The following is a 144,179-nucleotide window of genomic DNA, read 5'->3' as shown; positions in this document are numbered from 1 at the left end:
CCTCAGTGTCACATATAAATGAAATAAAGATATTGTGTCCACCTTCAACTAGAAAATAAATATTTAGAAAGGAAATTTTAAAAAGTGTATATCATGATTATATTCAGTCTAAAATGTTTCATTAGTGATTAAATTAATATGTTGATCAAAAGCAAAGCAAAGTTGCATATGGTCAATGCAGTTGAAAATTGTACTAGATTTTTTTTTCCATTAGTGAATATGACTCTCATGGTCAGGGTGTTGAATCCTGCAGAAGAAGAACAGTTACTGGTTTGGTTTGGTCCCAGGTAAATTTGGGGATGATCCCCTGGTTTATGTTGTAGCTAGTGGATCCATGGTTACTTTGCAGAGTCCTGTGGTGAATAGATGTCTTGGAGGACCTAAAATTATCTGTGGAGACTGAATTTAGGCTAAGATATGACAAGCTTAGTGAGTTGAAACTGAAGTTATTTTCTCCCAATAACCTGAGGCCACAAGTCAGTTATTACAACCTCCATAGAAGATGTAGGTAGGCCTACCTATCATCACTTTATTGGTGAGTATTTTTTTCTCACTCAGAATTACTCCATCAGTTGACTTTTAGGTATGATGTGAAAAGCAGCCTGAAGAAAAGTAAAACCTTCTGCATAGATTAAAAGAAAAAAAGGAACTCATGGACAAGTTGAATGCTTTTTTAAAGAGTATGAAGGAACTGTCATTCTTAGAGAATGGCAGGATGCAGAAAGTTCTTTTCATTATCTCCAGCCTAATAAATGCTTTAAGAAAAGCAAAGATCACCCAGTGAATTCTAATGGAGGAATAACCTTCTCTTGTACAAAGACTAAGTGAGTAAATATCCAAATATCAAAGATGTGGTGATGGAAATGCTAAACATACTGACATTCATTAGAGGTCAGGAGAGTCACATTACAAAGAGTTTTTTTCCAAACCTTCAAAAAACACAAGTGCTATGTATTGATGTTTGTGTGGGTTCTTTCTTGTCCAGTGAGGGGTTCCATGGAAAAGTGTGGAAGAGACTGTGGCCGTGAAGTCTCTAATCAAGACCTCTGGAGACCAAGCAGGAAGGGGGTCTCATTTTATTGTGCAGTTACAATGTATATATATACTCAGGCAGTAGCTTAACAGATTACAGGCAGCCACCAATGCAATTTCTGGCCAAATATCCCTGTAGAAACCATTTAAGGAGTGGGCAATGGATCAAGAGCAGGGACTGCAACACTTAGCCTCATGCTTAGGGCTTGCATAAGGGGTAAGTGGTCTGCTGCTCACACAACCTAGCATGGGAGAGTGGTTTGCCACTCAGAAACTCTTAATGTATGGCATGAATGCAGTATTCCTTGATCTTGTCCTCACAGATGTTCTCTAGGGTATCATTGTGGCCTCACCTCTACTAAGGTTTCTTGAAGTTCCAGGTTGTGCCATACTTCTGGTCTCTTTCAGATGAGATCATCGTGGTCAGATGATGCAGGGGTGCATCAACGTTATGACAGAAGTTTTGCTACCTTCACATGGGGACACAGCAGCAAGTCTGCTTATAAATAATTGATGCTTGAATTCTCCTTGGACTTGCATTCTTTATCAGAGAGCATTAAGTTATAACTTTCTGGCAGTAAATTCTCATCTATCAGCATTAAGATAAATATGGTGTATTAAAGATTAAACATTTTCATTCAAAATTAAATTTAATCAAACTATGTTCAAGTTAGCATTTTGTAATTATTAGTTTTATTAGATGTATTATTTGGTAATTTATAATATATATTCTCCCTGTGACAGAACAGCTAGTTCAATGACCTTGTGGGCCTTCTTTGCCTCGGGAGGATCCAAGTTGGGTGCAGCTCTGACTTGAGAACATGTCAGCAGGAGGAATTCTCCTGTCTGTTCTTGAAGTCTGTGAAGGGTCTTTGCCACAGCTTCATTAGAATTTTATGCTAGTAATCTAGCAAAAAAGTGGTCACATTTTGGACTGTTCCCAAGTGGGTTGCTCTTTACTTCCTCACAAAATATTTCAGAAAATACTCTTTTACAAAACTGTTTATCATTGTTTAGTGGGCAGAAGCCATATGGAGATGTGGTAATTTTTAAAAATTCAGGGTCTTTTTCAGAGAGAAATCCCCACATAGATTTAGAGGGTAAAACACATATATTATGAAAAAAACATACTAATATCAGGATTGTTAAGTTGATTAACTGGGAACAGGCCAGTTCCACCTGAACCATGTTGGAGCCTAATGTGAATGGCAAAAATATAAATATTTTGTACATAATATGCTATTAATTTTTAAAGGAATGATTTATATTTTATTTTCTCTATATATTACAATTATAAAATGCATGATTTCATTAGGAGCCAATAACAATACTGTTTTTCTAGTGTTGTTTTCTCAATGGTCACAACTCCTAAGTTAAAGAAACACTTTCCCCTAAGAATATATAATTGAAGAAAAGGGAGTCAATAGATGTCCTTTAAAATGCAATTTAATATTGTTTAGGGGCCAGCCATTTCTGTCTTAATATAACAGTGGATAAAATTCAGACATAACAATATGTACATTCATTCATGATATATTCCTTTTACTACATGATCACTGCAGGGAGATATTTCTGCTCAAAGGAAACTGAGAAATATCCACAGCACTGTTTCTCATTTCACCGTCTCAGCACCTGACACCTCTCACTGTTAGTGAATGATCTCTGAGGGTTTCTCTCACATGTTCATGATGTTATTGCCAGAGTTGATATATTTAGGCCTGAATGGTGTCTCCTATTTGGGGAATGAGCACACAGTAGTTATTATTGTGGTGAAAGGGCACAGAAGTTGTGAGTGCCTACATGACAGGTGGCACAGTGATGGCACAGAAGTGTATTTTAATTGGGTATTTGAAACCATTTTTAAGTGAGGAGACTTGAGAGAGCAACTCTTTAACTGGCATTTAAATATCAAGGGCTGTGGAGGTCATAAAGATCTGCAGTTGAGGGCAATCAGGGCTTCAGCTATAAATAGGATGGGTCTTACAGAAGTAAGGTTAACTGCCAGTGAGATTTCCAGCAAGGTGTTAATTTCACAGAAAATACATTGGGCTCAATAGTGAAAATGGCACTCAAAATTCATTCTCAACCATCCCAAAAAACTTTTCCATGGTGGCATACCTAATTCTGTCCCCACATATTGTGATGGTAATTGTGCAGGATCTCCATGTTACTGTTTGTATAAATATGGACAGGAATACCTCAGATGACCCCTCACAGAGCTGAGGGGTTTGATATGAATTTCCTCAGTATCACAATGCAGTCTGGAGTGTTGCCCCTGGAAACCTAATGTCAACTTTTATTTGACTTGAAGCCCGGCACTGCAATTGGGTATTTAATTCTTCAGTCTTTCCCAAGATATCTTATGCTCCTCACTATCAGATTACCTAGAGGCAATTAAATATCTCATTAAAGGCTTCTGAGGTTCTGTCTCATAGTTTTCATGTTATAAACCACTGACTCTATTGAATTCAATGTCCAGTGCTGAAGAAATTTAATATATATTAGCTACAAAATACAAGATACAAAGTATATGCAAATAGAATGTGCTTTTAAAAAATTATTCAGAATCTGCTTAACCTCAGCAAGAATAGTTATTCAAAACTATTTTCTTATTTGGTTCTTCTGGAGATCATACAAAATCATATTTATTATAATCCCTTATCATAGATGTAAAAATTGAGTTTCTGAAGTTACCCATTCTGGACATACAATTATTGAGTGCAAGGGCCATTACACAATTTACTTTACAATGAAGATACATTATGAATTGCAGACCCATGAGTCAGTTTAAAGATTTTGGGCCAGTCAGTTTTGTAAACACAAGGAACCAAAGAGTAGTTTAAGCAGGGGAGTAATATGATTAGATTTGTGCTCTTAAAACATTACTCTAGTGATAATATGAGCCACTCAACTTTGTTTTAGAAAACTAGGCTTGCTTCAAAACTTCTCATGAGGAAGATGTGAGACTGTTTTTCCAAAGAGAAACTTACAGATTCCAAAATACAAGTACTAACAAATTAGAAAATGAAAGGAAAATTTTATTATATGCAGTAAAAATAATAGTTGATTTGGTACAGGAGTCACCTATCACACAATAACACTTTATGACACATGGGATTCTCTGAGACACCCAACTCCATTCTGTCACTTAGGGGTCTTTCACATATGGTCTTTGTTTCATTAATTTATTGAAATAACAAATATTTCTTGTTCCAGGTGCTTCTTTATGTACATTAGATTAAACGGAGAAAAAATGGACACAAGTTTTCTGCTGTCTGGAAACTTACATTTATCTGAGATACAGAATATTTTTTTCAATATAATAAATTACATAAAACGTTTGGAAATAAGTGTTATTGAAGTAAAACAATAAAGTAAGAGAAATTTGGAATGTCCCCTCATGGCAGAAATCAAATGATGCTAATAAATCAGAAAAAAATAATTTCAACAAGAAATGAAAGGAACTGAAATTTCCTCTGCAGTGCAAAATTCATGAGAAATTTTATGGTGAGTACGAAGTTCCATTGCAGCACACTGTTTTCAACTGACAGAAATGTTACTCTCAAAATCTGTGTTTATATTTATACATGCTTTACAATTGTATGTGTATCTGTATATGTGTGTGTGTGTGTGTGTGTGTGTGTGAGAGAGAGAGAGAGAGAGAGAGAGAGAGAGAGAGAGAGAGAGATTCTTAAAAGGCTTAGATAAGAAAAATTTTGAAAATATGATGTCAATAGTTAAAAATGACCTGGAATACTGTTTTACCATTATTTCCACATTAACCAAATTTAGGGTTTATGTTATTGTTGTTGTTGTTGGTGGTGGTGGTGGTATGTGTCTTATTTCAGCAGCATTCACTGCTTGTAACAAAGTGGGCTTGAGTCATGTTCTTCTAGTACCTGTTCTAAAAACACCCCAATCTCCTAAATGTTGGAGACTGCTGGAGCAGTAGTTTTCTAAGTGTCATCTGAGTGCCAGAAGCTTCAGACTCATAGGATGGCTAAGAATTCCCATGCACAAGAATTATCTGGAGTGGTGGTGGTAGTGGTTTTCTGCTTGGCCAGTTTCCTCATTAGCCTAGAAGGTAAGAGGGATTCTGACAAAGGACACCATAGGAGTCAGTGCCTTTACCATAATTGGAGGGGGCCTTCCATAGAGGTGCTTAAAATCCTGTGATTGGAAGAGTCCATTCTAGAACAGAATTCATAAAAGTAGCACCTGACAGCTGTATCCACACTACTATATTTTATTTATTTATTTATTTTTTTAACAAAAATTTATATCAGAACACAGTTACCACAATGTATTTATGGCAAGGTACTAGATTTGAACTCTAAATAGATCATATTATCCATAATATTTGCACCTGGTGATTTATAGAACATCACTATTCAATATTGTTTGCTATTAGGTAAAGGTCTTGTGTCTATCCTGTCTAATCCATTAGCTTCAAGCACATGATATTTTGGCATATAGATTCTGTGACAAGAAAACCTGAGTTTGTCAATTTGATGGATTATATGGCCAATGGCCACAACATTGGGGAGCATCATTCTAGAACACTAAGGCAGAAAATGGAAGCATTTTCTTTAAAAAACTTGAAAAAGACAGGGATGCCCTCTTTCACCACTTCTATTTAACATAATTCTTGAAACACTGGCCAGAGCAATTAGACAGATGAAAGAAATTACATGGATATGGATAGGTAAAGAAGAACTCAAATTAGCACTATTTGCTGACAATATAATTCTATACCTAGAATACTCAACACATTCCACCAGAAAACCTCTAGAACTAGTAAATGAAGTCAGTAAAGTAGCAGGATACAAAATCAACACACATAAATCAAAGGCATTTCTGTATATCAATGAAAATCCTCTGCAAAGAAAATGAGAAAAACTACTCATTTAGAATAGTATAAAAAATATAAGATCTTTGGGAATCAATCTAACAAGAGCTGAAAGATCTCTACAATGAAAACTACAGAACCCTGAGATAAAAGATCAAGGAAGATATAAGAATATGGAAAGATCTAATTTTTTTTCTTGAATAAGCAGTATTAATATTGTTAAAATGACCACACTACCAGTAGCACTATATGGATTTAATGCAATTTCAATCAAAATCCCAATGACATTCCTTATAGAAATAGAAAAAAGCAGTCATGAAATTTATCTGGCAAAATAATAGACTCAGGATAGCTAAAGCAATTTTTAACAAGAAGAGTAAACTATGTGGCATCACTATATATTGTATCATAAACTATGCTACAGATAAATAATAACAAAAAACAGTATGGTTTTGGCAACAAAATAGACTTGTAGACCAATGATACAGAATAGATAACACAGAGACTAACCCCCTAATTACAGTTATCATATATATATATATATATATATATATATATATATATATATATATATATATATATATATACAGAGAGAGAGAGAGAGAGAGAGAGAGAGAGAGAGAGAGAGATTTAATATTTATTTTTTAGTTTTCAGTGAACACAACATCTTTATTTTATTTTTATGTGGTGCTGAGGATCAAACCCAGTGCCCCGTGCATGCCAGGTGAGCATGCTACAGCTTGAGCCACATCCCCATGCCCCAGTTTTCTTATATTTGACAAAAGACATCAAAAATATACATTGGAGAAAAAATATCCTCTTCAAAAAATAATGATGGGAAAATTGGAAATTTATATACAATAAAATTAAATTAAAACCCTAGTCTCACCATGCAAAAAACTCAACCCAATTTGAATCAAGGACCTAGAAATTAAACCAGAGACACTGTGTGTATTAGAAGAAGAAGTAGGCCCAAATCTATCTGATTAGTGCCTGACTATCTTAATAAGTCTTCAAAACACTATGATTAATATTAAGTAACAATCAATAATATGGATTTCAATTAAAAAAGATATTTTCAGCAAAAGAAACAGAGAAGTAAATAGAGAGCCTACGAATTGGGAAAAAAATTCTTACCACATGCAAATCAGATATAGTACTAATTTATAGAATATATAAAGAACTCAAAAATCTGAAAACCAAAAGAACAAATAACCCAATCAATAAATGAGCCAAAGAACTGAACAGACACTTCTCAGAAGATGATATCCAATCAATTGACACATATATAAAAAATTGCTCAACATTTCTAGCAATTAGATAAATGAAAATCAAAACTACTCTATGACTTCATCTTATACCAGTTATTTAAGAATAAAAACAACAATAATTGTTGGTGAGGATGTGGGCAAAAGGCACACTCCTACAATGCCATTGGGACTGCTCTTAAAAACCATAATAATATATAAAAGTATAACTGAATGGTCCATACAGTTGAAATCTGTAAGGAGAAAGAAAATATAATGTGCACATAGAAAGATAAAAAAAAAAAAGTGTGAGTAATTGGTTTCTACTGTCAAGAGACATTTTTGCCACACTACATTCAGTTTAACAAACAATGAAAAACACCACATCACTATTATATATAGGTCACATTTGTATACTACTTCACACATTGCATATACATTTTAAAGGAAAATATGTAGAATTTACTGGTAAATAAAAACTTGAACTAGGACATAAAAGATCCAATTACCCACATGTATTTAGATACTACCCATCATTACAAAGACAAAAAATTTCCTTGAATGTAATCTGTAATATTTTTCAGCAATATTTTAGCATGTAGGCCAGGGGTTATTGTAGAGTGCTCACATAGTATATATGAGGCACTGGGTTCAATCATCAGCACCACCTAAAAATAAAGAAATAAAATAAAGATATTGTGTACAATTACAACTAAGAAGAGAACATTAACCAAGAAATTTCAGCATGTTTCTCTTTTAAAAGAAAGAGACTAAAGAAAAAAAAATTACCTGGAACAAAAAGTATACATGAAATACCTCCAAAACCTCTGCTCCAGAGAAACAAATGAACTTTTAGTATAATTAAGATACACTGATGTATATAATAATTATAATACAATATTAAAGACCAAGGAGTTATAATATGAACCAAACACAAAGCTGAATCCATGTCCGTGTAATTTTTTGAATTGTTAAGAGCAATAGAATGGTCTAAGCCTATTCACATCAAAAATAACACTAGAGGTAAATGGATAATAAAATACAATCTAAATTTATATGGGGTCACATTTCCCTGAGAAGTTGTGTGTAGAATATGTAAGGTACTGGGTTCAAACTCATCATAAAAAGCAGACAGTAAGGTGAGATCAAGTTAGAAGTCATTTTAGTTTCCTTTTTCAACAATGTTACTAAAAAATTGACCAGAGAAATTGTACAGGAATAAAAGTTTATTTGCAGACTTAGAGTTTCAAAAATCTTAGTCTATAGAAGACTGCTTCATTTCTCAGGGCTCAAGGTGAGGCAGAACATTATGCAAAAGGGTGAGTAGAGGGAATCAACTTACATAGTGATCACAGTTAAGAGACAGATTCTTTTTATAGGTGAATATACAAATTTAGATTCCAAAGCTATATCCCCAATTCTCACTTTCTTCAACCACACAGTATCAATTCAGTTACCACACAGTTAATTCATTCAGGGATTAATTAACTGATGATGTTATGAAATGACCCAATCATTTCTCCTCCAAACCTTCTTGCATTGTCTCACATATAAGCTTTTGGGGAATATCTCACAGATGGACCATAACAGAAATATAGCAAAATAGAAGGCTTCAAACCCACCCTTTCTCTACTGATATATTGATACACATCTACTCATGTTATGTGTGTTACTATGACAAAGTCATAAATGAGTTCTGAGATTTAGATACATTGGACAAGCGAAAAAATACCTACAAATAAATGAGTAGAAAAAGCTAGGTTACACGTGGGCATTTGAGTTGTTTACTGAAGAGCCACATATTTGAGAAACATTTCTACAAATTTGAGGGCACCTTAAATAAGGGGAGCTTGAGATAATATATAAACTGACTTCAAATTTTTCTGTGATTTTTAATCTTAATTTATCCATTGGTTAAAGAAGGAGTGAAATATAAGCATGAAAATGACAAAGTGGCTTTCTTCTATGAGCAAGTAAGTCTTTTGATGGTTTCACAACCTGAAGTCAGAGCAGAGAAATTACATCTGAAAGGTGTCAGTTTATCCCAAAAAGAGATTTACCAATGGTTTTGCTAACTTCTCTTGCTGGAAGAATTACTTCCCTCTTGATTCAATTAAGGGTACAAAAGGGGAAAATTAATCAATCTCCTGATAGACTCAGTAACATTTGAGTACTTTCTGAGCCCTTACCTACCTTTGTTCACCCCAGTAATAATCCCAGGCCTACCACTAGGTTTTCAGAAGAAGTTTCTCCATGCACTGAATGTCTAACATTAGCAACTTCTATTCAAGGGAGTGTATCCTAAACTTTCAATTTCTATAAGCAATAGAGACTGAGCATGGGCAAATCTTCATATATTTCAAACCATTGGATTTGCTTTGTTTGTAATTACTTCCAAAGACAAAATTTTTCAGCAGTAGTGTTAACAAAGTTTTAGAAATCACAGATCCCTGTTTCATCACAGAAAATATTTATAGGACACTCTTCCTCTGGCTACTTGAAAGCCTGGAATCTAACACACTTGCATCAGTAATTTAATGTATCAGTCAAATAAAAAATATCCTGCACTTTGTGCAGTGTTGTCAGAATGCCTATGCTAAAAATCTCAAAGATTGGGGCTGGAGTTCTGGCTTAGTTGTAGAGTGCTTGCTCAGCACATTGGAGGCACTGTATTTAAGCCTCAGTACCAAATAAAAATGAATAAAGAAAATAAAAGTAATTTGTTTATCTATCATAATACAAAGTAAATAAAATATTTAGAAGTGAAAATATAAAAATCTGAAAGATAGTAGGCACTCTAGAGCACAGAAGCATCCTGTAAAAAGACTCAGTTGAAAAAATATTGGTGAGAATATCAATTGAATAAAACTATTTTTGAAAATGGTATCAAGGTTCTTCAGAAAGTTAAAATTAAAGAGTCTTATGTTCCACTAGTAGTAATTTTGGGTATGTATCTAAAAAAATACTGGGGTCATTAGATCATGGAAAACACTACATGACCATTTTCATTATAGTATTATTTACAGAACCTGGTAAAAAAAAAAAAAAAAAAAAAAAAAAAAAAAACTGAAGTACTTTTTAGATAAATGGTAGGTTGGTAATGGTGCCACATGCCTATATTTTTAGTAGCTTGGGAGGGTGAGGCAGGAGAATTATAAAATTAGAGCCAGTCTTAGCAACTTATCCAAGAGACACTAACAAAATCAGTGAGACCTTGTCTCTAAATAAAATATAAAAATAGGGCTGGCGATCTAGCTCAGTGGTAGACTAGCTCTGGTTTCAATACACTGTACCATAAACAAACAAACAAATAAAGAAAGAAATGAATAGGACCAACATATTGACCCCATGCTTTATTTTCTAAGAAGCAATTTACTTGCATCCTTTCTGGCTTAGCTGGACAGGATATGTCACATTCCTTAACAAACTGTTATCTGCAGGAGAAACGCAGTTTCAAAATAATGTTCATAAGAGCAACCTATGTTACCATAAACAGGAGAATTTTGTAACCGTGCTAAAGACCAGATGCTGAAAATCAGAGAAACAAGGGTAATTCTTACTAACCACAAAATCTGCAAGAATTTATGTTTACGAGTTCATTTAGAAATGCTGATCATGAATAATATTAACCTAAAGTTGTCATGGTAGTGAATACTTGAGAGTTTGATGTTATCTTAACTGTCAGTACAAAGTCAAGAACTGTACCTGGGCAGGACCCTTTGGAATCTCTATTTAGATCTCCAAGAAAACTGGAATGCAAGAGAGCCATGAAAAAGAGACATGTTCTCTTTTCAGAGAGAAAATTCTCTCTCTTCAGAGTGTCATCTTTTTCCTCTTTCACATCACTTCTAATAAAGTCATTGCCTGCTACTCTGATCAATAAGTTTGGGAAATTTATGTCTTGATTGAAAAAAAATATGCATTTTAAGGGCCGTGATCTACACAGTACCTCAGTTTCCCAGAGGGTCCCAGCCCTGTATCATTAAAAGATCCTTGAAATCTGAAGGGCTCTCAGAGAATCCCTTTAGTGCCTTCACTTCATACTTTATACTGCTCTCTAGAAGGAAAAAAAAAGAATGATATTCACTAGACACTTCAACAAACTTTAGATATGGTGTCTCTTCACACATTTTATCAGGCAGTTATAAAACCTCCAAGTAGGACAATATGGGAGATTAGAATGAGGATGAATCACACAGGAAAGTCTTAAAAGAAAAATTTTAAATCAGACATTTTGATAAGATGTCTGTGCCTGGGAAGACAGAGGGAGGAGACACACATTGTTTTTATTTTTCAAACTTTCAAGTTACTTGTCTTCTTTTCTCTCATGTAAAATGCTCAAAAGAGAAAGCAAAATCTTCAAACTGCAATGCAGTTCTTTTCAAAAAATTAGAAATACTGCATTCATTTGGAATATAGAATAGAAAAAAAATAGTTGACAATGCAGAGAGGGAATGCTGGCATTAAATATGTGAAAAGAACTGAGTGCAGTGGTGCACTGCTGAAATCAATCCCAGTATTTTGTGAGGCTGAACCAGGAGGATCATGAGTTCAATTCCAGCTTCAGCGAACATCAGGTGCTAAGAAACTCAGTGAGACTCTTTCTCTAAATAAAATATAAAATAGGGATGGGGATTTGGCTCAGGGTTTGAGTGGGCTGATAAGTTATAGAATGGCTTGTTATCCAGTGACACATAACTATTCCAATACTATAGGCTGGATGCCAAGATTCAACCACAAGTTCCACAGAAGTCATATGGTGTCTTACAGATAGTGTGGTGAAGCTTTTCCTGAACCCGCTGACACAGTCACACTGGGGCATGCAGAACCGCATGGAATCTGGAACCATAAGGAACGTTAAGTGGTTTCTTTATGATACTCATGATATAAATAAAAGGGCATACATCAATCAATAATAAAAGTATGTGTTGCCTGAGATTGCAGGAAAACTCCCAGAATGAGACTAAGGGTACAATCAAGACATGCCCTGAGATGTGTTTCAATATCTCTGAGGACAAAACAATAGTTTTATTTCTCAAAAAGTTTATGGGGGAAAGATTGCAAATCAAGGTTCCTGAGAAAAGTTTAACAATTTACTCTAAGCCTCCCATCCTAAAACTTCAACCTGTGTGACATACATTCCTCCAACTAACAGACTCTCCTTTTCTTTACACAGGAATTCATGATGAAAATAGGAAACAAATAGTTAATATAAATGACAAACGGTTTGAGGTGCAGAGCCTGCCCTTTAGTTAAAGATCACAAAGACATGAGAATTGGTGTACTTTGACCAATGATCAAAGAAATTCTTTAAGAAAGCAGTTAAATAAGTCTTATGAAAAAGAGAATTACCTTGGAATTTAAAAAAAAATAATGTAAAATTAATATAGATATATTTTTGAGACAGTTCAGAGTAGTAGGCTTTTAAGAAATAGGCTTTCACTGTTTTAAGTGTTATTTATTGGGACTTTAGTTTATAAATAAGAAATCTTACCAATAATTATAAGTATATTTTAATTTTAAAGTTCAATGAAATAATTATAGGTATGATTTAAAATTAAAAGTTAATAATAGGTCAAGAGATGGGTAGTCAAGTTGTGTATTCGAGCCCCTAGGGATTGAGATGAAAATGTAAAAGCTTAATCATGATTGGCAAAGTTACAGGAAAATATTTTACATAATGTGCTTAATATCTTAGATAATTAATATATGTTTGAAAAGATTGTAACTCTTGAAAATTATGTAAACCAAAGAAGTTTTGATGCTATCCATAAACTACCTAAAAAAAAGGTAAAACAAAAACCAAAACAAAACCAAAAAAAGGATAAAGGCCCTCTAGGGGCAGCAGATCCTTGTGAAGGCTGCTCATAACTTACAACCATCATCCTGTCTCCTTTTCTTTCATGAACGCCACTTATCCTTCAGCACCTGACACCACTCGTCCTTCAGGACCCCTTGATCCCTACTGGGGCTTGATCTTGGCAATAGTGATTTACTTTTTCTTCATTTAAATCTAAAGTTGACTCTTTTGATGAGCTGTATTAAGTTATGAAATATATATATCCCTCTCCTTTTGTTACAAATCATTAATCTCTCTAAAGCTTCCATCACAACCCACAGGTGGTGCTTCTACATCCAAGTGATATGGCAACAGGATGGCACCAGCTGTTGTCAGTTTATTGGACAAGGCAATTGCCCTTTCAGTATCTGTAATCGGGCCGTCACCTGGATTCAACCAGGCCACCTCGTCCCACTTATGTTCAGAAATGCTGTGCTTCATAGCAGACCAAAATGAAGAATCCTGTAAGCGCTGGCCTGACACCTCTGGCGGGTGCCCTTATAATTCATGCAAAAAACACTTTCTAGATAAGCTTTGCTATGAGAATTGAGCATACACCAAATTGACTATTTGGGACCCATGGAACCCAAAATGAGCTTCTGGTGTTGATGGTAAATTTGATTCATGGGGTTTTGCAAAACACCCCTCAGCCTCTATCAGAATATGGAGAACTTATATACAAGTGCTCCCTCAAATTCACATAACCATCCAGGAACAAGAGAAGGAACTCCAGCATCAGCTGGATGCAGTTGCCCATCCTAAAGCTGACCCTTTCTCATGGATGCCCCTAATACACCAGGGCCTTCAGCTTCTCAATTTGTCCAAAGTTAATAATAGTTCAGACTGTTTTCTCTGTGCAGGTTTGGATCCTACTCCATCAACTGAGATTCCTTTTGATTTTCCACTCAATACCTCAACTAGATCCCAAGGACCTCCCTCTCCAGCCTTTGAGGAAGTACTTCTTTTTTTGTAATTCATAAGGGAGTTTCTCTTGCTGCTACACTTCCTCAGATTCAGCACCCTGTGTTCAGATTGTTCGAATTTCTTCTTTAACCTTGCTCCACCCGGGTTCTTTTTCTGGTGCAATGGTACCCTAACAAAAAAATCTAAGTATCAACATGCCATTTGCTTTTTGTGTTCCTTCCACTGAAGTGGCACCCCGTTTCTCAACTGAAAAATCTTAACTGGGCCTCTCCAGAAATCTTCATCATGGCTGATTTTAGGACTGTCAACAAAAGAGTCCCTGCAAAAGAGTTCAATGTAGATAAACTTCCTATTTTCATGTCACCCTGTTTACTTGGCCACTGGCCAAGAAGATACCAGCACTCCAGGTGCTGGACACCCCCTTACTAGTTTTCATAAACATATCCAGTATAGTACTTTGAAGAAATGTACAAACAAGGCCTCTGGCCTTGAGCTGGGGCTTCACAGAGATGTCTACATTTTTAAGATAAGTTACAAATGGGCTCCATGGTAACAGGTGGCAGGGAGAGGAAATAAAGGGGTGAAGAAGCTCTCCCCTTCTCAGGTGTTATCCTTGAAGAGTTAACATGCCCAGAACAGTGAAAGAAAAAGCTGCTATTATGTAAACTTCTGCAGACTGTGAACTTCTGAGCCCCTCCCCTTACATTCTGGGTATAAACCTCTGAAACCCCCTAACTCGGGGTTCAGGGGATTGATTGATTACAGCAAAGATTGTTCCCTCTGAACCTGCCTGCAGCCAAATAAAACTGTTTCCTGCTATCTTTGGTGCTTTGCCTCATTTGTCCCTACAACATTTTTGGCATCTCAGATGGGACAAAGGAGGTAAGGAAAGCTATTCTGCCTTTCTTGTCTCCGGGGACCGGCTTCCCTGGGGTGATGGGGGACAGCGGTCCCCTTGGCCTATCCAGGCCACTCTTGGCCTGAAGGATGTTCAACTCACCCAGTGCCCTGGGGCTACCACCCTGGAGCACAATGGAACCCACAGGCAGCAGGAAACAGAATTAGAGTTTTGGAGCACCGCCCGTCTGAACAGGTAGAACCCGGTCCATTTGGTTTTGTAGCCCACCTGACTTCTCCTTTGAGGCCTAAGTGGGGGGAAGAGAGGCTTGATCACCCTCCGTTGGGTCCCGAGTACCCTCCAAAGTGGTTGGAACTGAAACAGGTCCGGGGAGTCACCCAAGTAGTCTCTGTTCGGGATCAGCGAGCAGAGGGGTAACCCTGACTCCATTTTCTGTTTGGTTTCGAAATGTTGGAATTTGGGTGGTATAGAATTTCTGTCATGGCCATGTCTGTGTGAAAGTGTGTGAAAGTGTGAGAATGAGACGGACAAAGGGAAGGGTTCCGACCCAATCCGAGGGCCAAAGCGAGTGCAGAGTCCTGATCCGTGGTTCTGTGGCACCTCATACAGTCTATGGCAGAATTTCACCAACAAACATCTAGGTGAAAGCTCCAGGTCGGGGGTTGATACCGACCTGCAAGGCTAAGAGGCCCCTAAGTCCCCATGAGGGGAGCAGCTGGAGACAGATGAAGGGAGTCTTGTTCTAAGTGTGTTTTCTTGTAAATGTACAACACCAACTCATGGTGGAACATGGGAGGCACACAAATTAAACAGAGTTCCTTGAACCCCTTGGAATATGTTAAAATTTTTTAAGAAGGTTTTTAAGGGAAATTATGGGGTGAATCTCACTCCACAAAAGTCATGTTCTCTCTGTGAAGCAGAATGTCCCACCTTAGGTGTGGGCTGGCCACCAGAAGGATCTTTAGATGAGAGAGTCATTGCTGAGGTCCTTTGAATAGTTGTTGGTACTCCTGGGCACCCAGACCAGTTCCCTTATATTGATTGCTGGCAAGAAATAGTACAGAAGCAGCTCCCTTGGTTGAGAGCCTGTCTAGATGGACATTCCAAGCTGATGTTAGCATGAAGCATAGCAGCCTCTAAGAAACAATGAAAGGCAAATAGACAAAGGAAACCTGATAGAAAAAAGCCAGAAGAAAAACCAGTTTTGCCCCATGAGCCAGAGGAGAAACCATTTTTGCCCTATGAGCCAGAGGAAAAACCAGTTTTGTCCAGTGAGCCAGAAGAGACTCCACCATCCCACTGTATGTTCCACTCTACCCAACCTTACCAAGACCACTGGAACAACAGCCTCCACCCACAGCACCCTAATCTTCAGAGGTTCCAAATAATAGTTCTCCAACACCTGCTACTCCTTCCTCCAATTCATCCTCAGAGCCAGAAACTTTCCCTGAACCTAAGTCTCCTCTTTCACCTCCTGAGACCCAAATGGGAGCCCTTCCTTAGACTAGAGCCATTACTCAAAGGAGAGTGTTCAGATGCCTTTACAAGAAGCTGGAGGACCAGCCTATGTTGACCAGGAAGGAAATATTCCAGGGGGACAATGCATTTATATGTATCAGCATTTTACCTACACTGACCTTTTAAATTGGAAAAATCATGCTCTCTCCTATATGGAAAAGCCTCAGGCCATGATTTATTTCATACAGTCCATTATACAAACTCACCAGCCTACCTGGGTTGACTGCTGCCATCTCCTTCTGACTCTATTTAATACAGAGGAACATAGACGGGTAACTCAAGCAGCATTAAAATGGCTAGAGGAACATGCTCCAGATGCACAAGGCAATATTCAAGCCTATGCCCAACCCCAGTTCCCAGATACTGACCCCAGATGGGACCCCAACAATGAGGAGGACCTCCAAAAGATAAGGAGATATCAAGAGGCTTTCATAGGAGGCCTAAGTGAAGGAGGAAAGAAAGCCCTAAATATGAATAAGATATCAGATGTGATCCAGAAACCAGATTAAATCCCCAGTCAATTCTACAAATGACTGTGTGAGGCCTTTTGACTCTTTACTCCCTTTGTTCCTGAGGCACCAGACAATCAGTGGATGATCAACACTGCCTTTGTGGGACAAGCTCAGGGTGACATTTGCCGAAAGTTACAAAAACTAGAAGATTTTGCTGAAAAGTGTGCCAATGAACTGATTGAGGTTGCCACTACAGTGTTCATCAATCAAGACCAAGAGTCCCAATGAGAAGCAGACAGAAAGATGAAAAAGAAAATGGATTTACTGTGGCTGTCTTTATTGCAAATTCAGGAATCACTCAAAGGGGGGTCTTGCCAGAACAAAGCCAAAACAATATTCAAAATCACTGTCAAATGCAGAGCCAAAGAATAGTCTGGCTGGAGGGACAATCACATCCTGGGATTAAGCTGAGGCCAAACCAGTGCAGCTACTGCCATCTAGAGGGCCACTGGAAGATTGAATGCCCAAGGCAGAAGAAAGACAATTGGGCTGCTGATACTCCTTACCAAGACAAAAGAGGTGAAGTCATTAGAGGACAATACCAGCCCTACAAAAGTGTCCCCCATGATGCTCAATGCCATGAACACCCACCTGATACCCCAGAAATGGATTTTTTTGGGACTGGCAGCCATGGAAAGTTATGATGAGGACTAGGACTGACTGGGCTCCACCCCATTGGGCCCGCAGGAGCCTATGGTCTGAATGTTTGTCAGGGGCCAACCCATGGACTTAATGGTGGACACTGGGGCTCACCACTCAGTGGTAACCAGGCCAGTGGGACCACTTTCAAAGAAACAGACTACAATTATTGGGGCCAGAGGCAACAAAGCTCATCATCCTTTCCTGTTGCCTAGGCGATGCATTTTAGCAGGTCATGAAGTGACTCATGGATGTCTGTATATGCCAAATTGCTCAGTACCATTGGTGGGTCGAGACTTCCTAGGAAAATTCTGGGCCCAAATAACTTTTGATGCAAGAGGTCTGGCAGACTTGTCATTGGGAAACCCTGAGGCAAAAATTTTAACCCTCACCATTCCCCAGGAAGAGGAATGGCATCTCTTCAGCTTATTAGAGACAACACAACAGGAGCCAGAGCTTCCTTTCCAAGTGCCAGGAGTATGGGCAGGAGATAATACACCTGGACTAGCTCAAAAATTGCCCCAGTAATAGTGGAATTAAAACCAGAAGTTATGCCAGTCTGCCTGAGGCAATATCATATTCCTCATAAGGCACAACTAGGGATTCAAAAACATTTGGACAGAATTTTATGACATGGGATTCTCAGGCCGTGCCAGTCACCATGGAATACACCTCTTTTGCCTATTCAAAAACCAGGAACTGATTACTACAGACCAGTCCAAGATTTACATGTAGTAAATCAAGCCACAGTCACTTTACATCCTGTGGTCCCAAATCCATACATACTCTTAAGTCTGCTCCCAGCTGAAGCAGCATATTTCACTTGCCTGGACCTTAAAGATGCCTTCTTTTGCATTCGACTGGCACCACAGAGTCAGCAGCTCTTTGCCTTTCAATAGGGTGATTCCAATGGGAACAAAGGCCAATTGACCTGGATTAGATTACCACAAGATTTTTAAAAACTCACCCACTATCTTTGGGACAACACTGGCCCCTGACTTAAAAGCCTTTCCTGCAAGGCAGTGTGGGTGCACTCTGCTCCAATATGTAGATGATCTGTTGCTGGCTGGAGCAACTAAAGAGGACTGCATGAAGGGGACACAACTGCTTCTCACTCTCCTATATGAGGCTGGTTACAAAGTTTCAAAGAAAAAGGCCCAAATCTGTCAGGAAAAGGTCAAATACCCTGGTTTTTATCTGACTCAGGGGCAACAACAGCTGGGCTCTGAAAGAAAACAGGCAAGCTGCTCAATTCCAGTCCCTTCAAACTGCCACCAAATTGGGGAATTTTGGGGGAGCTGCTGGATTCTGCCATATATGGATCACCAACTTTTCAGTTATGGCGAAACCCCTCTATGAAACCACAATGGGGGAGAACGAGATCCTCTGATTTGCGGGCTAACACAACAAAAGGCCTTTGAGGACATTAAACAAGCACTCACCACCTGGATTAGGGCTCCCTGTCCTCATGAAGCCTTTCTTTCTATATGTCCATGATCGGTCTGGAGTGGCTGTGGGAATTTTGACTCAGATGCTGGGGACATGGCACCTCCAGTGGCCTATTTGTCAAAACAGCTGGATTCTGTAGCCCAGGGCTGGCCACCTTGTTTACATGCCCTTGCAGACACACCTCTTCTGGTGTTGGAAGCTGATAAATTGGCCATGGGACAAAAACTGGTTGTCAGACTTCCTCATTGAATTTTGACATTATTAGAATATAAAGGACACTATTGGTTGACTAATGAAAAAAAATGGTTAAATATCAGGGCATGTTATGTGAAAACTCACGTGTTCATGTTGAGGTTGTCAAAACTCTAAACCTAGCAACTTTTCTGCACATTGGACCTAGAAAATCTGATCACAAATGTGTTGAGGTCATGGATGAAGTGTTCTCCAACAGACCAGACCTAACAGACTAGCCTCTCAAGGACGCTGATGTAGTATACTTTACAGATGGAAGCAGTTTTATACATGACGGGATTAGTTTTGCTGGATATGCAGTGGTCACTCTGGACTCTACTGTTGAGGCAGAACCTCTGGCTCAGGGAACTTCAGCTCAAAATGTAGAGCTTATTGCACTGATTCGAGCACTTCAGCTGGCAGCTGGGGTCTGTGCAAATATTTACACAGACTCAAAATATGCGTTCACTACCCTGCACGTTCATGGGGCCTTATATAAAGAAAAGGGGCTAATTAACCCAGGGGGGGAAAACATAAAATATGGGCAAGAAATTCTTAAACTTTTAGATGCAGTGTGGGCTCCCAAAAGGGTTGTGGTTATGCATTGCTGGGGTCATCAAAAAGGCACTGTGGTTGCTCAGGGCAACTGGAGAGCTGACAGAGATGCCAGATCAGCTGCCTACAAGGGAGAAGATAATTCAGCCTTGGATTTAAATGCTGCTATCCTGCCAGACCCACTAACACAATGGGAGCCAAAATATTCCCTGCATGAAAGTAATTGGTTTAAAACTGAAGAAGGAAGTTATCTCCCTGGCAGATGGTGGAAATTTTCCTGAGATTCTAGCCCCAGCCTTTATCAGACAGTTCCATAGAGGAACACATATTGGACTTACAGCACTTGAGAAAATTCTAAGCCAATATTTCTATATCCTCCAGCTTACAAGCATTACCTGGGTGATTTGTGAACAATGTGAGGTGTGTGCATGTAACAATCCCCACCAGAGGCCAAAATTTTCACCAGGAATTCAAAGTATAGGAGGAGCACCTTTCGAGTATTTGGAAGTAGAATTCATGGAACTACCATGCTCATGGGGCTATAAATATCTTCTGGTGTTTGTTTGTTCATACTAGGGTTGGGTAGAAGCCTTTCCAACCCCCTCTGAAAAGGCTAGAGAGGTAGCCAGAGTGCTCCTCCAGGAAATTATTCCCAGATTTGGTATCCCAATAACTATTGGCTCAGATAATGGGCCAGCTTTTGTGACCAAGGTGATACAATTACTGGCCAAAAAATTTAAATATCAGATGGAAGTTACATACCGCCTATAGGCCTCAGAGTTCTGGTAAAGCTGAAAGGATGAATAGGACTTTGAAGACTCAATTGGGTAAGCTGTGTCAGGAGACACACTTACACTGGGATGAACATCTCCCTATTGTACTTTTGAGGATTAGATCCAATCCCACCAGGAGGACTGGATTCTCTCCTTGTTAGATAATGTTTGGAAGGCCTCCTCTTCTTATTAGGGGGCTATAGGAAGACTTAAGTGAGATAGGGGAATTAACCCTGAGGCAGCAACTTCAGGTCTTAGGGAAAACTTTGCAGGTTCTCAACCAATTGTTTAGAGAGTAACTTTAACCACAGATGCGCAGTCCTTCAAGCCAGGAGATTCACTCTGGGTCAAAGAATGGAATATTCAACCTTTAAAACCTCTTTGGAAGGGTGTTTTCACTGTTATTTTATCCACCCCAACTTCAGTCAAGGTTGCAGAAATAGGCCCCGGGATTCATTACACAAGACTCAAGCCTGCAGCCGCAGACTGGGAGTGCTCTCCAGATGCCAGAACACCCTTGAAACTGACCATCCAGAGAAAAGGAACATCAGAGAATCTTGAGGATCAGAAGGACAACAGCCCTGCTGCAGTCACTCTTGAAGCTGACTGGTCTACGTACGGCTGAAGCTTGAGGAGTCTATGGCCCTGTTTCAGCTGCACAGGAGGGACTGGCTGATCTATTCATAATAAAAGATAAACCTCCTATGAAAACTAATGGACTCTTTCAACCTCTAAGATAATTCCTATAGTGTAATGGTTAACACTATGGGCTCTAAATAACAAAATTTCACATATAGTCATTATCTTGCTTATGTAAGTTTCTAAGATTTGTTTGATGTTATTAGTTTGACTTTGCTAACTTAAGCTGTCCAACCTATGCTAACCAAAATGTTAGTCTATCACTTAGTATGGGTTCTTTTGTTAATCTTAAGGAGTTCTGCCCTACTCCTACCCCAACAGTGGAGATCATGCAAACCATGTGTCAAGCCAATCTACTATAACCAAAAGGTGGTAAAAACATACTTAGGACTTGTTCCACCAGAGGAATGCTATAGGTGGATGAGAGTTTTCCTCTGGGAAGGAAAAAGAGTCTACATGGCTTGGATCAAATCACAGTTTAAGGAAAAAAAACTTGCCCAGGAAATTTCCCCTTTACTGGTGGAATTTGGTATTGTTGGCCACTAGACTCCCAGCCACTAACTTGGAAAAGTTTTATAAAAATTGATTCAAAACCAGCTGCCTTGAGACCTACTCTAAGTCCTTACCCTAAAGCTAAACTGTATGAAGAGTTGAGCCCAAATCTCAACCTTCCTCCCTTAGGGAAGAATCTCTTTCTGGACCTATCAGAAAGAATTGCTAAAAACCTTGGGGTTAAAAATTGCTGGGTCTGTGCGGGGGGCCTTATGAGTGAGGAATGGCCATGAACAGGAATAGGTCTAGATGCTTACTCCCTACTACTTTGGAATAAAACACAAACGGAACTAAAAAATGAAACTCCCCAAGGCTGGGTTCTCACTTCAGAAATATTTGGTGAAGAATGTATTGGCAGATTTGGACCCCATCACACACAATGGGTTGGTGAAACCCCATGTAATAGAATATTGTTTTGGAACTCCACCTGGTGGCCAGAGAAACCTACTTGGTTTTGGGCAGATAACCCAGGCTGGCTAGGAATTAGAGGTCTAATATGCAAAAAGCCCCATAAGAGAAGAGCAATTTTTAACTGTACGTGCCCAGACACTAACCAGATCAGTTCCTTTTGGGGCATTCCTGAAATCCATAAATTCTGGAGCAACCCAGCCCCCAATAACTGGAAAGCACCTGATGGGATATTTTGGATTTGTGGGAAAAGGGATTATACCCAACTCCCAAGAAATTGGAGAGGAACTTGTACTATTGGTACTATTAGACCAGGGTTTTTCTTACTGCCTAATGCTACTGGAAAGGACCTAGGAATCCCCTAGTATGAGGATCTAGGGCCAAGAAAAAGGAGATCCATTGGGCAAGAGATTGATCTAAGAGGCCACCAATCTTGGGGTGAAGATTAATGGATACCCCAGAGAATTATTGCCACTTATGGTTCTGCTACCTGGGCACAAGACGGAAGTTGGGGTTATAGGACTCCTATTTACATGCTGAACAGAATTATCCACTTACAAGCTGTACTAGAAATCCTAACTAATCAGACTGCCACAGGTCTTGACCTCATAGCTACACAACAGACCCAGATGCAAGCAGCCATGTATCAAAACAACTTGGCATTAGATTACCTACTGGCTGAAGAAGGAGGAATATGTGGAAAGTTCAACAGCTCAGATTGTTGCATCCAAATAGATAATAATGGACAAGCAGTCAAGGATATAGCCAACAACATAAGAAAACTGGCATACATGCCAGTTCAGACATGGAGAGGCATTAAAGTTTGGGACCCTAACACACATTTAGGGGGTTAGTTTTCAACTCTTGGTGGATTTAAAAGCATAATTGGTATAGTGGGTATTCTGCTGTTAACCTGTTTATTGCTTCCATGTTTGGCTTCATTGTGCATTAAAACTATTGGGTCCACTATAGAAGCCGCTGTTGAAAGGAGGCAGCAACTAAAATTCTGGCATTATATAAGGCTTTAAGCCAAGATGATGATAATGATGCTCTGTAATTTAAAAGAGTAAATTATTGGGAGCATCATTAAAGGGGGAAATTGAAGTGGCACCCCCTCTTTCCACAGAAAGAGTCTTAACTGGGCTTCTCCAGGCATTTTCACCATGGCTTCTTTTGGGACTGTCAGCCAAAGAGTCTCTGAGAAAAAGTTCAATATGGATAAATTTCCTATTTTCCTGTTGCCCTGTTTAGCTTAGCCACTGGCCAGGAAGATACCAGCACTCCAGGTGCTGGGCACCCCCTTAATAATATTTCACAAATGTATCCAGTATAGTAGTTTGTAGAAATGTGCAAGTGAGGATCCTGGCTTTTAGCTGGGCTTCACAGAAACTTATACATTTTTAAGATAAGAAGAAGATACCAATTGGGCTCCATGGTAACAGCTGGCAGGGGAAGAAAAAAAAGGGGAGAAGAAGCTTTCCCTTTCTCAGGTGTTGTCCTTGAAGTATTAACTTTCCTAAAACAGTGAAGGAAAAGCTGCTTTTGTGTAAACTTCTGCAGACTGTGAACTTCTGAGCCCCTCTCCTTATATGCTGGGTATAAAACTCTGAAATTACTTGTATTTGGGGTTCAGGGGATTGATTAAAGGAAAGGCTGTACCCTCTGCACCTGGCTGCAGCCAAATAAAACTGTTTCCTGCTATCTTCAGTGCCTTGCCTCATTTGTCCCTACTACAATTTAGCATGTACTCCCATCATGGCTTAAACCAATCAGTTCAAATGAATCCCCTCTTGTACTAACCAATCACCCTTACCCAACTTGTTCCCACCAGTGAATGTGCTGATCATGTTTTAGAGTTGTTTTATGATTTTCTTGTGGTGTGTGATGATTTGCTAAGATATGCTACGATGTATGTGAAGTCCCTGCCTTCCCCAAAGAGTGTATAAAACTGCTGAAAACCCTAGGCTCAGGGCCTCTCAGCATCATCAGTTGCTGTGAGGACTGAGCTAGCTTGCAATAAATACCTCTTTGCTGCTTACATTGATCTTGGTCTCTGGTGGTCTTTTGGGGGTCCCAAATTCGAGCATAATATCCACACATCATGAATATTCACCAATTCAAAATCCTGAAGCTAAATGAGCATTTTTTGATAATCAAGAATACACTACACCAACTCAATCTGTTATCCTTTCTTGGGGACAAAAATTTCACTGAAGAAATGACAACAGGCCTCTAGATAGACATATTGGCAGAGTTACAACTAAAAAAAAATCATTCCCTTAATGCTCAATTTAAAATGAAACAGCAACAGAATACACCAAGCTTGTTTCATTACCAGATTTCTACTACTAAAATATTAGCAATAATGCATGTTCCCAATGAATTAAAATAGTCCTATAGTACAGCCAGAAGATGAACACACTGTAGAGGCTCACATCAAAATGTAAATCATTGAACACTTGCTCCCGTCTTTCACTGTGCCCCTCTGCTGCCAGCCTAATGAACAAGGCCTGATACACAATGCCCAGAGAGAAAGCAATTCCATGTCTAAGATGCATCTTTTCTATCAATTATAACAAAAAGATATTTACAAGTTGTCAGCCAGAAATTTTAAATGATAAAACAAATTTACAAGTGAGTTGCACCCGATTTTTACCCCTCACCACCACCCTAAAGGGTCACCTGTCCCAATACAATAAGCTTCAGAAAATTCCTTATTAACATTCCTGTCCCACCTTAAGGGATCAGTAGATAATAATACAATGAATCAAAGAAAGTGCTTTCCCCTCACATAATAAATGAAGCCTAGGTAACTCAGACATTTGGTTCTGCACAGGGCCATTGTCTGCCCCCATAATTAGCCTCATTAGGATTCCACCAATTGACTCCATTGCTAAAATTCAGACTAAAATAAAACTTGGTAATCTGAAGTAATTTTCCCATCTCCTGCCTTCATCATGTGTCCTTCATTGGTCTTAAAAAAGAGAAGTAGAATTTTTTGAATACTAAAATGGGAGCCACAAGATGAAACAGAGATACTAGAATGGCTCACTGTGATATTTATTGAAGAGCATTATGAATAAGAGTTGTTGACAACTTCATCTTTAGTTCATGAGGATTTATTTCATGTTCTCAAAAATGCTATGTATTTTTTGTATCTGATGTTGTTTTTTATTTCACCAATTTTTTAAATTTTTAAACATTTCTCTTTATATAAAGTCATAATTCAAGTCCCTAACTGCTTTTCTCTTGATGTGTAATTCACTTCATTTTTTATCAAAATGCTTAGTTATATGTAAGGTCTAGTTCTCTCACTGTCACTTGTCTTTATACCTTTCAATGGTATAATTTTTGAATAAAATTTTTATCATAATGTGGCCGAGTTTATAATTTTTTAACATTTTGTAATCTTTTGAGAAGAAATAGCACCTTTTATGTGATTGCTGAGATTGAATTTAAGGGTGCCATTTCACTGAATTACATTCCTAGCATTTTTTTAATTTAATTTTGAGATGAGATGTTAGTAAGTTGCCCAAGCTGGCCTTAAAATTTTAATCATTATGCCTTATCCTCCCAAATAGATGGTATTAGAAGCATGTATTAGAATATTAACATTATATACCCCTCAATTTTTATTTTGGTGAGACCCATCTTCAGCCCATATACCCAGCTTTTAATACTCTCTTTGAAGTAATCAGTCATGACTTTTAAAATTTAAATTACATTTATATCACTTTTCCTAGCACAGTCATGTATTACTAACTAAAATTAGTTCTAGTATTTTTAAAACTAATTTAATGAATGACTGTGGGTTTTTTATTGTTTTTGTTTTTGTTTTGTTTGTTTGATTGTTTTCCAGAGATTATTTTGTCATCACTTTAGGGCTTTATGAAGTCTTCTTCTTTTTTTTTCCAGAATAATTATATCCCCTATTATTGAATGGGTCCATGTAAAATGTGTTAAAAATAATGACTTTAAAATGTTCATTCAATCCTCACATTTCCAAGGCTATTGGGGGCAGGGAAAGAACAATATTAATAATCAAGAAACCATTACTAGTGGGAGCGCAGTACCATTGTCTCACTTGAAGTGTAATATAGATATTTCAGTGATAAGATGGTGTAAGAACCACCACCCTAGGTTTTGGGGATCCTATAAATCACCATGAATGGCTTTAAATCTTACTCTTCTTCAAAATAAATTTTTTGCTACTTGCTTGAAAAATGAAGCACTATGTATGAGAAAGGTGAATAAGACTTAAGTTCTCTGGAGGTGCTGAGGTTGATCTTCAATTATAGTGTATAAATAGTCCAATCAGGAGGGTCTTACAATTTTCTCATCTTTTCCAAGTATAAGGAATGGAACATTCAGATGTACTGACCTTAAATAACAAAAAAATGCATTTCAGGGAGGTGATATCACCACGTAAGTTTTTAGGGCAGAATCTTGGAAATAGGGAGGAAATATATGCATATATATGCATATCTATAGGAAATAAAATATTTGAGTGCAAACACTGAAAAGTATTTCTTTAACTCCATTGGGATCATATAAAAATGAAAAAAAAAATAGCTCATTTAATTTTAGTTACAACATAGTTACAATATTTTCAAATGTTTTAAAACACGCTCAAGGATACTAAACAAAACTAATGATATATAATGTACTTAATTTAGTAATACTTAAAAGTCATAAACATACCACAAAACTTTTGCTACCACATCAATAGGTACCTACTCTGTAGCAATATATCTTATCTAAATGCAATTTAGTTGCATATGCAAGTTTTCCATAACATAAGATTTAAGATTTACCTTGGCATTGTGGCATATGCCTAAAATTTCAGCAGCTGGGGGTGGTGAGTGAGGAGGATTGAAAGTTCAAGGTCAGCCTCAGCAAAAGCAGGGTGCTAAGAAAATTAGTGATGCCCTGTATCTAAATAAAATACAAAGAAAAGGGCTGAGGATATGACTGAGTGTTCAAGTGCCCCTGAGTTCAATCTTCAGTACCTCCTAGAAGAAAAAATATAAATAATTTTATAAAATACAAAATAGGCCTGTGAATGTGACAGAGTGGTCAAATACTCCTAAGTAAGAATACTAATTTTAACCTTAAAAGCAGTTGAAGAAGCATGAATTATTATTTTTTTATACTGAAAATTCTATTTTACCTTTTTTTTTTGAGATTTTAAATCTCACCGTGCCTCATATAGATAAGTAAAATGGCAACTAAAAGTATAACTTTAATGTATTTGAACACTGCTAAGGAAGAAGTCCACATAATCTTGGGTGACTCTGGCTACACCCAAAAGCCTAGTTTCTGATGTAGAAGACAATCTCTTATGTGAGGATCCAGCACAGTATGTGTGTGTGTGTGTGTGTGTGTGTGTGTGTGTGTGTGTGTGTGTATTTTTAGATATATTTTACTTCATGAGCCTTGAAACTCAAGTTTACAGCACAGTATTTTTTTTTCAAATCTAAAAGCACACCTTCAGTTTATTTGAAGAGCAGTTATTAGTTGATGGCTGAATTTTACAAGAAAAATAAAAGTGTCACTTTTCCATGATTCTCCTGAGAATTGAATTTCATAAAATGCAGTCCTTTAGTGAATATTCAACCAGGGGCTGTATGTGTAACTCATTGGTAGGGTACTTGTGTAACATGCATGAGGCCCTAGTTTCAATTTTTGGAAACATAAAAAAATATCATAAGAAAACAAACATAAAAAGCTCAGATTTCTCACAGTGGTCACCATCCCAGTCTCAAACCCTCTGTTGACTTTTACTTCTTTCCTTTCTTTTTATTCAGATTCTCACATTTGCATTCGTGTTTACTTTACAAATATCCTCATGAAACAAAATTTTACCTCATGGAAAGTATGATGATGACAAAACAAAACTAAGAAAGCAAAAAACAAGATATTCTCAGTGCCCCTTACTTTATGAAATCACAAGTCAAAGACTTCTGTAATTCCAATGGCTAAGAAGGATGAGGCAGAAGTTTTGCAAGTTCAAAACCAGCCTCAGCAATGAGCAGAGTGCTAAGCAATTTAGTGAGACCCTGTCCCTAAATAAATTACAAGATTGAGCTGAAGTTAAGTTATCAAGTGCTCCTGAGTTTAATCCCCAGTACCCCCTGAAATAAGGTCAAAGATTTTGATGTAAAACTTAGAAGACACAAATATCTGTGATCTAGAAAAGTAGATGGGACTCTAATTTTGGCCAAATCACATTCATTCAATATGAGATGACAGAAAAAAAACAGTCAACAAAATGCTCATGTTTCCAATTGACAAAGTGTGGAACCAACCTAGATGCCCTTCTGTAGGGAAATAAAGACACGGATACACACACAAAAACACACAATGGAATATTACTGAGCATGAAAAGAGAATAAAATTATGGCATTTGCAGGTAAATGGATGGAGTTGGAGAATATCATGCTTTAAGTGAAGGAAATCAATCCCTCCACCCCAAAAAAGACAAATTCATTCTCTGATAAGCAGATACTAATTCATAACTTTGAGAAGTATGGGACCAGTGGAGGAATTTTGGATATGTTCAAGGGGACTAAGAGAAGGGGAGGGGCAATGAGGACAAGAAAGTTGGTGAAATGAGACCAACATCATTACCCTGGGCAATTTTATGAATGCATGAATGGTGTGACCCTATTTTTTGTACTACCACAGAAGTAAAACTGTGTGCTCTAGGTGTGTACAACAAATCAAAGAATATTCTACTGTTCTTTATAGCTGATTAGAATAACAAAAAAAATAAATAAATAAATTTAAGAAATTTGCCCAAGTTAGTTCACATCACAAGGAAGCTTGTAGTAGGAAACAAAACTACACATACATATAAATTAGAAATTAAGAGCTGCTAATTAAGCTATTCCTGAAACTCAGAAAATCCAGTGAAGATTTAATCATGTTTTCTAGTAGCTTTGGTTAATGTTTTGATAAATATTACTTAATGCTGTTCAATAATTATCATAATGAAAATTTGTTCATATAAAAGGCTTCATATGCAATAATCTCTGATTTTCTACTACTGCTAAAAATAAAAGAATTAGACACTTATTGGAATAAAATAACCAGAAATTATTCTCTTACATTAATGGATGACTTAAATACAAGAGTTTGAATGTGAGTGACTGTGAATGGACTCATATAAAAATCATGGAAAGGCTATCTTACATCTAAAGGCTCTAAGAGAAGATTTTTTTTTACATTTTTTTCATATCTAATGGCTTCTGGTATTCCTTTGTTTATGACCATAAATACTTCTCTTCTGTGTTTATTGGGCCTCCAAAACAAAGAAGATAGATAAGCCCTTCTCATAGGGAAGATGCTGCTAACATAGCAAGTAATTACCCTCTAACCCCAACAGGGTCTGACAACCTATTATTATAGGATATGAAAGACCCTCAAAAAAGACTTGTATTTTCAAACATTGTTTGCAAAGATTGACAAAAGTCAGTTTATTGTGCAGAATGAGTGATGTGGTTCTCTGCCTCTGCAGTCCAGAACAGTTGGTAAAAGAGCCACAAACATGAGATTAGGACAGGGAATTACATTTCAGAGCTGACAAAATCTTGAATACAAAAAAAAAATAGAAAACATAAATTCAGAGAGAATCATAGCCATATAAGCCCATTTGACAGAATTAAATTCATAAGAAGAACAGAGGACAGAGACATTTTTAAAAGATTTAGTGTATTTTTTTCTATATTGCTATTAATGTTTTCCACAATTATAGATTTCTGGATCATGTTGATTACTACTTCATGTACCTACAATGGATATGGCACACTGAATTTACACCCATACTCATGCACTTATCACTTATCTTTTTTTCTCTATAGAAATTCATATATATATATATATATATATATATATATATATATATATATATATATATATATATGAATATATTTTTCCCCACATTTCCAAGATTTTGCCCTGAAAATTTCTGTGATATCACTTCTCTGAAATGCATTTTTGTTATTTCAGGTAAGTACATCTAAGTATTTTACTCCATATAGTTGGAAAATATGAGACAATTTTAAGGCCCTTCTTATTTGCTATTTATACACTATAATTAAAGATCAACATCAGCACCTTCAGAAAATTTAAGTCTTATTCACCTTTTGGCAGGTAGCAGAAATTTTATTTTTAAAAAGAGTAATAGATTTAAAGTCATTCACGGTGCTTTAGAGAATCCAAAAACCTAGGGTGGTGGTGCTAACACAACCTTACCACTGAAACATCTGGATTACACTCCAGGTCGAACACTTGTACTATGCTTCCACTGGAAATAGTTTCTTGGTTATGAATATTGTCCTTTCTCTGCCCCTAATAGTCTTTGAAATGTGGAAATTGCATGAACTTTCTAGAATCATTTTCAACACAGTTAGCATAGACCCATTCGATAATAGGAGACCTCCATATTCTAAAAAATAAACAAAAAGCCTTCACCAACCTAAAGAGGTGATAAAATAATCTCTGAATAAAAAAATAACAGTCATTCATTAGATTGGTTTTAAAAATACTAAAAATATTTTTAGTTAGTAATACATAACTGTACTCTAGAAAAAATAATATAAATGCAATTTTAATTTTTAAAGTTGCTACTGATTACTTCAAAGAAAGTATAAAAAGTTGGGTACATGGGCTGGAGTTGTGTCTCAGTGGTAGAGTACTTGGCTAGCATGTGCAAGATACTGACTTTGATTCTCAGCACCACAAATAAGTAAATAAATATCCATCAAAAACTAATAAAATATTTATTAAAAGCTTGGTACAATTCCTTATGCCTGTAATTCTTGTGGCTTAATATGCTGAAAAAGGTGGATTTTGAGTTCAGATCCAGCCTCAGCACAAGCAAGGTGCTAAGCAACTTAGTGACACCATGTCTCTAAATAATATACACAATAGTGCTCTGGATATGTCTCAGTGATCAGATGCCCCTGGGTTCAATCCCAGACACCATAATAAAACGTGGGTTTTTAGTGTTAACATTATAATACATGCCTCTAATACCATCAATTTGGGAGGACAAGGCATGAGGATTGAAATTTTAAGGCCAGCTTGGGCAGTTTACTAACATGATGTTTCAACATTAAATTCAAAAGATGGCTGGGAATGCAATTTATTAAAATGGCATCCTAGATATCAATCTCAATAATCACAAAAAAGGTGTTATATCTTCTCAAAAAGTTACACAAAATAAGTTAAAAATTTATAAACTGGGAAAAACTAAAATAAAAATTTTATTCATAAATGATAGCATTGAAAGGTACAAAGAGAAGTGACAGTGGGAGACAGCACAAGCAAGGTGTTAAGCAACTCAGTGATATTCTGTCTCTAAATAATATAAAAATTGTGCTCTGGGTGTGGCTCAGTGATCACACCTAGAGCTAGAGCTCACATACAACTAAGCACTTTTAATAAAAAAAAAAAAAAAGAAGTGAAAGACACACCAAGAGAAAAGCAGGTAAGAGACTTAAATTACCAATTTTTATTGATGGAATTTTCAAAATAATAATAATAATAATAATAATAATAATAATAATAATAATAACAACAACATTTTAACAAATGAGAGAAATAGAAAATAGCATCAGATACAAAAAATACATAGTATTGATGAGAACAGAAAACAAATTTTCATTAACTAGAAATGTAGTTGTATATAACAGTTATTGATCTGTACAAAGTGTTTACCTATTTAATACATATGATGCTTCTCACTAAGTATCATAGTGAGCCAAGATAGTACTTAGTTACATGATAGCATAAGGCTACTTCTATATTATTTCATACAGTAGAATTACAGGGGCTGGAATAAAGAGGAGGTATATTCAAGAAGAAAGAAATACTAAAGTTTGAGGAAAAATTGAACTTTACAGCCTAGAAATATTTTGGTTTCATTACACCCTATTTATCTAACTGAACAAAATATTACATAAGTATTATATAAAAGTGATATCTGTGTAACATATCACATGTATAGAGGCTTTCAAGGGAATTATGTAGAGCTTATTACAAAATAGAAATTTTCAGAAACACATAAAAAACTGAATTAGAAATACCATGCATGTAAATAAACCTCATCACTGTAAAGACAACCATTTTTTCTCAATTTAAAGTACAATATTTCCCCATAAAAATTTTAGCATGATTTTGTTTTAATAAAAGCAGAGAGAAAACCGAAATTGTTTTTTTCTGAAATTTATATGGGAAGTAAAATATGCAAAATACTCACAAACCTTTAATTCAGAAGAACAAATAAAAATAGTGATTGTTATGTGACACTAATGTATATTATAAACTATATTGCAATAATATAGACCAAAGAATCATAACATGAACAAAATCTGAATTCATATTTATGTTCATTTTGGTATTGCTAAGAGCAACAGAAAGGTCTACCTAAATTCAATCATGTGAAAAATAACATTAGACGTTAATGGATGAAACTCACCAATTTATACTTAGGAATTGGGACTGATGGCACAATTCATGTGTGAATAATGTGCAGGGTATTGGGATATAACCTTAGCAACACAAAAAAAGAAGATGTTAAGGAGAAAATTATGCTGAAAATAAAGAAGAATTTTAAAATTATGGATCATTCTTCCACCTATAAATACACTTAACAAAAAACTACTAATGTTATAAGTGTCTTCTTTTAAACTAAAAAAATGAGTAGAATGACTAAGAAACATTGCACAATTTAGAAAATATCTACCTTTAATCAGTACAAAAAGCTAGATTACACTGGGCATTAGATCGATGTTGAGCAAAGTACCACATTTGGGACCAAATTTCCAATGGCCAGAATAACCCTCAGTAAACAAAAATGTGGAAGAAGTGATACACATGTATCTAAGGCACAGAAAATGTGTGATTTTCTAGGTATCATAAACATATTCCCAACAGTTTCATGAGCTGGGATAAATGCAGAGAAGTAGCCAAATATCAAAGGTGCCAGACATTATCAAGACATTATCAGCATATTTTCTCAACTGTTCTTGCTGGCAGTATTGTATTGTGGGTGTAATAGTGTAAAATAAAGTAAATCACCAATACCCTGAGTGAGATTTTAGACTTTCCAGAGCCCTGTCCCAACTCTGCTGACCACAGTAATAACTCCACAACTATCAAATGCTTCTAAAATAAATTTGTTTGTGCATTGAGTGTTTCAACTTTAAAATTTTTTTCAAGTTATTATGTTCTGAAGTTTCAAATTTTAGATGCAAAGGTGACTGAGCATGTGCAAATATCTGTAAATTGCAAACAAATAAATTTGCATTCTTTTTCTACGACTTTTATGTACTATGGTTTCTAACAGTCATTCACAAAAGAAGTCAGAAAATAAAATCCCTATTTATTCCCAAGATATCTTTACACAACTCTCTTACACTGGCTAATTTGCATAAACTTGCCTCAGGGATTTAATGCATAAATTAAGTGAATTTCCTGCAGCCTGTACAGTGCTGTTGGAATGGCTATTATAAAAATTTAAAATTGTCATGTGTGGTGACATATGCCTGAAATCCTAGAAGTTCAGGAAAATGAGGCAGGAGAATTGTTAGTTTGAAGACAGCCTCATTAACATAATAAGACTCCAAGCAACTTAGTGAGAGCCTGTATCAAAACATAATATAAAAAGGACTGTGGATGTGGCTCAGTGGAAAGCACCCTGGGTTCAATACTCAGCACCGAACCAAAAATAAAAATAAATAATAATAATAAAATAAATAAAAATACGGGTTCCAGGGTACAAATACATGTAAAAATATTGGCAACAAGATACATTTAATGAATATATTTTTGATAAAATTTTTTCAGGTACTTTAAAGTCCCAAAATAAAAATGCTACATAATCCACTAGTAATAATTTGGGGTAGCAGCAGAAGGTTGTACATGTCTGTACTCCCAGTGGCTTATGAGGATGAGACTGGAGGATATCAAGGTAGAGACCAGACTCAAAAACTTGGCAAAGTCCTAAGAAATTCAGTAAACCCTGTCTCAAAAATAAACAAATAAATAAAAGTGGTGGAGACTGGGTATGTAGCACATTGGTAAAGTGCCCATGTGTTAATCCTTGGGTTTAATCCTCAGTACCACAAATAAGTAAGTAAGTAAGTAAGTAAGTAAATAAATAAATAAATAAATAAATAAATAAATAAGAGAAAGAGAGAGATAGATTGAATTTCCATGTAATTTAAATTCTAAATAAATAAAAATAATAATTCTGGGTATATATGTAAAGCAATTGAAATTCTTTTGTTGAAGATATTGCTGCCCTTCTAAATTTATTGTATCTTTATTCACATTATCTAATAAAAGGAAACAAATGAAGTGCCTTTTAGATAAAAGGTATTATCAGAAAATGCCTTCCAGCTGCAGATTATTCAACTTGTCCCCTCAGAAGCTACACACTTAAAATTAAAACTGGTCCCTAAAGGCAAGACTCAGATACTGGTGTTCTCTAAATACTCCAAGAGATTTGGTATCTGTGAACATCTTTTGTCAGAGTGTTCTAAAACTCAAAATTAGGTACATATGGGAGGTCAGAATGAGAACACAACACACAGTAAATTCATCAATGGGGAATCTTAACTCAGACACTCTGATAAATGAAATCAGTGCTGGAGATAAAATTAAATTCTCTGTTTCACTGATTTCTGGGTTATGGATTCAATCCAAAAATATATTAGAAAAGAGCTAAGGCTACTGTTTTTTTTATATGAGCCCCTGCACAGCAGCCACAGATGTGAAATCATTTTTAATTTGAGACTATCACAAATTCTCTGCTTTATGCAAGGAGTATTGTGTTGTTTTGTAGACATACTCCCAAATAAAATTCATATAGTGGAGATTTAGTATATTATTTATTTTAAATTACATATATGGCCTTAATGTTGTCTTGCCCTCACTTTTTTATGTAGTGTTTCATATTCTCCATTTACAAAATTTTTGTGATACAGATACAATCCTTTTGTTGCAGTTTCCATAGCATCCTTCATTTTTATCATGATTGAAATGAAATATGCCTGTTTTCAAATTTCTCCTGATAAGAAATTTAAAAAATATTGCTTGTTTTTGGTTTTTCAATTCAATTTTCAGCAATTTCCCAAGTTTATTTTAAATTATTGCTATTAGCTTTAGAAGTTTTTATCAAACATATTATCCCCATTGAATAAAAATTTCACCAGATGTAAAAATTTTGTTTTTCTTTTTTTATTATTCTTTTTCTTTTTTTTTAAGGGGAGAAGAATGAATACTTAACCCAGGGTAGTTCTCCTAAACCCCTGTATCACCAGCCCTTTTTAGATTGTATTTTATTTTATTTTTAGTTTTCACACAAAGTCTTGCTTAGTTGCTTAGGGCCCTCTCATATTATTTAGGCTGAATTTGAAATTGTGATTCTTCTTCTTAAGTCTATTAAGATTGCTGACATGAGCCACCATATGTGTGTAACCCCTCTCCCCTTTTTGAATAAATGTCACTACTTAAAAATAATGATGAATCATGGCTTCAAAAGGAGGTAAGTTTTGCCTTTGGGTCAGGCATATTTGGTCTTGATATGAACTAAAAAATTGTGGGCATACAATGAAGAATTTTTGTAAGATTCTGTTTCAAAATTAAAAAAAAGAAAAGAAAAAATTGAGGATATATCTCAGGAATAATAATTCTCTTAGTTTAACCACCAATAATACACTCATATAAACAAACACACACACACACACACACACACACACACAGTACTTGTGAGATTTTGAAAATATTTTTTGGCATTGAATATCTGTATAAACCTCATCTATTACAAAAGGCAGAATTAGTGATATAATATCAGTAATCCTTTATCCTTATCTGTGTACAGAAATTTAGTAATGCAATTTTACTTCTACTCTAGACAAAAGCCTTTAATGTCTGATGGTATTCTCAGAATACCCCGTACTAAAGAAGAAAATTGAAATCACAATACTGCATTAGGCTAAAGACAAAACTGCAAAATAATTTTTTTAAAAAAAAGTTTAGACTCTAGTTTCTGGGTTACAGATGATCTCCAGTGATACCCATCTCATTTGGTTATAGTATGATATCTAAAATGGAAATGGATCTGTGCCCAGAATCCTGTGAGAAACAGTGTCCACTTTTGTACACTTCTGAGTTGTAGATGGCTACTCTCTCAAAGTGCAGAGTCTCTCCCGTTCTTTGGCCCTGAGAGAAAGATTTTTGGTATGTTTATTCCATAACCTATGACACAGAACTGAGTTGTTCATTTTTTGTCACCTTGCTGAGGTCAGGGTGTTCATAGATCTCAAACATGGAATGTAGCTGTGGTGAACATAGATATCCCTGAGTAGTCAAGAGTGAATTTTAAGATGAAGCTTAAAAAATACATTTATTTATTAGTCAATTTATATTTTCAAAAATAATAATATTTTGGATATAGTGGTTTAAGTTATTACAGTTGATTTAAGCTTTTCTTCTTAATTTTTATTATGGATACTAGAAATTTTAAATTGTACTAGTGTATTATATTGTTTTTCCCTCTAGGAAATATTACTGCCTTAGGATATTGCTTAGAAATTTAAAATACAATTTGTTTTCTCATAAGACCAGACAGCAGAAAAGTTAAAAAGTTGTGATGAAATTTTTATTCATAATAGTTTATATTTTAGGTGTGTGGGAGAACTTGCCTCTTCATTTTATTTTCCCAATTGGGTTTCTCCCCGCTGAAATTAAGTTTTCATCACATGAGAAGTACATCTCATAATCTTTTACCCTTCTCCCTCTCACTAAGGTCATTATGTGGCTGTAGAGTTTAAGAGTGGTGAGGATAATGCAAATGATGAGAAGTGATGAGATGTCATTCCATGTCCTCTTAAGCCTCTCCAGCTCAAGTGCATTTTTTTATTGCGCTGGCTGAACATCTGTTCATTTGCTCTATTATTTATACTAAATTTTGCAGCTTTTTTACCCCCTTTTCAATCCTTGTTAGTTACCACCAGATTTTTCCATGACATCATTAGTTCTAGGGCCACAAACATCTGGTCTGGTGGTGTGCACCTTGGTCTTCTCACCCTTCCCTCTTATTAGGTGAGGACAACCTGCCAGAGGCCTCACTCTGTTTATCAAGGTGAGGGGAAAGTGATGTGTTTATGTCTGAGGGCAATACTGCAGGGCTTCTTTAGGCATGCCTTGTGAGACTGCATGTTTCAAACTGAAGTTTTTAAAATGGAGTTGTTTAGGCCAGGCCTAAGGCCTTCCTCATAATAGTGTAGTTAATTTGTCCAAAATTAAGGTTTTTTTTTTTGTTGTTGTTGTTTTGTTTTGTTTGTTTCTTTAATGTATTTGAGTTTTTTTTTTTTTTTTTGTATTTATTTAGAGAGAGGGTCTCACTTAGTTGCTTAGTGCCTTGCTTTTTATTGAGGGTGGGTTTTAATTTAGGATACCTATGTATAATGTATAATTCTCCTGAGCCACAGGGGTTATGGCCTGTGCCACCAAGTTTGCTTTCAAAGTTTTTTTTGAGTTTTTAAATATGTAAGACAAGTTTATTAAAATGACATTTAGAAGCATTCCTAATATTCAAGCAAACTCCTTTGTCCTGGTGTGGCAGGAAATAAAAGTGGAACTGGACTTTAATTTAAATTACAAGAAACTACAATTGCAAGGGCTTAATTAGAACACAGTTACTTAGAAGGTCACAGGCCATGGCACTGTTGTGCTTTTTTAAAATAATTTTTTTCTTAGTTGTAGTTGAACACAATATCATCATCATCGTCGTCGTCGTCATCATCATCATCATCATCATCATCATCATCATCATCATCATTATTTTTTAATGTGGATCCAGTATCGAACACACTGCCTCGTGCATACAGCCAAGCACTCTACCATTAAGCCACAACCCTGGACCATTACCTGGTATTTTTTTAAATATTTACTTATATTTTATTAATTTATGTGTGGTGCTGAGAATTAAGGTCAGGGCCTTATATATGTTAGGTGAGCATTGTACCACTTAGCCACTCCTTCAGCTCTTTCCTGGTACTTTTTAAATACCTATTTTACATAAATTTTAATTAGTAGCCTTAACCATTTTCCAATATCTGTTTGGATTAAATCAATAACCTAGAAATCAGTGAAGCAGAGAGTCCAGTTTTATCTCAAACTCTGATTTTACTTCCTCTTTCTTCAGACTCAGACACCTTATCACAGTTTCTGAGTTAAGATTCCCCCTTGATGAATTTACTATGTGTTTCCCACATTCCAAACTCCAATATTTACCTATTTCTTAGTTTTAGAAAAGTCATACACAATTTGTACATAGGTATGAAAATCTCTTGAAGTTCTCAGAAAAATCAGTATCTGAGTCTTGCCTTTTAGGGAGCATTTCAATTACAAGTATGCAGACTTTAAGGCAAGTAGATGAATGATCTGCAGCTGCAATAAAGCTTTTCATCAATACCTTGCATTATTTTATTGGTTGTTCAAAACATTACAAAGCTCTTGACATATCATATTTCATACATTAGATTCAAGTGAGTTATGAACTCCCATTTTTACCCCAAATACAGATTGCAGAATCACATCGGTTACACATCCACATTTTTACATAATGCCATATTAGTAACAGTTGTATTCTGCTACCTTTCCTATCCTCTACTATCCCCCATCCCCTCCCCTCCCATCTTCTCTCTCTACCCCATCTACTGTAATTCATTTCTCTCCTTGTTTATTTTCCCATTCCCCTCACAACCTCTTATATGTAATTTTGTATAACAATGAGGGTCTCCTTCCATTTCCATGCAATTTCCCTTTTCTCTCCCTTTCCCTCCCACCTCATGTCTCTGTTTAATATTAATCTTTTCCTCCTGCTCTTCCTCCCTGCTCTGTTCTTAGTTGCTCTCATTATATCAAAGAAGACATTTGGCATTTATTTTTTAGGGATTGGCTAGCTTCACTTAGCATAATCTGCTCTACTGCTATCCATTTCCCTGCAAATTCCATGATTTTGTCATTTTTTAGTGCTGCCTAATACTCATTGTGTATAAATGACACATTTTTTATCCATTCATCTATTGAAGGGAATCTGGGTTGGTTCCACAGTCTAGCTATTGTGAATTGTGCTGCTATGAACATCAATGTGGCAGTATCCCTGTAGTACGCTCTTTTAAGGTCTTCAGGGAATAGTCTGAGAAGGGCAATAGCTGGGTCAAATGGTGGTTCCATTCCCAGCTTTCCCAGGAATCTCCATACTGCTTTCCAAATTGGCCGCACCATTTTGCAGTCCCACCAGCAATGTACAAGAGTACCCTTTTACCCACATCCTCGCCAGCACTTGTTGTTGTTTGACTTCATAATGGCTGCCAATCTTACTGGAGTGAGATGGTATCTTAGGGCGGTTTTGATTTGCATTTCTCTGACTGCTAGAGATAGTGAGCATTTTTTCATGTACTTGTTGATTGATTGTATGTCCTCCTCTGAGAAGTGTCTGTTCAGGTCCTTGGCCCATTTGTTGATTGGGTTATTTGTTATCTTACTGTTTAATTTTTTGAGTTCTTTGTATACTCTGGATATTAGGGCTCTATCTGAAGTGTGAGGAATAAAGATTTGTTCCCATGATGTAGGCTCCCTATTTACCTCTCTTATTGTTTCTCTTGCTGAGAAAAAAAAAACTTTTTAGTTTAAGTAAGTCCCATTTGTTGATTCATGTTATTAACTCTTGTGCTATGGTTGTCCTATTAAGGAATTTGGAGCCCGACCCCACAATATGTAGATTGGAACCAACTTTTTCTTCTATCAGGTGCAGAGTCTCTGATTTGATATCAAGCTCCTTGATCCATTTTGAGTTAACTTTTGTGCATGGCGAGAGGAGGGGATTCAGTTTCATTTTATTGCATATGAATTTCCAGTTTTCCCAACACCATTTGTTGAAGATGCTATCCTTCTTCCATTGCATGCTTTTAGCCACTTTATCAAATATAAGATAGTTGTAACTTTGTGGATTGGTCCCTGTGTCCTCTATTCTGTACCATTGGTCCACCCGCCTGTTTTGGTAGAAGTACCATGCTGATTTTGTTACTATTTCTCTGTAGTACAGTTTGAAATCTAGTATCGCTGTACCTCCTGATTCACACTTCCTGCTTAGAATTGCTTTTGCTATTCTGGGTCTTTTATTTTTCCATATGAATTTCATGATTGCTTTATCTATTTCTACAAGAAATGCCATTGGGATTTTGATTGGCATTGTATTAAACCTATAGAGAACTTTTGGTAATATCACCATTTTGATGATGTTAGTTCTGCCTATCCATGAACAGGGTATATTTTTCCATATTCTAAGATCTTCTTCTATTTCTCTCTTTAGGGTTCTGTAGTTTTCATTGTATAAATCTTTCACCTCTTTTATTAGGTTGATTCCCAAGTATTTTTTTTTTTTTTTGAGGATATTGTGAATGGGGTGTTTTTCCTCATTTCCGTTTCAGAAGTTTCTTCGCTGATATACAGAAATGCCTTTGATTTATGAGTGTTGATTTTATATCCTGCCATTTTGCTGAATTCATTTATTAGTTCTAGTAGTTTTTTTGTAGACCATTTTGGGTCTTCTAGGTACAGAATCATGTCATCTGAAAATAGTGATAATTTAAGTTCTTCTTTTCCTATTTTTATGCCTTTAACTTCTTTCGTCTGTCTAATTGCTCTTGCCAGTGTTTCGAGAACTATATTGAATAGAAGTGGTGATAGAGGGCATCCCTGTTTTGTTCCAGATTTTAGAGAGAATGCCTTCAATTTTTCTCCATTCAGAATGATGCTAGCCTGAGGCTTAGCATAGATAACTTTTATAATATTGAGGTATGTTCCTGTTATCCCTAGTTTTTCTAGAGTTTTGAACATAAAGTGATGCTGTACTTTGTCAAATGCTTTTTCTGCATCTATTGAGATGATCATATGGTTCTTATATTTAAGTCTATTGATGTGGTGAATAACATTTATTGAATTCCATATATTGAACCAGCCTTGCATCCCAGGGATGAATCCTACTTGATCATGGTGCACAATTTTTTTGATGTGTTTTTGTATCTGATTTGCCAGACTTTTATTGAGGATTTTTGCATCTAGGTTCATTAGAGATATTGGGCTGTAGTTTTCTTTCTTTTAGGTATCTTTGTCTGGTTTCGGAATCAGGGTGATGTTGGCCTCATAGAATGAATTTGGAAGAGCTCCCTCTTTTTCTATTTCCTGAAATTACTTGAAATTGTATTGTTATTAATTCTTCTTTAAAGATTTTGTAAAATTCTGCTCTATACCCATCCGGTCCTGGTCTTTTCTTGGTTGGTAGTCTTTTGATTTCTTCTTCTATTTCCTCCATTGATATTGGTCTGTTCAAATTGTGTGTATCCTCCTGACTCAGTCTGGGCAAATTATATGTCTTAAGAAATTTATCGATGTCTTCACTATCTTCTATTTTATTGGAATATAGGTTTTCAAAATAATTCCTAATTATCTTCTGTATTTCTGTAGTATCTGTTTTGATGTTGCCTTTTTCATCCCATATGTTAGTAATTTGAGTTCTCTCTCTTCTTCTCTTCGTTAGCATGGCTAAGGGTCTGTCGATCTTATTTATTTTTTCAAAGAACCAACTTTTAGTTTTGTCAATTTTTTCAATAGTTTTTTTTTTTTGTTTCCATTTCGTTGATTTCCACTCTGATTTTAATTATTTCTTGCCTTCTGCTACATTTGCTGTTGTTTTGCTCTTCCTTTTCTAGGGCTTTGAGATGAAGTGTGAGCTCATTTATTTGTTGTTTTTTTCTTTTTTTGAGGAATGACCTCCAGGCAATGAATTTCCCTCTTAAAACTGCTTTCATTGTGTCCCATAGATTCCAATAGGTTGTTTCTGTATTTCATTTATGTCAAAGAATTTTTGATTTCCTCCTTTATGTCTTCTGTAACCCATTGATCATTCCGTAACATATTGTTCATTTTCCATGTGATGTAGGATTTTTCCTTCCTTCTTTTATCATTGATTTCCAGTTTCATTCCATTATGATCAGATAAAATGCATGGTATTATCTCCACCCCTTTATATTTACTGAGGGTTGCCCTATGGCATAATATATGGTCTATTTTTGAGAAGGATCCATGTGCTACTGAGAAAAAAGTATATCCACTTGATGATGGTTGATATATTCTATATATGTCAGTTCAGTCTAGGTTATTGATTGTGATATTGAGTTCTATAGTTTCTTTATTCAACTTGTGTTTGGAGGATCTATCCAATGGTGAGAAAGGTGTGTTGAAGTCACCCATAATTATTGTGTTGTGATCTATTTGATTCTTGAGCTTGAGGAGAATTTGTTTTATGAACGTGGCAGCACCATTGTTTGGTGCATAAATATTGATAATTGTTATCTCTTGTTGGTGAATGGTTCCTTTTAACAGTATATAATGTCCTTCCTTATCCCTTTTGATTAACGTAGTCTTGAAGTCGATTTTATTCGATATGAGGATGGCCACCCCTGCTTGCTTATGAGGACCGTGTGCGTGGTATATTTTTTCCCAAACTTTCACCTTCAGCCTGTGTATGTCTTTTCCAATCAGATGTGTCTCCTGGAGGCAGCATATTGTTGGATTTGTTTTTTTAATCCATGTTACCTGCCTATGTCGCTTTATTGGAGAGTTTAAGCCATTAGTATTTAGAGTTACTATTGATATATTGTTTGTACTTCCAGCCATTTTTGATTATTTATCTTTTTTTTAAAAATTTAGTTTGTTTCTCCATGATTAGCTTTCCCCCCGCCCTCTGTCTTTACAGAGGCACTTCCCACTGATGGTTTTGGTTATTGTTTTTCATTTTGTCCTCATGTAGTGTTTTGCTCAAGATGCTTTGCAATACTGGTTTTCTGGCTGCAAATTCTTTTATCTTTTGTTTATCATGAAAGACTTTTATTTCATTGTCATACCTGAAGCTTAATTTTGCTGGATACAAAATTCTTGTTTGGCATCCATTGTCTTTCAGTGTTTGAAATACATTGTTCCAGGATCTTCTCACTTTCAGCATCTGTGATGAAAAATCCGTTGTTAACCTTATTGGTTTACCCCTGAATGTGATCTGCCTCCTCTCTCTTGTAGCTTTTAATATTTTCTCTTTGTTCTGTATATTGGACATCTTCATAACAATGTGTCTTGGCATTGGACTACTGTGTTTTTGTATGTTTGGTGTCCTGTATGCATCTACAATTTGTATATCAATTTCCTTTTTTATTTCTGGAAAGTTTTCTATAATTATTTCATTCAGCAGGTTGCTCATTCCCTTGGTTTGAACCTCTGTACCTTCCTCTATCCCGATGACTCTTAAGTTTTTTTTTTTTTTTTTTTTTTATGTTATCCCATATCTCTTGGATGTTTTTCTCATGCTTTTTTACCTGCCTTTCTGAGTTAGCTGGACTCTTTTCAAGATGATATATTTTGTCTTCATTATCTGACGTTCTGGCTTCTACTTGATACACTCTGTTAATGATACTCTCATTTGAGTTTTAATTTGGTTTATAGTTTCCTTCATTTCTAGCATTATTGTTTGAATTTTTTATAATCTCTATCTCCTGATAAAGATGCTTAATTTCTTCTTTTATCTGTTTATGTAATTCATTTTCAATGTGTTCTTTCACTGTTTGAATTTGCTGTCTCATATCCTCTTTTAGGTTCCATTCCATGTGTCTAAGGTATTCCTTGAGTTCTTTATTTGACTATTTTTTTGATACCTCTAGGTCCTCCTGAATATTTAGGCTGTCCTGCATTGTTTGTACTACTTTTCTTCCTTGCTTTTTCATGCTGCTCATGTTACTTCTTGTTCTGTTTGACTGCTGAGTTACTGTTTACTCCTATACATTTATTTGATGTTTGGGAGGAAAGGCATTTGAATGGAAGGGAAGAAGTCACTTTCACCGCTGGTTTCAATGAAGTTATCTCCTCCACCGCATTCTGGTGACGTCAGTTCTATGCCATGGTGGTATCCCATGCAAATGGCTACAGTTCGTTCCCTTTGCTGGGTGACCAATGCAACGGGTGGGTCCTGACTTGCTTCTCCAAGCCCCGTTTCAATCCTGTGGCCACTGCTCATGAAGGCTCGGTTGGCATTAACCTCCGCAGGTTCAGAAGGGCCGACCAGTTGTTTCAGCGGGATCGTTTAGTGCTGAGTCACAGCAGTTTGTCTACGAGAAGCAGGCGAACGGGAGCTTGAATTCAGCCAATCCGGGCTCGGTGTGTATTCTGAGAGGCCCAGACTGTTCGCCCCAGATTCCCGTCAGCTCAGCATTGCCTAATGATCCTGAGCAAACAGTATTTAGATGGTTTACAACCCCCTATGCCCGCGCAGCTGAAAAGATCAGAGACTTGATCTCTCTGCGCCCGCTGCCATGTTGGATCTCAATACCTTGCATTTAAAAGGCACTTCATTTTATTTGTTTTATTAGATACTGTGCATAAACCTGCAATGAAACTGGAAGTGAAGTAATTTCTTTAACAAAAGTGTTCCAATTTCTTTACATATATATCTGGAATTATAATTACTGGGTTATAGGTCATTGTTTTAACCAATAATTGTTATTTTTTTGGCACTTTATCACTGTGTTACATCCCTATTTTGTTCTTAGTAATACAGGGTATCACTGAGGCACTTAAGCCATTGCCAAGTTTCTGAGGCTGCTCTTGCATTTAAGTTTCTCCTGTTACATCCTCCCGTGCCACTGGGAGTACAGACATTCACAATAATACCCTGCTTCAAAAAAATATTATTAGTGGATTATATGGGATTTATATTTTGATCTTTTAAGGACCATGATAGTTTTTTCAAAAGTATCTTATTAAATTTATATTGTAACCAAAATTTTTATCTATACATATACACATATATGCTGGAGTCCCTACTATTGTTGAGATATTTGTTTGGTTTGGTGTGGTTTGGTGCTAGGAATTGAACTCCAGAGGTGGTTACCATTGAGTTATGTCCCCAGGCCTTTTTTTAGACAAGTGATATTTCACTAATATCTCACTAAGTTGCTTATAGACTTGCTATATTGTTAAGGGTATCTTTCAAATCACAATCATCCTGACTCAGTGTCTCCAGTCTCTAGTATATTTGCCACTACACCTAGCTCTTTTAGATTATTATAATAACCTTTTCAAAAGTACTTCCCAGGTTACAGAAAGTCTCTCTGACTGATGCATTTTATCCCTGTGGAAAGTTTATATGATGTAGCCAATGTAAGACTATTCTGTAAAGATTTATTGGAATAAACAGAGATCACTGGTTTTTAACCTCCTTCTGAACTACTATTTGCTATCATAGTTCATAAAAGTTCTGGGAAAAGAATGTAAATTCATTTGTTTAAAATCTGTAGAGATTTACATAAGCTCACTCGCCTTATGTTCCAGAGATTGGAACTTCAGGACATAGTAAAATAAACAAAATATGTTAAAGTTGAGACATCCAAAACACACACACACACACATAAAAAATTTCTAGGAGTTATTAGTAGTTCTAGCATTATTACTAGTGTCTTAGGGTTGGGGAAGGATTCAGAAAGTGCTAAAATCTCACTCAGGATAAGAGTAGTTTACTGGATTTCTCCCTATTTCATCTAAAATACAAGCTAGAGTGAACTTCATCTGTCAGCAATAGCAGTTCGGAAAATATGCTGGCCAATGTTTCTTTGAGATAAATTGACAGCTTTGATATTTGGGTATTTCTGTGTCTTGATCACAGCTGATGAAACACTTGCAAAGGCTTTTATGGCTCCTAGATATTGCCATTTTTTTTTTTGTATCACTTCTCCCATATTTCCTTCTTTTTTTTTTTTTTTTTTTTTTTTTGTGATGCTAGAGATTGAACCCAGGGCCTTGTGCATACAAGGCAAGCACTCTAAAAACTGAGCTACATCCTCACATCCTCAGCCCCTCTCTCACATTTCTGTTTACTATAGGTAATGATGGTAATTGGGGATTTTTTCCCAAATATGGTACATTGCTCAAGACAGGACTAATATCCAGTGTATCTAAATCTCTCTACTCATTCATGATTTTGCCAAAGAGACACTCATAGTAGTTTTTTTTTTTTTTTTTTTTTTCTTAAATGTGTCTATAGATGGAGGGAGAGTGTCTCATTTAAATATTCTGCTTTATTTTCAACATCATTCCCTCTTAACATTTGCCTTTTATAGTGTTGCTAAGGTTAGAACTGACTACCTTGCACATTCTTCACACACACTCTACGAGTGAACTTTGCCACTAGGTCCCAATTCTAACTTTAGGTTGGATAGATTCATTCATTCTTGTCTAATGTTATTTTTCATATGGTTGATTTTACATATGCCTTTCATATTGCTTTTAACCATACTATTGACATAAATATGGTTTCAGATTTGATTCATATTATGATTTATTGGTCTATATTATTGCAATATAGTTTCATAATTTATATTAAATGTGTCACATAACAATAACTATATTATTTGTTTTTTATTAAAGGTTTTGGGGTATTTTACATATTTTATTTCCAAGATAAATTTATATATTTTTTTGATCCCTTCTTTTCTTTTCTTTTCTTTGGTACTGGGAATTAAACTCAGGGGAAATTAGCCATTGAGCCACATCCCCAGACCTATTTTGTATGACATTTAGAGATGGTGTCTCACTGAGTTTCTTAGGGCCTCACTTTTGCTGATGCTGGATTTGAGCTTACAATAAACCTGTCTCAGGCTCCCAAGGTTCTGGGGTTACAATTGTGCACCACCACGTCCAGCTCTCTTCTTGTATTTAAAGAAAAGCATGATAAAATTTTGCTGGGAAAATATTATGTTTTAAATTGAGTTAAAATAGTTGTCTTTGTCATGATTAGTTTTATTTACGCACATGGTATTTTATGTGCTTTTGTAAATTTTTATTTAGTTGGTGACAAGTTCTATATATTTTTTGAAAGCCATTATACATGTGATGTATTTAACAGATGTAACTTCAGTATAATACTTATTTGGTATTTTGTACTCTAATTAAACCAAAAATATTCTGGGCTCTAGAAACCAATTTTTCTCCAACTTTATTATTTTTATTTTTTGAATGTACCTCCTCTTTCCTCCTAGGCCCCAGATTTTCACTGTATTGACAAGTATAGCTCTAGCCTTATACTATCATGTAACTGTATGTTGTCATGGTACACACATATGATAATTTCTACAGGTCTAAGCTGATTGGTGAGGAGTATTTCATATATATATACACTTTTCATGAATAAATAACAGCAATTTCTACTCCATCTTTAGTTCATGAGAATTTGTTTTGAGTCCTCATAAATACTCTGTATTCTTTGGGTTTTTATTGTTTCTTACTGGAAATTTAAATCTGGGGCACAGTTAGGCTGGGTCACACATTGTTGCTTAGGGCTTTGCTAAGTTTCTGAGGCTGGTTTGAACTCAGGATTATCTTGCCTTAGTCTCCAAATCCAATGGGATTAGAGGTGTGTCCAATGGAACCTGGTTCTATTTTATTTTTATATTGAAATATATATTACTTCTGAAAATAATTTACTCTTGATATTAAGAAAGCATAGAATACCATTTTTTCCACACAAATAACACCTTTTTTGGAAAAGATGTCCTTTTTTTTTTTTGAAAAGAGAGCATTAGTGCCAGATGTATACTTTATTGTTGTCTAAATTGCAAGTTGTTTATTATTATTATTAAGCTATGTATTAGTTACAAAAGTTTATCTGTTCATATTATTATAAAGTATATACTATTTTATATAACTTTATAGCATACATGAGTGGGTATCAAAATGACATGTTGGGTATTGGGAGGGGAGGAGAGGGTTCATGGGGTTAGATATGATGGTAGAATATGATGTATATTATTATATAAAATACATGTATAAAGAAGTGACTTCATGTAAATATACTTTGTATAAAACCAGAGAAATTAAAAATTGTGCTCTATATGTATAATAAGAATTGTAATGCATTCTGCTGTCATATGTAATTTAAAAATAATTAAAAATTAAAAATAGGAGAAGGAAGATGGCGGCGAGGGGAGTGCATTGTCCCCGTGTGCTGCTTCACTGTGTGGGAGTATGACAAGTCAGGACGGCTAAAGGATATTTTGTTAGGAATTTCCAGCAATAGTGGGGTGCTCCGGAACCTGGAGGAAGGATTTCCATCGCACGAGGATCGGCTACGGGGACTCAAACGCGAGAGGTTTGTCGCACGGAGGGTAACACTGCTTATTCAGCAAATCGCCCCGCGGCTAAAGTCTGGGATAGAGACGCAGGGTTACAGCGCTGCAGTTTCTGCCAGCCGCGCAAGCACCGTACTCAGGGCTGAATTCTGGGTTCGAGACGGGGGAAGGAAGCGGTCCATCTCGGTTCTCCACACCGGTCAGACCACAGAGGAGGCCAGCAGCCACCATGTTGGTAAACTGACGTCACCACCCCTGTTTTTGACTGACCGCAGCTCATTCAGCCATAGAACAGGTAATTTCAGGCTGCAATTCGCCTGCGGCTTGCAGACAGATTGCTAGGGCTCAGCGCCTGGGTGCTTCTTAGAACCTGATCTTATCAGAGTGAATACCGAGCGTGGAGCGGCCGAGTTCCGGCTCCCGGAACTGAGCCCGCGGGGACTGCTTCTTGGAGCTTACATTTATAGGAGCTTACACCGAGCACGGAGTGGCCGAGTTCCGGCTCCCGGAACTTCCCTGGCCCGGGGCTAGGAGCCCGCGGAAACGGCTGAGGGCCGGTCAGGACTCACCCGGTGCTTTGGTTGCCCGGCAAGGGGAACGAAATGCTGCCATTCGCATAGGATACCAACATGGCAGAGATCTGACGTCTGCAGAAAGCGGCGGAGGAGGGAACTTCATCAATACCAGTGGTGACATAAGCAGTTGGTCTCCTGGTAGGGGGGGTGAGGCACAGTCACCCGAGTCTCCTCAATTTGTCGTCGAGCCAGAGGGAAGGAGCCGGGCCGCCGCCAGCGCCCGGAGCAGGCCCAGCGGCTCGCCAGCGTGGTGACCGCGTGACCCCAATTGGAGAGGGGGCGGAGCGGAGCCGCCACCCGCAACCGCAAGGTGGGCAGACCCGCGACCCAGTGGTACATGGGCGTGGTAGGAGGGGCAGGGCAGAGCCGTGGTTCGCGCTTGCAAGGTAAACAGACCTGTGTCAGCCTGGTGGGTCAGGCCCAGTGGCCTGCCAGTGTGGTACACACGTCACCCCAACTGGAGTAGGGGCAGAGCAGATCCTTCTCCCACGCCCGGATCAGGCCCTGCCAGTGTGGTGGTCACGTGACCCCAATTGGAGTGGGGGCGGAGCGGAACTGCCACCCGTGCCCGCAGGGTGAGCAGACCAGTGATCAACCTGCAGATCAGGCCCAGGGGTCCGCAGGCGTGGTAGGAGGGGCAGGGCAGATCCGCCGCCCGCGCCTCCAAGGTAGGCAGACCTACAACAGACCAGCGGATCAGGCCCAGGAGCCTGCCGGCGTGGTACAAACACCACCCTAATTGGAGTAGTGGCAGAGCAGAGTCGCCACCCGTGCCAGGAACAGGCCCAGCATCCTGCAGGCGGGGTAGTCACGACACCCCAATTGGAGTAGGGGCAGAGCAGAGCCTCCACCCGTGCCCGAAAGGTGGGCAGATCTGCGACCGACCAGCGGGACAGGCCCAGTGGCCTGCCGGTACGACAGACACGTCACCCCATTTGCAGTAGGGGCAGAGTAGAGCCGCCGCCCGCGCCTGCAGGGTAGGCAAACCTGCAACCGACCGGCGGATCAGGCCCGGTGGCCTGCCGGCGTGGTACACTCGTCACCCCAATTGGAGTAGGGGCAGAACAGAGCCGCCGCCAGCTCCCAGAACAGGCCCAGTGACCTGCCGGCGTGGTAGCCACGAAACCCCAATTGGAATAAGGAGAGAGCAGAGCCGCCGCCCGCACCTGCAGGAAAGATACGCAAGCAGTATGAAAAGACAAGGAAAGAAAGGACCACAAGCAATGCAGGTCAACGCAACTTAAGAAGAGGTAACAGCTGCAGCAGATGGAATGTCAGATAAAGAATTCAGGATATACATGCTTCAGATGATCTGGAGTATCAAGGAAGACATTAAACAGCAAAATCAGACAATGAAAGATCACTTCGACAACGAATTACGCAAACAAATCCAGGAAGCAAAGGATCAACTATACAGGGAGATAGAGGTTATAAAAAACAAACAAACAGAAATCCTAGAAATGCAGGAAGCAATAAACCAACTTAAAAACTCAATGGAGAATACTACCAGCAGAGTAGAACACTTAGAAGATAGAACATCAGACAATGAAGACAAAGTATTTCAACTGGAAAAGAACATAGACAGCTCAGCAAGACTGATAAGAAACCATGAGCAGAACATCCAAGAAATATGGGATAACATTAAGAGACCAAACTTAAGAGTCATTGGGATACAGGAAGGTACAGAGCTCCAAACCAAAGGAATGAGAAGCCTATTCAATGAAATAATACAAGAAAACTTCCCAGACTTGAAGAATGAGACAGAACCCCAAATCCTAGAAGCCTACAGGACGCCGAATGTGCAAAATCATAAGACATCCACACCTAGACACATCATAATGAAGATGCCCAACATACAGAATAAGGAGAGAATTTTAAAAGCTACAAGAGAAAGGAAGCAGATTACATTTAGGGGTAAGCCAATCAGGATAACAGCTGATCTGTCAACACAGACTCTGAAAGCTAGAAGATCCTGGAATAACATATTTCAAACACTGAAAGAAAATGGGTTCCAACCAAGAATTGTGTATCCAGCGAAATTAAGCTTCAGGATGGAAGATGAAATTAAAACCTTCCATGATAAACAAAAGTTTAAAGAATTCGCAGCTAGAAAACCATCTCTTCAAAACATCCTCTCCAAAGCATTACAGGAAGAGGAAATGGAAAATAACAATGAAAACCAACAGTGGGAGGTAGGACAGTAAAGGGGGGGGAATAATCAAAGAGGAAAACAAACCATGTTTAGTAACAGAAATAAATAAATATGGCTGGAAGAACAACTCATATCTCAATAATAACCCTAAATGTTAATGTCTTAAACTCACCAATTAAGAGACACAGGCTAGTAGAATGGATCACAAAACAAGACCCAACAATATGCTGCCTACAGGAGACGCATTTGATAGGAAAAGACATACATAGGCTGAAGGTGAAAGGTTGGGAAAAATCATATCACTCATATGGACTTCGGAAACAAGCAGGAGTGTCCATACTCATATCAAATAAAATAGATTTCAAGCCAAAGTTAATCAAAAGAGATAAAGAGGGACACTACATACTGCTTAAGGGAACCATACACCAACAAGACATAACAATCATAAATATTTATGCCCCAAACAATGGTGCAGCTATGTTCGTCAAACAAACTCTTCTCAAGTTCAAGAGTCTAATAGATCACCATACCATAATCATGGGAGACTTCAACACACCTCTCTCGCCACTGGACAGATCTTCCAAACAAAAGTTGAATAAGGAAACTATAGAACTCAATAACACTATTAATAACCTAGACCTAATTGACATATATAGAATATACCACACAACATCAAGCAGTTACACTTTTTTCTCAGCAGCACATGGATCCTTCTCAAAAATAGATCATATATTATGTCACAGGGCAACTCTTAGACAATATAAAGGAGTAGAGATAATACCATGCATCTTATCTGATCATAATGGAATGAAACTGAAAATCAACGATAAAAGAAGGAAGGAAAAAGCATACATCACTTGGAGAATGAACAATAGGTTACTGAATGATCAATGGGTTATAGAAGACATCAAGAAGGAAATTAAAAAATTCTTAGAGATAAATGAAAACACAGACACAACATATCGGAATCTATGGGACACATTGAAAGCAGTTCTAAGAGGAAAATTCATTGCTTGGAGTTCATTCCTTCAAAAAAGAAAAAACCAACAAATAAATGATCTCATACTTCATCTCAAAATCCTAGAAAAAGAAGAGCAAAACAACAGCAAAAGAAGTAGAAGGCAAGAAATAATTAAAATCAGAGCTGAAATTAATGAAATCGAAACAAAAGAAACAATTGAAAAAATTGACAAAACTAAAAGTTGGTTCTTTGAAAAAATAAACAAAATCGACAGACCCTTAGCGATGCTAGCGAAGAGAAGAAGAGAGAGAACTCAAATTACTAGCATACGGGATGAAAAAGGCAATATCACAACAGACACTTCAGAAATACAGAAGATAATCAAAAACTATTTTGAATCCTTATACTCCAACAAATTAGAAGATAGTGAAGGCATTGATAAATTTCTTAAGTCATATGATCTGCCCAGATTGAGTCAGGAGGATATAGAAAACCTAAACAGACCAATATCAATTGAGGAAATAGAAGAAACCATAAAAAGACTTCCAACTAAGAAAAGCCCAGGTCCAGATGGGTATACAGCAGAATTTTACAAAACCTTTAAAGAAGAACTAATACCAATACTTTTCAAGCTACTTCAGGAAATAGAAAAGGAGGGAGAACTTCCAAATTCATTCTATGAGGCCAACATCACCCTGATACCTAAACCAGACAAAGACACTTCAAAGAAAGAAAACTACAGACCAATATCTCTAATGAACCTAGATGCAAAAATTGTCAATAAAATTCTGGCGAATCGGATACAAAAACATATCAAAAAAATTGTACACCATGATCAAGTAGGATTCATCCCTGGGATGCAAGGCTGGTTCAATATACGGAAATCAATAAATGTTATTCACCACATCAATAGACTTAAAAATAAGAACCATATGATCATCTCGATAGATGCGGAAAAAGCATTTGACAAAGTACAGCATCCCTTTATGTTCAAAACTCTAGAAAAACTAGGGATAACAGGAACATACCTCAATATTGTAAAAGCAATCTATGCTAAGCCTCAGGCTAGCATCATTCTGAATGGAGAAAAACTGAAGGCATTCCCTCTAAAATCTGGAACTAGACAGGGATGCCCTCTCTCTCCACTTCTGTTCAACATAGTTCTCCAAACACTGGCCAGAGCAATTAGACAGACGAAAGAAATTAAAGGCATAAAAATAGGAAAAGAAGAACTTAAATTATCACTATTTGCAGATGATATGATTCTATACCTAGCAGACCCAAAAGGCTCTACAAAGAAACTATTAGAGCTAATAAATGAATTCAGCAAAGTGGCAGGATATAAAATCAACACGCATAAATCAAAGGCATTCCTGTATATCAGCGACAAATCCTCTGAAATGGAAATGAGGACAACCACTCCATTCAAAATATCTTCAAAAAAAATAAAATACTTGGGAATCAACCTAACAAAAGAGGTGAAAGACTTATACAATGAAAACTACAGAACCCTAAAGAGAGAAATAGAAGAAGATCTTAGAAGATGGAAAAATATACCCTGTTCATGGATAGGCAGAACTAACATCATCAAAATGGCGATATTACCAAAAGTTCTCTATAGGTTTAATGCAATGCCAATCAAAATCCCAACGGCATTTCTTGTAGAAATAGAGAAAGCAATCATGAAATTCATATGGAAAAATAAAAGACCCAGAATAGCAAAAACAATGCTAAGCAGGAAGTGTGAATCAGGCGGTATAGCGATACCAGTCTTCAAACTATACTACAGAGCAATAGTAACAAAAACAGCATGGTACTGGTACCAAAACAGGCGGGTGGACCAATGGTACAGAATAGAGGACACAGAAACCAATCCACAAAACTACAACTTTCTTATATTTGATAAAGGGGCTAAAAGCATGCAATGGAGGAAGGATAGCATCTTCAACAAATGGTGCTGGGAAAATTGGAAATCCATATGCAACAAAATGAAACTGAATCCCTTTCTCTCGCCATGCACAAAAGTGAATTCAAAATGGATCAAGGAGCTTGATATCAAATCAGAGACACGGCGTCTGAAAGAAGAAAAATTGGCTACGATCTACATACTGTGGGGTCGGGCTCCAAATTCCTCAATAGGACACCCATAGCACAAAAGTTAATAACTAGAATCAACAAATGGGACTTACTCAAACTAAAAAGTTTCTTCTCAGCAAAAGAAACAATAAGAGAGGTAAATAGGGAGCCTACACCCTGGGAACAAATCTTTACTCCTCACACTTCAGATAGAGCCCTAATATCCAGAGTATACAAAGAACTCAAAAAATTAGACAATAAGAAAACAAACAACCCAATCAACAAATGGGCCAAGGACCTGATCAGACACTTCTCAGAGGAGGACATACAGTCAATCAACAAGTACATGAAAAAATGCTCAACATCTCTAGCTGTCAGAGAAATGCAAATCAAAACCACCCTAAGATACCATCTCACTCCAGTAAGATTGGCAGCCATTAGGAAGTCAAACAACAACAAGTGCTGGCGAGGATGTGGGGAAAAGGGTACACTTGTACATTGCTGGTGGGACTGCAGATTGGTGCAGCCAATTTGGAAAGCAGTATGGAGATTTCTTGGAAAGCTGGGAATGGAGCCACCATTTGACCCAGCTATTCCCCTTCTTGGTCTATTCCCTAAAGACCTAAAAAGAGCATGCTACAGGGACACTGCTACATCGATGTTCATAGCAGCACAGTTCACAATAGCAAGACTGTGGAACCAACCTAGATGCCCTTCAATAGACGAATGGATAAAAAAAATGTGGCATTTATACACAATGGAGTATTACTCTGCATTAAAAAATGACAAAATCATAGAATTTACAGGGAAATGGATGGCATTAGAGCAGATTATTCTAAGTGAAGCTAGCCAATCCCTAAAAAACAAATGCCAAATGTCTTCTTTGATATAAGGAGAGTAACTAAGAACAGTGTAGGGACGAAGAACAGGAGAAGAAGATTAACATTTAATAGGGATGAGAGGTGGGAGGGAAAGGGAGAGAGAAGGGAAATTGCATGGTAATGGAAGGAGACCCTCAGGGTTATACAGTGGAGGAGGTAGAGAGAGAGGAGGGGAGGGGAGGGGAGAGGTGGGGAGGGGGGAGGGTGAAGGATGGGAAAGGCAGCGGAGCACAACAGACACTAGTATGGCAATTTGTAAATCAATGGATGTGTAACTGATGTGATTCTGCAATCTGTGTATGGGGTGAAGGTGGAAGTTCATAACCCACTTGAATCAAAGTGTGGAATATGATATGTCAAGAAATTTGTAATGTTTTGAACAACCCACAATAAAAATTAAAAAAAAAAAAATTAAAAATAAATGATGGCATTATGTTCTAACTGGAAATAAATACTACTTCTTTTAAAAGTTGAAAAAAAAAAAGGACTGTTGTTCAGTGACAAACTTTATAAAGTATAAAATGTACCCTTAACATTTGGTAATACATAAACCTAGATGTAGGTATTCATAGTGTTGTCACCAAAATTAAAAAAGATATTACTGTATAGTTAATGTCTTGCAATGTATACTCATAATTATATGAGCTGCATTTTGTACATATACATATATACTACCATTATATATAATTAATAAATGATTATGACATCTCACATTAACCACATTTATTTCAAATTAATTTGTCTTTTGAAAGCACGAATATATGACACTCTTTGGATATATATATATATATATATATATATATATATATATATATATATATATATATATATATATATGGATATATAAAATATATACTTGGTGTGTCTTCAAATTTGTCACTTTTATATATTATGTTCTTTTCTTTACTCTCCTTTTTATAGAATTTCTTTTTTCAAATTATTGAGATTAATGAATTTTAGACACTTCAGTTTAACAGTACACTCTGTAGATTTTCTTTTTAACCTCAGCTAAAATGCATCCTACGTTTTATAGGCTTATTGTTATGTAAATGACTTCTAAAAACCTGCATATATAATTTCCTACCCTGACCTTATTCTGGACTATTGATATCTGAGTGAAGGGGAACTCAAAATGATCCATGGACAAAGTAGAACAGGGATGGGTCAGGATGTAAGATTGGTGGATGCTGAGTATGTAGTAGTGAATATTCATGAAAAAGTATTGGTGGAATAGATAGGGGTAGAAAAATTGTGCTGTGAAGGAAAGAGGGAAAGAATGACCAGATCAATGGTTCAGATTTAAAATGTCTAACTGTGGATCAATGGTAGCATGGGGTAAGGAGTAGTTTCTTTAGAGGCAGAAATAAGGTAAAAGCGAAAGAAAGGTAACAGTCTTCAAGAAAAAGAGTCAGATTAATGGGTTATGTGTTTATTTCTTCCCATCTTGGGTGGAATTGATAATTCACAGAGTATGTTTCAGTAGGTAGTATAAAACCATTTCCAAGTAGCTTTACAAATTTGTGTGGCCACAATCAACATTTTACAATTGAAGTAACATAAAATCTTTACACTTTTTCATCTGTTTTTTTAAATTTATTTATTTATTTATTCATTCCATTTTTTTTTCCATTCACTTTTGCTTTACTGTTATTGTGTATACACTCCTGGTGACTATACAATGAAATAAATATATTAGATTCCACTTTTCACATCAAATAGTGTCTGCTAATGGGGCTGATTATAAAATGTCATAGAAAGGGCCATTCAAGTAATCAAAAGTAGAAATTGATATAACTGTTTAGAGAATATGTTTACATGCCAATTAATTAAAGTATTATCAGTTTTTCTGAATATTTTCTGTATCCAATATTTTTATATGTGTATATGCAAGTGAATACCACAAGTTCAAACATTTTAAAACTGACATACAGAATTTTAATATTTAAATGTACAATGATGGTGGAGAGTTTTTGTTTTATTTACTATTTGAACTCAAATTGTTCTCTCTGTAATTTATATGCAAATATTCGAAGTTATTCAGTGTTGAACTTCAAGTGGATTCTTCTCATTTCTCTTTCCTGGAGTTTCTCTTAAAATATGAATATTTTATAAAAGATAAAATGCAGAGAATAAATCTTATAAAAATTTGAAAAATATTTTAGAATTTTGGTGAATAATAAGCAAAATATATCTTAATATTCAATAATTTGAAGACACATGCATCAAAATAATTCTTTAAATAGAATTTTTGAACAAAAATATATTTATATTTTACTTAAATCTGAGTGTCTTAATAAAAGAGGCAGTGCTGTAACAAGTTTTATATTTTAAAACAAAAGATGAGGGGCTGAAGATGTGGCTCAAGTGGTAGTGCACTCGCCTGGCATGTACACAGAACTGGATTCGATCCTCAGCATCACATAAAAATAAAATAATAAAGATGTTATGTCCACTGAAAACTAACTAAATAAATAAATATTTTAAAATTCTCTCTTTCTCTCTCTCTCTCTCTCTCTCTTTAAAAAAAAGTTGAACAGACCACCCATAAAAATCACAAAGTCTTTTACTGAGTAGTTGTAATCACAAAGTCTTTCAATGAGTAGTGGTAATTTAACATGTTTTATTACTACACACATAAAATGATATTTTGTGAAATATGTGGTTTAATTTTCCTAAAAATTTAAATAATTTTATGTATCAATACATTTTAAAAAAGTATATTTTAATTATTTACTATTAATTTAAGCTTAAATGAACTGAATATTAGATTAGATCACTATTCAAAATTTTTGAGAAAATTAAAGATTTCTTACACACTATAATCTTGATTTTTATTATAATTTTCTGCATTTTCAACTTATTTTTAATTTCATGCAATATTCAACCAGGATAAGTTAACACTAAAAATGGAATAAATTCTTTTACAATTTCATGTTTATAGGCTATTAAAAATGACCAATAATGTATTTAAGTAAGAAAAAGAAATTATTTTACTACTATTTAGTATAAAGCTGTTTTGTTTTTTATTTGAAATGCTCTCCAAAAACTTATGTTTTGAAGACTTTGTCCAGTGCAACAATTTTCTGGGGGTGAGGATGTGGATTTCAAGGATCTGATCTCATCAATGGTTTCATCCATTGGGAGTTCATCCATTGAGTATTCAGAGCTAAATAAACTATTGGAACATAGTTGAAACTGTAGGACGTGGATCATTGTTGAAGTTGGTGGGCCTTTCAGGGTACATCTTATATCTTTGCTTTTGTGATGCTATAAGGTGAGTGGTTTTTCTGAGCCACATTCTTCTGCTATGATTTTCTGTCTCAACTTGAAAAAAAGAAATGCAGTTTTATGACCATGAACTATAACCTCTGAAATCATTAGCCAAAATAAAATCTTTTTCTTCTTTAAGTACTTTGTTTATTATTTTGACACAGTGACAGGGCTTTGAATAGCTAACACTCAGCTACTTTGGAAGAGCTTTGAATTAAGCATCATAAAACCTGAAATTATCTAGAGTTTTTAAAATGAACTTTTGTCATCAGGGAAAAGTCACTTAATTTTATGTACTTCTATTTAATAATCATGTAATTGGAAAAGTACATCCAAATTTTTCTATAATCTTCCCTAAAAATATACTATATTAGTACACATATTTATTTATTTATTTTCTTATTTATATTTTTGTATCATGGGTTGAATTCAGGGGCACTTGATTAAAAGTCTTAATCACGATACTTGTTGTAATACAGAGCTGTATATATACCAGAGAATAACATTAATTTAAAAAGATAGGACATAATGACAATTAAACAGGAGTATTGCAAGTTCAAGGACAGCCTCAGCAACTTTGTGAGATCCTTTCTAAAAAATGGTTCCATCTTTCCCTGAAATATAATGTTGGGGATCTAGCTCATTTGTAGTGCACCCCTGGGTTCAATTTCCAGTGTTAGAAATAAATGAATAAGAATAAATGAAAAAATAACCAATTAGTTGATAACAGTTTAATGAAATGAACATGTATGTTTTTAAGATAATGTATTAAAAGTTTTTTATTTTTATTTATTTATTTATTTATTTTCATTTAGGTGGAACAAATAAAAGGGTAAGGTTATTTTGTCCTAATCATAATAATATAAAACTCATGGGATTTATTTTGGTAATTTTTAAATTACTGAAAAATTGGAATATTAGTTTAATTATTTATATTTCTCTGTGTTAATAACTATTTGCCAATTAGTTGTACCTAGTGTATAGTGGGCATGGTTTGGCCACCATTCTTTGATAATATCAATCATTAAATAATAAATATGGCTTAAGAATCCTAATCTGGAGGCTTACTGAGCCTGGGGTGTGAGTGGCAAATATTGAAGTATGAAAATAATAACAAGGACTTTGGAAAATGTTTTTCTCTCTCTCTTTCTCTGATTGATATGGGAAAATATCTATATGTCTATCCATTTATTTAGAAACATGTTTGATTGGAGATTGAAAAGCCAATTTTATATTATAGCTTTTTATATGACAAAGGAGGAAACAGTCACCTTTTCCTCTATGAAGGATCTGAACATGTGTGTTTTCTCAAGTCAAGTCATCAAGATTTGAACCATTTGCTATTTGGAAATTGAGGCAATTTACATATTTTTTCTGTTTCTTTTTCTCTATCTAAAAGGTAGCAATAACTATAACAGCTTGTTTATAGTATTTTCCATCAGTTTTAAATAAATGACTTGGAGACAACTGTCATGTAGACAGTGCCCAGCAAAAATAGCAGCGACTCTTACCACTATCATCCATCTTGTGGTTCTTTATCGTCATATTACAACAGTGCTGTAGGTTCAGAGAGATTTAATCCCTGACAATATCATTGATTCTCTGTGATATAGATTTTGACATCTAATCTTTCTGGGTTTAGTTTGTCATAAATCAGATGGCGATGAATGGTTCCTTTCCCGCACAGATGTTTGAAAAATTTTATGCATCATTCATACACTGTTGGGTGAAATTCTTGGAACACATCCAACTGCAGCTATTTGAAATGGTATTACTAACAGCCTTCCAAATTGTCTTCATGACATCTATCTTTGGTAGATTTTCCTATTATTTTTACTTACAGCAGACTTTTTTTCTAAAAATAAATTTACTTTTGTCACATTACTTCAGATATAACTTTAGGATAAAAATACAAACACAAAAGCATCTAACATAAATATAATGAATTCCATTTGTTAGTCAAGAAGCTAAACATATTATAGAAGTTCTATAGTTTAGTTCTTTCAGTGATTCTTCAGTATAGGTGATTGTTTTCCCAATTTTAACTGCTGAAGAGACTGGCAGAAGTAAGATGAATCATGTTCTAGTGGCATCATCTTCTCCTTTTTATTGAGACTTAATGAAGAATCTGTCAGTGATTTTTCTCCTCCTTGCAACTTAGAAATTAACATGATTTTATGCACTAAAAATAAATAAAAAAAGGAAATGTCATGTTATACACCTTTGTTAAGGGAATAGTATAATAAAAATCCTAAATATCAGCAGTCAGATATAAGGTAATTTTTAAAATATCTGCATCAGCATTTCTAGGAATAATTTGAAAAAGTGATGGAAGGTATTTGAAAAAAAAAAAGCTACAACACTTCACTGAAATAAACAGCACTGTTATTTTTTTGAGGAAAAAATAAACATTCTGGGTATTTTGAATTAAAAGATAATTCATACGGTTAAGCTATAAAGGATAATATTTTAAATAGTTTTAACAAAACATTTGTATAGGATGCATAAGTATGATCAAGTATAACTAATCATAATAGAGATACCTGGAAAATAAAAGTAAATATTTAAATGTATCATGATACTATAGTAAAGCATTATAGTGAGGGCACAAAATAGCAGATCTATTATATAAGAATAACAATGGAGAACTAGAAAATTTCTAATGTTTTGAAAATGATCTGATAAATTAATTGTAGAACTTGAAATTTTTATACTATAAACTCTATTTCTAAAAATCTTGTGAGAAGTTACAGAAAAAATGTGTGACATTTATGGATGATCACATGTATTGTAAGTTAAACTATGTTCAAGTTCTTACAAGCATAACATTAAGCACCTTTCAGAAGAAGAACAAGCTGTAGGTAAATTCTTCTGAGTGACATTATCACCTATATCTTTAGTAGAACTGCATAAGCATCTCAGTAAAGTTTAGAATCAATGCACCATTAATAAAGGCTGACAGTAATTTTTTATGTAAGTTTTCATCTGCCATCTTTAGAAAAGTAATTAATATATAATTTCCCTACAATAAATATAACATTAGCATTTCAACTATTTTGCAGAGATATGATTCATGTCTCATCACAGTGAAAAACTTTAATAAATTTAGTATAACCCTTAAAACATTTATTATAAATATTATGCTAATTCATTATTAATAAGAGATCAGTCTAGTTTATATTCTTTTCTACAAATGGTATTTTAAATTAAAAAAATCATATTTTTACCTACTTTCATTTCATTTTCATATGTGCATCTATAAAAAATCCCAAATTTTTGTGGAAAGTAATAAAAAAATATTTTTGATTATCTACTATTACAATATATATTATGCAATTTTCAAAGAACACTGAAGTATGTACACATTAAATACATTTAAGCATATATGTAAATATTTTAGTATATACATATACACAAGTATGCAACATAATGCAGTGTTTTGATATTCTAGAACAGAAGTATCTAGGGAGTTGTTTCAGAATCCGATACACTGCATTCTAAAGTGGCAAGCTGAAATGCATATATTTCTCTCAATGCAATATAATTTAATAGAAATAAAGAAAACTGATTTTTAAATTAATTTAACAACTACCTGTTGTGTTAACAAATAGTGATGTACTAAAAGTAGAATTCATATCTGTATCTATTTCAAATATTTGAGCTTTTTTCATTTTTGCTCATGAGTCCAAATTAACAATGAAAATACCCAAATCCACACACCCTAAGAGACCAAATTTTCACAATACTAATTACATACCAATTCTATCCCTAGTCCGTGGCAACTCCTGACAATGACTAAAAGTTTTTCTAGTAATAGTAATAATAGTAGGTAAATGTAAATGTTTGTAAACACCAAAATTATTTTTTCAATTTGTAATCTCTTTATGGTTTATCTATTATTTCTGCCCACGTATCATTAAGAGATATATGACAGAGCAACCCTGAATGGGACTACATATGTTTCCTGGGAGTTACATAACAAAATACCACAAACTATGTAGCTAACAACAGAAATTTATTATCTCAAAATTCTAGCAGTCAGAATCTGAAATCAAGGTGTGAGAAACGCTGTGCTCCTTCTGTGACTCTGGATAAAATCCATCCATTCATCTTCCTAGTTTTTGTGATAACACTTAATACTCCTCAATTTTTGTCAGTTTGCAGCTATATCACTCCAATCTGCTTCTGTTCTCACAGGTCTCTCTCTTCTCATTATCTTGTTACATAAAAGTCCTTCAAGCATATTGGTTAAGGGCAACATTAATTTCCTCATCTTTACTGCATATGATAAAAACATAATTGATTTTACCATCTTAGCCATTTTTTTAAACTCACAGATTATATTCTTCAAATTATAATTTAAAATAAACAATTTACAAGAGTGACAGGTTTATTTCATTTTTTATTTTACAGTCCCACGCACTATTAAGTACCCCATTTTGTAATGCCATTTGAACATTCTTAAGTTAGATATGTACATAGTTGTTTTGCATTAAAATATGCTGGCATTTTAAATCTCTAATTTTCAGTTCAGATTGAATTAATTTAAATGATACTTAAGAAAAAATCCTAGAAAAAGAAGAGCAAAACAACAGCAAAAGAAGTAGAAGGCAAGAAATATTAAAATCAGAGCTGAAATTAATGAAATCGAAACAAAAGAAACAACTGAAAAAATTGACAAAACTAAAAGTTGGTTCTTTGAAAAAATAAAAAAAATCAACAGACCCTTAGCCATGCTAGCGAAGAGAAGAAGAGAGAGAACTCAAATTACTAGCATACGGGATGAAAAAGGCAATATCACAACAGACACTTCAGAAATACAGAAGATAATCAGAAATTATTTTGAACCCTTATACTCCAATAAATTAGAAGATAGTGAAGGCATCGATAAATTTTTTAAGTCATATGATCTGCCCAGATTGAGTCAGGAGGATATAGACAACCTAAACAGACCAATATCAATTGAGGAAATAGAAGAAACCATCCAAAGACTACCACCTAAGAAAAGCCCAGGACCGGATGGGTATACAGCAGAGTTTTACCAAACCTTTAAAGAGGAACTAATACCAATACTTTTCAAGCTACTTCAGGAAATAGAAAAAGAGGGAGAACTTCCAAATTTATTCTATGAGGCCAACATCACCCTGATACCTAAACCAGACAAAGACACTTCAAAGAAAGAAAACTACAGACCAATATCTCTAATGAACCTAGATGCAAAAATCCTCAATAAAATTCTGGCGAATCGGATACAAAAAACATATCAAAAAAATTGTGCACCATGATCAAGTAGGATTCATCCCTGGGATGCAAGGCTGGTTCAATATACGGAAATCAATAAATGTTATTCACCACATCAATAGACTTAAAAATAAGAACCATATGATCATCTCGATAGATGCAGAAAAAGCATTCAACAAAGTACAGCATCCCTTTATGTTCAAAACTCTAGAGAAACTAGGGATAACAGGAACATACCTCAATATTGTAAAAGCAGTTTATGCTAAGCCTCAGGCTAGCATCATTCTGAACGGAGAAAAATTGAAGGCATTCCCTCTAAAATCTGGAACAAGACAGGGATGCCCTCTCTCACCACTTCTGTTCAACATAGTTCTCGAAACACTGGAGAGAGCAATTAGACAGACGAAAGAAATTAAAGGCATAAAAATAGGAAAAGAAGAACTTAAATTATCACTATTTGAAGGTGACATGATTCTATACCTAGCAGACCCAAAAGGCTCTACAAAGAAACTATTAGAGCTAATAAATGAATTCAGCAAAGTGGCAGGATATAAAATCAACACGCATAAATCAAAGGCATTCCTGTATATCAGCGACAAATCCTCTGAAATGGAAATGAGGACAACCACTCCATTCACAATATCTTCAAAAAAAAAATAAAATACTTGGGAATCAACCTAACAAAAGTCGTGAAAGACTTATACAATGAAAACTACAGAACCCTAAAGAGAGAAATAGAAGAAGATCTTAGAAGATGGAAAAATATACCCTGTTCATGGATAGGCAGAACTAACATCATCAAAATGGCGATATTACCAAAAGTTCTCTATAGGTTTAATGCAATGCCAATCAAAATCCCAACGGCATTTCTTGTAGAAATAGAGAAAGCAATCATGAAATTCATATGGAAAAATAAAAGACCCAGAATAGCAAAAACAATGCTAAGCAGGAAATGTGAATCAGGCGGTATAGCGATACCAGACTTCAAACTATACTACAGAGCAATAGTAACAACAACAGCATGGTACTGGTACCAAAACAGGCGGGTGGACCAATGGTACAGAATAGGGGACACAGAAACCAATCCACAAAACTACAACTATCTTATATTTGATAAAGGGGCTAAAAGCATGCAATGGAGGAAGGATAGCATCTTCCACAAATGGTGCTGGGAAAACTGGAAATCCATATGCAACAAAATGAAACTGAATCCCTTTCTCTCACCATTCACAAAAGTTAATTCAAAATGGATCAAGGCGCTTGATATCAAATCAGAGACATGCCGTCTGATAGAAGAAAAAGTTGGCTACAATCAACATATGGTGGGGTTGGGCTCCAAATTCCTCAATAGGACACCCATAGCACAAGAGTTAATAACTAGAATCAACAAATGGGACTTACTCAAACTAAAAAGTTTTTCTCAGCAAAAGAAACAATAAGAGAGGTAAATAGGGAGCCTACACCCTGGGAACAAATCTTTACTCCTCACACTTCAGATAGAGCCCTAATATCCAGAGTATACAAAGAACTCAAAAAATTAGACAATAAGAAAACAAACAACCCAATCAACAAATGGGCCAAGGACCTGAACAGACACTTCTCAGAAGAGGACATACAATCAATCAACAAGTACATGAAAAAATGCTCACCATCTGTAGCAGTCAGAGAAATGCAAATCAAAACCACCCTAATGTACCATCTCACTCCAGTAAGATTGGCAGCCATTAGGAAGTCAAACAACAACAAGTGCTGGCAAGGATGTGGGGAAAAGGGTACACTTGTACATTGCTGGTTGGACTGCAAATTGGTGCAGCCAATTTGGAAAGCAGTATGGGGATTTCTTGGAAAGCTGGGAATGGAACCACCATTTGACCCAGCTATCCCCCTTCTTGGTCTATTCCCTAAAGATCTAAAAAGAGCATGCTACAGGGACACTGCTACATCGATGTTCATAGCAGCACAATTCACAATAGCAAGACTGTGGAACCAACCTAGATGCCCTTCAATAGACGAATGGATAAAAAAATGTGGCATTTATACACAATGGAGTATTACTCTGCATTAAAAAATGACAAAATCATAGAATTTACAGGGAAATGGATGGCATTAGAGCAGATTATGCTAAATGAAGCTAGCCAATCCCTAAAAAACAAATGCCGAATGTCTTCTTTGATATAAGGAGAGTAACTAAGAACAGAGTAGGGAGGAAGAGCATGAGAAGAAGATTAACATTAAACAGGGATGAGAGGTGGGAGGGAAAGGGAGAGAGAAAGGAAATTGCATGGAAATGGAAGGAGACCCTCATGGTTATACAAAATTACATACAAGAGGAAGTGAGGGGAAAGGGAAAAAAAAAACAAGTGAGAGAAATGAATTACATTAGATGGGGTAGAGAGAGAAGAAGGGAGGGGAGGGGAAGGGGTATAGTAGAGGATAGGAAAGGCAGCAAAATACAACAGACACTAGTATGGCAATATGTAAATCAGTGGATGTGTAACCAATGTGATTCTGCAATCTGTATAAGGAGTAAAAATGGGAGTTCATAGCCCATTTGAATCAAAGTGTGAAATGTTATATATCAAGAACTATGTAATGTTTTGAACAACCAACAATAAAAAATTAAAAAAAAGAAACAATCTGTGAGGTGAATAGAGAGTCCACATCTTGGGAGCAAGTCTTTACCCCTCTCATAACAGATATAGCACTCTCCTCTAGGGTAAATAAAAAAAAAACTCAAAAAGCTAAACACCAAAAAAATCAAATAACACAATCAATAAATGGGTGAATCACCTGGATAGACACTTCTCAGAAGATTATGTACAATCAATCAATCAATACATAAAAAAATGTTCATCATCACTAGCAATTAGAGAAATGCAAATCAAAACCACTCTAATATTTCATCTCACCTCAGTAAGAATGGCAGCTATTATAAAGACAAACAACACTAAGTGTTGGCATGAATGTGGGGGAAAAGGTACACTTATTTACTGCTGGTGGGACTTAAAATTGGTGTAGCCAATCTGGAAGTCAGTATGGAAAGCAGTATGGAGATTTCTTGAAAAATTGGGAAGGGATCTCCCATTTGACCCAGCTATATTCTCCTGGATATATACCCAAAGGACTTAAACACAGCATACTACAGGGTCACAGCCACATCAATGTTTATAGCAGCACAATTCACAATAGCTAAATTGTGGAACCAACCTAGATGTCCTTCAATAGATGAATGGATTAAAAAATGGCTTATATACACAATGAAATTTTACTCAGCAATAAAAGAATAAAATCAGCATTTTCAGGTAAATGGATGGAGTTAAAGAAGATAATGCTAAGTGAAGTTAGTCAATCCAAAATAACCAAATGCCGAAGGTTTTCCTTGATATAAGGAGGCTGATTCATAGTGGGGTAGGCAGAGGGACCATGAGAGGAATAGTTGGACTCTAGTTAGGGCAGAGGTTTTGGAGGATAATGGAGGGGGCATGGGACTATAAATGATGGTGGAATGTGATGATCATTAATATCCAAAGCACATGTATGAAGACAAAAATTGGTGTGAATATACTTTGTATACAACCAGAGATATGAAAAATTTTGCTATATATGTGTAGTAAGAATTATAATGCTTTCTGCTGTCATATATAAATAAAAAAAAATCAAAGCTCTACATCAAACTTAAAGACTGCTTTGTGATGTGTATTTTATGCACATTTATTGGACTCAATTTTCCTGAAATGTTTCTCTACAAAATTATACTATTTTGTCAAATTATATTCATGGAACTTGAAACAATCAATTCCAACAAAATCTCTTCAATCTGACTGCCCAAATTGTAAAAACTAATTCTATTCAAATTAACATGCCTATGGTTTCCACTTTCTTTTAATGGTGGGCTACACACTTGCTTGACCAATGACAAAAGTTAGTTTCATGGTTTAATCCCTACAGTCTGTTAACATATGGCATAGTAGGTATACTTCTCTTGTTAACCTTGTTTGCTATCAAAAGTCTTATTAACTGTATGCCTGAAGCTGAACAAAAAATTGTCTTAACAACTCAGCTTGTTCAAGACTTTGAGTTGGGAACTGTTTAAGGCCCTGATCTTGGGCCTACCTGGGGGTCTTGCTCATTGTTCAGCAGGGAAATCCTAACATAGAACGCTATGTTTTGGGACAAAATGCTGTCACAATATTGGCAAGTCCAATTTTGTTGCCTCTTTGACAAGGAGTATTTCCTCTATAGGTGCAAGTTCAGCCTACATGTCAATTTCTAGACTCTTGGTGTCTGGATTCCCATAAGATGATATGTTATGTATCATCTCTGGTCTATCATGACTGTTATATGTAAATTGGCACATATCCAGTATAAAAGCTATTTTTTGCTGTACAATAAAGCAGATGTTGTTCTCTGAAACCATCTTTGAAGTGGTTTCACCATGCCTTCAAGCTTCCACAGTCGATGCAGGACAATGGCAGGTCCCTCAACAATTTTTTTTTTGTTATTTTTTATTTTTGTTTCTACTATGTTAGGCTCTCTGTATAGGTCTGTTTTCAAAGACTGCCTAATCTTTAGGGAGACTACCAAGAGTTTAGCAAGATAGCTTCAAGTAGAAGTAGCTCTTTCTATTTTGATGACAGAACAAGAAGCAAGTTTTATCCTAGCCATGTACTAGTATGTGATTTTGAAAATAATGTTTAACTCTCTTTGTTATGTGTGGCCTCATCCAACAAGGAGGTCCACAGAACAGGGTCAAGGACAGTGTGGCTTCAGAGTCACTAATCAAGATCTCCAGAGACCAAACAGAAAACAGGTCTCATTTTATTGCACAGTTACCATGTATTTATACTCAGGCAGTAGATAAGCAGATTACAGGCAGCCACCAATGCAATGTCTGCTAACTTTCCTTGCAGCAACCAATCAATAAGTGGGCCATGGAGCAAGCACATGAACTGCAACGTATGGCCCGGGGCTGTGCCTCTCACAAGCCAATCCTAGCACGAGGGGAGTGCCCTGTCGCTCACATCCCTAGCACAAGGGGAGTGGCCTGCCACTCAGACGCTGTTAACACATGCCACATATGCAGTAATCCATGCACTTTTTCCCACATCTTCCCACTCTTACTCTGCTGCAAAGATTTCAGCCAGCATTGCTGTTTTTTGTTGTGTTGTCTTCACATGGTTACATAACCATCTCACAACAAGAGAAAATATTATCACTGTTATGAACAGTAGGGCCAGGGTAATAGCTTTATAAGGATTAGTTAATTCAGTTATCAGGTTTTTCCAATGTTCAGTAAATTCATGGAAGCAAAAAAAGTTTTTCAAGATAGACACCTTTGTCCATTGATTTTGACAATTGTCTTGGTAAGGTTATGCATAGTCATAAAATAGTTAACATCCCAAACACCGTTAATATACTAAGAAAAATTGGAGAAGTGTAAGGTTACATTTTCAGATACAGCATATTGGGTGACACAAATACTCTAAAATTTAGAGTCACAAGTGAGCCTTTGCAACATAAACAGAATATCTAGTTTTTCCTGGTAGAGGTCTAGTTCTTGCTGAATGACTAAGATAGCGGCTTGAGAAAATATATTTAGTCATTTTGAATGGCATAGGCTTCTGCCATGGTAGTAGACAAATTGTTTATAGTCTGAGCAGTCTAGATGCTCTGAGTTTTTGAAGCAGCAGCAGTGGTTGTGGCAGCAATGGTGGCAACCAGGGCAATAATCCCAGTGATAAGTCTAATTGCCTACCTTGTCCAGTGTAGTATCTCATTTAGAAGATTCTTCATCTCCATGTCCCATGGACTCCTCCACCCTCCAGACAGGTTCACTGGAAGCCAGACTGCTGGGGACACTCTGAGAATAAATAGACATTTAGCTCTTATAGCATGGGTTAGACAATTTGTTAGCCAGCAGGATATATTTACTGCATAAGTGATCTCTGTCTTAGTGATATTTATGCCATCAGTATCATTGATTATTAGCCTGGCAAAGAGTGGTGTAACACAAGCTTGTGCATAGTGGGTACAAGCATAATTTGGCACAAAGACAAATCCATGTATATATAATATATAGTATATTAAGGGTGCTTTGGATGCTAATTATTTTATGACTATGCATAACCTTACCAAGGCAATTGTCAAAATCCATTGTCAGGGTACGGACTCAATATAGACCCATTTATCCAGCCGGCTGCTGTCCATTTGATGGGTCTAGCAGCTAGCAATATTGGTGTGATATCCATCATGCCATACTGATTTCCTGCATATCCGCTGGTAATGGCTTGTTCTGCATAGCAGTTACTGAAGTAGCCCATGTGGTTTTTGGGCACATTAGTTACATTCCAGGGGGCTGCACCTGCCCAGGCACATAGATGTTGTTCTTCCCCAGGGAAGGTATGTCAGTAACACATTGATTCTATGGAATGTTATCATTATCAGTGGGGAACATTCCAAAAAGCATTGTTGGGTACATTGGTAGCAAGGGTTTTTTTTTTTTTTTTTTTTTTTTTTTTTGCATTTCCCATGGGGCAGTCTCTGGTTATAGGTAGAATTAAATATAACTCTAAGGTCAGTGAGAGATAATCCAGCATATGACTTATTATAGTTATCTAAAAGAGTTTCATTTGCAAGAGAAAAACAGAGAGGACTGCCTGGATTGTTGTAGGAACAGATGAAGCAAGGCCCTGAAGATATCAGGAAGCAGTTTTATTTGGCTGCAGCCAGGTTCAGAGGGCACAGCTTTTCTGTAATCAATAAATTCCCTGAACCCTGATTTCAGGTAGTTTCAAAGTTTTATACCCAGATTGTAAGGGGAGAGGCTTAGAAGTTCGCAGTCTATAGAACTTCAGATAAAAGCAGCTTTTTCTCTCAGTGTTTTGGGCAAGTTAACTCTTCAAGGACAACACCTGAAAAGTGGAGAGATTCTTTTTCTCCCCTTTCTTTCCTCCCTCTGCCAGCTGTTACTATAGAGCCCAATTAGTAATTTCTCTTATCTTAAAAATGTAGACATCTCTGTGAAGCCCAGCTCAATGCCAGAGGCTTTGTTTGCACATTTCTACAAACTACTATATTGGATATGTTTGTGAAAAACTAGTAAGCGGGTGTCCAGCACTGGAAATGCTGGTATCTTCTTGGCCAGTGGCCAAGTAAACAGGTGACACAAAATAGAGAGTTTATCTACATTGAACTCTTTTGCTGGAAGTCCTAAAATCAGCCATGGTAAAGATTCTGGAGAAGACCAGTTAAGGCTTTTCTGAGGAGAAAGGGGGTGCAACTTCATAATCAAGGTCATAAACTTTTGCTTGTGGGGATGCACCAACTTGTTGGCAATGTGCCTTCTTTGTTTGGCCTTTATATTGAAAAGATATATGGAAATGCCCCTGGGGGCTTGTTAGGGGATATTGCCACCTCTGAATAATGTATGACCAGACCAATATTCCCAGTGACTTGCATCTTCTTTCAACTGATTGATTCCTAAATTTTGCTTCTTGGGCCTGACTGCTGCCCTCAGTCTGACACTGCAGAAAGGCCCAGTGCTGACTATGCATGAGGCACCTTGGAACATGCAAAGATTAGACTTAGCTCTTGTACTCAGGGAACTTCTAAGTCCTTAAAAGGAAAGTCTGTAAAATGGTATCCTTCTGTTAAATGGAGCAGGTAACAGTGATCTTGGAATTGGAGTGCTCAAACCTAGTAGACACTAAGCCTTCTTCTTACCAACTGATCAACAAAGGATGGCAAGTGCAACCTGTGATGTTGGGAAGAAGGGTGTACCTGAGCTTTGCTCATCCTTCACTCATATTCATTTCTTCTTAGTGTTCTTTGTGTGGCACAACTTCATCTTTCCTTAGGTGTAGGCCCTCTTCTCAAGTCTGTCTTTGAGTTTCATAATTTCCTCTCTTTCTTTAGAGTCAAGAGGTTTTCTGGCCTTACCTGTAGCATCTGTGCTAATTGCAGGTTCCCTCACCTGGATAAGCTCATGTCTCCTCTTGCCTATAGATTACATCAAGGTGGAATTAATGGACCCACGAGATCCCAACCACAGCTCATTTCCTGTAGATTCCCCGCCTCCTCTACTGCTCAAGCTTCCAGAAATGCCAAGTAGGAGTTCCCCAAAACTGAAGAGTGGAAGCAATGTAAGCATCCATTGATGGAGGAATGGATAAACATGTTGTCCATCCACACAATGGAATATAATTTATCCCACATTATGTTAAGTGTAGTCACACAATCACAAAAAGACACTTACTATGTAATTCTGCTTAGATGATGTATATAAAGACATCAAACCCACAGAAACAGAAAGCAGGGGACTGGATGATGGGCAATGGGGTGGCAATATTTCATGGGTGCAGAGTTTCTGTTATGAAGATGAAGTCTAGCAATAGATGGTGGTGATAGTGAATGTACTGAGCACTTCTGAATTCTATTTGCACTTAAAAATGGTTAATGCAGGCTGGGATTATGGCTTAGTAATGCTGCCAATGTTTATAGCAGCTCAATTTACAATGACTAAGCTGTGGAAGCATCGTAGATGCCCTTCAATAAATGAAATTATAATGAAACTGTGGTATGTATACACAATGGAATATTACTCAGCTTTAAAAGAGAATACAATTATGGCATTTGTAGGTAAAATTATGGCATTTGTAGGTAAATGGATGGAGCTGGAGAATATTATGCTAAGTGAAGTAAGCCAATTCCAAATAACAACAAAAACCAAAGGCTGAGTGTTCTCTCTGATAACTGAATGCTGATCCATAATGGGGGGGGGGGGGATGGAGGAACTATGATGGAGAAAAGGGGAGGGAGCGATGAAAGGGAGCATGTGGAGAGTAAAGATGGTGGAATAAGATGGACATTATTAACCTAGGTACATATATGTATGCACATATAGTGCATTGTTACATCGGGTACAACCAGAGAAATAAAAAGTTGTGCTGAAATTGTATAGAAGGAACCAATATGCTTTCTCCTCTCTAGCCCAAGACTACAGGCTCCTGGGTCTATCTCTAGCCATAATTGACAGCTAATTTAAAGGAATTCCTGACTGCATCCCTCACAACCCCACCGCCAAGATGGTCTAGAAGAAAACATACAGGTGATTCCTATCACTACAGCCTCTAAGAACAGAGGTGTCTCTTTGCAGAATGCAGAATGGCTTCACCCCTCCTACAGAACTAGCCTCTAAAGACTCCTGGGTCATTGGGGCCTTGGGCAATGGGCTGTGTGAGAGAAAGCTGGTTCTGATACCAGTTGGCAAAGGAGGTGAGAAAAGTGAGTGGCGGGCACCTAGATAGCCTTCATCCTCCATCAAATAGTAAGTACTACCTCAGTGGGGGAGATCCTGGGAACAAGGGAGAAATGCCTTTCTGGCAACAATTGCTAACACTCAACCCCAAAAGTAATAGCCCAAATGTGGTCTACTGGGTACCCCTAAGGGGACTGCCTTATGTAGGTTCAAGGTCAAGATAGCCTGCTAGAAAGGCTGAATCTCCTGCCTTGAGAAACTCCTTCCCAATTTCAGGTACTACAATGTGCTGAAATTGTATAGAATTTCAGTGAACTGGAGGCCATAGAGGTGGAAGGAAGTGAAATCCTCCAATACCCAGGTATTGAGGTGCTTCAGAAAACAACCAAGGAATGTGGAGTGAGATGAGGGCCAGGATCAGTTCTCAAAGATCCAGATTTGGAGGCTATTCAACCTCTCTGCATGTTAGATACTGGAGGTACTGACAGAAAGTTGATTAGAATAGCCAAATAAGAAGGGAGTCACCCAAGAATTCAAGTTTTCTCCCCCTTCAGACTTTTCTTCCCACTAGGAAATGGCCTACAAAGTGTTCAGCTGACTGGCAGGAACTTAGGAACACTTGTGATTGCAGGCAGAGAGTTGCTCAAGGCTAACTTCACTTGAAGTTGTTACTTTGTTTCAGAATCTGCACTTTAGAAAAGGCCTTAAACCAGTCAAAGATACACAGCTGCTCTTCTAAGTGACCTAGAGTAAACTTTGCTCACTATAACTCATTATAATGCTAAACTCTCTGCCCTAAATTAAGTGCATCTGCATTTATTTGGTTTTCTTTGGTTTGGTACTGGGAATAGACACCAGGGATGCTTTACCACTGAGCTACATTTTATGGTAGAGATATCTCAGAAGAAAAGAAAAAGAACATGCCATCTGTATCATTGTGAGCCCTCCAGAAATCAATCTTGAACATTCTTGCTACTTTGTAGTATAGAAATAGAATGTCCAATCAGGAATGTCTATTATCTCATATGAAGACAAAGACTAGTATGTAAAAGGAAACTAACTAGAATATATAAGAGATCACTTTCTACACTAAATGTTCAGCCTTCAGATAAGAATCCACTGAGGCTAGATGCACACAAATAAACACTGCTTCCTGTTGAATACCCTGGTGTTTCCTGTCTATGTGAGAATCCCACACAACATTTTATTTTGTTTTGTTTGAGGCAGGATCTCACTTATCTTATCCTTCTCTTTGATATATACTTATAATAACCAGCTTTCTTAAAAGTGTTTAAATCCTGTGAGAAGTGAAAAGAACATCTGAAAAAATATTTCAAAGACTCTTAAATAAATAGTTGTCTACAAAAACTGACATGAAAACCAACTCAATTTATTTTTAGAAACATTACATATTGTATACTATTTTAAAACAACTTATCAAAACTGATTTATTCCCATGTTTGCAACTCTTCTCAAATTATTTTTCAAATGTCTAACACAAGAGTTTTTCTATGGAATAATTCAGATGACTTTTGTAGAAGTTGTCAACAAGGCTGAAGATGTAGCTCAGTGGTAGAGAGCTTGCCCAGCATGTACATGGCCCTGAAGTTTAACCCCCAACACTGAAAGAAAAGGAAAGGGAGAAAGAAGAAATGAAGGAAGGATAAAGAGAGGGGACAGGAGGGGAGGGAAAGGAATGAGTAATTAAAACAAAAGGGCAAGTGGTATAAATAAAAATATATGGTGTACTAACTCTTTAAAAATTTACAGAGCTGTAGAATTTTAGTTACAACAAACTGGGTGATATTATGACTATATAGAATGGCACATAATAAGTTCTGCCTTAGCCTGGCCTAAACCAAATCAATGGGTGGGTGACCTGGAGAGGACTTCTCTCTGGCTTGATTTGGACTGTCTTGAACCTTCACTGGTTTAGAATTTATAGCATAGTGGAGGGACCAATACTTCCCTGACAGGCAGTGTAAGTGTGCTAGGCCCCTGAGATCCCATGACCAGGGATACCCATGCCCATGCCCACAGCCCCTCCCTGCCACTCACTGGTACAAAATGGTCTGCTGCATTGCCTGGTGCAGGTTTTCTCATGACCAAAGGCCTGAGTGTTCACAGCCTATTTTGGCGTGGCTGGGGATTGTATGGTTGTGGAGGGAATAGCCAAAGTAGCCTTAGCATGATGGAGAGGCAACAGCTGTCTCTCAGCCATAATTGGGGGTGGTCCTGGAAGAAGTAAGTAGGGTTGTGGTCTACCTTGACTGAAGACATGGAAACACACCCTAGTCCTTATGACTGTCCATGGGAGTTGGTGATATGTACAGCTGTTGGATTTTTTGTTGTTCTCTTGTTTTTGTGGAGAAGTTATCACTCTGTGAGAAGCAGGCATTACATGAGAAGATTTAAAAACAAAACTTGCTCTAAAATTTTTGGACTAATTCAAGAAAAATGTCAATTACTTGAAAATGTTAGCCTTGTTCAAAAAGAGTATGAAGGCTTAGAGTCACCTTTAAGGGATGTCATTTTGGTGAAGGAGTCAGTAAAAACAGAAAACTTGGAGGCAATATATGAAATCCTGGAGAGGTCCATATCTAAACTTGAGAATGAAATACTCTTTCTAGAAAATGAGCTAAAATAAGAGAAAACTAAATATTCTCAACAGGATAAATTGATGGTGGATATATCAAAAAGGATTAAGTCCCTAGAAGATGAATCAAAATCCTTTAAATCACAAATACCTGAAGCTAAAACAACCTTGAGAATATTTCAAATGAATAAAGAAATAATTACAGTAGCAATAGAAGAGGCTTTGAATGACTTCAGGAAAGTCATAAACAGTTTTTACAAGAAGTTGAAGTATGGAAAGAAAAAGTGAATGGCCTTACTAAACAGAAAATTATATTTGAACACTCTAAAGAACACGCAGAACAAATTCTAGGAGACAAATAAAATCACATTAATTCTCTGACTGAACACTTACTGCAGATAAAAGATTGGGCTCCCGTGCTTGAAAAAGTCCTAACAGATGATAGTTACTTGGAATTGGAATTGAAGAGTTAATCAGAAATTAGTGCTCACTTAGAAGATCAGCCAAAAGGGTCTTGGAAGACACTGGTTTATGATGCACAGTTAAAGGCCTCTTTTAAAACCTTAGAAAGAGAAAGAAATCAAATTTTTACTTTATTATCTGAAGTAATTGAAACAAAGAAAGACCTGATAGAACATATTAAAAATCTTAAGACAGAACAAGCATCTTTGCAAACAGAAAATTCACAGTTTGAAATTGAGAATCAGAATCTTTAGCAGAAACTTAAAGTCATGATGGAATTATATCAAGAAAATGTAATGAAACTCCAAAGAAAATAGGAGAGAAAAATTACCAGGTAGAGCAATAAGAGAAACTTTTCAAAGAGGAAGAAAAGATCAGCCATACAACTAAACTGCTGGAGACCAATAGAAAGCAATCAAAAGATCTTGAAGAAGAATTGGAGAGAACCATTTGTTTTTATCAGGGGCACATTATTTACTATGAGAAAAAAGCTCATGGTAATGAGTTGGCAGCTAGGAGTGCTGAAAGACACCTCAATAATTTAAGGAAAAAAATGCTCGCAATATACAAAAATTAACTGAAATAGAGTTATAATTTAAGCTTGTAGAAAAAGATCCTTCTGTGTTTGATGCTTCCAACACAGACTTTGGCAAAAAGAATTCTCCAAATGGTCCCTCACCATTGTGTCAACCTTCATGTGAAATAAGACCTTCTCATTTAGAAAAGAAGGGTACACTCATACCCTCAACTTTGGTGCCAGTCGGAGGAGAAAGAGGCTCAAGGGGCCCAGAGAATCCTCTGGACCATCCAACTAGCAATGAAAGAAGAGAATCAAACTGTGATAAGTCAACTTATCCTCAGAGAGCACCTTCTGACATACGGCCCCTGGAACATCCATGGGAACAGGCCCATAGGATAATGATCCCTTCACCAGGCCAACCATATTCTGATCCACATCTTCCTCTACAAAGGCAAGATGGATGTTATTCTAAATATGGTAGACTGTCTGGATCAGCAGAACTCAGAAGTTGCACTATGCTGCCTTTGGATAAAATGGATGGGCCTACATATTCAGAAATGGAATCTTATAGAAATGATACCAAACTTGATGTAGGTGATTCCAATGTACCTGATTCATCTCTCCCTGCTGAAAACCAAGCAACTAGCTCTGGCTTTTCTTTCTCATATTACCCTCCAATCAGAGGTCCATTGTTTTCTGTGGATCCAAGGAGTCAGTTCATGAGAAGAGGACCTTTTCTTCCTCCACCTCCTCCAGGAAACACTCATGGAGCATCACAAAAATATATACAGTACATACTTATATGTACTTTACCTAAATAATTGGGCTGTTATTATAAAAATCAAAATTCCCATGACTAAGAAGAATCCTCTTCTTGATATTTGAACTGTCATAATTAAAGAAATAGTCTTTTTTATATGACTGATGTGGAGAAATATAGTACAAGGGAATGAAACTAATAGGTATATGATTAAGTGTTTTATTTATTAACTTTTTTTAGTTGTTGATAGACATTTACTTTATTCACTTATTTATATGTAGTACAGAGAATCAAACCCAGTGCCTCACACATGCTAGGCAGGAGTTCTGCCACTGAGCCACAACCCCAGCTCTTGATTATATTTTAATAACCACTAACAATAATCTAAAAGAAAATGAGAATATCTCCATTATTAAACAAATACAAGCCAAAAATATATAACCAATAACAATTAGACCTGAATTATTTTCTAATGTTGTATTCATTACAGGGATTCTTTGATTCTATAGTGGTTTTACCAAAGGCCTGAAATATTTCCTTGCACTTGGCGAGCATCTACTCTTCTACACTAGAGCAAATGGGTATGGTAGAATTTTGTTGAAATGAAGTAAATTTATACACTCAGGGATATCAATATTCCTCAAATATGCTATGGATTAGAGAGTATTCATATTGAGTAAAAAGATTGTATATTAAAAAAATGAGGGCTGGGTTTGGAACTCAGTGATAGAGCACTCACTAGAACATGTGAGGTCTTGGGTTCAAGCCTCAGTACCACATATAAAAAAATAAAGGTATTATGTCTATCTACAACTAAAAAATATTTTAAAAAATGGTTAACATAGCAAATTTCATGTCATGTATATTTTAACCACAAACATGTAAAATGGAAAATAAACAACTCAGGGGTACCAGTGAGGGAGCTGTGGGTCTAAAGCAAAACAGACAGGTGGGTTCTCAGTAAGGATGGCAGGTGGCCTAATTTCAATAGGTGTTTTAGATGGTTCCACATCCCAGGATATCCAGCCTGGTGAGGTGTCCATTTGAGGATTCATTTGGGAGGGCTTGGTTGGTGATGGCGTGCTGTTCATAAATCCTTGCCTGAAATTTTGGTTGAATGAGTCATGGCATTAGCTATATTAATATTGGGCCAGAGGACAACATGCAACTTTTTTTTTAACATACAACTTTATGAAGGTCAAAAATATGACAAACGTGGCCTCCTATTGTTAGAGTTTTAAAGTGACAGATTCCTGGAAATAAGAAATGACAATTCCTTTGGAACATGTAAACCTCTATTCAAAATATGAATATATTTTATGTATCCATAGAATAATTCTCTGATATAAATTACATGATGCACTTTTTCCTGAGTCCCCTTTCTTCCATTATTTCATGCCTCTAAGGAGAGCATCTTCTGAGGCTGCAGGGCGTGCTCCCTGAGAGTAGTGTGTTCTGCCCTGAGCAACCTTGAAAGTGGCTCTCTGGTGAGGTCCATAGGAAGGCAGGAATGGAAAAGTCTGGGCAGGGTAATGGCATAGCATGACAAGGAATATTCCAGAAGATGCTGCCTTCTGTCTGGAGGACCTAGTAGAGAAACAGGTGTTGGAAGGAATTGTGGCATCAAGGAACTTGGGAGAGGACTATGCAAAGCATGCTGTGAAACCTGGCTTCTCCCAGGAACTTTTCAATAAGCATGTTTCTAACTGTGCCTGGAGAGGTGTGTGGCTGTCTGCATGGGGGACAAAGTGCCAAGTGACCCTTCCTTCATCAAGGATAAAATCAGTGCCTTAAGCAAGTTAGTGAGACCCTGTCTTTTTGTGACTGGCTTATTTGAGTTGGCATAATATTTTCAAGGTTCATTCATGCCATAGCATGTCATCAGTACTCCATTCCTTTCTATTGCAGAACAACATTCCATTTGATGGATATGCCTTATTTATTAAACTATTTTGTTTGTTGACTTAGTCACTTGTACTTTTTGGCTATTTGAATAATGCTGCTGTGAACACTCATCTAACTTTGTTTCTCTTGGATGTACACCTAGGAGTGGTATTGCTGGGTCATTTAGTAAGTCTGTGTTTAACATGGAAGGAGTTTCCAGACTGTGCTAGAAAGCAGGCACATCTTTTACATTTCTTCACCAGGTCACAGTGTATCCTTGTCCCTGAGAACATATGCTATTGTCCATGTCATTGATGGTAGCCATCCTTCTACTCATAAAGTGTTCTCTTGTTATGATTTTGATTTGCAATTCCTTAATGATAAATGATAAATGATGACTACTTATCAAACATAATGATCTTTAGAGAAGTGCATATTCAAGTCTTTGGATACTGGGTTTTTTTTGTGATTTTCTTTGTTGTTTACTTGTAACAGTTCTTTCTATATTTGGGGTAACAATCAGTTCTGAGTTATAATCTATGATTTGCAAATATTTTCTTCCATGTGAGTTGTCAATTCATTTTCTTAGTGCATTCTTTGATTCTCAAAAGCTGTAATTTTCAATAAAGTTTAATTTACTTATTACTTCTTTTGTTGCATACCTAATGCCTTAAATTATAACCACTTCTAAATGTAAGGCCAAAATAATGTATTCCTATTTTTTAGGAGTCTGTAATTTTAATTTTGTATTGAGTTCTGTGATATATTTTGAGGGTGTGTGTGTGTGTGTGTGTGTGTGTGTGTGTGTGTCTGTGTGGTGTGAAGTGATGTAGGGAGTTTGACTTTATTCTTTTCTGATCTCACATGCCCATTCATTCTTGGTGATGCCTCAGCACATCATAATATTGACCATACACATAAGGGTTTTCTGCAAAAATTCATACATGATTTGCTCTTCAGGATAAGGAGCCATGAAAGCCCCTCAGTGACAGGTTTGCTCTCTCCATCCTTCCCGGCTCACTGTACAGTGCCCACCTGAAGCTATAGGTACAGCCTGTGCTTCCAGAAGCTGGGCTGTCTCTGGACCTCATGTTCTGAGGACTCCAATTTCAGTGAGCCCTCATGCCCATTCCTCTGTGTTCATGTGAATAAATGGTGCTGGGAAAACTGGATGTACATATGTAGAAGAATGAAATTAGACCCCTGTCTCTAACCCTGCACAAAAGTCAAGTCTAAATGAACCAAAAACTTGGTAATTAGAATAGAAACCTTGCAACTTCTAGAAGAAAACAGAGGGTTAACACTCCATCAAGAAGATGCAGGCACCAATTTCCTCTATTTTCATTGGTCACATTGGTACCACTCATTTGGAAGGTGAGAGGCACATTCCATTTTCACCCAATGGAGGAGGAAGTCCAGCTTTCTCAATGCAAGGTTATCACTGATAGATTTTGGTGCAACTCACTGGGAAGGAAAAAGAGCCTTGTTACCTCCAAACAGGGGAAAAGTCCAGACATCCAGATGGTCTCCATTGACACTGGGATTTCATTTTTTGGCTGGCTGAATCCCGGTTCATTTGCTTTATCACTTATACTAATTTTTTTTAACCTCCCTTTCAATCCTTATAAGCTACCACCAGATTTCTCAGTGACATCATTCGCCCTGGGGTCAGAAACATCTGTTTTTTTTTGGTCTCCACCCTGATCTTCTCGCCTTTCCCTCTTATCAGGTGAGGACAGCCTGCCAGGGGCTTCACTCTTTTTATCAGGGTAAGGGAAAGAAATTGTTTGAGGCCATACTGGAGGGATCTGTGGGTGTGCCTGGTGAAACTGCAGGTTTTTTTAAAATGGATTTGCTTAGGCTCAGGCTTAAGGCCATCATATCATACACACACACACACACAAAAAAAATAAATAAATAAATAAATAAATAAACAAACAAACAAAAAAAAAACAGGGGATTTGTTACTAATCTACTTACGATAAAAACAAGTAGAACAGAGCAGAAAAGCAGAGCAGAAGAGGAGGGCAGCAGCCAGTCCCAGGACCCTCCTTCAAATTCCATTGTGAACTGAAGAGGAGGGCAGGGCTACATTCCCAGTCATTGCCCCTTGGCCAAAGATCTACGTGCACATGCAGCACATCTCCCACAGATGCAGGCAGTGAGGAGGGTGCGGGCAGGTGGAAAGGGTTCAGCCTGAGCAGCTGAGTCCACTTAGGAGCTCAGGTGGAAGAGATGCCTCCTGGTCCCTGGAGAAGCCACCTTCACTGCCAATTCATGACCCCTGCCTTAGTAGGAGGCACAATAAAAACAAATAATTCCTTCTATCTGATGGCACCTCAGTGGGCTGGCCAATACACACACCTGGAACACCCTGGGGCCACAAGTACTCCTGCCATTTCCTCATGCTCCCCTGTGTGCTTTGCTTTGTAATGCAAAAATACTTAACCAGAGAGCTGTCCTCTGAACAGGTTTTAAAGGGCAAAAGACCACATTCTTAACTACATGCACTTAGGGTGCAGATCTCTAGGTCTCACTCACCTGGCATACATGTGCCCATATAGCTTTGACCAACACCTATTTTTCACCCTCACCCCTGTTGACCACCCTTTATTCTCAGCCTCTGTTAGTTTACATTTTTAGATTGCCCATGTAAGTGAGGTTGTGCCAGATTTCTCTGCGCCTGGCTTATGTAATTCAGCACAGTGTCCTCTAGGATCACTCAAGTTACTGAAAGTGCTGGCATCTCCTTCCTTTTTGGGTTGAATAATATTCCACAGGCCACCTGCCAATTTGCTTATCCATCCATCCATTCACCCACAGGAAATTAAGATGGATTCTGTCCCTTCCTTTTGTGAAGGGAGTTGCAGCAAACCCATGAGTACAGACATCTCTTCCACATGCTGATTTCATTTATTTTAAATGTACACAAAAGAGGTCTTTCTGGGCCATATGGTTGTTCTATTTTTATTCTTCCAAAGAACCTTCACACTGCTCTCCATGGTGTCTGCACATATTTTCACATTTGCAAATCCTCTGTACATAATGCTTCATGGGTATTGAGGAGGAGGAAGGTAGTGAGTCAGCCACACAATTCCAAACAGAGGAGTTTTTAGGGGAATGGCCATGTGACCTCAGAGCCCACAGAAAATAAGTTCAGTGGCCTTGAAGAGTGGCACTGCCATGCACAAATCTAATGGAAGGTGAAGTTCACAGCAGGAGTAGGTTTTGTGCTGGGTCTGCTCATCCACCTGAAGGTCTGTAAGAGATGCTTCATTAAGTTTCTGTTCTCCCCAGTGCTATCAGTCTAAAACCCTAAAATGGTTTCCTAGAGACATGAAAAACCTGCCATCAGTTAAACACAGCACCTCCTCCTCTCACCTGCTGCTTCCCAGGCTGGCAGTGACAGCCTCCCCCGTGTCCATGAGTACTGCAGTGGACCTGCTGGTCACCTTGCCACTGTGTGCACTGCAATTTCTGCAGATAAGTGCCTAAGAAGGACTGAGTCCAGAAGACCAAGGCCCCCTCCACTTCCACTCAGGATAAGATTAGAACACATCTAGGCCTGGATAACTCCGTGAGGAAAGTTCTGTTCTTCTGGCTCTAAACCCAGAGAGACGTGAGGCTGGAGCTGCTTCCATGAGGGAAGAGCCTGTCTGACCATGGGATACACACGGCAGAAGGCAAATATGAAAGTGAAGAGAAATTGTACCCTGATGAGTCCCTGGATCTGCAGTCCACTCTTCCCCTGAATACTTCAGCTATACAAAATATTATTTCTTATTGTTTGTCTAAACCTGTTTTAATTGGATTTTCTGAGATTTGCAAATGGAAGATAACAAAATGATACATTTCATAAACTCAGGACAATCCTTATTATAATTTTGTTTTGTTTTGTTTTTCTACTATGTAGACTAGCATCTCTCTCCCAGAAGAAGAAAGGGAGGAAGAAGAAGGGAGAGTGAGTATTTGATGGAAGGTTCTAGCTGAGCAGTCAGCCTGAGAAGGGAAGGGCAGACATCGATGATCTTACCATCACCACAAACAATGACCACCTGCACTCTGAGTGGGATAACTCGTGAAACAAAGTGGGCTATTAGGCTTATCTGTCCCTCACATGGCACTCTAATTAAATAACCACCTTTAAAAAACCCAGAACATCTGGTGATCCTCAGATAAAATCAAATGTGTTATGCCTCTTCTTAGTCTTTAGTCATATATCAACACAAAGCAAATAAATTTCTGTGACTTTTACATGCAGAAATAAATTTGTCTATTTAAAGAAAGTACAGGTACTAGCCCCAGAAAGTCAAGCTCCATTGTGATGGTCCATTCAAAAATGAAGAAAAGGAGACACACCCTGGATGACAAAAATCCTGCTAAGAGAAACCTTCCCTCACAGTACCTCACAATCCCATCTTTCTGTCCTTATAAAAAACCCTTTGTGTCCCTGAGATCCCCAAGAGGGCACTATGAAGATGACAGCCCCACAATCCCCCAATGTGCTGGACCTTCAGTAAACCTGATTTCTTTCCCACTAATTCACATCTTTTGACTAATGGTTTTCCAGTGATGAGGTGCCTGGACTTGGGTCTGATAACACCTGGAGTCTGCAAGTCTTCTCTATCACTGATGATGACTCTAAATTATTTTTAATTGGTTGTTCAAAACATTATAAAGCTCTTGACATATCATATTTCATACATTAGATTCAAGTTGGTTATGAACTCCCAATTTTAACCCAAATACAGATTGCAGAATCACATCGGTTACACATCCACATTTTTACATAATGCCCTATTAGTAACTGTTGTATTCTGTTACCTTTCCTATCCTCTACCATCCCCCTCCCTCCCCTCCCATCTTCTCTCTCTACCCCATCCACTGTAATTCATTTCTCTCCTTGTTTATTTTCCCATTCCCCTCACAACCTCTTACACGTAATTTTGTATAACAATGAGGGTCTCCCTCCATTACCATGCAATTTCCCTTTTCTCTCCCTTTCCATCCCACCTCATGTATCTGTTTAATGTTAATCTTTTCTTCCTGCTCTTCCTCCCTGCTCTGTTCTTAGTTGCTCTCATTATATCAAAGAAGACATTTGGTATTTGTGTTTTAGGGATTGGCTAGCTTCACTAAGCATAATCTGCTCTAGTGCCATCCATTTCCCTGAAAATTCTATGATTTTGTCATTTTTTAGTGCTGCGTAATACTCCATGGTGTATAAATGCCACGTTTTTTTTATCCATTCATCTATTGAAGGACATCTGGGTTGGTTCCACAGTCTAGCAATTGTGAATTGTGCTGCTATGAACATCGATGTAGCAGTATCCCTGTAGTACGCTCTTTTAAGGTCTTCAGGGAAAAGTCCAAGAAGGGCAATAGCTGGGTCAAATGGTGGTTCCATTCCCAGCTTTCCCAGGAATCTCCATACTGCTTTCCAGATTGGCCGCACCAGTTTGCAGTCCCACCAGCAATGTATAAGAGTACCCTTTTCCCCACATCCTCTCCAGCACTTGTTGTTGTTTGACTTCATAATGGCTGCCAATCTTACTGGAGTGAGAAACAATAAAAGAGGTAAATAGGGAGCCTACATCATGGGAACAAATTTTTACTCCTCACACTTCAGATAGAGCCCTAATATCCAGAGTATACAAAGAACTCAAAAAAATTAAACAATAAGAAAACAAATAACCCAATCAACAAATGGGCCAAAGACCTGAACAGACACTTCTCAGAGGAGGACATACAATCAATCAACAAGTACATGAAAAAATGCTCACCATCTGTAGCAGTCAGAGAAATGCAAATCAAAACCACCCTAAGATACCATCTAAATTATTTAAAAAAAAAAAAAACTGCCTGTTACATCATGTCTACAGGCTCCTGTTTCTACAAATTATTCTATTTTCAGAGTAACCATTTTTATACAGATAGTGGTTTGTGAAGAAACACTGATAATGGAGTGCTTATACCTGTAGCAACTCTGCAGGGTGCTAGTGATCAAAAGGTACAGTAAGGCATGGTATTTACTTCCATAAGTTTTTAACAACCTTACAAAGTGCTCACACGTTTTGTAAAGAGTGTAAAGAATCATGAGCCCACATAACTCTTGATGCACCACCTCAGGGTGCAGAAGCAGACCATCTTTATCTTCTTGAAACAACAGATTATTATACCAACTTATCTGTAACCTCACACTTCAAAATGAACTCCCAACATTCTTTCAACTCTTAGGAGGAAACTATTTGCCAGCTGTTGTACAAAGGTCAGGTATCTCCGGGACACAGGCTTTGTTTTCACCACATGATCTGAATTAAGGATCTTGGCCAATTCACATAGTGGTGCTTTAACTATCTCCTAAGCTCTTATCTCTTTTTATCTAGAAGGCACTGCATGTGCCTAAACTATTATTGAAGTACCCCCTGATTGAGCTCTATTAAATTTAGTGATCATTTGGAAAGGTAATAAGTGGAGAAATTCACAGAAGAGTCCTGTCTAGTTATAAATCTGTTACTCTGAAGCACAATAAAATTATTCCTAGGTATAAGGTACAGGAAAGAAGACCCTTTTTACTTACTTTTCCATATACCTGTTGTCTAAGGATTTTGCTTCTCTTATCTGTTCCTGTGTACTTTTATGCATTTTCTTCTTTAATCTTTTCTTCTGAAGTAAAGAAATACAAGGGGAAATAAAGCAGGCAAAACAAATGGCAGTTTGTATTAATACATTTATATATATGTATCAATTGAAATGAGAATACAGGCTTACTTCTCACTGAGTTTTTTGAGCTTCTTTCACTGATTGTTCTAACACCCTTCAGCAACATCTGTCAACATTTGAATGAATCAATTTGTTATTTTATATGATCATTAGCAGAGCTTCTCCTCCTACTTTACCCACACAAATTTCTGTGTTTAGAAAATCTGTGATGAATGCTAAACAATATTTTAAATCATCAACATCTAACACTGGCAAAGAGGACATAATGTTAAACCATCATATTATCTTGACTAATGGGTTTTAATAAGAATGTCTTTTATGTCTATTCAAACAAACTGAATTTATTAGATTGTTGGGCCTGTTACTGCAGATTGCCTCAGGGAAAACACAAATAACAGAGGAGAACTCGGTTTCTATCTGTACTCTATGACTTACTGACACTGGGATTTGGTTAAAGGGCCTACATTTTGTGAACCTATATTCATGATTTTAAATAGGATTATCACTGCCTTTATCTCTTGAATATATTATGGCTCTTTAAATGAGCATGACACACATGTAAGTTATATTTTGGTTTCCATATTTCACTTATCATTGAATTGCTTCAAGAGTTACATGAGTTTCCCATCTAGAAATCTTCTTCACAGAAAAGAAAACAATCAAGAATGTGAAGAGAATTTACAATGGGAGAAAAATTGTTGCACCTGCACATCAGGTTTAGCGTTCATCTCCAGGATATATAAAGAAATCATAAAACTTAACACAGTACAAACAAATATTCCAATCACCAAATGGGCAAAGGAAATGAACAGGCACATCATAAAAGAAAAGCAAATGGCCAAAAAATATATGAAATAAATGTTCAACATCACTACAAATTAGAGAAATGCAAATTAAAACTATACTGCCATTCCATCTCACTCCAGTTGGAATGGCAATTATCAAGAGTACAAGTAATAGAACATTTTGACAAGGATTTGAGAAAAGTTGATTGAATTAGACAAAGGGGAATAAAAGGAAGGTGGGGAAATGGGAAGAGAAAAGACAAAGAATCAAACATAACTTTCCTATGTTCATCTATGAATATATACACAGTGAAACCCCATATCATATACAACCGTAAGAATAGGATCCTTATTATAATAAGTTATATGCTATATTCTATGTATATATAGTATTTCAGAATTCACTCTACTATCATTTATATATCTAAAAATAGTGAAGAAAATTAATTTAAAAAATTCATACTATAAACCTGCATAGGATGTTCAATGAAATTCTAATAATCTAAATTTAGAAGAGTAATATTGTAACTTTGGGATAAATGATGAGTAAATTTGAGCAATTTGATTTTATGCATCAATTCCTGCTCTAAGATTCTCAAAGAGGCAGCTACTAAAAAGATTTGGAGTCTTTTGTAGTACTCTAGGACCACTTCTGGGAAGTATCATGTCTACAGAAATGCAGGGGGTACAGAATTATTCTTTCAAGGGACAGGTGGACCCATGCTACAGCTACACTGTGACTACAATCTTGTGGGTTCCATGTGCTTCTGGATGGACCACAACTTTACTGAGTTTCATATTCTAGTTTATTCAGTGTGAGTGATGCCTGTTTGTACCTCACAGTGCTCCCATGAGAAATACAGGAAATAGCACACATTAAGTGCTCAGTACATGCTCTGGGTTGAATTGTCATGTCCTTTCCAGCCCATCAGCTTATTACATAATCTGAAAATGAGGTTTTGTGCATGAATGTGTTATATGAGGCCATAACCAATTAGAATGGGCTATAATCTGATGACTCATCACCTTAGAAGAGGAAAATTTGGAGAAGTATACCTGTGCAGAGAGAACACTATATGATAATGGTGACCAAAAAAGGAGAGATGAGTGCACATGTGAAGGTATGCCAAGGATTCCCCACAACCACTGAAAGCTAGAGGAATCAAAGAAAAATTTCCCCTAGACCTTTCAGAGCATATACCTTATAATAATTTAGTTTGGACTCCTAGACTCCACAACTGTGTTACAGTAACTTGATTTTTTAAGACACTCAGTAAGTATTATTTTTCAGAGTAGGGCCCATATGTTTGGCTCCTCCTTAACACTCAGTAGAGGGGTTAGTCCCAGACTGGTAGCTTCCTGTCATTAAAGGGAAAAAGAGGAATTCCAAGTGGTCAGCAACATCCTGTATCCACAAAGTTCTGGATAAAATATCATGAAAACTCAGTATGGAATTCTAAGAGTAAATTATATTCTGAAATTCACATGAAAATCAACAATCCAAAAGGTGAGATTCTGAAAACTAATATGTAGACAGTTGTTGAAGTACAGAGGTAGGGCTTGCAGTCTTCAGGGAAAAGATCTGCAAATGAGAAAGGCCCATTAGAATGGAGGATCCCAAGTGCCCCATTTTATCATGGACATATGCAGGTGTAATCTAAGTAGGAGCTACAGGTAGGGCACTGGGCAAAGAGGCAGGGAAAGAAGGTAAAGACTGCACCCAAAGAGGACCTTATGTCACCTTCATTGCCCCTGAAATTTCTAGACAAGGACCATCAGTTGGAAGTGTTTAGACCAGGAACATTAGCAAACCCTGGGGGCTTATAAGAAATAAAGAAGCTCAGGCCCACCCCTGGTGCCTGAGTCAGACACTCTGAGTTGAGGCCCAGAAGTCTGAGTTTGAGTGAGCTCTCCAAGTGACTGTCATGCACCCTATTTGAGATACACTGTTCTAGTCTTGAACAGATGGCCTGGGGTGGAAGCATCAATTTTATTCTCCATGAAGACACCTGGGAATTGCAGAACCATACCAATAACTTTTCTCTTCCAAGCTCCTGACCCTTCACCCTAATCTCTCTTAAAATCAAATATCCAAAAGAATATGTGGAGATACACACACACACACACACACACACACACACACACACAATGGAAAATTATTCAGCCTTAAAGAAAAGTCAAATTAAGTCATTTGCCAGTAAATTGATGGAACTAGGGACTGTCAAGCTAAGAAAAATTTGTCAGTCCCAAGAAACAAAGGCCAAATATTTTCTTTTATATGTGTAGGGAGGGAAAAGCAGAAGTTTATTGGAGTGGATAAAGGGGAATGAAGATAAGGGAACAGCATGAGAATCGGAAAGATATTAGAATGAATTGGTCATAACTTTCTTATGTTTATATATGAATACATGACCTGTTAAATTCCATACCATGTACAACCACATAAATGAGACCTAATTAGAATAAGGTATATTCCATGTATGTATAATATCTCCAAATGTACTCTGATGTAACATATATCTAAGAAGAAGAAATAAAAAGGAGTAAAAGGACCTGGAGGAGGGAAAGAAAGAAGAAAGGGAAACACTGTGGAATGATATTGCTTATTTTTATAATAGATTTATATGTGAATGTATAACAATAAATCTCATTGCTATGTAAAACTATAATGTATTAACAAAAATATGGAAAAGATTAAAAAGTGGATAGTGGCATATGAACCTAATTGACAAATCACACCTTGGTTGAATTCCCAATACCAAAAAAAAAAATAATGTTTTATACACACACACACACACACACACACACACACACACACACATATATACAAAAGTTACTGTAAAAACATATTTAAGTACAAAAATTCCATGAGATAATCAATAGATTCAGAAAAGCCTGTTTACAACACTCAGCACTCATTCATATTTAAAACACCAGAGGAACTCGTGATAGAAGGACATTTCTTCAAAATTGTAAAAGCTGTATTTGAGAAACAAAATGCCAACATCAAACTGAATTTAAAAAGTTGAATTTTTTTCTCAAAATAAAAACAAAACAAGGAAGTGAACTTTCACCACTCCTTGAATCCCTAGCCAGAGCAAACAGGCAAGAGAAGAAATCTAATGGCATACACATAGGAAAGAAGAAGTCCTGTTGCCTGTGTGTACTGATGACATGAACGTTTTACTTAGATGATTTAAAATGCTCCATCAGAAAATTTATAGTGTTGATAACAAATCTACTAAAGGAGATGATACAAGAACATAATACATAAATCAATTGCATTCCTATATTGCAAAAACAAACCTGCTTCAAAACAATTGGAGAGAATATTTTATTCACAAAACCCTAAAAAATAAATACTTGGTAAAATATCTAACCTAGGAGATAAAAATCTTCAACAATGAAAATTATAAAATGGTGAATAGAAACAAGTTGAAGACAACCTTTAGAAGTGGAAATACTTCTAATGTTCTTGAATAAACAAAATTAGTATTATCTAAATGCTCACACTACCTTAACCAGTGAACAGACTCAGTACAATCCCAATCAAAATATTAATGAGATCCTTCACAACACACAGACAAAACACATTTCTTAAATTCATTTTGACCCAGAAGTGAAATAGAATAGCCAAATGTATTCTGAACCAAAAGAGTGATGCTGAGAGCTTCACAGTACCAGATATCCAATTATGTCACAGAGCTTTATTAAAAAACAAACAACAACAACAACAACAAAAAAAAAAAACAGAATTATGTTGGCACCAAAACATACCTGAAGACCAATGAAATAGAAAATACAGACAGATCCACAAAGGTACATTGCCTGATTTGCAACAAGGGGGCCAAAAATATATGTTGGAAAAAACAGAAACTTTTTTTACAAGTGCTGCTATAAAAACTGGATATTCATATGTAGAAAAACATAAAAATTTATCTGTCTCACCCTGCAAAAAGCCAACTCCAAGGGGATCAAAGACCTAGGAATTAAACCAGAATCTCTACAGTTTCTTAAAAAAATGTAGGCCCAACACTCCAACTTATTGACAAAATTATCAACTTCCTTAACAAGACTTCTAAAGCACAAGAAATAAAACTAAGAGTAAATAAGTGAAATAAAATCAAATTTCAAAACTTCTGCACAACATAGGAAACAAGAATGTAAACAGAGAGCCTACCAATATGAGAAAATAATTTTCATCTGAATCTCAGAAAATTAATGTACAGAATAAAAAAAGATTTGAAAAAATGAAACCCCCAATTACTAATTGGGCACAAAATCTAAACAAGACATTACTTAAAAGAATAAATACAAGTGGCATATATATGTTCAACAACTCTAGGAATCAGGGAAATGCAAATCAAAACTACAAGGAAGACAAAGTCTGTTATTGTTGTGCCCTCACTCTTTCCCTATACTTCAATAAAGCTATTAGATTCAAAAAGAACTGCATGGAGATTGTATCTCACTCCACTCAAAATATCAATTATCAAGAGTAATGTGGGGTGATCCACATATCAGAGAGAACTTTTAGGTGGAAAGGAAAATTAAAGCTTATTGGAATAGACATAGTATGATAAAGGGAAAGGAGGAAATAGGAATAGGAAAAACAGTAGAATGAAACAAACATAACTTCCCTATGTTCTTATATGAATACACAACCTGTGTAACTCCACAATATATATAGCACAAGAATGGAAAGTTATAGTCCATGTATGTATAATATGTCAAAATACACTTTGCTGAAAAGATTTTTTTAAAAAAAGAATAATATGTGGGGAAATTTACACTAATGCAGTGTTGATAGGACTGCGAATTAGTACAGCCATCCTGTAAAACTGTATGAATATCCCTTTCAAAAATTGGAATACAACCACCATCTGACCCAGTTTTCCCATTCCTTGGTAAATATCCAAATGTCTGAAATCAGCATACTATAGAAACACAGGTACATCAGTGCTTATAGCAACACAATTCATAATAACCTAACTATAGCACCAGCTAACATACTCATCAACAGACTAATGAATAAAGAATACCTGGTGTATATACACAATAAAGTTTTACTTAGTCATTAAGAATTAAATGATGGCACTAGGTGGAAAATTGATGAAATGAGAACACAATTTTAAGTGAAATAAGCCACACTCAGAAAGCCAAGGGTCGAATGTTTCCCCTCATATGTGAATACTTGACCACATTATGAAAAAGGGGAGAATCCAACACAAATAGCAGAGATATCTGTGGAAAGGGTTATAGGGAAGGCAGGGAGGACAAACAGAGGGATGAACAGTAGAATGAAACAAACCAAAATCTCTCTGTAAATCTATGAATAAAGCAGGGTGAATTTAAATGTTGTGTATGTCTATAATGCACTAATTTAAAAATTGATAAATAAATAGAAGATACACCAAAAAGCCAGACAGATTGTTCTCCCTTTCACTCTTCTTCTATTTTTTTTTACTTTTATTTCTTCTCTTCTTCCTCATAAACAATGCACCCTATGTTGTCTATAGATCAGCCCTATTTTGAAATTGCAAATCTTTGTCTTCCTGATATCTTCTTCTTCTTTCCTCTTAGTTACGACTATTTTTAACTTCTCTTACCACTGGTTAGTTTGTAAAATGTCAGACCCCACCACTAATTCTCTAGAAGCAGTTAAAACACTGGAACTCATAGGTAATACCAATTGTTTGAGTTTACGATGGACAATATTCATGATTAACTACTATCTTTACTGATAGAAATTGTTTACCCTACAATTTCTGTTTATGGTGTCAATCAACATTGTAGATGTCATAATAGGAACTAAGTACTTAATTTAATCCTATGTGTTATATGAATAGGTTTTTGCAGTTATTTGACTCCCCCTAATCTCTGAGGCACTGGAAACCTACAGGATAAAAGCTGGTAGAGTAAAAACCCCACTGCTTCAGATCCAATTGTAGAGATGGGTAGACACTTAAACAATAAAAAAAGAGAGATAAAAACATCCAAAACAAAACAGAATAAATTAACAATAGACTCCACTGATACTACAGTACAGGAAATATCAAGGAAAGAATTTAGAAAATTCATAGACAAGATGATCTAAGAGGTAAAAAAATTGATGTAAGGATTGGAATCAGAGAGAAAATATAAGAAGTGAAAGGTCTTGTCAAGAAGGAAATACAGATTTTGAGGAAGAATCAATTGGAAATTCTTGTAATTGAAGAATCAATAAACCAAATTAAAAAATCAATAGAAAGCATAACCAACAGACTGGGTCATTTGAAAAATATATATTGAGGCAACCAAGGCAATAAAAATAATCTTGGCAAGAGAACATATGTTAAGAGAATATGAGCAGAATTTCAAAAAATATGGGGTACTAATAAAATGTCAAATCTAAGATTTATAGGAGCTCTGAGGTACAAATTAAAGTAATGCAATGTATTTTCTATGTGATAATAAGAGAAAAATTCTCAAGTTTTAAAAATTAAATGGAAAATCAAATACAGGAGGCATACAGGACTTTAAATATACAAAAAAAAAAAAAAAAAAAAAAAAAAACCCATTCCAAGGCACATGATTGTAAAAACGCCTAACCTTGGGGCTGGGGTCCTAACTCAGTGATAGAGTGCCTGCCTCACACATTTGAGAAACTGGGCTCAATTCTCGGGAACACATAAATATAAATAAATAAGGATATTGTGTCCATGTAAAACTGAATATAAATATATATAAAATATATTATATATACACACACAAACATTTATGTGTGAATACTATATATATACCAAATGCCTAATCTCCAAAAAAAAAAAAAAAAAAAGAATTTTAAAAGCAGCTAGAAAAAATGACTGGCCATATTTAGAAGTAAAGAAAAATGATTTCAGCTGATTTTTCAAGCCAGACCCTTAAAAACTAGAAGAGCTTGAAATAATATATACAAAACTCTGAAAGATAAGGGATGCTATCAAAATTAATTTTTTAAAAATAATTAAGAATTTTTTTTAGAAATGTTATCTCATTATTCAACTAAGTGAATCAATTTTCTTAAACAAATCTGTTGATTACTTTCTATTTGCCTCACAACTAAAGAAGTTTTAGAAATACAAGGTAAATTAAGACAATGCCCAAACTTTCAGGAATATGCAGATGTGAGAACAGGTAATTTTTGCCATATCTGTAAATAATGTGTGACTAAATGGTATAGTTAGTTTTAACCCAAATTTTCCAAGAGCTGCACAAGGTCAGTTGCCAGTTGGGAACTGGTAATTGCTGCTAGTATAGGTTCACATATTCAAAAGAATGTACTTAGCACTTACCCTGATCCTAACTTCTGTAGTGTTACTATTGAATTCTACTCTAAAACCTTTTGCTGAGCAATAATATGTCTCCTAGAGAAATTTTGTAGTAAGTTTGTATAGAACATATTTTTAACATGTTAAGATATATGTATAAACAAATTTAAACTTTATAAATATAGTGTTCTTAATTAATAAATTTTCATTTAGCTGAATAATTTTTTTATATTTCAAAAAATATTTAACACTAGCATCAGTACATAAGAACATCCCCTAGATAATTGGTGGTAATAGCTTCAATCATATAACAAAATCATATCTCTCCAGAATACACTTGAGGGTGGGTTATGTGACTTAGGTTGTAGAGCATTTACTAAGCATGAAACTCATGTTCAATTCCCACCACCACGTGTATCAAAGAATAATAAAATCTAAAACTAAATATTTTATATAGATATTTTAAATACCAGATAAATTTAAAAATAAGACATATAAATATACATAATAGCACGAATGCATCTATTAAACAAAATATGAAGAATACAACACTAAAAGTAATAGAGGCAAGTTAGGTATTGTACTATATTTAAATAAAAATAAAAAATGTTAACCTGCCATTGAAATTTGTAATTGGAAAAATGTTTATATTCCTAAATTTTGAAATATATTTCTGATTTTACTGTGCATTTTTAGACAAATTTAAACAGGTTTTTTTTTCCTACGTGAGAAATATGTATTTTTACACTTAAAATCACATATCATCTAGAAATTAAAAAGAACACAATTTGCATATCAACATAGTACTATAGATTTTTTAATAAAAAAAAAAACAGACATTGTGGTTCATGTTATCAATATTTATTTTGCAATTTTACTCCCTGCATCATTCTAATTGTTTTAAGGAATTAGAAAAACAACTCCTAACTTCATAGGATTTAATAAAGTAAAATTACATGTTAGCATCGAATGAATGTTCAAATAAAATTCTTGTTAACATTAAAAATTATTATATTATTCCCTTGTTAGAACTTTTTAGACAAAATTAGTATTTTTCCTCTCTGCTTAATGTAAAATATTTTGCAACTTTCTTGTTCCACGTTTTCAGCAATATTGTTTGTGTATCTTCTATCTTTGCATACTATTAATATAATCTTTATGCAAATTCATTTCTTTTTTCCATCTAAAATAAATAAATAATGAGATATTAATAAAATTTTAAAATTTCTTAACTAATAAACAAAATGTCTTTAAAATTATTTTTTTGAATTTTTCATTTTTTTGTTTTAATTTGTGCTTTCAATGTAAGATTGTTGCATAAAGAAAATAAAGCTAATTCAAAACCCACTGAAAAAAGGAATATCATTATTATCATCATAATTATAATCATCATTATTATTCTTACCAGAGAGAAGAGATCACTGGCCAAAAATGTTAATACTTCAGAAGAGTCATAGAATGAGGAGGAGTAAGGGCATACTCAAATTCAAGAAGCTCAAAGAACAATAATTAAGATAAATTCACAAAGGACCCACAGTAAGGGAAGCATATCCACTCTTCCTCCTAATTGTAACTACCAAATTGTAACTACCAAAATTTAAAAATCAAGATTTTTGATGGGCTGTGGCTGTGGCTCAGCAGTAGCACACTTGGGTGGCATGTCTGAGGAACAGGGTTCAATTCTCAAAACCTCCTATAAATAAATAAATAAATAAAAGTCTGTTCAATTCTCAGCACCACATATAAATAAATAAGTAAAGTCTATTCACAAATAAAAATAACTAACTAAATAAATAAATTAAATGAAAATAAAGAATTCTGAACACAAGAACTGAAGAGTGATTTATCTTTTATAATGGAGCTTCCAGAAAAGCATCAGAAGATTTTTTGGAAGAAAAATCTAGGTCATAGTTTATGTATTAATTTTTCAATTAAAAAAGATGCACACACAAATTAAAAACAATTTGACAACAAAGAAAAACAGCACCAGCAATAATGTCCTGTATAAACTTAAGAAAAAATAACATATTTCTTGAAAAAAAATACTGAGTGAGTAAATCACCACTAGACCTACTTTATGGGAATTGTTACAGGGAGTCTTTCAAGTAGAAACTTAAGAATACTAGACAATAACAAAAATAAGCAAATGATCATAGAAACATTCTGAGAAAGGAATATATAGAAATACAGATTTTTTTTCATCAGAAAATATTATTTTATTTCTCATCACTGACAGTATTAAATATTATAATTTGAATGAAATTATAAAATTATTTCTCCTTTTTAAAACTTGTTATTTTTTTTTACCTACACATGACTCTAGGATGTATTTTAACATATTATAAGTATGTGGAGTGCAAGCCATTCCAATTTTTATTCTATTCTTGTGTGGGTAAACTGGTCTTGTGTTCATATCATTGAGCATAGGAGAATTATGTACAATTCATCCTACTTTATTTTCTATCCCCTCCCTTCATTCCCTTTTGTGCAAGTAAGTGAAATCCGATACTTACCTTCCCTTTTTATGGGTTAGCATCCACATCTCAGAGAGAACATTTGGCCTTTGATTTTTTGAGACTAATTTATATCACTTAGCATGATAGTTTCAGTCCCATCAATTAACAGAAAAATGCCATATGTTCATTCTCCTTAAGGCTGAGTAATATTCCATTATGTATATATACACCATAATTTCTTCATCAATTCATCTGTTGAAGGGAACCCCAGGTTGTTCCCACAATATGAATTGTTAATATTATTCTATTTCACACTTAAAATGGCTAATATGTTATTTTAAAGAAATTACTATTTGATTTTTCTTTTTTTTAATTTTTTATTGTTGGTTGTTCAAAACATTACAAATTTCTTGATATATCATATTTCACACTTTGATTCAAGTGGGTTATGAACTCCCATTTTTACCCCATATACAGATTGCAGAATTACATCAGTTACACATCCATTGATTTACATATTGCCATACTAGTGTCTGTTGTGTTCTGCTGCCTCTCCTATCCTCAACTATACCCCCTCCCCTCCCCTCCCCTCCCCTCTTCTCTCTCTACCCCCTCTACTGTCATTCATTTCTCCCCCTTGTATTATTTTTCCCTTTCCCCTCACTTCCTCTTGTATGTATTTTTGTATAACCCTGAGGGTCTCCTTCCATTTCCATGCACTTTCCCTTCTCTCTCCCTTCCCCTCCCACCTCTCATCCCTGTTTAATGTTAATCTTCTTCTCATGCTCTACGTCCCTATTCTGTTCTTAGTTACTCTCCTTATATCAAAGAAGACATTTGGCATTTGTTTTTTAGGGATTGGCTAGCTTCACTTAGAATAATCTGCTCTAATGCCATCCATTTCCCTGCAAATTCTATGATTTTGTAATTTTTTAATGCAGAGTAATACTCCATTGTGTATAAATGCCACATTTTTTTATCCATTCATCTATTGAAGGGCATCTAGGTTGGTTCCACAGTCTTGCTATTGTGAATTGTGCTGCTATGAACATCGATGTAGCAGTGTCCCTGTAGCATGCTCTTTTTAGGTCTTTAGGGAATAGACCAAGAAGGGGGATAGCTGGGTCAAATGGTGGTTCCATTCCCAGCTTTCCAAGAAATCTCCATACTGCTTTCCAAATTGGCTGCACCAATTTGCAGTCCCACCAGCAATGTACAAGTGTACCCCTTTCCCCACATCCTCAACAGCACTTGTTGTTGTTTGACTTCATAATGGCTGCCAATCTTACTGGAGTGAGATGGTATCTTAGGGTGGTTTTGATTTGCATTTCTCTGACAGCTACAGATGGTGAGCATTTTTTCATGTACTTGTTGATTGACTGTATGTCCTCCTCTGAGAAGTGTCTGTTCAGGTCCTTGGCACATTTGTTGATTGGGTTGTTTGTTTTCTTATTGTTTAATTTTTTGAGCTCTTTGTATACTCTGGATATTAGGGCTCTATCTGAAGTGTGAGGAGTAAAGATTTGTTCCCAGGGTGTAGGCTCCCTATTTACCTCTCTTATTGTTTCTTTTGCTGAGAAAAACTTTTTAGTTTGAGTAAGTCCCATTTGTTGATTCTAGTTATTAACTCTTGTGCTATGGGTGTCCTATTGAGGAATTTGGAGCCCAACCCCACCATATGTAGATTGTAGCCAACTTTTTCTTCTTTCAGACGGCATGTCTCTGATTTGATATCAAGCGCCTTGATCCATTTTGAATTAACTTTTGTGCATGGTGAGAGAAAGGGATTCAGTTTCATTTTATTGCATATGGATTTCCAGTTTTCCCAGCACCATTTGTTGAAGATGTTATCCTTCCTCCATTGCATGCTTTTAGCCCCTTTATCAAATATAAGATAGTTGTAGTTTTGTGGATTGGTTTCTGTGTCCCCTATTCTGTACCATTGGTCCACCCACCTGTTTTGGTACCAGTACCATGCTGTTGTTGTTACTATTGCTCTGTAGTATAGTTTGAAGTCTGGTATCGCTATACCGCCTGATTCACATTTCCTGCTTAGCATTGTTTTTGCTATTCTGGGTCTTTTATTTTTCCATATGAATTTCATGATTGCTTTCTCTATTTCTACAAGAAATGCCGTTGGGATTTTGATTGGCATTGCATTAAACCTATAGAGAACTTTTGGTAATATCGCCATTTTGATGATGTTAGTTCTGCCTATCCATGAACAGGGTATATTTTTCCATCTTCTAAGATCTTCTTCTATTTCTCTCTTTAGGGTTCTGTAGTTTTCATTGTATAAGTCTTTCACCTCTTTTGTTAGGTTGATTCCCAAGTATTTTATTTTTTTTTGAAGATATTGTGAATGGAGTGGTTGTCCTCATTTCCATTTCAGAGGATTTGTCGCTGATATACAGGAATGCCTTTGATTTATGCGTGTTGATTTTATATCCTGCCACTTTGCTGAATTCATTTATTAGCTCTAATAGTTTCTTTGTAGAGCCTTTTGGGTCTGCTAGGTATAGAATCATGTCACCTTCAAATAGTGATAATTTAAGTTCTTCTTTTCCTATTTTTATGCCTTTAATTTCTTTCGTCTGTCTAATTGCTCTCTCCAGTGTTTCGAGAACTATGTTGAACAGAAGTGGTGAGAGAGGGCATCCCTGTCTTGTTCCAGATTTTAGAGGGAATGCCTTCAATTTTTCTCCGTTCAGAATGATGCTAGCCTGAGGCTTAGCATAAACTGCTTTTACAATATTGAGGTATGTTCCTGTTATCCCTAGTTTCTCTAGAGTTTTGAACATAAAGGGATGCTGTACTTTGTTGAATGCTTTTTCTGCATCTATCGAGATGATCATATGGTTCTTATTTTTAAGTCTATTGATGTGGTGAATAACATTTATTGATTTCCGTATATTGAACCAGCCTTGCATCCCAGGGATGAATCCTACTTGATCATGGTGCACAATTTTTTTGATATGTTTTTTGTATCTGATTCGCCAGAATTTTATTGAGGATTTTTGCATCTAGGTTCATTAGAGATATTGGTCTGTAGTTTTCTTTCTTTGAAGTGTCTTTGTCTGGTTTAGGTATCAGGGTGATGTTGGCCTCGTAGAATAAATTTGGAAGTTCTCCCTCTTTTTCTATTTCCTGAAGTAGCTTGAAAAGTATTGGTATTAGTTCCTCTTTAAAGGTTTGGTAAAACTCTGCTGTATACCCATCCGGTCCTGGGCTTTTCTTAGGTGGTAGTCTTTGGATGGTTTCTTCTATTTCCTCAATTGATATTGGTCTGTTTAGGTTGTCTATATCCTCCTGACTCAATCTGGGCAGATCATATGACTTAAAAAATTTATCGATGCCTTCACTATCTTCTAATTTATTGGAGTATAAGGGTTCAAAATAATTTCTGATTATCTTCTGTATTTCTGAAGTGTCTGTTGTGATATTGCCTTTTTCATCCCGTATGCTAGTAATTTGAGTTCTCTCTCTTCTTCTCTTCGCTAGCATGGCTAAGGGTCTGTTGATTTTTTTTATTTTTTCAAAGAACCAACTTTTAGTTTTGTCAATTTTTTCAGTTGTTTCTTTTGTTTCGATTTCATTAATTTCAGCTCTGATTTTAATATTTCTTGCCTTCTACTTCTTTTGCTGTTGTTTTGCTCTTCTTTTTCTAGGATTTTTTCTTAAGTATCATTTAAATTAATTCAATCTGAACTGAAAATTAGAGATTTAAAATGCCAGCATATTTTAATGCAAAACAACTATGTACATATCTAACTTAAGAATGTTCAAATGGCATTACAAAATGGGGTACTTAATAGTGCGTGGGACTGTAAAATAAAAAATGAAATAAACCTGTCACTCTTGTAAATTGTTTATTTTAAATTATAATTTGAAGAATATAATCTGTGAGTTTAAAAAAATGGCTAAGATGGTAAAATCAATTATGTTTTTATCATATGCAGTAAAGATGAGGAAATTAATGTTGCCCTTAACCAATATGCTTGAAGGACTTTTATGTAACAAGATAATGAGAAGAGAGAGACCTGTGAGAACAGAAGCAGATTGGAGTGATATAGCTGCAAACTGACAAAAATTGAGGAGTATTAAGTGTTATCACAAAAACTAGGAAGATGAATGGATGGATTTTATCCAGAGTCACAGAAGGAGCACAGCGTTTCTCACACCTTGATTTCAGATTCTGACTGCTAGAATTTTGAGATAATAAATTTCTGTTGTTAGCTACATAGTTTGTGGTATTTTGTTATGTAACTCCCAGGAAACATATGTAGTCCCATTCAGGGTTGCTCTGTCATATATCTCTTAATGATACGTGGGCAGAAATAATAGATAAACCATAAAGAGATTACAAATTGAAAAAATAATTTTGGTGTTTACAAACATTTACATTTACCTACTATTATTACTATTACTAGAAAAACTTTTAGTCATTGTCAGGAGTTGCCACGGACTAGGGATAGAATTGGTATGTAATTAGTATTGTGAAAATTTGGTCTCTTAGGGTGTGTGGATTTGGGTATTTTCATTGTTAATTTGGACTCATGAGCAAAAATGAAAAAAGCTCAAATATTTGAAATAGATACAGATATGAATTCTACTTTTAGTACATCACTATTTGTTAACACAACAGGTAGTTGTTAAATTAATTTAAAAATCAGTTTTCTTTATTTCTATTAAATTATATTGCATTGAGAGAAATATATGCATTTCAGCTTGCCACTTTAGAATGCAGTGTATCGGATTCTGAAACAACTCCCTAGATACTTCTGTTCTAGAATATCAAAACACTGCATTATGTTGCATACTTGTGTATATGTATATACTAAAATATTTACATATATGCTTAAATGTATTTAATGTGTACATACTTCAGTGTTCTTTGAAAATTGCATAATATATATTGTAATAGTAGATAATCAAAAATATTTTTTTATTACTTTCCACAAAAATTTGGGATTTTTTATAGATGCACATATGAAAATGAAATGAAAGTAGGTAAAAATATGATTTTTTTAATTTAAAATACCATTTGTAGAAAAGAATATAAACTAGACTGATCTCTTATTAATAATGAATTAGCATAATATTTATAATAAATGTTTTAAGGGTTATACTAAATTTATTAAAGTTTTTCACTGTGATGAGACATGAATCATATCTCTGCAAAATAGTTGAAATGCTAATGTTATATTTATTGTAGGGAAATTATATATTAATTACTTTTCTAAAGATGGCAGATGAAAACTTACATAAAAAATTACTGTCAGCCTTTATTAATGGTGCATTGATTCTAAACTTTACTGAGATGCTTATGCAGTTCTACTAAAGATATAGGTGATAATGTCACTCAGAAGAATTTACCTACAGCTTGTTCTTCTTCTGAAAGGTGCTTAATGTTATGCTTGTAAGAACTTGAACATAGTTTAACTTACAATACATGTGATCATCCATAAATGTCACACATTTTTTCTGTAACTTCTCACAAGATTTTTAGAAATAGAGTTTATAGTATAAAAATTTCAAGTTCTACAATTAATTTATCAGATCATTTTCAAAACATTAGAAATTTTCTAGTTCTCCATTGTTATTCTTATATAATAGATCTGCTATTTTGTGCCCTCACTATAATGCTTTACTATAGTATCATGATACATTTAAATATTTACTTTTATTTTCCAGGTATCTCTATTATGATTAGTTATACTTGATCATACTTATGCATCCTATACAAATGTTTTGTTAAAACTATTTAAAATATTATCCTTTATAGCTTAACCGTATGAATTATCTTTTAATTCAAAATACCCAGAATGTTTATTTTTTCCTCAAAAAAATAACAGTGCTGTTTATTTCAGTGAAGTGTTGTAGCTTTTTTTTTTTCAAATACCTTCCATCACTTTTTCAAATTATTCCTAGAAATGCTGATGCAGATATTTTAAAAATTACCTTATATCTGACTGCTGATATTTAGGATTTTTATTATACTATTCCCTTAACAAAGGTGTATAACATGACATTTCCTTTTTTTATTTATTTTTAGTGCATAAAATCATGTTAATTTCTAAGTTGCAAGGAGGAGAAAAATCACTGACAGATTCTTCATTAAGTCTCAATAAAAAGGAGAAGATGATGCCACTAGAACATGATTCATCTTACTTCTGCCAGTCTCTTCAGCAGTTAAAATTGGGAAAACAATCACCTATACTGAAGAATCACTGAAAGAACTAAACTATAGAACTTCTATAATATGTTTAGCTTCTTGACTAACAAATGGAATTCATTATATTTATGTTAGATGCTTTTGTGTTTGTATTTTTATCCTAAAGTTATATCTGAAGTAATGTGACAAAAGTAAATTTATTTTTAGAAAAAAAGTCTGCTGTAAGTAAAAATAATAGGAAAATCTACCAAAGATAGATGTCATGAAGACAATTTGGAAGGCTGTTAGTAATACCATTTCAAATAGCTGCAGTTGGATGTGTTCCAAGAATTTCACCCAACAGTGTATGAATGATGCATAAAATTTTTCAAACATCTGTGCGGGAAAGGAACCATTCATCGCCATCTGATTTATGACAAACTAAACCCAGAAAGATTAGATGTCAAAATCTATATCACAGAGAATCAATGATATTGTCAGGGATTAAATCTCTCTGAACCTACAGCACTGTTGTAATATGACGATAAAGAACCACAAGATGGATGATAGTGGTAAGAGTCGCTGCTATTTTTGCTGGGCACTGTCTACATGACAGTTGTCTCCAAGTCATTTATTTAAAACTGATGGAAAATACTATAAACAAGCTGTTATAGTTATTGCTACCTTTTAGATAGAGAAAAAGAAACAGAAAAAATATGTAAATTGCCTCAATTTCCAAATAGCAAATGGTTCAAATCTTGATGACTTGACTTGAGAAAACACACATGTTCAGATCCTTCATAGAGGAAAAGGTGACTGTTTCCTCCTTTGTCATATAAAAAGCTATAATATAAAATTGGCTTTTCAATCTCCAATCAAACATGTTTCTAAATAAATGGATAGACATATAGATATTTTCCCATATCAATCAGAGAAAGAGAGAGAGAAAAACATTTTCCAAAGTCCTTGTTATTATTTTCATACTTCAATATTTGCCACTCACACCCCAGGCTCAGTAAGCCTCCAGATTAGGATTCTTAAGCCATATTTATTATTTAATGATTGATATTATCAAAGAATGGTGGCCAAACCATGCCCACTATACACTAGGTACAACTAATTGGCAAATAGTTATTAACACAGAGAAATATAAATAATTAAACTAATATTCCAATTTTTCAGTAATTTAAAAATTACCAAAATAAATCCCATGAGTTTTATATTATTATGATTAGGACAAAATAACCTTACCCTTTTATTTGTTCCACCTAAATGAAAATAAATAAATAAATAAATAAAAATAAAAAACTTTTAATACATTATCTTAAAAACATACATGTTCATTTCATTAAACTGTTATCAACTAATTGGTTATTTTTTCATTTATTCTTATTCATTTATTTCTAACACTGGAAATTGAACCCAGGGGTGCACTACAAATGAGCTAGATCCCCAACATTATATTTCAGGGAAAGATGGAACCATTTTTTAGAAAGGATCTCACAAAGTTGCTGAGGCTGTCCTTGAACTTGCAATACTCCTGTTTAATTGTCATTATGTCCTATCTTTTTAAATTAATGTTATTCTCTGGTATATATACAGCTCTGTATTACAACAAGTATCGTGATTAAGACTTTTAATCAAGTGCCCCTGAATTCAACCCATGATACAAAAATATAAATAAGAAAATAAATAAATAAATATGTGTACTAATATAGTATATTTTTAGGGAAGATTATAGAAAAATTTGGATGTACTTTTCCAATTACATGATTATTAAATAGAAGTACATAAAATTAAGTGACTTTTCCCTGATGACAAAAGTTCATTTTAAAAACTCTAGATAATTTCAGGTTTTATGATGCTTAATTCAAAGCTCTTCCAAAGTAGCTGAGTGTTAGCTATTCAAAGCCCTGTCACTGTGTCAAAATAATAAACAAAGTACTTAAAGAAGAAAAAGATTTTATTTTGGCTAATGATTTCAGAGGTTATAGTTCATGGTCATAAAACTGCATTTCTTTTTTTCAAGTTGAGACAGAAAATCATAGCAGAAGAATGTGGCTCAGAAAAACCACTCACCTTATAGCATCACAAAAGCAAAGATATAAGATGTACCCTGAAAGGCCCACCAACTTCAACAATGATCCATGTCCTACAGTTTCAACTATGTTCCAATAGTTTATTTAGCTCTGAATACTCAATGGATGAACTCCCAATGGATGAAACCATTGATGAGATCAGATCCTTGAAATCCACATCCTCACCCCCAGAAAATTGTTGCACTGGACAAAGTCTTCAAAACATAAGTTTTTGGAGAGCATTTCAAATAAAAAACAAAACAGCTTTATACTAAATAGTAGTAAAATAATTTCTTTTTCTTACTCAAATACATTATTGGTCATTTTTAATAGCCTATAAACATGAAATTGTAAAAGAATTTATTCCATTTTTAGTGTTAACTTATCCTGGTTGAATATTGCATGAAATTAAAAATAAGTTGAAAATGCAGAAAATTATAATAAAAATCAAGATTATAGTGTGTAAGAAATCTTTAATTTTCTCAAAAATTTTGAATAGTGATCTAATCTAATATTCAGTTCATTTAAGCTTAAATTAATAGTAAATAATTAAAATATATTTTTTAAAAATGTATTGATACATAAAATTATTTAAATTTTTAGGAAAATTAAACCACATATTTCACAAAATATCATTTTATGTGTGTAGTAATAAAGCATGTTAAATTACCACTACTCAGTGAAAGACTTTGTGATTACAACTACTCAGTAAAAGACTTTATGATTTTTATGGGTGGTCTGTTCAACTTTTTTTTAAAGAGAGAGAGAGAATTTTAAAATATTTATTTATTTAGTTAGTTTTCAGTGGACATAACATCTTTATTATTTTATTTTTATGTGATGCTGAGGATCGAATCCAGTTCTGTGTACATGCCAGGCGAGTGCACTACCACTTGAGCCACATCTTCAGCCCCTCATCTTTTGTTTTAAAATATAAAACTTGTTACAGCACTGCCTCTTTTATTAAGACACTCAGATTTAAGTAAAATATAAATATATTTTTGTTCAAAAATTCTATTTAAAGAATTATTTTGATGCATGTGTCTTCAAATTATTGAATATTAAGATATATTTTGCTGGGCTGGGGGTGTGGCTCAAGCGGTAGCGCGCTCGCTTGACATGCGCAAGGCACTGGGTTCGATCCTCAGCACCACATACAAATAAAATAAAGATGTTGTGTCCACTGAAAACTAAAAAATAAATAAGTAAAAAAAAAAGATTGTTCTGCTTATAATCCTATTAAAAAAAGATATATTTTGCTTATTATTCACCAAAATTCTAAAATATTTTTTCAAATTTTTATAAGATTTATTCTCTGCATTTAATCTTTTATAAAATATTCATATTTTAAGAGACACTCCAGGAAAGAGAAATGAGAAGAAACCACTTGAAGTTCAACACTGAATAACTTTGAATATTTGCATATAAATTACAGAGAGAACAATTTGAGTTCAAATAGTAAATAAAACAAAAACTCTCCACCATCATTGTACATTTAAATATTAAAATTCTGTATGCCAGTTTTAAAATGTTTGAACTTGTGGTATTCACTTGCATATACACATATAAAAAATATTGGATACAGAGAATATTCAGAAAAACTGATAATACTTTAATTAATTGACATGTAAACATATTCTCTAAACAGTTATATCAATTTCTACTTTTGATTACTTGAATGGCCCTTTCTATGACATTTTATAATCAGCCCCATTAGCAGACACTATTTGATGTGAAAAGTGGAATCTAATATATATATTTCATTGTATAGTCACCAGGAGTGTATACACAATAACAGTAAAGCAAAAGTGAATGGAAAAAAAAATGGAATGAATAAATAAATAAATAAATTTAAAAAAACAGATGAAAAAGTGTAAAGATTTTATGTTACTTCAATTGTAAAATGTTGATTGTGGCCACACAAATTTGTAAAGCTACTTGGAAATGGTTTTATACTACCTACTGAAACATACTCTGTGAATTATCAATTCCACCCAAGATGGGAAGAAATAAACACATAACCCATTAATCTGACTCTTTTTCTTGAAGACTGTTACCTTCTTCTTTCGCTTTTACCTTATTTCTGCCTCTAAAGAAACTACTCCTTACCCCATGCTACCATTGATCCACAGTTAGACATTTTAAATCTGAACCATTGATCTGGTCATTCTTTCCCTCTTTCCTTCACAGCACAATTTTTCTACCCCTATCTATTCCACCAATACTTTTTCATGAATATTCACTACTACATACTCAGCATCCACCAATCTTACATCCTGACCCATCCCTGTTCTACTTTGTCCATGGATCATTTTGAGTTCCCCTTCACTCAGATATCAATAGTCCAGAATAAGGTCAGGGTAGGAAATTATATATGCAGGTTTTTAGAAGTCATTTACATAACAATAAGCCTATAAAACGTAGGATGCATTTTAGCTGAGGTTAAAAAGAAAATCTACAGAGTGTACTGTTAAACTGAAGTGTCTAAAATTCATTAATCTCAATAATTTGAAAAAAGAAATTCTATAAAAAGGAGAGTAAAGAAAAGAACATAATATATAAAAGTGACAAATTTGAAGACACACCAAGTATATATTTTATATATCCATATATATATGGATATATATATATATATATATATATATATATATATATATATATATATATATATATATATCCAAAGAGTGTCATATATTGGTGCTTTCAAAAGACAAATTAATTTGAAATAAATGTGGTTAATGTGAGATGTCATAATCATTTATTAATTATATATAATGGTAGTATATATGTATATGTACAAAATGCAGCTCATATAATTATGAGTATACATTGCAAGACATTAACTATACAGTAATATCTTTTTTAATTTTGGTGACAACACTATGAATACCTACATCTAGGTTTATGTATTACCAAATGTTAAGGGTACATTTTATACTTTATAAAGTTTGTCACTGAACAACAGTCCTTTTTTTTTTTTCAACTTTTAAAAGAAGTAGTATTTATTTCCAGTTAGAACATAATGTCATCATTTATTTTTAATTTTTAATTATTTTTAAATTACATATGACAGCAGAATGCATTACAATTCTTATTATACATATAGAGCACAATTTTTAATTTCTCTGGTTTTATACAAAGTATATTTACATGAAGTCACTTCTTTATACATGTATTTTATATAATAATATACATCATATTCTACCATCATATCTAACCCCATGAACCCTCTCCTCCCCTCCCAATACCCAACATGTCATTTTGATACCCACTCATGTATGCTATAAAGTTATATAAAATAGTATATACTTTATAATAATATGAACAGATAAACTTTTGTAACTAATACATAGCTTAATAATAATAATAAACAACTTGCAATTTAGACAACAATAAAGTATACATCTGGCACTAATGCTCTCTTTTCAAAAAAAAAAAGGACATCTTTTCCAAAAAAGGTGTTATTTGTGTGGAAAAAATGGTATTCTATGCTTTCTTAATATCAAGAGTAAATTATTTTCAGAAGTAATATATATTTCAATATAAAAATAAAATAGAACCAGGTTCCATTGGACACACCTCTAATCCCATTGGATTTGGAGACTAAGGCAAGATAATCCTGAGTTCAAACCAGCCTCAGAAACTTAGCAAAGCCCTAAGCAACAATGTGTGACCCAGCCTAACTGTGCCCCAGATTTAAATTTCCAGTAAGAAACAATAAAAACCCAAAGAATACAGAGTATTTATGAGGACTCAAAACAAATTCTCATGAACTAAAGATGGAGTAGAAATTGCTGTTATTTATTCATGAAAAGTGTATATATATATGAAATACTCCTCACCAATCAGCTTAGACCTGTAGAAATTATCATATGTGTGTACCATGACAACATACAGTTACATGATAGTATAAGGCTAGAGCTATACTTGTCAATACAGTGAAAATCTGGGGCCTAGGAGGAAAGAGGAGGTACATTCAAAAAATAAAAATAATAAAGTTGGAGAAAAATTGGTTTCTAGAGCCCAGAATATTTTTGGTTTAATTAGAGTACAAAATACCAAATAAGTATTATACTGAAGTTACATCTGTTAAATACATCACATGTATAATGGCTTTCAAAAAATATATAGAACTTGTCACCAACTAAATAAAAATTTACAAAAGCACATAAAATACCATGTGCGTAAATAAAACTAATCATGACAAAGACAACTATTTTAACTCAATTTAAAACATAATATTTTCCCAGCAAAATTTTATCATGCTTTTCTTTAAATACAAGAAGAGAGCTGGACGTGGTGGTGCACAATTGTAACCCCAGAACCTTGGGAGCCTGAGACAGGTTTATTGTAAGCTCAAATCCAGCATCAGCAAAAGTGAGGCCCTAAGAAACTCAGTGAGACACCATCTCTAAATGTCATACAAAATAGGTCTGGGGATGTGGCTCAATGGCTAATTTCCCCTGAGTTTAATTCCCAGTACCAAAGAAAAGAAAAGAAAAGAAGGGATCAAAAAAATATATAAATTTATCTTGGAAATAAAATATGTAAAATACCCCAAAACCTTTAATAAAAAACAAATAATATAGTTATTGTTATGTGACACATTTAATATAAATTATGAAACTATATTGCAATAATATAGACCAATAAATCATAATATGAATCAAATCTGAAACCATATTTATGTCAATAGTATGGTTAAAAGCAATATGAAAGGCATATGTAAAATCAACCATATGAAAAATAACATTAGACAAGAATGAAAAATCTATCCAACCTAAAGTTAGAATTGGGACCTAGTGGCAAAGTTCACTCGTAGAGTGTGTGTGAAGAATGTGCAAGGTAGTCAGTTCTAACCTTAGCAACACTATAAAAGGCAAATGTTAAGAGGGAATGATGTTGAAAATAAAGCAGAATATTTAAATGAGACACTCTCCCTCCATCTATAGACACATTTAAGAAAAAAAAAAAAAAAAAAAACTACTATGAGTGTCTCTTTGGCAAAATCATGAATGAGTAGAGAGATTTAGATACACTGGATATTAGTCCTGTCTTGAGCAATGTACCATATTTGGGAAAAAATCCCCAATTACCATCATTACCTATAGTAAACAGAAATGTGAGAGAGGGGCTGAGGATGTGAGGATGTAGCTCAGTTTTTAGAGTGCTTGCCTTGTATGCACAAGGCCCTGGGTTCAATCTCTAGCATCACAAAAAAAAAAAAAAGAAGGAAATATGGGAGAAGTGATACAAAAAAAAAAATGGCAATATCTAGGAGCCATAAAAGCCTTTGCAAGTGTTTCATCAGCTGTGATCAAGACACAGAAATACCCAAATATCAAAGCTGTCAATTTATCTCAAAGAAACATTGGCCAGCATATTTTCCGAACTGCTATTGCTGACAGATGAAGTTCACTCTAGCTTGTATTTTAGATGAAATAGGGAGAAATCCAGTAAACTACTCTTATCCTGAGTGAGATTTTAGCACTTTCTGAATCCTTCCCCAACCCTAAGACACTAGTAATAATGCTAGAACTACTAATAACTCCTAGAAATTTTTTATGTGTGTGTGTGTGTGTTTTGGATGTCTCAACTTTAACATATTTTGTTTATTTTACTATGTCCTGAAGTTCCAATCTCTGGAACATAAGGCGAGTGAGCTTATGTAAATCTCTACAGATTTTAAACAAATGAATTTACATTCTTTTCCCAGAACTTTTATGAACTATGATAGCAAATAGTAGTTCAGAAGGAGGTTAAAAACCAGTGATCTCTGTTTATTCCAATAAATCTTTACAGAATAGTCTTACATTGGCTACATCATATAAACTTTCCACAGGGATAAAATGCATCAGTCAGAGAGACTTTCTGTAACCTGGGAAGTACTTTTGAAAAGGTTATTATAATAATCTAAAAGAGCTAGGTGTAGTGGCAAATATACTAGAGACTGGAGACACTGAGTCAGGATGATTGTGATTTGAAAGATACCCTTAACAATATAGCAAGTCTATAAGCAACTTAGTGAGATATTAGTGAAATATCACTTGTCTAAAAAAAGGCCTGGGGACATAACTCAATGGTAAGCACCTCTGGAGTTCAATTCCTAGCACCAAACCACACCAAACCAAACAAATATCTCAACAATAGTAGGGACTCCAGCATATATGTGTATATGTATAGATAAAAATTTTGGTTACAATATAAATTTAATAAGATACTTTTGAAAAAACTATCATGGTCCTTAAAAGATCAAAATATAAATCCCATATAATCCACTAATAATATTTTTTTGAAGCAGGGTATTATTGTGAATGTCTGTACTCCCAGTGGCACGGGAGGATGTAACAGGAGAAACTTAAATGCAAGAGCAGCCTCAGAAACTTGGCAATGGCTTAAGTGCCTCAGTGATACCCTGTATTACTAAGAACAAAATAGGGATGTAACACAGTGATAAAGTGCCAAAAAAATAACAATTATTGGTTAAAACAATGCCCTATAACCCAGTAATTATAATTCCAGATATATATGTAAAGAAATTGGAACACTTTTGTTAAAGAAATTACTTCACTTCCAGTTTCATTGCAGGTTTATGCACAGTATCTAATAAAAAAATAAAATGAAGTGCCTTTTAAATGCAAGGTAATGAGATCCAACATGGCGGCGGGCGCAGAGAGATCAAGTCTCTGATCTTTTCAGCTGTGCGGGCATAGGGGGTTGTAAACCATCTAAATGCTGTTTGCTCAGGATCACTAGGCAATGCTGAGCTGACGTGGATCTGGGGCGAACAGTCTGGGCCTCTCAGAATACACACCGAGCCCGGATTGGCTGAATTCAAGCTCCCGTTCGCCTGCTTCTCGTAGACAAACTGCTGTGACTCAGCACTAAACGATCCCGCTGAAACAACTGGTCGGCCCTTCTGAACCTGCGGAGGTTAATGCCAACCGAGCCTTCATGAGCAATGGCCACAGGATTGAAACGGGGCTTGGAGAAGCAAGTCAGGACCCACCCGTTGCATTGGTCACCCAGCAAAGGGAACGAACTGTAGCCATTTGCATGGGATACCACCATGGCAGAGAACTGACGTCACCAGAATGCGGTGGAGGAGATAACTTCATTGAAACCAGCGGTGAAAGTGACTTCTTCCCTTCCATTCAAATGCCTTTCCTCCCAAACATCAAATAAATGTATAGGAGTAAACAGTAACTCAGCAGTCAAACAGAACAAGAAGTAACATGAGCAGCATGAAAAAGCAAGGAAGAAAAGTAGTACAAACAATGCAGGACAGCCTAAATATTCAGGAGGACCTAGAGGTATCAAAAAAATAGTCAAATAAAGAACTCAAGGAATACCTTAGACACATGGAATGGAACCTAAAAGAGGATATGAGACAGCAAATTCAAACAGTGAAAGAACACATTGAAAATGAATTACATAAACAGATAAAAGAAGAAATTAAGCATCTTTATCAGGAGATAGAGATTATAAAAAATTCAAACAATAATGCTAGAAATGAAGGAAACTATAAACCAAATTAAAACTCAAATGAGAGTATCATTAACAGAGTGTATCAAGTAGAAGCCAGAACGTCAGATAATGAAGACAAAATATATCATCTTGAAAAGAGTCCAGCTAACTCAGAAAGGCAGGTAAAAAAGCATGAGAAAAACATCCAAGAGATATGGGATAACATAAAAAAAAAAAAAAAAAAAACTTAAGAGTCATCGGGATAGAGGAAGGTACAGAGGTTCAAACCAAGGGAATGAGCAACCTGCTGAATGAAATAATTATAGAAAACTTTCCAGAAATAAAAAAGGAAATTGATATATAAATTGTAGATGCATACAGGACACCAAACATACAAAAACACAGTAGTCCAATGCCAAGACACATTGTTATGAAGATATCCAATATACAGAACAAAGAGAAAATATTAAAAGCTACAAGAGAAAGGAGGCAGATTACATTCAGGAGTAAACCAATAAGGTTAACAACGGATTTTTCATCACAGATGCTGAAAGTGAGAAGATCCTGGAACAATGTATTTCAAACACTGAAAGACAATGGATGCCAAACAAGAATTTTGTATCCAGCAAAATTAAGCTTCAGGTATGACAATGAAATAAAAGTCTTTCATGATAAACAAAAGATAAAATAATTTGCAGCCAGAAAACCAGCATTGCAAAGCATCTTGAGCAAAACACTACATGAGGACAAAATGAAAAACAATAACCAAAACCATCAGTGGGAAGTGCCTCTGTAAAGACAGAGGGCGGGGGGAAAGCTAATCATGGAGAAACAAACTAAATTTTTAAAAAAAAGATAAATAATCAAAAATGGCTGGAAGTACAAACAATATATCAATAGTAACTCTAAATGTTAATGGCTTAAACTCTCCAATAAAGCGACATAGGCAGGTAACATGGATTAAAAAAACAAATCCAACAATATGCTGCCTCCAGGAGACACATCTGATTGGAAAAGACATACACAGGCTGAAGGTGAAAGTTTGGGAAAAAATATACCACGCACACGGTCCTCATAAGCAAGCAGGGGTGGCCATCCTCATATCGAATAAAATCGACTTCAAGACTACGTTAATCAAAAGGGATAAGGAAGGACATTATATACTGTTAAAAGGAACCATTCACCAACAAGAGATAACAATTATCAATATTTATGCACCAAATAATGGTGCTGCCACGTTCGTAAAACAAATTCTCCTCAAGCTCAAGAATCAAATAGATCACAACACAATAATTATGGGTGACTTCAACACACCTCTCTCACCATTGGACAGATCCTCCAAACACAAGTTGAATAAAGAAACTATAGAACTCAATATCACAATCAATAACCTAGACTGAACTGACATATATAGAATATATCAACCATCATCAAGTGGATATACTTTTTTCTCAGTAGCACATGGATCCTTCTCAAAAATAGACCATATATTATGCCATAGGGCAACCCTAGTAAATATAAAGGGGTGGAGATAATACCATGCGTTTTATCTGATCATAATGGAATGAAACTGGAAATCAATGATAAAAGAAGGAAGGAAAAATCCTACATCACATGGAAAATGAACAATATGTTACAGAATGATCAATGGGTTACAGAAGACATAAAGGAGGAAATCAAAAATTCTTTGACATAAATGAAAATACAGAAACAACCTATTGGAATCTATGGGACACAATGAAAGCAGTTTTAAGAGGGAAATTCATTGCCTGGAGTTCATTCCTCAAAAAAAAGAAAAAAAACAACAAATAAATGAGCTCACACTTCATCTCAAAGCCCTAGAAAAGGAAGAGCAAAACAACAGCAAATGTAGCAGAAGGCAAGAAATAATTAAAATCAGAGTGGAAATCAATGAAATGGAAACAAAAAAAAAAAAAAAAAACTATTGAAAAAATTGACAAAACTAAAAGTTGGTTCTTTGAAAAAATAAATAAGATCGACAGACCCTTAGCCATGCTAACGAAGAGAAGAAGAGAGAGAACTCAAATTACTAACATATGGGATGAAAAAGGCAACATCACAACAGATACTACAGAAATACAGAAGATAATTAGGAATTATTTTGAAAACCTATATTCCAATAAAATAGAAGATAGTGAAGACATCGATAAATTTCTTAAGACATATAATTTGCCCAGACTGAGTCAGGAGGATACACACAATTTGAACAGACCAATATCAATGGAGGAAATAGAAGAAGAAATCAAAAGACTACCAACCAAGAAAAGCCCAGGACCGGATGGGTATAGAGCAGAATTTTACAAAATCTTTAAAGAAGAATTAATAGCAATACAATTTCAAGTAATTTCAGGAAATAGAAAAAGAGGGAGCTCTTCCAAATTCATTCTATGAGGCCAACATCACCCTGATTCTGAAACCAGACAAAGATACCTCAAAGAAAGAAAACTACAGCCCAATATCTCTAATGAACCTAGATGCAAAAATCCTCAATAAAAGTCTGGCGAATCAGATACAAAAACACATCAAAAAAATTGTGCACCATGATCAAGTAGGATTCATCCCTGGGATGCAAGGCTGGTTCAATATATGGAATTCAATAAATGTTACTCACCACATCAATAGACTTAAATATAAGAACCATATGATCATCTCAATAGATGCAGAAAAAGCATTTGACAAAGTACAGCATCACTTTATGTTCAAAACTCTAGAAAAACTAGGGATAACAGGAACATACCTCAATATTATAAAAGTTATCTATGCTAAGCCTCAGGCTAGCATCATTCTGAATGGAGAAAAATTGAAGGCATTCTCTCTAAAATCTGGAACAAAACAGGGATGCCCTCTATCACCACTTCTATTCAATATAGTTCTCGAAACACTGGCAAGAGCAATTAGACAGACGAAAGAAGTTAAAGGCATAAAAATAGGAAAAGAAGAACTTAAATTATCACTATTTTCAGATGACATGATTCTGTACCTAGAAGACCCAAAATGGTCTACAAAAAAACTACTAGAACTAATAAATGAATTCAGCAAAATGGCAGGATATAAAATCAACACGCATAAATCAAAGGCATTTCTGTATATCAGCGAAGAAACTTCTGAAACGGAAATGAGGAAAAACACCCCATTCACAATATCCTCAAAAAAAAAAAAATACTTGGGAATCAAACTAATAAAAGAGGTGAAAGATTTATACAATGAAAACTACAGAACCCTAAAGAGAGAAATAGAAGAAGATCTTAGAATATGGAAAAATATACCCTGTTCATGGATAGGCAGAACTAACATCATCAAAATGGCAATATTACCAAAAGTTCTCTATAGGTTTAATGCAATGCCAATCAAAATCCCAATGGCATTTCTTGTAGAAATAGATAAAGCAATCATGAAATTCATATGGAAAAATAAAAGACCCAGAATAGCAAAAGCAATTCTAAGCAGGAAGTGTGAATCAGGAGGTACAGCGATACTAGATTTCAAACTGTACTACAGAGAAATAGTAACAAAATCAGCATGGTACTTCTACCAAAATAGGCGGGTGGACCAATGGTACAGAATAGAGGACACAGGGACCAATCCACAAAGTTACAACTATCTTATATTTGATAAAGTGGCTAAAAGCATGCAATGGAAGAAGGATAGCATCTTCAACAAATGGTGTTGGGAAAACTGGAAATTCATATGCAATAAAATGAAACTGAATCCCCTCCTCTCGCCATGCACAAAAGTTAACTCAAAATGGATCAAGGAGCTTGATATCAAATCAGAGACTCTGCACCTGATAGAAGAAAAAGTTGGTTCCAATCTACATATTGTGGGGTCGGGCTCCAAATTCCTTAATAGGACAACCATAGCACAAGAGTTAATAACATGAATCAACAAATGGGACTTACTTAAACTAAAAAGTTTTTTTTTCTCAGCAAGAGAAACAATAAGAGAGGTAAATAGGGAGCCTACATCATGGGAACAAATCTTTATTCCTCACACTTCAGATAGAGCCCTAATATACAGAGTATACAAAGAACTCAAAAAATTAAACAGTAAGATAACAAATAACCCAATCAACAAATGGGCCAAGGACCTGAACAGACACTTCTCAGAGGAGGACATACAATCAATCAACAAGTACATGAAAAAATGCTCACTATCTCTAGCAGTCAGAGAAATGCAAATCAAAACCGCCCTAAGATACCATCTCACTCCAGTAAGATTGGCAGCCATTATGAAGTCAAACAACAACAAGTGCTGGCGAGGATGTGGGTAAAAGGGTACTCTTGTACATTGCTGGTGGGACTGCAAAATGGTGCGGCCAATTTGGAAAGCAGTATGGAGATTCCTGGGAAAGCTGGGAATGGAACCACCATTTGACCCAGCTATTGCCCTTCTCAGACTATTCCCTGAAGACCTTAAAAGAGCGTACTACAGGGATACTGCCACATTGATGTTCATAGCAGCACAATTCACAAAAGCTAGACTGTGGAACCAACCCAGATTCCCTTCAATAGATGAATGGATAAAAAATGTGTCATTTATACACAATGAGTATTAGGCAGCACTAAAAAATGACAAAATCATGGAATTTGCAGGGAAATGGATAGCAGTAGAGCAGATTATGCTAAGTGAAGCTAGCCAATCCCTAAAAAATAAATGCCAAATGTCTTCTTTGATATAATGAGAGCAACTAAGAACAGAGCAGGGAGGAAGAGCAGGAGGAAAAGATTAATATTAAACAGAGACATGAGGTGGGAGGGAAAGGGAGAGAAAAGGGAAATTGCATGGAAATGGAAGGAGACCCTCATTGTTATACAAAATTACATATAAGAGGTTGTGAGGGGAATGGGAAAATAAACAAGGAGAGAAATGAATTACAGTAGATGGGGTAGAGAGAGAAGATGGGAGGGGAGGGGATGGGGGATAGTAGAGGATAGGAAAGGTAGCAGAATACAACTGTTACTAATATGGCATTATGTAAAAATGTGGATGTGTAACCGATGTGATTCTGCAATCTGTATTTGGGGTAAAAATGGGAGTTCATAACTCACTTGAATCTAATGTATGAAATATGATATGTCAAGAGCTTTGTAATGTTTTGAACAACCAATAAAATAATGCAAGGTATTGATGAAAAGCTTTATTGCAGCTGCAGATCATTCATCTACTTGCCTTAAAGTCTGCATACTTGTAATTGAAATGCTCCCTAAAAGGCAAGACTCAGATACTGATTTTTCTGAGAACTTCAAGAGATTTTCATACCTATGTACAAATTGTGTATGACTTTTCTAAAACTAAGAAATAGGTAAATATTGGAGTTTGGAATGTGGAAAACACATAGTAAATTCATCAAGGGGGAATCTTAACTCAGAAACTGTGATAAGGTGTCTGAGTCTGAAGAAAGAGGAAGTAAAATCAGAGTTTGAGATAAAACTGGACTCTCTGCTTCACTGATTTCTAGGTTATTGATTTAATCCAAACAGATATTGGAAAATGGTTAAGGCTACTAATTAAAATTTATGTAAAATAGGTATTTAAAAAGTACCAGGAAAGAGCTGAAGGAGTGGCTAAGTGGTACAATGCTCACCTAACATATATAAGGCCCTGACCTTAATTCTCAGCACCACACATAAATTAATAAAATATAAGTAAATATTTAAAAAAATACCAGGTAATGGTCCAGGGTTGTGGCTTAATGGTAGAGTGCTTGGCTGTATGCACGAGGCAGTGTGTTCGATACTGGATCCACATTAAAAAATAATGATGATGATGATGATGATGATGATGATGATGATGATGACGACGACGACGATGATGATGATATTGTGTTCAACTACAACTAAGAAAAAAATTATTTTAAAAAAGCACAACAGTGCCATGGCCTGTGACCTTCTAAGTAACTGTGTTCTAATTAAGCCCTTGCAATTGTAGTTTCTTGTAATTTAAATTAAAGTCCAGTTCCACTTTTATTTCCTGCCACACCAGGACAAAGGAGTTTGCTTGAATATTAGGAATGCTTCTAAATGTCATTTTAATAAAATTGTCTTACATATTTAAAAACTCAAAAAAAACTTTGAAAGCAAACTTGGTGGCACAGGCCATAACCCCTGTGGCTCAGGAGAATTATACATTATACATAGGTATCCTAAATTAAAACCCACCCTCAATAAAAAGCAAGGCACTAAGCAACTAAGTGAGACCCTCTCTCTAAATAAATACAAAAAAAAAAAAAAACTCAAATACATTAAAGAAACAAACAAAACAAAACAACAACAACAAAAAAAAAACCTTAATTTTGGACAAATTAATTACACTATTATGAGGAAGGCCTTAGGCCTGGCCTAAACAACTCCATTTTAAAAACTTCAGTTTGAAACATGCAGTCTCACAAGGCATGCCTAAAGAAGCCCTGCAGTATTGCCCTCAGACATAAACAAATCACTTTCCCCTCACCTTGATAAACAGAGTGAGGCCTCTGGCAGGTTGTCCTCACCTAATAAGAGGGAAGGGTGAGAAGACCAAGGTGCACACCACCAGACCAGATGTTTGTGGCCCTAGAACTAATGATGTCATGGAAAAATCTGGTGGTAACTAACAAGGATTGAAAAGGGGGTAAAAAAGCTGCAAAATTTAGTATAAATAATAGAGCAAATGAACAGATGTTCAGCCAGCGCAATAAAAAAATGCACTTGAGCTGGAGAGGCTTAAGAGGACATGGAATGACATCTCATCACTTCTCATCATTTGCATTATCCTCACCACTCTTAAACTCTACAGCCACATAATGACCTTAGTGAGAGGGAGAAGGGTAAAAGATTATGAGATGTACTTCTCATGTGATGAAAACTTAATTTCAGCGGGGAGAAACCCAATTGGGAAAATAAAATGAAGAGGCAAGTTCTCCCACACACCTAAAATATAAACTTTTATGAATAAAAATTTCATCACAACTTTTTAACTTTTCTGCTGTCTGGTCTTATGAGAAAACAAATTGTATTTTAAATTTCTAAGCAATATCCTAAGGCAGTAATATTTCCTAGAGGGAAAAACAATATAATACACTAGTACAATTTAAAATTTCTAGTATCCATAATAAAAATTAAGAAGAAAAGCTTAAATCAACTGTAATAACTTAAACCACTATATCCAAAATATTATTATTTTTGAAAATATAAATTGACTAATAAATAAATGTATTTTTTAAGCTTCATCTTAAAATTCACTCTTGACTACTCAGGGATATCTATGTTCACCACAGCTACATTCCATGTTTGAGATCTATGAACACCCTGACTTCAGCAAGGTGACAAAAAATGAACAACTCAGTTCTGTGTCATAGGTTATGGAATAAACATACCAAAAATCTTTCTCTCAGGGCCAAAGAACGGGAGAGACTCTGCACTTTGAGAGAGTAGCCATCTACAACTCAGAAGTGTACAAAAGTGGACACTGTTTCTCACAGGATTCTGGGCACAGATCCATTTCCATTTTAGATATCATACTATAACCAAATGAGATGGGTATCACTGGAGATCATCTGTAACCCAGAAACTAGAGTCTAAACATTTTTTTTAAAAAAATTATTTTGCAGTTTTGTCTTTAGCCTAATGCAGTATTGTGATTTCAATTTTCTTCTTTAGTACGGGGTATTCTGAGAATACCATCAGACATTAAAGGCTTTTGTCTAGAGTAGAAGTAAAATTGCATTACTAAATTTCTGTACACAGATAAGGATAAAGGATTACTGATATTATATCACTAATTCTGCCTTTTGTAATAGATGAGGTTTATACAGATATTCAATGCCAAAAAATATTTTCAAAATCTCACAAGTACTGTGTGTGTGTGTGTGTGTGTGTGTGTGTGTGTGTGTGTGTGTTGTTTATATGAGTGTATTATTGGTGGTTAAACTAAGAGAATTATTATTCCTGAGATATATCCTCAATTTTTTCTTTTCTTTTTTTTAATTTTGAAACAGAATCTTACAAAAATTCTTCATTGTATGCCCACAATTTTTTAGTTCATATCAAGACCAAATATGCCTGACCCAAAGGCAAAACTTACCTCCTTTTGAAGCCATGATTCATCATTATTTTTAAGTAGTGACATTTATTCAAAAAGGGGAGAGGGGTTACACACATATGGTGGCTCATGTCAGCAATCTTAATAGACTTAAGAAGAAGAATCACAATTTCAAATTCAGCCTAAATAATATGAGAGGGCCCTAAGCAACTAAGCAAGACTTTGTGTGAAAACTAAAAATAAAATAAAATACAATCTAAAAAGGGCTGGTGATACAGGGGTTTAGGAGAACTACCCTGGGTTAAGTATTCATTCTTCTCCCCTTAAAAAAAAAGAAAAAGAATAATAAAAAAAGAAAAACAAAATTTTTACATCTGGTGAAATTTTTATTCAATGGGGATAATATGTTTGATAAAAACTTCTAAAGCTAATAGCAATAATTTAAAATAAACTTGGGAAATTGCTGAAAATTGAATTGAAAAACCAAAAACAAGCAATATTTTTTAAATTTCTTATCAGGAGAAATTTGAAAACAGGCATATTTCATTTCAATCATGATAAAAATGAAGGATGCTATGGAAACTGCAACAAAAGGATTGTATCTGTGTCACAAAAATTTTGTAAATGGAGAATATGAAACACTACATAAAAAAGTGAGGGCAAGACAACATTAAGGCCATATATGTAATTTAAAATAAATAATATACTAAATCTCCACTATATGAATTTTATTTGGGAGTATGTCTACAAAACAACACAATACTCCTTGCATAAAGCAGAGAATTTGTGATAGTCTCAAATTAAAAATGATTTCACATCTGTGGCTGCTGTGCAGGGGCTCATATAAAAAAAACAGTAGCCTTAGCTCTTTTCTAATATATTTTTGGATTGAATCCATAACCCAGAAATCAGTGAAACAGAGAATTTAATTTTATCTCCAGCACTGATTTCATTTATCAGAGTGTCTGAGTTAAGATTCCCCATTGATGAATTTACTGTGTGTTGTGTTCTCATTCTGACCTCCCATATGTACCTAATTTTGAGTTTTAGAACACTCTGACAAAAGATGTTCACAGATACCAAATCTCTTGGAGTATTTAGAGAACACCAGTATCTGAGTCTTGCCTTTAGGGACCAGTTTTAATTTTAAGTGTGTAGCTTCTGAGGGGACAAGTTGAATAATCTGCAGCTGGAAGGCATTTTCTGATAATACCTTTTATCTAAAAGGCACTTCATTTGTTTCCTTTTATTAGATAATGTGAATAAAGATACAATAAATTTAGAAGGGCAGCAATATCTTCAACAAAAGAATTTCAATTGCTTTACATATATACCCAGAATTATTATTTTTATTTATTTAGAATTTAAATTACATGGAAATTCAATCTATCTCTCTCTTTCTCTTATTTATTTATTTATTTATTTACTTACTTACTTACTTACTTACTTATTTGTGGTACTGAGGATTAAACCCAAGGATTAACACATGGGCACTTTACCAATGTGCTACATACCCAGTCTCCACCACTTTTATTTATTTGTTTATTTTTGAGACAGGGTTTACTGAATTTCTTAGGACTTTGCCAAGTTTTTGAGTCTGGTCTCTACCTTGATATCCTCCAGTCTCATCCTCATAAGCCACTGGGAGTACAGACATGTACAACCTTCTGCTGCTACCCCAAATTATTACTAGTGGATTATGTAGCATTTTTATTTTGGGACTTTAAAGTACCTGAAAAAATTTTATCAAAAATATATTCATTAAATGTATCTTGTTGCCAATATTTTTACATGTATTTGTACCCTGGAACCCGTATTTTTATTTATTTTATTATTATTATTTATTTTTATTTTTGGTTCGGTGCTGAGTATTGAACCCAGGGTGCTTTCCACTGAGCCACATCCACAGTCCTTTTTATATTATGTTTTGATACAGGCTCTCACTAAGTTGCTTGGAGTCTTATTATGTTAATGAGGCTGTCTTCAAACTAACAATTCTCCTGCCTCATTTTCCTGAACTTCTAGGATTTCAGGCATATGTCACCACACATGACAATTTTAAATTTTTATAATAGCCATTCCAACAGCACTGTACAGGCTGCAGGAAATTCACTTAATTTATGCATTAAATCCCTGAGGCAAGTTTATGCAAATTAGCCAGTGTAAGAGAGTTGTGTAAAGATATCTTGGGAATAAATAGGGATTTTATTTTCTGACTTCTTTTGTGAATGACTGTTAGAAACCATAGTACATAAAAGTCGTAGAAAAAGAATGCAAATTTATTTGTTTGCAATTTACAGATATTTGCACATGCTCAGTCACCTTTGCATCTAAAATTTGAAACTTCAGAACATAATAACTTGAAAAAAATTTTAAAGTTGAAACACTCAATGCACAAACAAATTTATTTTAGAAGCATTTGATAGTTGTGGAGTTATTACTGTGGTCAGCAGAGTTGGGACAGGGCTCTGGAAAGTCTAAAATCTCACTCAGGGTATTGGTGATTTACTTTATTTTACACTATTACACCCACAATACAATACTGCCAGCAAGAACAGTTGAGAAAATATGCTGATAATGTCTTGATAATGTCTGGCACCTTTGATATTTGGCTACTTCTCTGCATTTATCCCAGCTCATGAAACTGTTGGGAATATGTTTATGATACCTAGAAAATCACACATTTTCTGTGCCTTAGATACATGTGTATCACTTCTTCCACATTTTTGTTTACTGAGGGTTATTCTGGCCATTGGAAATTTGGTCCCAAATGTGGTACTTTGCTCAACATCGATCTAATGCCCAGTGTAATCTAGCTTTTTGTACTGATTAAAGGTAGATATTTTCTAAATTGTGCAATGTTTCTTAGTCATTCTACTCATTTTTTTAGTTTAAAAGAAGACACTTATAACATTAGTAGTTTTTTGTTAAGTGTATTTATAGGTGGAAGAATGATCCATAATTTTAAAATTCTTCTTTATTTTCAGCATAATTTTCTCCTTAACATCTTCTTTTTTTGTGTTGCTAAGGTTATATCCCAATACCCTGCACATTATTCACACATGAATTGTGCCATCAGTCCCAATTCCTAAGTATAAATTGGTGAGTTTCATCCATTAACGTCTAATGTTATTTTTCACATGATTGAATTTAGGTAGACCTTTCTGTTGCTCTTAGCAATACCAAAATGAACATAAATATGAATTCAGATTTTGTTCATGTTATGATTCTTTGGTCTATATTATTGCAATATAGTTTATAATATACATTAGTGTCACATAACAATCACTATTTTTATTTGTTCTTCTGAATTAAAGGTTTGTGAGTATTTTGCATATTTTACTTCCCATATAAATTTCAGAAAAAAACAATTTCGGTTTTCTCTCTGCTTTTATTAAAACAAAATCATGCTAAAATTTTTATGGGGAAATATTGTACTTTAAATTGAGAAAAAATGGTTGTCTTTACAGTGATGAGGTTTATTTACATGCATGGTATTTCTAATTCAGTTTTTTATGTGTTTCTGAAAATTTCTATTTTGTAATAAGCTCTACATAATTCCCTTGAAAGCCTCTATACATGTGATATGTTACACAGATATCACTTTTATATAATACTTATGTAATATTTTGTTCAGTTAGATAAATAGGGTGTAATGAAACCAAAATATTTCTAGGCTGTAAAGTTCAATTTTTCCTCAAACTTTAGTATTTCTTTCTTCTTGAATATACCTCCTCTTTATTCCAGCCCCTGTAATTCTACTGTATGAAATAATATAGAAGTAGCCTTATGCTATCATGTAACTAAGTACTATCTTGGCTCACTATGATACTTAGTGAGAAGCATCATATGTATTAAATAGGTAAACACTTTGTACAGATCAATAACTGTTATATACAACTACATTTCTAGTTAATGAAAATTTGTTTTCTGTTCTCATCAATACTATGTATTTTTTGTATCTGATGCTATTTTCTATTTCTCTCATTTGTTAAAATGTTGTTGTTATTATTATTATTATTATTATTATTATTATTATTATTTTGAAAATTCCATCAATAAAAATTGGTAATTTAAGTCTCTTACCTGCTTTTCTCTTGGTGTGTCTTTCACTTCTTTTTTTTTTTTTTTTATTAAAAGTGCTTAGTTGTATGTGAGCTCTAGCTCTAGGTGTGATCACTGAGCCACACCCAGAGCACAATTTTTATATTATTTAGAGACAGAATATCACTGAGTTGCTTAACACCTTGCTTGTGCTGTCTCCCACTGTCACTTCTCTTTGTACCTTTCAATGCTATCATTTATGAATAAAATTTTTATTTTAGTTTTTCCCAGTTTATAAATTTTTAACTTATTTTGTGTAACTTTTTGAGAAGATATAACACCTTTTTTGTGATTATTGAGATTGATATCTAGGATGCCATTTTAATAAATTGCATTCCCAGCCATCTTTTGAATTTAATGTTGAAACATCATGTTAGTAAACTGCCCAAGCTGGCCTTAAAATTTCAATCCTCATGCCTTGTCCTCCCAAATTGATGGTATTAGAGGCATGTATTATAATGTTAACACTAAAAACCCACGTTTTATTATGGTGTCTGGGATTGAACCCAGGGGCATCTGATCACTGAGACATATCCAGAGCACTATTGTGTATATTATTTAGAGACATGGTGTCACTAAGTTGCTTAGCACCTTGCTTGTGCTGAGGCTGGATCTGAACTCAAAATCCACCTTTTTCAGCATATTAAGCCACAAGAATTACAGGCATAAGGAATTGTACCAAGCTTTTAATAAATATTTTATTAGTTTTTGATGGATATTTATTTACTTATTTGTGGTGCTGAGAATCAAAGTCAGTATCTTGCACATGCTAGCCAAGTACTCTACCACTGAGACACAACTCCAGCCCATGTACCCAACTTTTTATACTTTCTTTGAAGTAATCAGTAGCAACTTTAAAAATTAAAATTGCATTTATATTATTTTTTCTAGAGTACAGTTATGTATTACTAACTAAAAATATTTTTAGTATTTTTAAAACCAATCTAATGAATGACTGTTATTTTTTTATTCAGAGATTATTTTATCACCTCTTTAGGTTGGTGAAGGCTTTTTGTTTATTTTTTAGAATATGGAGGTCTCCTATTATCGAATGGGTCTATGCTAACTGTGTTGAAAATGATTCTAGAAAGTTCATGCAATTTCCACATTTCAAAGACTATTAGGGGCAGAGAAAGGACAATATTCATAACCAAGAAACTATTTCCAGTGGAAGCATAGTACAAGTGTTCGACCTGGAGTGTAATCCAGATGTTTCAGTGGTAAGGTTGTGTTAGCACCACCACCCTAGGTTTTTGGATTCTCTAAAGCACCGTGAATGACTTTAAATCTATTACTCTTTTTAAAAATAAAATTTCTGCTACCTGCCAAAAGGTGAATAAGACTTAAATTTTCTGAAGGTGCTGATGTTGATCTTTAATTATAGTGTATAAATAGCAAATAAGAAGGGCCTTAAAATTGTCTCATATTTTCCAACTATATGGAGTAAAATACTTAGATGTACTTACCTGAAATAACAAAAATGCATTTCAGAGAAGTGATATCACAGAAATTTTCAGGGCAAAATCTTGGAAATGTGGGGAAAAATATATTCATATATATATATATATATATATATATATATATATATATATATATATATATATATGAATTTCTATAGAGAAAAAAAGATAAGTGATAAGTGCATGAGTATGGGTGTAAATTCAGTGTGCCATATCCATTGTAGGTACATGAAGTAGTAATCAACATGATCCAGAAATCTATAATTGTGGAAAACATTAATAGCAATATAGAAAAAAATACACTAAATCTTTTAAAAATGTCTCTGTCCTCTGTTCTTCTTATGAATTTAATTCTGTCAAATGGGCTTATATGGCTATGATTCTCTCTGAATTTATGTTTTCTATTTTTTTTTTTTTTGTATTCAAGATTTTGTCAGCTCTGAAATGTAATTCCCTGTCCTAATCTCATGTTTGTGGCTCTTTTACCAACTGTTCTGGACTGCAGAGGCAGAGAACCACATCACTCATTCTGCACAATAAACTGACTTTTGTCAATCTTTGCAAACAATGTTTGAAAATACAAGTCTTTTTTGAGGGTCTTTCATATCCTATAATAATAGGTTGTCAGACCCTGTTGGGGTTAGAGGGTAATTACTTGCTATGTTAGCAGCATCTTCCCTATGAGAAGGGCTTATCTATCTTCTTTGTTTTGGAGGCCCAATAAACACAGAAGAGAAGTATTTATGGTCATAAACAAAGGAATACCAGAAGCCATTAGATATGAAAAAAATGTAAAAAAAAATCTTCTCTTAGAGCCTTTAGATGTAAGATAGCCTTTCCATGATTTTTATATGAGTCCATTCACAGTCACTCACATTCAAACTCTTGTATTTAAGTCATCCATTAATGTAAGAGAATAATTTCTGGTTATTTTATTCCAATAAGTGTCTAATTCTTTTATTTTTAGCAGTAGTAGAAAATCAGAGATTATTGCATATGAAGCCTTTTATATGAACAAATTTTCATTATGATAATTATTGAACAGCATTAAGTAATATTTATCAAAACATTAACCAAAGCTACTAGAAAACATGATTAAATCTTCACTGGATTTTCTGAGTTTCAGGAATAGCTTAATTAGCAGCTCTTAATTTCTAATTTATATGTATGTGTAGTTTTGTTTCCTACTACAAGCTTCCTTGTGATGTGAACTAACTTGGGCAAATTTCTTAAATTTATTTATTTATTTTTTTTGTTATTCTAATCAGCTATAAAGAACAGTAGAATATTCTTTGATTTGTTGTACACACCTAGAGCACACAGTTTTACTTCTGTGGTAGTACAAAAAATAGGGTCACACCATTCATGCATTCATAAAATTGCCCAGGGTAATGATGTTGGTCTCATTTCACCAACTTTCTTGTCCTCATTGCCCCTCCCCTTCTCTTAGTCCCCTTGAACATATCCAAAATTCCTCCACTGGTCCCATACTTCTCAAAGTTATGAATTAGTATCTGCTTATCAGAGAATGAATTTGTCTTTTTTGGGGTGGAGGGATTGATTTCCTTCACTTAAAGCATGATATTCTCCAACTCCATCCATTTACCTGCAAATGCCATAATTTTATTCTCTTTTCATGCTCAGTAATATTCCATTGTGTGTTTTTGTGTGTGTATCCGTGTCTTTATTTCCCTACAGAAGGGCATCTAGGTTGGTTCCACACTTTGTCAATTGGAAACATGAGCATTTTGTTGACTGTTTTTTTCTGTCATCTCATATTGAATGAATGTGATTTGGCCAAAATTAGAGTCCCATCTACTTTTCTAGATCACAGATATTTGTGTCTTCTAAGTTTTACATCAAAATCTTTGACCTTATTTCAGGGGGTACTGGGGATTAAACTCAGGAGCACTTGATAACTTAACTTCAGCTCAATCTTGTAATTTATTTAGGGACAGGGTCTCACTAAATTGCTTAGCACTCTGCTCATTGCTGAGGCTGGTTTTGAACTTGCAAAACTTCTGCCTCATCCTTCTTAGCCACTGGAATTACAGAAGTCTTTGACTTGTGATTTCATAAAGTAAGGGGCACTGAGAATATCTTGTTTTTTGCTTTCTTAGTTTTGTTTTGTCATCATCATACTTTCCATGAGGTAAAATTTTGTTTCATGAGGATATTTGTAAAGTAAACACGAATGCAAATGTGAGAATCTGAATAAAAAGAAAGGAAAGAAGTAAAAGTCAACAGAGGGTTTGAGACTGGGATGGTGACCACTGTGAGAAATCTGAGCTTTTTATGTATGTTTTCTTATGATATTTTTTTATGTTTCCAAAAATTGAAACTAGGGCCTCATGCATGTTACACAAGTACCCTACCAATGAGTTACACATACAGCCCCTGGTTGAATATTCACTAAAGGACTGCATTTTATGAAATTCAATTCTCAGGAGAATCATGGAAAAGTGACACTTTTATTTTTCTTGTAAAATTCAGCCATCAACTAATAACTGCTCTTCAAATAAACTGAAGGTGTGCTTTTAGATTTGAAAAAAAAATACTGTGCTGTAAACTTGAATTTCAAGGCTCATGAAGTAAAATATATCTAAAAATACACACACACACACACACACACACACACACACACACACACACACACATACTGTGCTGGATCCTCACATAAGAGATTGTCTTCTACATCAGAAACTAGGCTTTTGGGTGTAGCCAGAGTCACCCAAGATTATGTGGACTTCTTCCTTAGCAGTGTTCAAATACATTAAAGTTATACTTTTAGTTGCCATTTTACTTATCTATATGAGGCACGGTGAGATTTAAAATCTCAAAAAAAAAAAAGGTAAAATAGAATTTTCAGTATAAAAAAATAATAATTCATGCTTCTTCAACTGCTTTTAAGGTTAAAATTAGTATTCTTACTTAGGAGTATTTGACCACTCTGTCACATTCACAGGCCTATTTTGTATTTTATAAAATTATTTATATTTTTTCTTCTAGGAGGTACTGAAGATTGAACTCAGGGGCACTTGAACACTCAGTCATATCCTCAGCCCTTTTCTTTGTATTTTATTTAGATACAGGGCATCACTAATTTTCTTAGCACCCTGCTTTTGCTGAGGCTGACCTTGAACTTTCAATCCTCCTCACTCACCACCCCCAGCTGCTGAAATTTTAGGCATATGCCACAATGCCAAGGTAAATCTTAAATCTTATGTTATGGAAAACTTGCATATGCAACTAAATTGCATTTAGATAAGATATATTGCTACAGAGTAGGTACCTATTGATGTGGTAGCAAAAGTTTTGTGGTATGTTTATGACTTTTAAGTATTACTAAATTAAGTACATTATATATCATTAGTTTTGTTTAGTATCCTTGAGCGTGTTTTAAAACATTTGAAAATATTGTAACTATGTTGTAACTAAAATTAAATGAGCTATTTTTTTTTTCATTTTTATATGATCCCAATGGAGTTAAAGAAATACTTTTCAGTGTTTGCACTCAAATATTTTATTTCCTATAGATATGCATATATATGCATATATTTCCTCCCTATTTCCAAGATTCTGCCCTAAAAACTTACGTGGTGATATCACCTCCCTGAAATGCATTTTTTGTTATTTAAGGTCAGTACATCTGAATGTTCCATTCCTTATACTTGGAAAAGATGAGAAAATTGTAAGACCCTCCTGATTGGACTATTTATACACTATAATTGAAGATCAACCTCAGCACCTCTAGAGAACTTAAGTCTTATTCACCTTTCTCATACATAGTGCTTCATTTTTCAAGCAAGTAGCAAAAAATTTATTTTGAAGAAGAGTAAGATTTAAAGCCATTCATGGTGATTTATAGGATCCCCAAAACCTAGGGTGGTGGTTCTTACACCATCTTATCACTGAAATATCTATATTACACTTCAAGTGAGACAATGGTACTGCGCTCCCACTAGTAATGGTTTCTTGATTATTAATATTGTTCTTTCCCTGCCCCCAATAGCCTTGGAAATGTGAGGATTGAATGAACATTTTAAAGTCATTATTTTTAACACATTTTACATGGACCCATTCAATAATAGGGGATATAATTATTCTGGAAAAAAAAAGAAGAAGACTTCATAAAGCCCTAAAGTGATGACAAAATAATCTCTGGAAAACAATCAAACAAACAAAACAAAAACAAAAACAATAAAAAACCCACAGTCATTCATTAAATTAGTTTTAAAAATACTAGAACTAATTTTAGTTAGTAATACATGACTGTGCTAGGAAAAGTGATATAAATGTAATTTAAATTTTAAAAGTCATGACTGATTACTTCAAAGAGAGTATTAAAAGCTGGGTATATGGGCTGAAGATGGGTCTCACCAAAATAAAAATTGAGGGGTATATAATGTTAATATTCTAATACATGCTTCTAATACCATCTATTTGGGAGGATAAGGCATAATGATTAAAATTTTAAGGCCAGCTTGGGCAACTTACTAACATCTCATCTCAAAATTAAATTAAAAAAATGCTAGGAATGTAATTCAGTGAAATGGCACCCTTAAATTCAATCTCAGCAATCACATAAAAGGTGCTATTTCTTCTCAAAAGATTACAAAATGTTAAAAAATTATAAACTCGGCCACATTATGATAAAAATTTTATTCAAAAATTATACCATTGAAAGGTATAAAGACAAGTGACAGTGAGAGAACTAGACCTTACATATAACTAAGCATTTTGATAAAAAATGAAGTGAATTACACATCAAGAGAAAAGCAGTTAGGGACTTGAATTATGACTTTATATAAAGAGAAATGTTTAAAAATTTAAAAAATTGGTGAAATAAAAAACAACATCAGATACAAAAAATACATAGCATTTTTGAGAACATGAAATAAATCCTCATGAACTAAAGATGAAGTTGTCAACAACTCTTATTCATAATGCTCTTCAATAAATATCACAGTGAGCCATTCTAGTATCTCTGTTTCATCTTGTGGCTCCCATTTTAGTATTCAAAAAATTCTACTTCTCTTTTTTAAGACCAATGAAGGACACATGATGAAGGCAGGAGATGGGAAAATTACTTCAGATTACCAAGTTTTATTTTAGTCTGAATTTTAGCAATGGAGTCAATTGGTGGAATCCTAATGAGGCTAATTATGGGGGCAGACAATGGCCCTGTGCAGAACCAAATGTCTGAGTTACCTAGGCTTCATTTATTATGTGAGGGGAAAGCACTTTCTTTGATTCATTGTATTATTATCTACTGATCCCTTAAGGTGGGACAGGAATGTTAATAAGGAATTTTCTGAAGCTTATTGTATTGGGACAGGTGACCCTTTAGGGTGGTGGTGAGGGGTAAAAATCGGGTGCAACTCACTTGTAAATTTGTTTTATCATTTAAAATTTCTGGCTGACAACTTGTAAATATCTTTTTGTTATAATTGATAGAAAAGATGCATCTTAGACATGGAATTGCTTTCTCTCTGGGCATTGTGTATCAGGCCTTGTTCATTAGGCTGGCAGCAGAGGGGCACAGTGAAAGACGGGAGCAAGTGTTCAATGATTTACATTTTGATGTGAGCCTCTACAGTGTGTTCATCTTCTGGCTGTACTATAGGACTATTTTAATTCATTGGGAACATGCATTATTGCTAATATTTTAGTAGTAGAAATCTGGTAATGAAACAAGCTTGGTGTATTCTGTTGCTGTTTCATTTTAAATTGAGCATTAAGGGAATGATTTTTTTTTAGTTGTAACTCTGCCAATATGTCTATCTAGAGGCCTGTTGTCATTTCTTCAGTGAAATTTTTGTCCCCAAGAAAGGATAACAGATTGAGTTGGTGTAGTGTATTCTTGATTATCAAAAAATGCTCATTTAGCTTCAGGATTTTGAATTGGTGAATATTCATGATGTGTGGATATTATGCTCGAATTTGGGACCCCCAAAAGACCACCAGAGACCAAGATCAATGTAAGCAGCAAAGAGGTATTTATTGCAAGCTAGCTCAGTCCTCACAGCAACTGATGATGCTGAGAGGCCCTGAGCCTAGGGTTTTCAGCAGTTTTATACACTCTTTGGGGAAGGCAGGGACTTCACATACATCGTAGCATATCTTAGCAAATCATCACACACCACAAGAAAATCATAAAACAACTCTAAAACATGATCAGCACATTCACTGGTGGGAACAAGTTGGGTAAGGGTGATTGGTTAGTACAAGAGGGGATTCATTTGAACTGATTGGTTTAAGCCATGATGGGAGTACATGCTAAATTGTAGTAGGGACAAATGAGGCAAGGCACTGAAGATAGCAGGAAACAGTTTTATTTGGCTGCAGCCAGGTGCAGAGGGTACAGCCTTTCCTTTAATCAATCCCCTGAACCCCAAATACAAGTAATTTCAGAGTTTTATACCCAGCATATAAGGAGAGGGGCTCAGAAGTTCACAGTCTGCAGAAGTTTACACAAAAGCAGCTTTTCCTTCACTGTTTTAGGAAAGTTAATACTTCAAGGACAACACCTGAGAAAGGGAAAGCTTCTTCTCCCCTTTTTTTTCTTCCCCTGCCAGCTGTTACCATGGAGCCCAATTGGTATCTTCTTCTTATCTTAAAAATGTATAAGTTTCTGTGAAGCCCAGCTAAAAGCCAGGATCCTCACTTGCACATTTCTACAAACTACTATACTGGATACATTTGTGAAATATTATTAAGGGGGTGCCCAGCACCTGGAGTGCTGGTATCTTCCTGGCCAGTGGCTAAGCTAAACAGGGCAACAGGAAAATAGGAAATTTATCCATATTGAACTTTTTCTCAGAGACTCTTTGGCTGACAGTCCCAAAAGAAGCCATGGTGAAAATGCCTGGAGAAGCCCAGTTAAGACTCTTTCTGTGGAAAGAGGGGGTGCCACTTCAATTTCCCCCTTTAATGATGCTCCCAATAATTTACTCTTTTAAATTACAGAGCATCATTATCATCATCTTGGCTTAAAGCCTTATATAATGCCAGAATTTTAGTTGCTGCCTCCTTTCAACAGCGGCTTCTATAGTGGACCCAATAGTTTTAATGCACAATGAAGCCAAACATGGAAGCAATAAACAGGTTAACAGCAGAATACCCACTATACCAATTATGCTTTTAAATCCACCAAGAGTTGAAAACTAACCCCCTAAATGTGTGTTAGGGTCCCAAACTTTAATGCCTCTCCATGTCTGAACTGGCATGTATGCCAGTTTTCTTATGTTGTTGGCTATATCCTTGACTGCTTGTCCATTATTATCTATTTGGATGCAACAATCTGAGCTGTTGAACTTTCCACATATTCCTCCTTCTTCAGCCAGTAGGTAATCTAATGCCAAGTTGTTTTGATACATGGCTGCTTGCATCTGGGTCTGTTGTGTAGCTATGAGGTCAAGACCTGTGGCAGTCTGATTAGTTAGGATTTCTAGTACAGCTTGTAAGTGGATAATTCTGTTCAGCATGTAAATAGGAGTCCTATAACCCCAACTTCCGTCTTGTGCCCAGGTAGCAGAACCATAAGTGGCAATAATTCTCTGGGGTATCCATTAATCTTCACCCCAAGATTGGTGGCCTCTTAGATCAATCTCTTGCCCAATGGATCTCCTTTTTCTTGGCCCTAGATCCTCATACTAGGGGATTCCTAGGTCCTTTCCAGTAGCATTAGGCAGTAAGAAAAACCCTGGTCTAATAGTACCAATAGTACAAGTTCCTCTCCAATTTCTTGGGAGTTGGGTATAATCCCTTTTCCCACAAATCCAAAATATCCCATCAGGTGCTTTCCAGTTATTGGGGGCTGGGTTGCTCCAGAATTTATGGATTTCAGGAATGCCCCAAAAGGAACTGATCTGGTTAGTGTCTGGGCACGTACAGTTAAAAATTGCTCTTCTCTTATGGGGCTTTTTGCATATTAGACCTCTAATTCCTAGCCAGCCTGGGTTATCTGCCCAAAACCAAGTAGGTTTCTCTGGCCACCAGGTGGAGTTCCAAAACAATATTCTATTACATGGGGTTTCACCAACCCATTGTGTGTGATGGGGTCCAAATCTGCCAATACATTCTTCACCAAATATTTCTGAAGTGAGAACCCAGCCTTGGGGAGTTTCATTTTTTAGTTCCGTTTGTGTTTTATTCCAAAGTAGTAGGGAGTAAGCATCTAGACCTATTCCTGTTCATGGCCATTCCTCACTCATAAGGCCCCCCGCACAGACCCAGCAATTTTTAACCCCAAGGTTTTTAGCAATTCTTTCTGATAGGTCCAGAAAGAGATTCTTCCCTAAGGGAGGAAGGTTGAGATTTGGGCTCAACTCTTCATACAGTTTAGCTTTAGGGTAAGGACTTAGAGTAGGTCTCAAGGCAGCTGGTTTTGAATCAATTTTTATAAAACTTTTCCAAGTTAGTGGCTGGGAGTCTAGTGGCCAACAATACCAAATTCCACCAGTAAAGGGGAAATTTCCTGGGCAAGTTTTTTTTCCTTAAACTGTGATTTGATCCAAGCCATGTAGACTCTTTTTCCTTCCCAGAGGAAAACTCTCATCCACCTATAGCATTCCTCTGGTGGAACAAGTCCTAAGTATGTTTTTACCACCTTTTGGTTATAGTAGATTGGCTTGACACATGGTTTGCATGATCTCCACTGTTGGGGTAGGAGTAGGGCAGAACTCCTTAAGATTAACAAAAGAACCCATACTAAGTGATAGACTAACATTTTGGTTAGCATAGGTTGGACAGCTTAAGTTAGCAAAGTCAAACTAATAACATCAAACAAATCTTAGAAACTTACATAAGCAAGATAATGACTATATGTGAAATTTTGTTATTTAGAGCCCATAGTGTTAACCATTACACTATAGGAATTATCTTAGAGGTTGAAAGAGTCCATTAGTTTTCATAGGAGGTTTATCTTTTATTATGAATAGATCAGCCAGTCCCTCCTGTGCAGCTGAAACAGGGCCATAGACTCCTCAAGCTTCAGCCGTACGTAGACCAGTCAGCTTCAAGAGTGACTGCAGCAGGGCTGTTGTCCTTCTGATCCTCAAGATTCTCTGATGTTCCTTTTCTCTGGATGGTCAGTTTCAAGGGTGTTCTGGCATCTGGAGAGCACTCCCAGTCTGCGGCTGCAGGCTTGAGTCTTGTGTAATGAATCCCGGGGCCTATTTCTGCAACCTTGACTGAAGTTGGGGTGGATAAAATAACAGTGAAAACACCCTTCCAAAGAGGTTTTAAAGGTTGAATATTCCATTCTTTGACCCAGAGTGAATCTCCTGGCTTGAAGGACTGCGCATCTGTGGTTAAAGTTACTCTCTAAACAATTGGTTGAGAACCTGCAAAGTTTTCCCTAAGACCTGAAGTTGCTGCCTCAGGGTTAATTCCCCTATCTCACTTAAGTCTTCCTATAGCCCCCTAATAAGAAGAGGAGGCCTTCCAAACATTATCTAACAAGGAGAGAATCCAGTCCTCCTGGTGGGATTGGATCTAATCCTCAAAAGTACAATAGGGAGATGTTCATCCCAGTGTAAGTGTGTCTCCTGACACAGCTTACCCAATTGAGTCTTCAAAGTCCTATTCATCCTTTCAGCTTTACCAGAACTCTGAGGCCTATAGGCGGTATGTAACTTCCATCTGATATTTAAATTTTTTGGCCAGTAATTGTATCACCTTGGTCACAAAAGCTGGCCCATTATCTGAGCCAATAGTTATTGGGATACCAAATCTGGGAATAATTTCCTGGAGGAGCACTCTGGCTACCTCTCTAGCCTTTTCAGAGGGGGTTGGAAAGGCTTCTACCCAACCCTAGTATGAACAAACAAACACCAGAAGATATTTATAGCCCCATGAGCATGGTAGTTCCATGAATTCTACTTCCAAATACTCGAAAGGTGCTCCTCCTATACTTTGAATTCCTGGTGAAAATTTTGGCCTCTGGTGGGGATTGTTACATGCACACACCTCACATTGTTCACAAATCACCCAGGTAATGCTTGTAAGCTGGAGGATATAGAAATATTGGCTTAGAATTTTCTCAAGTGCTGTAAGTCCAATATGTGTTCCTCTATGGAACTGTCTGATAAAGGCTGGGGCTAGAATCTCAGGAAAATTTCCACCATCTGCCAGGGAGATAACTTCCTTCTTCAGTTTTAAACCAATTACTTTCATGCAGGGAATATTTTGGCTCCCATTGTGTTAGTGGGTCTGGCAGGATAGCAGCATTTAAATCCAAGGCTGAATTATCTTCTCCCTTGTAGGCAGCTGATCTGGCATCTCTGTCAGCTCTCCAGTTGCCCTGAGCAACCACAGTGCCTTTTTGATGACCCCAGCAATGCATAACCACAACCCTTTTGGGAGCCCACACTGCATCTAAAAGTTTAAGAATTTCTTGCCCATATTTTATGTTTTCCCCCCTGGGTTAATTAGCCCCTTTTCTTTATATAAGGCCCCATGAACGTGCAGGGTAGTGAACACATATTTTGAGTCTGTGTAAATATTTGCACAGACCCCAGCTGCCAGCTGAAGTGCTCGAATCAGTGCAATAAGCTCTACATTTTGAGCTGAAGTTCCGTGAGCCAGAGGTTCTGCCTCAACAGTAGAGTCCAGAGTGACCACTGCATATCCAGCAAAACTAATCCCGTCATGTATAAAACTGCTTCCATCTGTAAAGTATACTACATCAGCGTCCTTGAGAGGCTAGTCTGTTAGGTCTGGTCTGTTGGAGAACACTTCATCCATGACCTCAACACATTTGTGATCAGATTTTCTAGGTCCAATGTGCAGAAAAGTTGCTAGGTTTAGAGTTTTGACAACCTCAACATGAACATGTGAGTTTTCACATAACATGCCCTGATATTTAACCATTTTTTTTCATTAGTCAACCAATAGTGTCCTTTATATTCTAATAATGTCAAAATTCAATGAGGAAGTCTGACAACCAGTTTTTGTCCCATGGCCAATTTATCAGCTTCCAACACCAGAAGAGGTGTGTCTGCAAGGGCATGTAAACAAGGTGGCCAGCCCTGGGCTACAGAATCCAGCTGTTTTGACAAATAGGCCACTGGAGGTGCCATGTCCCCAGCATCTGAGTCAAAATTCCCACAGCCACTCCAGACCGATCATGGACATATAGAAAGAAAGGCTTCATGAGGACAGGGAGCCCTAATCCAGGTGGTGAGTGCTTGTTTAATGTCCTCAAAGGCCTTTTGTTGTGTTAGCCCGCAAATCAGAGGATCTCGTTCTCCCCCATTGTGGTTTCATAGAGGGGTTTCGCCATAACTGAAAAGTTGGTGATCCATATATGGCAGAATCCAGCAGCTCCCCCAAAATTCCCCAATTTGGTGGCAGTTTGAAGGGACTGGAATTGAGCAGCTTGCCTGTTTTCTTTCAGAGCCCAGCTGTTGTTGCCCCTGAGTCAGATAAAAACCAGGGTATTTGACCTTTTCCTGACAGATTTGGGCTTTTTTCTTTGAAACTTTGTAACCAGCCTCATATAGGAGAGTGAGAAGCAGTTGTGTCCCCTTCATGCAGTCCTCTTTAGTTGCTCCAGCCAGCAACAGATCATCTACATATTGGAGCAGAGTGCACCCACACTGCCTTGCAGGAAAGGCTTTTAAGTCAGGGGCCAGTGTTGTCCCAAAGATAGTGGGTGAGTTTTTAAAAATCTTGTGGTAATCTAATCCAGGTCAATTGGCCTTTGTTCCCATTGGAATCACCCTATTGAAAGGCAAAGAGCTGCTGACTCTGTGGTGCCAGTCGAATGCAAAAGAAGGCATCTTTAAGGTCCAGGCAAGTGAAATATGCTGCTTCAGCTGGGAGCAGACTTAAGAGTATGTATGGATTTGGGACCACAGGATGTAAAGTGACTGTGGCTTGATTTACTACATGTAAATCTTGGACTGGTCTGTAGTAATCAGTTCCTGGTTTTTGAATAGGCAAAAGAGGTGTATTCCATGGTGACTGGCACGGCCTGAGAATCCCATGTCATAAAATTCTGTCCAAATGTTTTTGAATCCCTAGTTGTGCCTTATGAGGAATATGATATTGCCTCAGGCAGACTGGCATAACTTCTGGTTTTAATTCCACTATTACTGGGGCAATTTTTGAGCTAGTCCAGGTGTATTATCTCCTGCCCATACTCCTGGCACTTGGAAAGGAAGCTCTGGCTCCTGTTGTGTTGTCTCTAATAAGCTGAAGAGATGCCATTCCTCTTCCTGGGGAATGGTGAGGGTTAAAATTTTTGCCTCAGGGTTTCCCAATGACAAGTCTGCCAGACCTCTTGCATCAAAAGTTATTTGGGCCCAGAATTTTCCTAGGAAGTCTCGACCCACCAATGGTACTGAGCAATTTGGCATATACAGACATCCATGAGTCACTTCATGACCTGCTAAAATGCATCGCCTAGGCAACAGGAAAGGATGATGAGCTTTGTTGCCTCTGGCCCCAATAATTGTAGTCTGTTTCTTTGAAAGTGGTCCCACTGGCCTGGTTACCACTGAGTGGTGAGCCCCAGTGTCCACCATTAAGTCCATGGGTTGGCCCCTGACAAACATTCAGACCATAGGCTCCTGCGGGCCCAATGGGATGGAGCCCAGTCAGTCCTAGTCCTCATCATAACTTTCCATGGCTGCCAGTCCCAAAAAAATCCATTTCTGGGGTATCAGGTGGGTGTTCATGGCATTGAGCATCATGGGGGACACTTTTGTAGGGCTGGTATTGTCCTCTAATGACTTCACCTCTTTTGTCTTGGTAAGGAGTATCAGCAGCCCAATTGTCTTTCTTCTGCCTTGGGCATTCAATCTTCCAGTGGCCCTCTAGATGGCAGTAGCTGCACTGGTTTGGCCTCAGCTTAATCCCAGGATGTGATTGTCCCTCCAGCCAGACTATTCTTTGGCTCTGCATTTGACAGTGATTTTGAATATTGTTTTGGCTTTGTTCTGGCAAGACCCCCCTTTGAGTGATTCCTGAATTTGCAATAAAGACAGCCACAGTAAATCCATTTTCTTTTTCATCTTTCTGTCTGCTTCTCATTGGGACTCTTGGTCTTGATTGATGAACACTGTAGTGGCAACCTCAATCAGTTCATTGGCACACTTTTCAGCAAAATCTTCTAGTTTTTGTAACTTTCGGCAAATGTCACCCTGAGCTTGTCCCACAAAGGCAGTGTTGATCATCCACTGATTGTCTGGTGCCTCAGGAACAAAGGGAGTAAAGAGTCAAAAGGCCTCACACAGTCATTTGTAGAATTGACTGGGGATTTAATCTGGTTTCTGGATCACATCTGATATCTTATTCATATTTAGGGCTTTCTTTCCTCCTTCACTTAGGCCTCCTATGAAAGCCTCTTGATATCTCCTTATCTTTTGGAGGTCCTCCTCATTGTTGGGGTCCCATCTGGGGTCAGTATCTGGGAACTGGGGTTGGGCATAGGCTTGAATATTGCCTTGTGCATCTGGAGCATGTTCCTCTAGCCATTTTAATGCTGCTTGAGTTACCCGTCTATGTTCCTCTGTATTAAATAGAGTCAGAAGGAGATGGCAGCAGTCAACCCAGGTAGGCTGGTGAGTTTGTATAATGGACTGTATGAAATAAATCATGGCCTGAGGCTTTTCCATATAGGAGAGAGCATGATTTTTCCAATTTAAAAGGTCAGTGTAGGTAAAATGCTGATACATATAAATGCATTGTCCCCCTGGAATATTTCCTTCCTGGTCAACATAGGCTGGTCCTCCAGCTTCTTGTAAAGGCATCTGAACACTCTCCTTTGAGTAATGGCTCTAGTCTAAGGAAGGGCTCCCATTTGGGTCTCAGGAGGTGAAAGAGGAGACTTAGGTTCAGGGAAAGTTTCTGGCTCTGAGGATGAATTGGAGGAAGGAGTAGCAGGTGTTGGAGAACTATTATTTGGAACCTCTGAAGATTAGGGTGCTGTGGGTGGAGGCTGTTGTTCCAGTGGTCTTGGTAAGGTTGGGTAGAGTGGAACATACAGTGGGATGGTGGAGTCTCTTCTGGCTCACTGGACAAAACTGGTTTTTCCTCTGGCTCATAGGGCAAACATGGTTTCTCCTCTGGCTCATGGGGCAAAACTGGTTTTTCTTCTGGCTTTTTTCTATCAGGTTTCCTTTGTCTATTTGCCTTTCATTGTTTCTTAGAGGCTGCTATGCTTCATGCTAACATCAGCTTGGAATGTCCATCTAGACAGGCTCTCAACCAAGGGAGCTGCTTCTGTACTATTTCTTGCCAGCAATCAATATAAGGGAACTGGTCTGGGTGCCCAGGAGTACCAACAACTATTCAAAGGACCTCAGCAATGACTCTCTCATCTAAAGATCCTTCTGGTGGCCAGCCCACACCTAAGGTGGGACATTCTGCTTCACAGAGAGAACATGACTTTTGTGGAGTGAGATTCACCCCATAATTTCCCTTAAAAACCTTCTTAAAAAATTTTAACATATTCCAAGGGGTTCAAGGAACTCTGTTTAATTTGTGTGCCTCCCATGTTCCACCATGAGTTGGTGTTGTACATTTACAAGAAAACACACTTAGAACAAGACTCCCTTCATCTGTCTCCAGCTGCTCCCCTCATGGGGACTTAGGGGCCTCTTAGCCTTGCAGGTCGGTATCAACCCCCGACCTGGAGCTTTCACCTAGATGTTTGTTGGTGAAATTCTGCCATAGACTGTATGAGGTGCCACAGAACCACGGATCAGGACTCTGCACTCGCTTTGGCCCTCGGATTGGGTCGGAACCCTTCCCTTTGTCCGTCTCATTCTCACACTTTCACACACTTTCACACAGACATGGCCATGACAGAAATTCTATACCACCCAAATTCCAACATTTCGAAACCAAACAGAAAATGGAGTCAGGGTTACCCCTCTGCTCGCTGATCCCGAACAGAGACTACTTGGGTGACTCCCCGGACCTGTTTCAGTTCCAACCACTTTGGAGGGTACTCGGGACCCAACGGAGGGTGATCAAGCCTCTCTTCCCCCCACTTAGGCCTCAAAGGAGAAGTCAGGTGGGCTACAAAACCAAATGGACCGGGTTCTACCTGTTCAGACGGGCGGTGCTCCAAAACTCTAATTCTGTTTCCTGCTGCCTGTGGGTTCCATTGTGCTCCAGGGTGGTAGCCCCAGGGCACTGGGTGAGTTGAACATCCTTCAGGCCAAGAGTGGCCTGGATAGGCCAAGGGGACCGCTGTCCCCCATCACCCCAGGGAAGCCGGTCCCCGGAGACAAGAAAGGCAGAATAGCTTTCCTTACCTCCTTTGTCCCATCTGAGATGCCAAAAATGTTGTAGGGACAAATGAGGCAAAGCACCAAAGATAGCAGGAAACAGTTTTATTTGGCTGCAGGCAGGTTCAGAGGGAACAATCTTTGCTGTAATCAATCAATCCCCTGAACCCCGAGTTAGGGGGTTTCAGAGGTTTATACCCAGAATGTAAGGGGAGGGGCTCAGAAGTTCACAGTCTGCAGAAGTTTACATAATAGCAGCTTTTTCTTTCACTGTTCTGGGCATGTTAACTCTTCAAGGATAACACCTGAGAAGGGGAGAGCTTCTTCACCCCTTTATTTCCTCTCCCTGCCACCTGTTACCATGGAGCCCATTTGTAACTTATCTTAAAAATGTAGACATCTCTGTGAAGCCCCAGCTCAAGGCCAGAGGCCTTGTTTGTACATTTCTTCAAAGTACTATACTGGATATGTTTATGAAAACTAGTAAGGGGGTGTCCAGCACCTGGAGTGCTGGTATCTTCTTGGCCAGTGGCCAAGTAAACAGGGTGACATGAAAATAGGAAGTTTATCTACATTGAACTCTTTTGCAGGGACTCTTTTGTTGACAGTCCTAAAATCAGCCATGATGAAGATTTCTGGAGAGGCCCAGTTAAGATTTTTCAGTTGAGAAACGGGGTGCCACTTCAGTGGAAGGAACACAAAAAGCAAATGGCATGTTGATACTTAGATTTTTTTGTTAGGGTACCATTGCACCAGAAAAAGAACCCGGGTGGAGCAAGGTTAAAGAAGAAATTCGAACAATCTGAACACAGGGTGCTGAATCTGAGGAAGTGTAGCAGCAAGAGAAACTCCCTTATGAATTACAAAAAAAGAAGTACTTCCTCAAAGGCTGGAGAGGGAGGTCCTTGGGATCTAGTTGAGGTATTGAGTGGAAAATCAAAAGGAATCTCAGTTGATGGAGTAGGATCCAAACCTGCACAGAGAAAACAGTCTGAACTATTATTAACTTTGGACAAATTGAGAAGCTGAAGGCCCTGGTGTATTAGGGGCATCCATGAGAAAGGGTCAGCTTTAGGATGGGCAACTGCATCCAGCTGATGCTGGAGTTCCTTCTCTTGTTCCTGGATGGTTATGTGAATTTGAGGGAGCACTTGTATATAAGTTCTCCATATTCTGATAGAGGCTGAGGGGTGTTTTGCAAAACCCCATGAATCAAATTTACCATCAACACCAGAAGCTCATTTTGGGTTCCATGGGTCCCAAATAGTCAATTTGGTGTATGCTCAATTCTCATAGCAAAGCTTATCTAGAAAGTGTTTTTTGCATGAATTATAAGGGCACCCGCCAGAGGTGTCAGGCCAGCGCTTACAGGATTCTTCATTTTGGTCTGCTATGAAGCACAGCATTTCTGAACATAAGTGGGACGAGGTGGCCTGGTTGAATCCAGGTGACGGCCCGATTACAGATACTGAAAGGGCAATTGCCTTGTCCAATAAACTGACAACAGCTGGTGCCATCCTGTTGCCATATCACTTGGATGTAGAAGCACCACCTGTGGGTTGTGATGGAAGCTTTAGAGAGATTAATGATTTGTAACAAAAGGAGAGGGATATATATATTTCATAACTTAATACAGCTCATCAAAAGAGTCAACTTTAGATTTAAATGAAGAAAAAGTAAATCACTATTGCCAAGATCAAGCCCCAGTAGGGATCAAGGGGTCCTGAAGGACGAGTGGTGTCAGGTGCTGAAGGATAAGTGGCGTTCATGAAAGAAAAGGAGACAGGATGATGGTTGTAAGTTATGAGCAGCCTTCACAAGGATCTGCTGCCCCTAGAGGGCCTTTATCCTTTTTTTGGTTTTGTTTTGGTTTTTGTTTTACCTTTTTTTTAGGTAGTTTATGGATAGCATCAAAACTTCTTTGGTTTACATAATTTTCAAGAGTTACAATCTTTTCAAACATATATTAATTATCTAAGATATTAAGCACATTATGTAAAATATTTTCCTGTAACTTTGCCAATCATGATTAAGCTTTTACATTTTCATCTCAATCCCTAGGGGCTCGAATACACAACTTGACTACCCATCTCTTGACCTATTATTAACTTTTAATTTTAAATCATACCTATAATTATTTCATTGAACTTTAAAATTAAAATATACTTATAATTATTGGTAAGATTTCTTATTTATAAACTAAAGTCCCAATAAATAACACTTAAAACAGTGAAAGCCTATTTCTTAAAAGCCTACTACTCTGAACTGTCTCAAAAATATATCTATATTAATTTTACATTATTTTTTTTTAAATTCCAAGGTAATTCTCTTTTTCATAAGACTTATTTAACTGCTTTCTTAAAGAATTTCTTTGATCATTGGTCAAAGTACACCAATTCTCATGTCTTTGTGATCTTTAACTAAAGGGCAGGCTCTGCACCTCAAACCGTTTGTCATTTATATTAACTATTTGTTTCCTATTTTCATCATGAATTCCTGTGTAAAGAAAAGGAGAGTCTGTTAGTTGGAGGAATGTATGTCACACAGGTTGAAGTTTTAGGATGGGAGGCTTAGAGTAAATTGTTAAACTTTTCTCAGGAACCTTGATTTGCAATCTTTCCCCCATAAACTTTTTGAGAAATAAAACTATTGTTTTGTCCTCAGAGATATTGAAACACATCTCAGGGCATGTCTTGATTGTACCCTTAGTCTCATTCTGGGAGTTTTCCTGCAATCTCAGGCAACACATACTTTTATTATTGATTGATGTATGCCCTTTTATTTATATCATGAGTATCATAAAGAAACCACTTAACGTTCCTTATGGTTCCAGATTCCATGCGGTTCTGCATGCCCCAGTGTGACTGTGTCAGCGGGTTCAGGAAAAGCTTCACCACACTATCTGTAAGACACCATATGACTTCTGTGGAACTTGTGGTTGAATCTTGGCATCCAGCCTATAGTATTGGAATAGTTATGTGTCACTGGATAACAAGCCATTCTATAACTTATCAGCCCACTCAAACCCTGAGCCAAATCCCCATCCCTATTTTATATTTTATTTAGAGAAAGAGTCTCACTGAGTTTCTTAGCACCTGATGTTCGCTGAAGCTGGAATTGAACTCATGATCCTCCTGGTTCAGCCTCACAAAATACTGGGATTGATTTCAGCAGTGCACCACTGCACTCAGTTCTTTTCACATATTTAATGCCAGCATTCCCTCTCTGCATTGTCAACTATTTTTTTCTATTCTATATTCCAAATGAATGCAGTATTTCTAATTTTTTGAAAAGAACTGCATTGCAGTTTGAAGATTTTGCTTTCTCTTTTGAGCATTTTACATGAGAGAAAAGAAGACAAGTAACTTGAAAGTTTGAAAAATAAAAACAATGGTCTCCTCCCTCTGTCTTCCCAGGCACAGACATCTTATCAAAATGTCTGATTTAAAATTTTTCTTTTAAGACTTTCCTG

At 35.9% G+C, this 144,179-nt stretch overlaps 1 pseudogene; it reads left to right on the top strand.

Annotated features, from left to right (window-relative positions):
* Positions 1-68,359: 68,359 nt before the first annotated feature.
* On the top strand, positions 68,360-117,719 carry LOC139701583 (cTAGE family member 2-like; annotated as a pseudogene).
* Positions 117,720-144,179: the final 26,460 nt, after the last annotated feature.

Source organism: Marmota flaviventris, chromosome 13, assembly GCF_047511675.1.
Source record: "Marmota flaviventris isolate mMarFla1 chromosome 13, mMarFla1.hap1, whole genome shotgun sequence".
NCBI lineage: Eukaryota > Metazoa > Chordata > Mammalia > Rodentia > Sciuridae > Marmota > Marmota flaviventris.
The sequence above is the reverse complement of the archived record's forward strand: the minus strand, read 5'-3'. Positions and strand labels throughout refer to the sequence as shown.